This window comes from Ammospiza caudacuta, chromosome 8 (assembly GCF_027887145.1).
Source record: "Ammospiza caudacuta isolate bAmmCau1 chromosome 8, bAmmCau1.pri, whole genome shotgun sequence".
NCBI classification, from domain to species: Eukaryota; Metazoa; Chordata; class Aves; order Passeriformes; family Passerellidae; genus Ammospiza; species Ammospiza caudacuta.
Window position 1 is genome coordinate 33,418,605 of NC_080600.1, and position 115,721 is coordinate 33,534,325.

A 115,721-nucleotide genomic window follows, 5' to 3' on the forward strand; every position below is an offset into this window, starting at 1 on the left:
TGATAAATTACTAGCTGTAAAGAAGGGCATTAAGGAAAACCTCCTTTCCAAGAGCATCTTTGGCTTATTTGATACAGTACTGTTGTCAGGTGTATTTGGGTTGTTTTGAATGGAGAACGATAGACAAATGTTGTTTGTATGATAATTAAATGCAGCTGTCTACAACTACCAGTCAGGATCAAGTTCAGACATTTCAGCAGCAGAAGCACAAATTCCTAAACTGAAGGAACTCCTTCATCTAGAAATGAGTAACAGGCTATTACAGTCTCTGTAGCCAGCTGTAGAAGGGAAACATTCAGTACACTGCAATTATGCCATGCATCATAACCTCTACAGTTATGTGCAGAGTAAATGTAGATTGATCATTATTAACTTCCAATTTTTCTGAAGAATCAGCCTAAGTACCTCACATAAAAGAAAATAAACTCATTAGAAGATGTTGAAATATGAAAAAAAGCCTAGGTTTCTTTTTTTCCTTAAGTAGGTCTCCTCTATTGTGTCGTTGTGGATCCTTGGTTAGCACTGCCTGGAAAATGGGCAGTTAAGGAGACCTTGATTTGTACAGAATAGCCTGAAATGGCAGGGAAAAAAAAAAATATTTTGATTCCTAAACACAGCTGCTCTGCCTCCTGGGAACTGTAGTCCAGGTATTGCAAAATTATATTCTTCACTGTAGGTTAGGTTCCCTGTAATAAATAAGTAGACCAACATGCCCTCCTCTTCCACTTTATTTGTACAGGGAAATGGTGCATCACTGCAGTCCACAACACAATGAAGGGATAACAAAGCCTAACAAAAACAGCATAAGGCAAACAGAGTAAATATATTACAGACCCAGTAATGTTACAAAATTGTAATAGTAGGATTATTATCACTGCTTTAGCTGCATTTCTCTGAAGAGAACAAGCACCATTGACCAGAAGCATTTTTAATTAAAATAGTTCTATCAAAAGCTCAGCTCTTCACCTAAACCAGAGTAGAACTGCACAGTTTTTGGTCGGATTTCCTGCTGACAAATTGAGCAGACACTGCTTCTGCCTGCTTCTTTCTCAGCCCCCTGTGAATCAGATTAAATGACAGGGGCTGCTCCCTCCAATTCTCATACATGAATTGCAGTGCTGAGATGCCTTTATGATCATGATCATGCCTTCTAGCAGAGATTGCTTCTCCGAAAGCTTGATGGAAACAACCTTCTTAGAGAGAAAGGAAGCAATTTTTTCCTCAGAAAAACTCTGTAGGGGAAAACAGCCTTCTCTAGATTCTGGCACAGTATGTTAAATATCTTTTAGCAGGCATACAGAAAAAGACATGCCTGACTGTTTTCTGACACACAAATCCCATCTTCAATAGGCATTCTGAAGGGAGTGGGGCTTTGTGGGGGGCTGTTGTTTCTGGAGAATTCAGTGGAACCCAGTATATTGTGTTGGCTGTCCCAGAAACTGGCATTTTACTGAAAATGAAGCAACAACAATGAATCAAATCTACTGGAAATGGCAATGGGCTAGGAGAAAGTAATGTAATCCAGTAATGATAATGCTAGCCTGTAGTTTTACAGACTTCAGTGTCCTGATATGCCACAGATTTCCTACATCCATCTTTTAAACCTGAAACTTCTTAGGGATTAACACCTTCTGATGCTGGTTTTATCAATAACAGAAACACTTTCAAATAGTTCTGGGTCCAAATTTAGAACGTACAATAGTATTTTTATAATTTTAGATTAGTGCAATGCTCCTAGATTGTAGATTGCTGCATCACTGTTTGTTTTTTTTTTAATTTGATAGGATGAGTGAATCTAAAGTGTGTCCATGTCTAGTTTTAAAAATTTAAACATGATTTGGGATTTTGAATGCAGGGATCTCCGCTTACTTAATGTCCCAGCAACAAGGCCTGAGATCCTGGCTGGCTAATCAAAACCCTTACTCAAAAAATGCTAAAAAGAGAAAGATGCAGAAAAAATAGATAGGAGAGAAAAAAAGATCCAGTAGAAAGAGCAACAGGACAGGCACTGATCTCTCCTGTCTGGTGATTGGTGACAGGAACTGATGGAACAGCATGAAATTGTGTCCAGGAAGGTTTAGGTTGGATATGACAAAAAAGTTCTCGCCCAGAGGTTTCGGCACTGAAACAGGCACCCCAGGGCAGTGGTGACAGCACCAGTCCTGGCAGAGTTCGAGAAGTGTTTGGACAATGTTCTCAGGAGCATGGTGTGACTCTTGGGGTGTCCTGGGTAGGGCCAGAAGTTGGACTTTGATGATGCTTGTGGGTCCCTTCCAGCTCAGGATATTCTGTGATTCACTGATCCAATGAACAGAAACTCAGCGCTTGCTTGGGTTTAGGCCAAAGCTGGCAGAAGTCACCAAGGGCTTCCTCCAGAGCCTGATCTGCTCCAGCAGTGCTCTGCTGTGATTCAGCACAAAGGTCATGCAGGAAGTAGCCATTTAAAAATGGCTCACTTTCCTTTCATGACCCCCTTAATTCTTCTCTAGTCTTGTTTTTTTTTTAATGGCCCTTCTGAAGGTTTGAATAGCTAATCCTTCTATTAGAAGTAAACAGATGTGAGGTTAATGCAGCACATTCTTTTCTAGTTATGTTTCCCTTTTCCTTACCACAAATGATTTTAGCAGTACAATTAGGCTTTTTTTTTTGATTAATCCAAGCCTTTTCCTGCTTTTTATAGACAAATCATTGTTACCTTAAGCAACTTTGCATATTGAAATAGTCCCAATCATCTTTTTCATCTGTGTTTGTATAGCAGCTAACAAAACAGAGCCTTGCTCCATGCTGGTGTCTCTGCAGAGCTATAACAATGTAAATAATTAATAATAGCTGTTGTTCAACACTTGAATAGGAGTCTGTTGTTTGTAAACAAAGAACATTTATTTTTCCCTGCATTTCTTATTGCATAAAACATAAAATTAATCCAAAGGAAGGAATCTGTCTTACTCATACACTTGGTGAAATTCCTCAGAACTCTACAACACTTCAAAAGTGAAAGGTCAAATGGATTTTTAAAATTATTTTAAATATTTTTACTAGCAATGTGGGCAAAAAAAGGTGATGTTTATGTTAACAAATTTGTCTGCCAAAATGCAGTTATAAATCAAATAGGCTTTGTGGTAGTATTGTCAACATGATAAGAGAAAAACAATGAACAGATTTGAAAAGAAGGAAATTTAAAAGGGCATCTTACTACAGTATGTAAATCCAATTACAAAAGCAGAACTGTATCAGAAGTCAGCTGTGCTTTTTCCACACAACATATCTTAAGAAAGGAACATGAATTGACATTGCAGAAAAATTAAATTGTTTTGCTGAGTCTGATTATGTCTCTTTCTTGCATGTATTGTAATACTTAAATATTAACAGGAAAAAGCCAAAAGATTTTGATTAAAGCTGTGGGTTTGTAATTCCAGAAGATATGAGAGTGATGATTTTCCATTGCATAAGGCATATCATCCCTCTTGTGGTACAAACACTGAGTGTTTTGATTTATGTCATCCAAATATATCTATGTTCCTTATCACAGAATTACATTATATCTATGTGCCAATTAAAGAAAAGGTCCTTGCCCTTAAATTCCTCCTGTAAGTACACAATATTAAAAACAAGTTCATTCCCACTTAAAAGTTTGGCATTTATGCATACATAACCAATCAGATACTAATGGGACAGGGAAAGGCACGAACTCAAGGTAAGGAAGGTGGAAGATAAGGTAATAAGGAAGAATAGTTGAATATTTCCATTTCTGTCTTTTTCTCACCACCTCAGGACTGAATCAAGAGGGAAAGGAAAATAAATATTACCATTACTACTTGCAACACACCAGTGTGAAGGTTTTCTAATCAGATCAGAGCACTGTGGTGCAAGATGTGAAATGAGGATTCCTCTTCCAAAGACATGACAGCAGAATAAAAGTGCTCATACCTTAAAGCTCTTGTCTTGAGGTCTGCTAGAAGAACATAAGTGTTTGGTAATTCTTCATTGAGGCAAATTCACTGAATCCCTCATTGCTCATGCTCAGAGCAGGCTTTAAGCATAAGCTACTCAAGAAAATGCTTGGTGTCCCTTTACCTCTGGAGACTCTGCACAGCCAGTGCATCAAGCCCTCACCTACACAGAGGATCTGCAGTGACAGTAACTGCCTGTTACTTTCAGCACTAATGTACATGGAGCCCTTTTCCTTGGGGCTCAGAGAAGCCATATGCAAAGTGAGATAAAAGCTTACACATGGGAATTCACAGAGGAATGGATCTTTTGCCAGTGACAGGCAGAAGCTTTTGGGTACTTGGCCTCTCAAGGAGTATTTTGACTAGAAACAGTGTGTCCAGCTGACTTTGAGCAGGGCCTGCAAATCTGGCAAGGGGATTGGCCCAGGAATTTGACAAAAATGGGTAACGTGGTTCTCTTTTCTTCACTATCACAGTAAGACTCCATTTCTAGATGATGAGTAGCACCTTGCACTTTCTGTGTCTGCACAGTAACACCACAGATGTGTCCTGTCATTGTCTCCCCTGTGAGCTGCCCAGATGTACTGCCTTCATAAACTTGGAGAACTATGGTGCACTTCAGATCTGCATCATTTTTCACTGTCAGCCTGTATTTCTCAGATCACATTCACTGCACTGCCTTGCACTTTTACAGCTACCATTTGCTGGCTGTCATTGGCAAGAGCCTTCAGCAGGTGCTCACTTTTCCTGCTGGATAACTGAGAAAAGTGAAAAATCCCTGTCCCTTTCAGCTAAGTTCCTTCTGCAGCATGTGTGGGGATATGAGCTTGAGGTGACCCCGGTAGCCTCAGCTAAGCCTTGTTCTATTGTTTTATACTAGTTCAGCTGGCCAATGCCTTTGTGGAGACTCAGTGCTGTCCCCCTCTTATATTTCACAGACTTCAGTGGCTGTTTTATGACCATGCTATCCTTTCTCTTATTGTTTTTATGTATATTGCTTTTTTTCTGGGTTGCTGCCAAGACACGGCTTGTTTGAGAAATAAACCAAATCCAGATCCTGGCTTATGTCACCCTAATAACCTCAGCTCTGTGGTTTTGTCTCTAGGGTGTACAGTTCATGACATCAAGCCACTTCATAAAATTGAACTGGGTTTGATGGCTCATGGATTTTGCTCCAAAATCCCTGAAATTAACTAAGTTCCCACTGACTAAAATTGTCTTCAGATTCATCCTTTGAGTTATCTGGGAGTCACTTGGTAAGATCTTATAGTTCCTGTGAAAAGAAAAATGCATTAAGTCTTGTAGCAGATTTCACCAGCAGTTCTCCAAGCACTTTTCTTGCAAGGAAAAGTATCATTATCTCAGTTTTATAGGTCCTTAACACATTTTTGCATAGGCTTGGCAGAATGTTTTTGAACACATTCTTGTCACTGCTCGTTTCCTCTAAAGTGGTTTTCTTAGATAAACAGACATCTGTTAATATTTGACCACACTTTTTTCCCCACAATCCCTTTCCTTTTTCAGCGTGCGGGTAGAGGGTGCTCAGTAGGTGCACAGCTTTTCATATTTTAACTTCCATGATCCATGTGTGTCCCTTGCATCCCTACTTGTATGCTTCTCAGACTTCCCTCTGATGTGAGTTTTACCTCTGTGTGTTGTTTATCATTTAAGAGCTCAAGAGCTTCATGCCCGTGATAAGCTTGTCTTTCTATTACATTGTAGAACAAAACAGGATGTCTTTCCACTTCACAGATAGGGAATATATGGCTGAGTTTCCTATTTTGAGTGTACAGTTTAGCAGTCAAAAATCTCCTATTTCAGAACAGTCAGCTGTACAGAGCATTGCGTACTCACTGCACTGCTCCTATTCTATTCAGTTTCTCTTACGAGTGCTCAGCATTTCTACAAATCTGTTCAGATACCAAGTTGGATGCTCAGAAACAGAGATATGAACATTTAGAGATAATGTGGGGAAATTTTCATTTAAGCAATTTGCCCAGTGTTACAGAGGTCACATTGCATTAACGATAAGACCATCTTTTTCCTTTCAGTTATCTCCTGCCTTTAATTATACATCTCCCAACTATTGCAACAAACAGCTTAGGCAATCTGTGAGGAAAAAATAATTGTGTCATTAAAAACCCCATTTCACAAACTGCGTTCAAGGGAGGCTACTATGATTTTTCAAGCATTCTTTATCTGGCATCTCCTGACTTTTTGAGTGAGTGACTTTGTTCCCTCTGAACAGAATTTTGTGTGCATGTGATCTCCTTTTTTTTTTTTTTTTTTAAAGTAATCCAGACAAAAAAGATTTTCATTTTGAAGGTGATGTTCTGTCTTTGACATCACTAAAATTCCACATTGCCATCCTGGTTGTTGAGCCACCATAATTAAGTCATAGAAATAGCACATTGCCATCTGTAGATAAGAGTGTGTTGAGGCACATACTGACTGAAAGCAGAAATGTGGGACGGTAGTGGCTCTAGGGGAGGATGTGTCTACAGCTTCTGCTGTCCTGCTAGCTCCTGTCTTGTTACCTTAAGTTTCATCCACCAATTTTTAAAATTCAGTTGTGTTTTCCTCATTCAATCCATCATTCAGTCATTGACTCTGTTCCCAGTGTCCTCATGCCATCACAGACTCCTCATGCACCCATGAGTTTTGCCCACCATCCCTACCTGCATCTCTACAGTCTGTCTTAGAGCTGCCCTTCACACTGGTTCCTGATCATGTTTCCTTGCTCATCATGATCTCTAACAGATTGATGTCAGTTCTGGTCTGATTCTGGGAATACTTTTCAGCCTGTGAGCTCCCAAGAGGCCAAAACCAAAGTCAAATAGGTGCATGCATATTTCAAGAGAAGAAAATGAGAAAAAAAATTGTACAGACTTACTAACAATTGCCAGAGCAACAGTCAACATGCTTTGAAACAGAATTCAGGTCTCCTAACTTCTGTTCTTGGCCTGCAAAACAATCTTGTGCTTATAAGACCTATGTTAAATGATTTATTAATTGTTGCAGTGGAAGCAAGAGGCAAGACTGTGTATTACTCTGACACTGATCTCCTTCCATTCCCACTGACTTCTGCAGGAGCTTACCCCCATACCCAAGGGGAGACCCAGGTGTACACAGGCTGCTCCATGTGCAGGAAACCTCGAGGCAGAGAACCATTGGGAACCATGGTGCTCTCCAAGAAGTGGTGGCCTGGTGCCCAGAGGAGCTGGGGCACAGGACATGACAGGAAGCACATCAGCAGGCAAATACAGTGACAGTCTCAGTCATGGTGATGAGGTTGTGCTGTGTGCAACCAGCTTAAAAACCAGGAGCAAATCAGTGTCCTGCACAGTCCCTTTCACAGATCATTCACTTTTTTTTTCTCACTCCTCTCTACTTCTCTTTTAGTGGTGTCCACTATTACTCTTCTGCCTCTTTTCCCTTGGCACTCTACCTTTCTCCCTTCTTGTTTTTTTCCTTTCTCTTCAATACTTTTTCTTTCTACTTCTTCTCTTTCCCCGTTGATCCTCAGCTGTTTTTCCTCCTTTTTCGTACTGACTTTCCTCCCTGACAGCTAGGGATTGAGCCAAAGCCTGCTGAAGTCAATCCATTACATTCAAAGAGTTTAGGATCAAGGTCTTATTTCCGCTTGCTTTTCTGCTTCTTCTACAATCTCTTTTCCTATGCAGCATTCTCTGTGGTGTTTTCCTCCTAAAAGATAGGTTACTGCAATATGCAGGGAAGGAAGAAGGTTTATAGAGAAAATCCTAAGGACCTAGTAAATTCCTTACAGGATTGCTAAATTGCTACTCTGAGTGCACAGCTGCAGAAAGCCAAGGGATTTGATCATAAGATTAGGGGAGTTTTTCATGCTTGCTTCATCACAGTACAGATTCTTTCACATGGCTCTGAGTAGTGGTCTTTGCAAAGACAAGGTCTTCCAGGAGGAAAATCCCTCATTAAACTTTGCCATATTACATGTTGTAGCTGCTGACTGCATAGTCATACACTTAATTATTCTGCTGATCTTAAGCTCAAACAGGCAGTATTTAATCACACAAACTAATTCCAGGAAACCTGAAAATGGAAGAGAAAACCCAATATTGACTGGATATTTACTAATATAAATTCATGTAAATCCACACAAGGCATCTCTAATACATACCATGTATATGTGTGCATGTATGTGTGTGTGTACACATGTAAAAAATAGATACAAAGTTATCTATCTATGTATGGAGAGGGAAAAGTACTGAATATGTATAGATTGGATATATTGGTTATATTCTCAAAGGATAGATGTATGAAAAATATTTTAGTAGAACATAGTCTGCAGTAAATATGTGCTGATAGTTGAATGTTAATATATTTTTGGACATAATATGAAGACAGATGCACAGCTACTGTGCATGGATACAGCTCCACTAAATACTGAGGCCAGTAGTGCAAACATTGTTTTACACCAAACAGTATTTTGATTGTATTTTTATAGTACTGTCTTTATATTTGGTCCTTCATTTGGATTAATAGTTTGTGCACCCAGACCAGAGGCATAATAATTCTACTTGCAGGAGAAGCCCCACCTTCTCTGTTGGTGTGAGGCTATCCCGATGAACATGGCAGAATGAGTCCTGTTATGTGAACTTCCATATTGAAGTCAAACATTTTACCAGCAGAATAGAGACCTATATTGTTCAGAAATAACCAGACAGGACCCTGTTACTGGAGTATGTAGGTCATCGCCATCCAGGGGGTATCAGCTAAACTCCACTTATGCACCTATTTTTGGATTTCTAGGTGGAGACATCAGCCCCCATAGATCACATGACATGTAAATCCTCATGGAGGAAACGTGTGGTTGGACTCTGCATTGAATTCAGATCTCTACCCTCCTCACAAGCTCATAGTTCAACACTTTCCTGAAGATACAGTAAAGGTAAAGTAGCCTAAATATTTTTTAAAGCCTAAATATTTTCTGCAAATCACTGGAAAACTGTTGACCACAGTAGCTGGGGAACATGCAGCAGCACGGCAGTCAGTGCACAACAGCTAGACTCCAATGGTTGTTTTAATCTTGTTTAACTACTGTCTCAGCAGGTAACTGTGAGACATAAATTATCAACTACCTGCCAGCAAGGTGCCTGTTCTGTAGAAGGTTTTTATTTTACTCAGGAACACATTATATCCAGCTTTGGAGACTCAGTCAAAGAAACGACAGCGTTCTTAACAGTAGGGCCTCTTAAATGTAAAGGGGCATGCAGACCTCAGACTTAGAGAAAGCAATAAAAACTATAATGGAAAACATCTAGGAGGAAATACTTGGAAAATATCAGCACTCAACTTTTAACTGATTCCTGCAGTACTGTTTTTTTCCTCTCATATATAAAGAGCATCTGTATACCTGTGGTCCAAAAGTACTTTTATTCTAGAATGAAGGAAACAACAACCATAACGTATAAAAGTAAAATTCCCATGAAAGCACACTGCATGTGTGTATTTTTTCTTTGTAGTGTTCAAGGTCTGTACAAAAAGTCTAGAGGCCTTCTAGGTCTCCAAAATGGAAAGGATATGATGTAGCAAATGGAGGCCCAGAGTTCTATGCTGCGGAGAACACCATTACAGAGCACTGATATTGAAGCATTCCAACTAAACTCCATCCCAGCTTGCCTCCATGCCATTCCCATTGACCTCAGTGAGAGAACCAGGTGAAAAGCACAAATATGTCACAGCTTGAATAACAAGCAGTCTCTTGAGACTCATGATGTATTTTAAAATAGTGTTAAAAAGAGTTCATGCAACAGTATGAAACTAGAATGTGTGGCCTAAGAAACAATCCTTTATGTAACAGCTGCACCTTTGTATCCATGATTATGGTGTGCTAATGGTATTCCGTGGAACTTGCTAGTTGAGTTATGTGTATGGATAGGCTGCATCTGCAGCCCTGCTGTCAGATGCTGAGGAGGCTGCAGGAGTGGAAAGCTGCCTTCAGGCTCTCCCCTCTGACAGACATCAGCTGGAGAAAAGCAATGTACAGCTGTGCCTCTTCTCTGAGACCACTCCCACGTGAAGTCCTACAGGGGCTGGTCCTGTCTCTTCCTTTTCATCATGTGCTGAAGAGCTGTAGGAAGGTCATGAGGAGCCCAGGGCTATGATACCATCAATCTGTTGATGGCAACCAGCTCCTATGTCTCTTTTCAGCTGATGCAATCAGTGCCACACACAGATGTCACAAAACTTGCAGGAGATAAGCCTGCAGATCAAAATCAGTTGGCTGAAGCTGAACTAAAGAAGGAAGAGATGAGGGAGGGAGGGAGGGAGGAAGGAAGGAAGGAAGGAAGGAAGGAAGGAAGGAAGGAAGGAAGGAAGGAAGGAAGGAAGGAAGGAAGGAAGGAAGGAAGGAAGGAAGGAAGGAAGGAAGGAAGGAAGGAAGGAAGGAAACTTTGTGTAGTTAAGGCAGTGAGCAAATCATGCTTCCATTCTGGGCAAATGACATGTAGCTTTGGGTCCCAGCAGAGCCTGTGTTGCCCCTGGATTCTGTATAGCTTGAAATTTGACTTGTATCTTTTTCTGTCTGCTCTGCTATCACTTTTTGTGGTAAAGGTGACTCATTTTATCTTTTGTGAGAAGCCAACAGAGACTTGTTCAGGTTAAAAAGAGAACAAAGAATAAAGCTTGTCAAAAAAAGCAGAAACATAGAGGAAATGTGGAACGTGTAATTCCTTACAGACATACTTACTGTTCAGTCCAGTTTTGTATTTTATTCTTGGTAAAAGAGGTGTTTGAATGTAGATAGTCCAGTAAGGATTAGCAGACCCAGTGCAGGCCTTGGAAACGAACGGTCTGAAACTGTCTGGTTTTATAGCCTTGAGCAAATCATATAATCTCACTGCCACTGTTTTCTGATCTATAATCCAAGGGTAGTAATGCTTTCTTCTCAGTGGTGAATAAATGAATGCTTTCATAGTGTTTTGCAGTGCCATATACAAATATTACAATTACAGAGAAGCAAGCAACATATGATATTAATGTCAAACAGATACAGGGTAAACTTGGGATACTAGAAAGCAGTGCACTGAGATACAACTGTAATGAGTTCATTAGTAATGCACGACTGGATTGATTAAGTAGTTGCCACTGTGTAAAGCCTTGTCTAGAGCTGATACTTGATATATTATTTTGACCTGCGACAGATGCTCAATGATCTTGTCTCTTAAGTTTTGGCAGTGCCTGTCATGTCAATACAAATTACTGAGCTGTACTGAACGAAAGAAGCTGTAGTTGCCACATGGATACCTTTTCTATATTCTCCTGTATATAAAAACTGCAGCTTCCCAAACTGGATTTTTTATATAACCTTTCAGAAGCTCAGTTTGAAATAGCTTGTCGTCTTTTTTTCTTTCTTCCTGAGAATGTTTCCTCTTGCCATCACAATAAAAATGTACTGCTGTGACAAAACAACCATGTTCCCATGATTTTATCCTTTCCTATCACAATGGCAGCACATCCTGTATGGCTATGACACGGCACAGAAAATTCTACCACACTGAGGTTACTTTTACATTGCCTGATAATGGTAACCGTGATGTGAAGCATCAGAAGATATAACATTTTTCTACACAAAAGAGTCACAGGAGGACTCAAGCAGTCTTTGAGGATCTGGATATCCAGCTGAGATTAGAGGTCTGGACGTGTCAGGGTAGTTGCATGCAGAAGCTTTTCAGCTATAGGCTGGGGATTTGAAGATGAACAGCATCTAGAAGAGGTTACCTATTCCTGTTAGTTTTGATAGCTTATTTGAACTGGGATTGAACTGGACATCCAGACCCTTTTACTAGCAGGCTGGTTATCACAGGCTGGGAGGTTGGCACCAGCAGTGGTGGTAACTAGTGCAGCCCACCCATCTGTCCATCCATCCATCCCAGTGCAGTCAGTAAGGACTTCAGGTGAGAGGAGGCAGTGTGGATAGCAATAGGTTAGGGGTGCAGATATTTGGCATAAAGGATGTTTTGTTTTGCGTCCTTCAACTGTGAAGTGAAAAGATTCATGCTTTTTCCTTCCCTAAGTCTCCCTTCAGCCATCCATCCCTTCTAATCCCAAACTCCTTCTGATGGCTTCAGGGCTGTGCCTCATGTGTGCTTTCACTGGCATTTTAGCAAGAGCTGAGGATTGCTAACCTTGTTTTAAGGCGGGCTAACCGAGGCCTTTTGCAGATGGGAAGCGAGGCATAGCACTGTGAAATGATTTGCTAAAGGTTATCCAGCTGTGACTGAGAAAGTGTGCTCTGATTCTGCTGCAAAAGATGCCACAAAAGTGTAAATGCTAATAGTAATAACTTTCTCTATGTGTATTTCTGCTTTGCAAAATTGTGTTTCCACCAGGGGACTTGTTAGTGTCAACGTCATTCAGTTTTCATCATCACCACTTGAAGTGATCAGTCAGCTGTGTGGATCTACAAATTGCTCCCTTGCAGCCAGCCTCTTAGTCTAATGCTCGGGTGACAGTCAGCTGTAAGGATCAGGCTCGAAGATGCCTTTGATTTTCCTTTGATGTTTCTGAGCCAAGGAAGAATTTCACGCAGCCACTGGGCGGTAGGTGAAGATCCCTTCTGTTTGTGGGAAGCCAATTATAACGTGGCTGACCTGCCCTGACCTGAAGATTACTGGCAGGACATCTGGGATGTCCTTGCGAGGCAGAGCTGGCTCACTGGATGTGCCAGACTCAGGGCACAGACCGATTTGTTCGTCTGGATGCAGCAACCATTCCAATACTGTGATTATAATGGAGGCTGCACAAATTGATCCTGGTCAGACTCAGTGTATTTATTTATTTGCTTGCACTTTGGCATCATTGCCGACGTGTGAGGATAAACAGGGTTCACCTTTAGGATTTAATGAGCGGGAACAACTTACAAGGACAACAGGTCCTAGTTTCTAATCCTCTCTACCAGTTAACTCTCTCTCCCCTTTCATTATTTTTTGTTCCATTGTTCACCTCTTATTCCAGATCTAAGATCAGCTAAAGCTTTTAAGACCCCAGACAAACAAGCATCACGAAAGAGGCTGTGTGCCAGAAGCCTCTTTGGAGTAAGGCACACGTCGGGAGAGAGGTGGAGGCACAAAGAACCCCGGACGGGAGGCTAGTGGGACGTGAGAGAAGAGCTGGAACTTTTTAACCTCGGCTGAAGCAAACGGGACTGGGATTTCGGGCAGCATTTCGGTAGGGATTGGGCGTTTGTTCCCCAGCGCGGGAAGGCTGCGGTAGCGGCACGGTCCCTGGGGGATGAGCATCCCGGGCGCGGACCGGACTACAGCCCCCGTCATGCCGCGGCGCGGGCGGGCGGTGGCGGCGAGCGCGCCTGCGCCGCCAGACGTGGCAGCAGCCGCAGCGGCGGCGGGTCCGGAGCGGGTCCGGCGCGGCGGCGGGATGGCAGCGCCGGGGCAGGGCGCGGGGGCTGCGCGGCGCCGCGGGCGGCTCCCGCCGCTCCCGCTGCTGCTGCTCGGCCTGGCGGTGAGTGGTGCCGGGGGGCGGCGGAGGCGGCGCGGGATGTCCCCCGTCCCCGGGCCGGGGCGGGGGCGCGGCGCGGCCGGCGGAGTTGGGCGAAAGTTGGGAGCGGGACGGGCCCCCGGGGCCGGGCGCGGCGGCTCCCCCGCCGCTCGCACCCGCCGAAGCCGCGGGCGGGCTCGGCTCGGCACGGCTCGGCACAGCCCGGCATGGCCGGGCTCCGGCAGCGCTGCTCCCGGGTGTCTTCCCAGCGCTCAGCCCGTGTGCTGCTCTCCCGCTTCCCCTTTCCCTCCTTTCCCTTTCTCTCTGCCTCCCAAAGCACCGCCCGGAGGAAGCGCTCCCCGAGCGGCGGCGGGCTGGGGCCCCGGCTGCCCCGGCCCCGGGGGCTCCGACCGGCGGCGCTTCGGTCCCAAGTTTCCTGTGGAAAGCGGTGCTGTGGCAGAGGGTTTCCAGAGGATTTCCCCGGTGGCGGCTGTGCCGCAGCGGAGCTGCCGCGCTCGGCTTCGTGCACCTGTGTGCGGCACCCCCGCCGCGGCACCCCCGCCCCTGCGCCCCTCGCATGTGGCGCTGTCCATCCCGCTGCGCTCCGGGAATCGGGCTCTGCTTCATTGACGTTACGCTGACTAGAGCGCTGCTTACCTCAGGGAGGCTCCTAGACTTCCAGAAATACTTTAAAGTCTGATTTTACTTCCTTTTTCTTTTTTTTTTTTTTTTTTAATCCACAGAATTTAGCATAAATAGCTCAAAAGATTAATGAAGCCATGCTTTAAAACAGTACTTTATTCCATTTATTATCATGAACTACAGTTCGTCCTTCTGCCCGGGCAAATGAAGCTAATAATTAATGAAAAATTACGTTAATCTTTTTATGCACAAGTGATCTGAAACGTATTTGGAAATGCATGACTGTGGAGTGCTCACCTAGTTCATACAAATCAAGTGTGGAATTGCTAATTGCCATATGCTTATTCTGTACTAATATTAGAATTGCCTTAGTGGGACAGAAAGATTCAGCCCTGCCTGATGTAGCCTTTTGCCCCTGGCAGGGCCATAGCTCTCGGCTCATTCAGGAGAGAGAAGAAATGCTGTGCATTCTGAACAACTTTTGCATTAAGCTTGATCTAAAATCACAGACCTCTGCTATCTTCACTTCATTGATTTCAAGTGAAACTGAAGGCAGGCTGAACTCTCCCTAAATGCTGGAGAGGTCTCACTGTGAATTTTTTTTCTCTGTAGCTCATCTTTAATGTATGCAGTAGTTTTCTCAGTAATGCTTGTGGCAGTGCATTCCTCAGATTGAGCATGTACTGTGGACCAAGGGAGTTACAAGTGGACTGATTTTCCCTCCCTTCAAAATAGCTAAGCACATGGAGTTATTTCTGGTATTTCCTACTATATCCACTATGACTGTCAGACCTTATCTTACTCTAACATTCATTTTATGTTAATGTAAATATTTTCCTGTGATTTTTCTTTGTAGATTAAAAGATATTTTCCCCATCTTTCTACATATGAATCTATTGTTCCTAATTGTCCTGGTTGCTCTCTTTGACCTTTTGTGTTGCAGAGCTGGTATCTTTGAGATGAGCAGAGGGGCCCTGCTGTTGTCAGTGAAATTATACAAAGCCATTTTAATTTATCCACATTATTATTACTTACCTTTCTTAATTTGCCACAGCAGTTTATTTGCTCTGTGATGCTTCATGCTGAGCAGATGTCTTCATTGGGCTGTTGATTCAGCTAATTCTTTCCCCTTTGCTGTGTACAAGTAGTTTAAATTATTTCTTCCAATTTGCATTATCTTGCACTTGAAGGTGTGATTTTTCATCTTGAAATACGTAACTCGCTGTACTCGAGGATTGAAAAACTAGTTTACAACTTTACAGCTGTGAACATAGCAAAACCTGCTTTTAATTTATTTTGAATAGATGTAAGGCTGTTAAATCAAATGGTTCTCAGTGTATAAAGTTAAACTAAAAGTAATACCAGCTGCTTGGTAGGTCAATGAGAAACATTTTTTCCTTCCAGCCAGTCTTTTTTCATGTATCCCAATGTGTTTTGGTTTTTTGGCTTTTGTTTTGTTTGTTAGTTAGTTTTTCTGGAAGTGCTGACTATTTGCAGTGCACCTGGAACGGCAGCTAGAGTTGTGCATGCATAGCACTTCTGAAAAATAGGGCTCATTTTTTGACCCAGAATTGGGGGTGGCTACATATATAAAAGGGAACCTACAAAGCTGAGTGAAAAATATGTTTCAGTAGCTTCTAATATAAGCTGTTAATTTGTTACTTTCAGCATCACTGTGGGTGAGTGACACACACATGAGAAAGATGGTGGGGGGATCTCTGCCTGCTGCAGTTTTATTTCTTGAATGAGTTGGAGAGCCATGAGGAAGTTGTGGGTTCCCTGTTTGGTTTATCAAGTGGTTGACTGTATTTCATGCTCGAAGGACTGAATTTACTGTTCAAGGCACTGGGAAGGAGTTTTACACCAAGGTGGATTAGCATTTCCTCTGGTGCATCAGGTGCTGTGCCTTGCCTAGCAGAAGGCAGCCACTGCTTCCTGCAGGATTTTGCATCTGGGTCTGTTTGCTTTGCAAACACTGATGAATATTATCTGATACCAGTGTGGCAAAGATCAGTTTGTCTTCCAAGTGTTGGCTTAATGACAGAGAAACTGAATCAAGAGTCCAGCTGGCTGAGCACTGTTGGGAAGCAGACTTTGTGACCTGGTGCCACTCAAACCCAGTGCCTTCAAAGAAGGGCTTGGAAGGAACATTTTCGGCTTCCAGCTCCTCAAGCACTCCCTTAATCCTTAGGGAGTGCACTAGTGAGCCCTGACACTGACTTGTGAATCCCAGCCTGCAGGGAGGGCTTGGCCATGATTCCCTGTGTGCTGAAGGCAGCCCTGCAGCGTGGCAGCAGTGGCTTGCTTCTGGTGAGTTTGCAGGCAGGCTGTGAGCGCTGCTTCATCACTGCAGTGCTCAGGTGCTGCTTCCTGTTGTGGCATTTGGGCTTGAATTCAGGAGTGCCTCTTCCCATCCAATTACTGTTTGTACCACGGGAGCCTCTTTGGGCAGTGTTTCCTGGCAGTCAGAGGGAGGGTATTGCAGAGACAAATTCTTACTTGCTGTTCCCCCACTGTATTCATACTTTGTCCATTCCCTCTGCAAAATATAGATTTGTAAACTCTGATGTGAGCTATGCTGTGTGTCCTCAGATGCCCTTCCCAAATCAAACCCTGGCTTCGTTACTCCACTCCATGCCTTATGGAGGGATGTTTTCAATCCACTGAATTTGGTGCCACAGCACCTGTTTAGCTCAGAGCCCCTGAGATGCTGGAGGCCCTGCAAGCGTGGTGTCATCAGAACTGGTGTTTCTGCCCAGGGGTGAGTTCATGGTGTCCTGAGCCATTGGTGATGGAAGAGGTGCTTGTTCTGTTGTTGGACATTTCTTTTGCCTTTTGGTGATGGAGTTCCTTGAATTCTCTGTTTCAGTAAAATGGAGGTAGTGAGGTATTTCTTGAGAGCTGTGGCTGGAGGAATGGAAAAACTCTGGCTGCAAATTGCATTGCACTAACTAGCATTGCCTTAAATTTCTTGGTGCAGGCAGGGTCGCTTTGTAAATAAGTTGTTGTTTACCTTGTTCCTGCCACCTTTTCAAGGTTGCGAATGGCAAAAAATTGTGATGGCAAAGCAAGTCTTTAGCTTTGGCACTGTGTCAGCTGTGAGTGGCTGGTAGCGTTGGTGGAGGGTGCTGTGAATTGCACACTTGCAGGACGCAGACAACAAAGGTAATTTAATTTGTGACTGTCTTGAAGATGTCCTGTGTTGTTTCTGGGTTTAGAGTCATATAGCCTGTTTGCTGGGTGACTGCAAAGAGACTTTTTCTCTCCTCTCCTCACTTTTCCTGGATATGGCACACCATGACTGTGGGGTTGTGCTGCTCTAGGATCAGCTGTGTGCTGGTTTGTTCTGGTGCTGCCTTCCTTTTGCCTCTTGCAGATCACTTCCTTTCTGTGTGAATCTTGCTCCAGCTATTAAACTTTGTCTCCCATCACCTGGCAGAAGAATGTGAGGATTAATTAGTTAACATTTGTGCAATGCTTTGAAGATAACAAATGCCATATAAAGTGCTAGAGATTTTCAGGTGTTATCTGTTGCCCTCTCTTCCTTATAAATCCCATTAATAGTGGTTCTGTCTTCTTTTTATAGTACCTCCTACGTGCTTCTTGAGTAGGTGGTATTTCTTTAAACGTCTTGAAAACCCAAATTTTAGTGGGGGATTATGTGGCATATGCTTTGCTCATGCCCTTAACTTCTGTAGCCAAATGTGCTTGCTCAGAAGTGATATCTGAAATATTATTTCATCGACAGCTTGTTTAATATATGTGTGGTGCCATTGCCTGGCTTGAAGAGAGAGAGCTTCACGTTCATAATAAGGAGAAAATTCTTTGTCAACGTTAGTAATTGACCCTATTACAGTCAGTTGTTAATTAGTAAATGGTTGCACAGGTTTTCCTTCACAGAGCATTGGAAAACCAGTGATAAACCATACAATTAATTTGCTTCTCAGAGCCCTTTAGAACATCCTTTAGTATAGACTATTATGCCTGTAGCTTAAGCCCCACTGTGTAAGAACAATATGAACAGTAGAGTCTAGTCAAATCTTGACGTCTCCATGGTATTTTTTGCTACCTTCTATATTTGGAAAGTGAACATAGCAAGCACCACCTTAAGTGGAATGTCTTATTAGTAGCGTTCTTCAGCCTAAGTTAGAGAGTACTAAGACACTCTTTGTCAGGATTTTAATTTGCCTTCCTTTGAAAACAAAAGAAAATATGTTACTTACCTCTTTGCAGATATGACCCTCCATGTCAGTACCGCTTCTGTTTTTTAATTTCTGGAGCAGCTTGAGGTGAGAGTTAACTGCTATGGATTATGTATGCAGTAAGAATGTGTTCTTCCACAGAGCTTGTGAGAATGACCAAAACCCATGAAGTGTCCAGTGGGCATCTCTGCAAATGTTGGGCAAAGCCACAGTTTTCAAATGCTGTTGGTCTTGCAGTGCAGAAGTTGTTGATTTTCCTGTGTGTCTGCTGGAGCCCTGCTCACCTGGCCATCCCATGCTGCTGTAGGTGTGGGAGTTGCTGCTCCCCACTCCTGTTGGTGGCTTTTTGGATTGGTCACAGACATCACTGAGCAGCCTTTGTGCTGGGAGTCCTAAGCAGGTTGCATTTTGTGAGCCCCCACAGGGGCAATTGGCAGAAGATGGTTTTGTGATTCCAGTGTGATTGCAGAAACTCCTGCAGGGGCCACTTGAGCTGTGACCCTGAAGTCTGAGACCCAGGAGCTACTACCCTTTCTCTTCCCCACTCCACAAAGTAGTTTTTTACCAGGCTTCCTTGAGGTACCTCTGGGTGACAGAGCTAACCTGTCTCCTCCCATCTGATTTGATTAAAATGTTTCTACAGCTATTTTAGATATTAATCATGAACGAAAAAAGGGGACTGTCCTACTTATCACTATCCATCTTGGAAGGCATTTGTTACAAATGGCTCAGTGATCAAAGCAGCACAACCCTGAATGTAAATAGCAGCAGAGGCAGGGCTCCTGAGTGAAAAGCAAGCAATTATTGCACAAGGTCAAGAGTGGTTTGTATGATGAACAAGGAAGATAAAACATCTGCAGTCAAACTGTGATTCTTGTAAACAAGAAGGCTTTTGATTTGAACGTCTTGTATTTTTCAGTGGGAAGGAATTAGGAGGGAAGCAATGGGTCAGTTTCTCCCTTGTGCTTGCCTGGAGATGACTTAGGCCTGGTATTGGCAGTACATGCACCGTGTCTGCACCACGAGACCTGGCTGTGCCACCAGCTGATCTGCAGATTTACAAACCTCTGTCACCACAGTGCAGAGGTGTCCCTCCAAGTCAGCCTTCTGAAGTGCAGTGCACAGTCCATCACAGGGCTCATTTTGGGAGCTGAGTGGGAAAGAAAAGGTGAGATTCTGTTTTCTTGCTGGGATTTATTCCCCTTGATCCCCCCCCTGCCCCCCATTTTAATGTGGAAGATGAGACCCTTACTCAGAATGTGAACTACTCCCCTCCTGAAGAAGTTTAATAATGAAATAAAATTCAGTCATCTCCATTTCTGCTTGGAATTTTGAGGCAGGTTTCCTCTTCAACTAGACTTCTAAAAAATGCCTTGTCAGACACAATCTGTTTCATATGCACAGGGTTGCTGATTGATCATATTTACAGTGGGTTGAGTGCTGTTGTCCCAAAGTGAGAATGACACCAGTGGGTGGCTAAGCTAAGGCAGAAATCCGAGTCAATGTCTTCCTGCAAAAGTAGAGTTTAGAAATTGTGTTAGGCTGTGTCCCTGCCAAGCAGCAGTTGTGCTGGAGTCTGTTGTCGCAGCCCCAGCTATTGTTGATGAATAGTGTGCAAATTGGCTGCTAATTACACATGTGTTAGTGTGTGCATAAAAACTGCATGTTGACATATGGATTCAGGCACCTAAGCACTGTTTCAGCTGCATATCCATTTATACTTTTTATGCATTATTTGTGTCCAGGGAAGTATATATTTCTGGCTCTTGAGCTGCAAATAGGAAAAATTGGTAGTAGTTTTTCTGTCCAGTGTGCGCTGCTACTCTTCTGATAGAAAACAAAATTAAATAAGAAAGATCTATTTTCTTGTTTTTAAAACTGTGTGTTTTCGTTGCCCTTGATGTAAAATAAATACATAAGTAATTCTCCAGATATGCTGCTTATCCTTTGCAAAAGACCATGCTGTCATGAAGCTTTTGTGGGGAGCAACTCATAAATTGAACTGGGTTCTGTGGGAGCAGTAGTTAACATTTATCACATTTAATTTGAATAAGAAATGTAAAATATGAAAATACATTCTTGTGGCTGTTTGAAAGATATTCCCTTTTTTCATTTTAAAATGAGATTCAGAGAAGAGTAAAAACTTGAGAAATAGACTCTGCTTTCTCAGATCCTTGATAATTTTGAGAAAACATGGCCTGAGGGATGACCACATTTTTCAATAGTGTCAGTCCTGGAAGTATAATTAGCAAATAGCTATTTGCCTGTAACTCTCTGCCTCTGGGTTTCTGAAAGCTCAGATCTTCCTTGGGTACCAATTGTAAAGGGAGTGGGGTTGTGGAGTGTTTACTGCTCTTTAACACGTGCATATGTTTGGCAGCTCTGCAAGGAATTACTAGACAGTGGGGAAAAAAAGAAAATTGAACCTTTTTGACTGATCAGGCTTCTGCTACCAAGCTTGCAAGATCATATATTTAAATACAAACTTTGAAGAACAGAGACAGTTGGAACACATGGGGGGTTTGTACCTTGTACTTGAATAACTGTCTCAGCAGTTTTGAATTGACTGTCCTGAGGATTTGGGTTCACTTATGTTTTCCTTGAGAGTCTTTCATGCATCTCAGACACTACAGTCACATGACTGATGTGTGACCTATGCCATAAAAATTCTGTGAAAATAAATTCAGATTGCAATCTTGACCTGGGGAAAATCTGCAGCCTGGAGTTGGTATGAGATTTGCATTTCATAGTCTGCCACGTGTAGTCTGTCTTTTTTTGAAGGTCTCCACCAAAGTTTCCTGCATCTGAGAACACCAGGTGACAGTTGTGTCACCAAGCCAGCCATGGATAAGGACCTGTTACGATAGGCAACTGTGCAAACACAGCACAAAATAAAATAGACCTTCCCTCAGTTGTGTTGCAGTTTCTCTTTGCCATAACTGGCAAGAGTGGCAGAGATGTTGTCCATGTTGGTCCTATTATGCCTTTTACTTTGGCAGGTATCAAGGTGGGCAGCTTCTTGAGAAAAACACTTGGAGCACTTCTTAACTTTTCAGAGGTGGTCATGAATAGATTTTAAAGCTTTAGGATGCTCAAGTGACAAGAGAGTTTAGCTTGTTTCTTATTTATAGATTTCCATATGTGTGAATGTAGCACTTCCTGACGCATATGAGAAGAGGCTTCCTGCCCAGGAGGGACTGTCACCTTTCCTGACCTTTTCTTTTTTTAATATGCGCTCATCTCTTGTGCCCTGGATTTAAACAAGAAGCAGTGTGCTTGATTGGGCAGTGCCTGGCTGATGAGCTCTCCTGCAAAATGTCTGGAGTAAATCTACCCGAGTCATGACTTACAAATAAATTCATATAGCACAGTACATGCAAATTAGCTTCATCTTAGCTGCTGCTTTACCTATGGGCTGTGCAGGAACATGAGCTTGGTTCTCTGTGGAAGAGTGCAACTGCTTCTATAGAATTCTTTTTTCCTGTCCTCTTAATTTTACATTGTTGCCAGAACTAGAGGCTGTAGCTGCTGGTACAGTCATCACTGCTGTGACTCTAGAGCAGGGCAGAGCAGCCCCGTGTTTGGGACTGACTCCTTGATGTCCCTTGCCTTCAACAGAGCTGGTAGGGAAGGCAGAGGTTCTTCTGGAGGTTTAGCCATAAAGCAGCCTCTTGTTTCTTCCTGGGTATTGATGAATTTCAGCAGGAGAAAGTTGGAGAGTGCAGAACTACTTAATTCTTATCAGTTTGCAAATATCATGTAGTGCAAACAGAATCAGGGCTGGCAAATTTCTCTGCTCAGCCAATAACCTCCCAGTGCTGCTGCAGCTGCCTTAGATGTACAGGCAGGGCATTTCTGTCCAACTCGATGCCTTTGGCTTGGACCTTCTGGGTTTTATAACCAGGAAAGGCTGCAACATTTATCTTAATTAAAGGGAGATGATGATTTATTCAGCTGGATGACTGGTGTGCTTGTATGCACAATGCCTTTCCCACTGGGTTTTGGGCTAAACCATGGGAACAGAGAGAGCTACTGTAGTAAAACTGCAGGAAAATGAGTAGCATGTATTGATTTGGTACTTGGAGAGGAATTCGGCAAAGAAGCAGTGGATATATGCAATGTGACATGCATCTCCCTCCAAGTTCCTGCTGTTCCACCAGTGTAGCAGGTTTTCTGTTAGTGGCAACACTGACAAGGCACTAGTTAAAGCTGTCATTGTTTTCAGAATCCAATTTTTCAAGAAGTTTATAGCTCTGCCATTTTAAGGAGAGAAAGGAAAAAAAAGAGAAAAAATTCCTGAAACTGGCAAAACAGCCTTTCTAACTGGAAAAGACAGGGAATGCCTATACTTAAAACCATAAAATGGCGTATGTTGGAAGAGAGTTTAAAGATCATCTCATTCTAACACCCCTCTTCTGAGCTGTTGGTGAGCACTTTAAACAAAGTTTACAGTATCATTTGGTGTCATGTTGAAAGTGGCATTTGTGGGGTGTTTTAGTCCAATTGCTTCTTTTTGATAGAATTCACAGACTAGAATATCCTTGAGTCCAGTTTTTTAAGCCAAATGAGCAACCTGTAGTTTCACTTTTTCTGTGTGTTCAGCCTTAGTTTCAGTTAAGCTTATTTTTTGTCTTCTGTAATTCAAGGCATAAATAGAACTGTAAGACACTTGAATAGTTACAAAAATTGAGGTGAAGGGAAGAATTTAAAAAAAAATACTTAGCTTTAAAAAGATCTGCCCATAATGTTGGATTAATTTCTCCTGTGCAGTGGTTGGTATTGATGGTGTTGGGGAGGGCTATTCATGTCTGTGTCACCTCACTTAGCCCAGCTAGATTTGCCTGCTTTGACTGGCAACACCACATATTCATCTCAGAAAATACACAAGTGATACACATACATCAGCCTGGAGTAGGAAGGTTGAGCCCTGGACATCTGGATTTAGAAGAATGTGAATCTTTTGGTCAAATTAAAGCATCAAGGACATTTATACTGAAGCTGGAGGCTGACTTGCAAATGTACTCTCTTCCTCTCATAATCTGTCCATCTGGGGCCCAGTGGTGGAATCCCTGCAGAGTGGGGTAACTTGTTCACTGTTAGATTTTGTGTTATAGGTGTATTTTCTGGTAACTTCTAAGTTCTCAAACATCCTGGTTGTTTTGAGGATGATCTCCATCTCGGTTCAGCTTCTCTCCGTTGCCTCTTGTGTCCCAGGATTCCCCTCATGCCCTTTTCTTTTCCACATGGAAAGACATGTGGCATTTATACAGTTTGCTTTGTAGGTGCAGGTTTTGTTTCTGAGCCTCAGTGACTGTGGTGCTTGGAAGTAGCTGAATTTGAATGAAGTGTGTGCCTGGGGCTGTGTGTTCTGACTTCATTGGCTTAGTCCCTTCTTTAAATACTGCATGATGTAACACATGGGATGCAAGATCTGCCTTTTGTTTCTTCACATCCAGTGTGGACATATTTTCCAGCCTGGTTGGAATAAGGCACGATCAAAATCAGTTCTGTAATTAAGGAAATGTTGAACCTCTTGTGTGTGTTAGGCAAATGAGCTAAAGCTTTTACCCAAGCAATTAAGTGTTAAGGTTTTACTGTAAGGTGAATGGAAACTAGATAATTTCTCCAGCTAAGCTTCCCTTAATCATTCCATTAGCACGAATTCAGTACAGTGCAGAAGGCAAGCAGCATAGCCTGATGGATAAGATTATTATTATATTATTATTATTGAAGAATATTGCAGTAAGAATAAGCAGTAAAGGCCCCAGCTGAGGTTATGGTCATAATTTGATATGAGCTTTACTTCATGACAGTCAAACTCTGCTCTGGAACTGTTGTGATTTAAACAGAGTAAAAGATGCAGTGGAAAAAAAAAACTTGTTTGCATAGATCCAGAGCTGAGATGCAGAGAGATTAAATGCTGTGTCTTCCAGGTGGCCAGTGGAAGCTGAACAAGGCACTGCTGTGTGTGTGACACGGTGTGGGCACTGGGAAACATGAGCTCTGCTCCACTTTGGAAGGGTGGGTGGGAGAGGGCTGTGCTTGGTGCTCTAATGCGGATGCTGGATTGCTTGCATTTTCTGCTCTCATTTCCTACATCTGCTCCCTGTCAGTGTGGGTTATTTTAACTTCATGGCTGTCTTCTGTAGGGTATCAAAGTGCTGGATTGAGTTTGCAGCATATTCAGAGACGTAGGGACAAGAGTGCTCTCAAAGTGGCAATTTGCTGCTTCTCTTGGTAAAGTATGTTAATTCTACATAGAATTGTTATCTGATTATCTAACTTGGGAGCAGACTTTTAAAGGGGGTGGCATCTTAAGTAAAACCATATTTCTGGATGTTGTGTTCATTTTTCCCTGTAAGGGTACTTGTTAGGAATGTATTGACCCAGTTTCAATAAATCACGTGCCTGGCATTTTTTCTTTTAGTTTTGCTGATCAAATCAATGTGATAGCCTATTTAAGGCAGCATGTCTCAAGATTATAAAAAAAAACATGATGGCAATTTGCAAAAGCAGGTTATCTTTGTATTTGTGACTGATGTTTTTGGCTCTCTGTTTCCCCAGGCATTCTTGCCAGCATTCGTGCACTCATTGAAGGTGTCTCCACTCATAGAAAAAATAAGTGATCACAAGGATTTTAAGAAGCTTCTCAGGACACGGAATAACGTACTGGTGCTCTATTCCAAATCTGGTGAGTCTTTTTTTTTCCTTTTTTTCTTTGGTGTTACAGCTTTTTGTGCCCAGCAAGGTGTGTACCAAGGAGCTTCTATGTGACTACAGGGGCTCCTTGGGGACTGGAGTCCTTTGTTTTAATTCAGAGGCTCCTGATGTTTCAAGATTGAAATCATCTTAATTCAGCCTTCTAATTGCTCTGTCACATTGGCAAAAATGTACTTTATTCTGGCTTTGTCTCCAGAACTGGCTCCCTTGTAATAAGAGCTTTCTGGTGTGTTTATCACAGTAGTTTGCAAGTTTTGATTTCCTGGTGACACTGAAAGGCGTAATGAATAGTTACAGTACTGAAATCAATCCATCTTTGCTTCTGACAGTTTTGAGTGTCCCATGGTTGTCTTTCAGCTTTAATTAAAAAAATATAAAAATAAAAAAAGAACTGTTGTGTAAGATGGAAAATGACTCATTTCACATTATGCCACCTGTCCCCTTGAATCTTTTTGTTGGTTCCTCTGTCATTCAGGCTCACCTTTCTGGCTCTCTGCAAACTGTTTGCTCTTCCTTTGCTCTGTTCTGCTCCTGCTCTACCTTTTCTCCTTTCTTGCCTTGGTTTTTTTTGGGGGGTGTTTTGTGTAACACCATGTAAAATCAAGAAACTATCTTTAAACTCCATACACAAGTGCAGAATACTTTTGTGAGTGTGGAAGTAATTGGACAGCAAGAAGTAAAATGTGTAATTAAGCTGATTTTCCTTCGTGCTGTATTATTTTTGTTGTTGCTTCCTTCTTTATCCTGTAGGCAGACAGGACAACAATGCCTTGTTTGGGTGTTGGGTTATCCTTTTCTGACCTTTTCTGTTGCAAAGGTCTTATGTCAATTAAACACAGTGATGGTAGGGTTGCTCTGGGTTCACAGTGTATCAAATTGGAGCAGCATATGGTGACCAATATCCTCCTCCCTCTGCCCCCCAGTATTAGAGAATATTGCAGGCAATTATGTTCAGGTCCTGGAGTAATTAACTTTATTTCCTAAAGATATGCTTATTCTGAAACAGTTAAAATTATATACGTGGCTTATTTTTTTTTATTGAAATACTTGTGTTTTGCTATAATGGGGAACTGTGAGCGCTTGAACTTGGCCAAATGGTTTTGTAGTAACAGGTTCAAAGTGAAAATCATAAAAGAGTTTCTAATGCTTTTTGATTTTTGAAAGGAACACTTTAGATAAAAAGACATCTGTATTATTCAGCTTCTTAAAGGGAAAATTTTCTTTTTACGCTTAATATTTTAAGTGGTGGTTGCTTTCATTTTTAGCAGCACAACCAGAACACTTCAGCTGTGACACTCATCTAATAAATGTTGCCCTATGGGCATTGTTCAAAAGCCGTGTTACGGAGATTTCTTTTTTTTCTGTTTTTGTTATTTAATTGGTTGGTTTTAGCAGTCTAAAGCACTGCATGCAGAGCTGACTGTGGAATTAATGTTTCTTCCCGGAACAGCGATCCTTGCACAATTTGAAATCTCTTGCCCAGCAGTCACTCAGAAAGAGGGGAGGGGAAAAAAGAGATGGGAATTTGGAGATGTAATTTCAATCCCAGATACATATCCCCCAGCTGTGATGAGATGTTGGCTGGCATTTGGTCGTACTGCTGGAACAAAAGCTTTACTTCCCAGCTGAGCAGAACTAGATGTCACTTGCTATTGCAATCAGAAAATTCATTGGTTTGGGAGGTGTCATAATTTGTGGGAGATGTTTAGTTCCCCCTGCCAGCTGGGTGTCCTACCAGGGGTACTCAGCTACTGAGTCTTCTGGGACAGGCTGGAGGCTTATTTTTAAAAGTGTATTTGCCAAACTGTTCCATTCTAAGCACAAAGAATTCCCTCACCTAAGTCCCTGTGTTGGTGAGAGGTGGGAGTTGCATGTTCTGGGTATTGGGGGTATGAGAGTTTCTGGAGAGCTGATACATGTGGGTTGGTGTCTCTGATGGCATCAGGCCCAAGCAAAGTCTGTAAAATACAAAGAGGCTGTTTCTGGCTCAGAAGATTGTTGAGGTAAAACTTGAGAAGGTTTAGAAATTATTTGATGGGTTATCCCTACATGCTGTTTCTGCTTGTCTACTCTGACATCTACAGGCTCTTACTTCCTCAAATGCTGGAGACAAGATATTGGTCTGCAGAAGCACTCTGTCTGTCCCAATATTGCCATTCTTACATTCAGTTACTTGAAGTAGTTGTGGAGATCTGAAAGAGGCTCTGGGTTTCTATTTTCTGCTCATTGAGGAAGGAAACAGTTCCTGTTAGATTTTTTGGGGGGAATGGATACTTATTTGTACTGCTATATTTTTCTCTCTTCTGTTTATTTTTAATACCATTCATAAGACTGTTTTGGAATGGTAGTGATTTGCAAAACCTGCACATGTGGCATGACATTATAAAAATCTCTGTTGAGTATTTATAATACAGCCAGTACTTGGAAGGACCTTTTCTGGGTACTGCTTATGACTGTTGGTTTGGGTATCTCCCAGGGTTATTATGAGGATAAAGTCTGTTATTTTCTGTGTATGGCTGGGGTAGAATTAGGGAGGCAGAGATGCTGAATGACTTGGCCTTACAGCTGATGAAAGTCCTAAATGAAATTGCTCTAATTAGCAGGCTGTGGTAGAAACTGGTTCATCCCCAGCCACAGGGAAGAAGGCAGTGTTGGGATGGAAGCTGTAGGAGAGGACACCATATAGCTCTGTAAATGCAGCTCAGGGAGTGTGTCTGGAAATAGCAATTTCAGTGTGTTGTTTAAGGGGGTAGAGGGAAGGAGCAACCCAGCTTTACCTGCAGCCAGCTTTCCTTCTAGTTTACAGAAGATTTTACTGATCCCTGTTACACTGGTTTCTTCAAATGAGACAAAATGTTCTTGGGGTGCTTTGGAACATAGAAATGCAACGTTGTGTTGTTTTGTGTGGAGTGGTAATGCTATTATTAACAGAGTTTTATTATTTAATTTTGTCTTCCAGCCACTGCTGCTGAAAGCTCACTCAGATTACTGTCCAGTGTGGCCCAGGAGGTGAAAGGACGAGGTACTATAAGCTGGATAGACTGTGGGTATGTGTTGTGCTCTTTTCCTTCTTATTTTCCCTTTCCCCTTTTGGCTTTTATTGCTATCTTAGCTTTTTTATGGCTCTGAAACTTTTTGCCTTTAAGTGGACACATAATTCTGTGTAGTTTCTTCTATAGGGAGCTTATATCTTACCATCTTCTCCTCCTTTGAACAAGTGGAAGGGAATAATTTTTTTCCTTATGGCTGTTGTTACTTCTGTGGCAGCATGTTTTTCAGCCTGAAGCTGAGACCCCAGCTAACATTGCCTTTCATAGGTGACACACAGGGTGCAAGCTTTTTTTCCACAAGCCAGGGGAGGAGGAATCTCACATGTTGTGCCTCAGCTGGAGGGCAGTGCAATTCTGCTCTGGCAGCAAATATTGTGTGAGCAGTAAGGCTGTTTGCTTGGTTTTGAAGCATCCACCCATTTGTGTGTCTCAATAAAATGTGTTTTCTTTTAAAGACCTTCTTCTGTGGTGGTATAAGTTGTGGCAATTTTTAACGTGAAGGCAGAGAAACTTGTTTTTGTAAGTGGTGATGTGTGTGGGGAGGAATGAACAGGTGTGTACTTTCTGGTTTGCAGATGTGAAAATCTCCACTGTGGTTGAACTCAATAACAGTTTGCTTGTGGTTTTAGCTTGTGTATTGTAGTGCCTCTGCAGCTCTGAGAGCTTTGCCTGCAGGTGGCAAGTTCCCCTTCCTGCATTGCAGAGGAGCAGGTTGCTGCCTACCTGTGTGTTTGGGTGGATTGCCATGGTATGAACAGATTGTACACTGTGCTCAAATGTAAGTCAGCTCTGCACATCATGTGGCTCCCTTAAAATTACACTTCTGAAACTAACCCTCATCCATCAAACAGTGACCCAGAATAAGTCATTGGTAAATGGGAAGTTAATGTGGGTTTGTGGTTATTAACCTGCCCTGCTCCCCCCTGCCACCAGGCAGGTATCTCTCCTGTGGAGTCCTGTGCCTCTGCCTTCTGTTTGCATTCTGCTGGGCTCATCCAAGTGCACACACACTTTCATCTCTGCCCAACTGGTGGGGACAGAGTTCCAAGTCATCTGCTGGCAGGAAGCAGGGCTGTTCCTCAGAGGTCAGTGAAGCCTGCAGCACTTGCCACCTGCTGAAAAGCCAGTGGATTTTCAGTATTGACTCTGACAAGGTGAAGGTTGTGAGGAGATCTGGCATACCTCTGAAATCCATGAAAACCAGTCTTCATTTCTAACAAAAGCACTGATAAGTAATTTTTTGTTGTCAACAATGAGGGCTAGCAAATAGGATACTGAGCCAGCCTCTTGGCTTCAGCCTCTTGGCTTCAGTTTCTAATCAGCTTCAGTTTCTGGTTATGGCCTGCTTGTTACCTTTTTGTGTCTTTTGTTTTAGGCTACCTCTGTGTTGGGGGACTTAGTGCTTACTCTGGGTGTGTGTATGTGGTATATACAAATCCTGGATGATGAGGCTGTTCATCTGGTCCTTCAAAATATAATACTGTAATACAGTATAATGTAATGCTGTAACACAACTAAACAAGAACTCTGTTCAGGATTTATTTTAGTGCTGGGTTGGACAAGAAAAGATTCGGTGTTTAGGACTTCAGTTTGAAATCCAGGGAAATTCTGGCACTTAGTTCCACAGGTCAGTCTCCACTCCTGAGTTTGTAAATAATGTTGATGGGAGGGAAGTGGTTTTTGATGGGGAGGTTTGGTTTTGCTGTAAAATAAAATTCAATTAATCAAACCCTTGTATACTCTCATTTTCCAAATGTTGGCATCTAGACCAAACTTTGTTATGGAAGCTACTTGCAAGAAATGTATTTTCAAGTCTCTCCCATGCAGTGCTTTAATACTTTTCATAGGAATCTTGGTACTTGCAGTGCCTTTCCTCTCGCCATGAGGAGGAAATACTGAAAGGTGAGTTAATCTCAGACAGTGAAGCAGTGTGGTGAAAGTCATGCTGTAAGGGGTTGGGACACCTGAGAATAGATTGGTAGATTGCCAAAATTTGCAGTAATGCTGCAATCAGATTACCAGTTCCTGAGTGACAGGCAGTGACCAGGATGTTGTAACATGACAATAGGTGTAATTCTCTCTTTGAGGGTAAAGCAGAGCTGTCTTTCATGTCTTGTTTGGGAATAACCTGGAAAAAATAGCTGGGCATTTTTCAGAGATGGACTTCTATCCTTCTGTCACTCCTGATAAGGGATACCATAACAGGGTCTGTGAGCTTGCTGCATGGGGCAAGGTGAGCTGGAAGACTGGCTTGTGGTAAAAGAGGTCTTGGTGGATGCAAAAAGAAACCCCAAACAAATAGTTTGAGGCTAAACCAAGTTTTGTGGTTGATTTGCTTGTTAACTTCTGAAGCACTCTGAAATCAATCTAATAGTGTTGAGGTAGCTTTTATACAATTTTTTTTTTCATGAAAGGTTTTTTCCTTTGCATATTGCTTTTTAAAAAATTGTATACAGATGGCTGCACCTGTATACAATATAGCAGGCTGTCACCTGCTGCAGTGACAGTACCAGAGGCTGCAGCAGTGCTGTCTGCCCCAGGTCACAGAGGGCCAGTTGTAGGGCCTGGGCAGCTGAGTCCTGCCAGAGCGGCTCAAGCCATTCTCCTGCAGCAAATATGCTGGGAGGCTTATTTGCAAGTCTTCATGCTGAAACAAACAGCACACAGATGCAGGGATATTTACAGCACAGGCTCAATTTGTTTTACAAATACTGACAAGAAATGTCTTGTTTGGCAGCAGTATTTAGCGGGAAATTTTGGCTTTGCTCTTCACATCCTGCTGTACTGGGCTTCTTTGCCTTCGGATCCAAGCGTTGACAGGGCTGGCATACATGTAGAGTTGTGGTTTGTGCCTCTGCTTCCCTGTGGCGATGATGGCAGCCTTTTCTTTCCTTTTTTTTACTGATGGTGCTTTTTTTTGTTACTTGTAATTCTCCTTCCCCTCATTTTCAAGAGAAGGCAAGAACATTCTGCTGCATGGACAGAGATCAGTGTGGATTGCTGACTCTCAGCAGCATGTTCTGTATTTCATGTGGTGGAGGGGAGTGTGCAGGTTTGTGGCTGAAGTGTGGCATTCAGGACTTCCTGAATGCTGGTCTGCATGGAAACCGTGCTCCTTGGCCTTGGCTTCTGTTGTGTCTGTGATTTAAGACAGGGATTAGCTTTGAGCTTTCAGTTCCAGGTTGAGTGCTCTCAGAGAGAGAGGGAAGTTAGTTTTTCAGCATGATGTGGGGAAATGCTTGGTTTCTGGCTGAGACACTGTCGAGTAGAGGAGGTTGCCACTTAATTTGTCACTTGGAGGCCGGGTAGCAGAGACCCCCATTGTGCTGGGGCTTGGGAAGTGTAGGGCTGGAAATGCCATGTGCCCGCCTTTCCTGCACAGCTGGGCTCACTTGTGCCAAGTGCTGTGCTGGAGTGTGACCCCCCCTGCATGTGGCACTGCAGATAAGGTCCTCATTGGGAGAGCTCAGTCCCTTCCTGCAGGCAGATCCACACCTCCTCCTAGAGATGAAGGGACAGCTCGAGAATTGCTCCCAGCATTGAAGTGGTCAGTGTTTGCTGCTGTGGGCTGAGATAGCATATGTGGCTCTATACATGGTTAAATGTGAAGCTATTTCAATTATGAATGAAAGACCCAGCAGTGATGTGACAAAAATATGCCTTATTTTAGCCTTTACATGTTTTAATTAGGAAGTCTTTGCTGAGGCGTTTGACGTTGAATGAATGGTGGTGTGAGAGACAAGAGAATACTGAACTAATTATGCCTGATGAGATGCATGGTACTGGGGATGGAGCACAACATTGCAGGTTGCTAAATCCTCAGTGTTCCAGAGAGATGGAGCAGGCACCTTGGGAACAAATGTTCTGGGGCTCGTGTCTGGGGACATGGCACGTTAATAGGAGCTGGGAGTCACAGCTTCTGTTCCTGACTCTGCTAATGAGTCACTTCTTGTTACTTTGTGCAGTTACAAAAGGTGTATCTGTTTTCCAGGCAACTGGGTAAATATTGCCTGATTCATTAGTCAATGTTTATAAAGAGTGTGGAGAACTTTGAAAGGAAAAATGCTGCAGCAGCATGAATGGGTGCTCTTTAGGGCATTCCGGTGAAATTGGAATGGGCATGTAAGAAAGCAGGAGGTTGGGCTATTTATTGAATTATTTTTTAGTTGTAGGCTGATAGAAATTGGGAGGATTGAAGGGCATCATAGGGAATTGAAAACTTAGGATATCTGCAAAAAGGCACAAAAGGATGTGATATTTTCCATCTCAGAGACTGGCTGCTGCTAACTCTGGTTGGGGTTTGTGCTGCAGAGCCTCTGCATCCCCCTGATCTCACAAAACCTCAATTTTTTAAGGCCTGGTAAAACTGGAGTTAAGCACTGATGTGGTCAAGTAAAACAGGAGTTTTGTTAGAAACTCCTGTCAAATCTTTGTGGTGGCAAGTAAAAGGTACAAAGTGATGTGCCTGGGAACATAGCAAGATGGAATTGCACAGTAAAAGTGATGTGCCTGGGAACACAATAAGATGGAATTACCTTTTGAGTAAAAGACAAAGTTGTTGCTGCTTGTATTTAAAGCAGACGAAGCTCTAGTCTCAGTTTGTGATGTCCTGAGGTGTGGTTTTGAAGAATAGTCATTACAAAGTTATTCTCTAGCCTTCTTAAGTGGGTTTTGTGACAGACCACAGTGTGGGCAAGGACTGATGTTATTTGGAAAAGTGTAACTAGTTTGGGTGACATGGAAAGAAAGTAAAATGGCTTTGTTGACAAGCAGAAAATGTGTTTGGCAGGTTATTAAGCACATTATGATCAGGTGCAGCTTTGAAGAGGTTGAAAGTAGCTCTCTCCATCCTGAATATGATTTAGGAAACACTCCTGGATTTTCCAGTTATTGAATTGTCTCATGTTTTTATTGACTATAACTCCTGCCCAATTGTGGATTGGTATTTTTTTTAAAAAACACCCATTTCTTTGGCTTTGGGTAATTATTCTCTGCTCAAACTTGCATGGTTCCCTTTACTGTAGGTCCCAAACATAAACAAAGCTGTGTGATTTCCATCTGCTGTCATAGCGCGTGTGCTTGGCTTTAGCACATCAGACTGCTAGGAAGAGGAAATGCCATCTGGTTAAAATGTCTGACTAATTTTTGTTTGGTTTTAATCCCACTTTTTCTGCTTTTGTGTGTCATTCTTTTAGTCCCTTTTGTGTGTCATGAGTATCATTCTTGTAGTCCCCACCCCCAATAATTACTTGTTATTGTAGCAGTCCCATGACACTTAGCAGAAAGGTGAGACCATAATTTGGGTGGCAAAGCAGTACATTCAAACCTACACAGCTAAACATGCTGCTTCACAAGAGAGCCAAATCTAAAGAGTACTTGTCTCTTCTGGGGTTTTCCCTGATATCCTTGTTTTTCCGTCTTTTAGATGAGGTTTTCCCAAATTTCTGATTTCCTAATGCTTAGATACAGAGCGGCTTTACTTATCCACGCAGTCATAAATGAATGTGTTTAATGCCTTGACATAGCAGGGAGAAATTTCAGAAATAAGGCTGGCAGTACAGATGGTGTTCGAGTAATTTTGCTCTCTAGTTTTTACCTTCATCCTGTAAAGCCACTCAGAAGTAGGATTTATTTAGGAGAATAAGTCTACTCATCTTTCGTACTTGTAGCTGAATTTTAAAGCTGATAAAAAGCTTTGAAATTGCACATAAAACTGACCAGACCTAATAAAGAGAGAAAAAAGAAAGAAGCAATGCTGCTCTTGCCCTGGTACAGCCCTTTCTATCTAAGCAATTTGTGGTGTCTGGGATTTCTGCATTTCCCACAGTAGCCTTGAAGGTGCAGGGCAGCTCAGGGGAGGATGGCTCACAGTGCCAGCGTGGGGGAGGCAGCAGGGGCTCTGTGTGCAGCTGCTCCAGGGGAGGTAAGGCAGGTGTTCCTCAGGAGCACTTTGCAAGTGAGTTATGCTGCCAGTGTGGTCCTTGTGTGAGTGCCATTTAAAAGGGCAAACTGCATTTACAGCATAGATTTTCGATGCCTTCCTCCTGTCTCTGTCATAACCTGTCTGTGTGGTTAAGGCTCATTCATATTAAAGCCTTTTTATTTTACTGTAAGAGTGACCATGCAGCAATCTGAAAAAAACTTCTTTTTTAAGTAAGCTGTCAGTTCCTAACTTGAACCCTTTCAGTCTGGTGTATTGCATTAATTCAGAAACACAGAGCAATTAACTAAATCCACAGCAGTGGTTGGGGTATGAGCCTGAGCTCATGTCTGTTTCATCCTAAACTTGAATATTCCATGGGTTTTGCCTTAGAGTTGCTCATTAACCAAATCTTCAGCGTTGCTGCTTTTCAGATCAAAATGAAGAGTAAGCCAGCTCAGATTTAATGTAAAAGAAGTCACCTCTGTTTTTCTGCACCCAGTAATTCAATTAAAACATCCTCTAGCATCCGTCCTCTCCAGGCCCATGGTGCACCTAAAGGTCATAAATGGGTGCACAAAGGGCTGCAGCATCTGTGTGCCCATGAGTGACATGTTGAAAACCTGCATTTTGTGTTCTTAGATTCCTGTGAACCCGAAGACAGAGTAGTAGTCATCTTGTGTCCCAGGTTAGGGCAGTGTTCCCCTCTGCCATGTTGTGTGATGGGGGAAGCTGCTGCTTAGCAAAGAATTTGAGTGTTAGGTGGTTTTTCAACTTCCTACAAAGCCTTTGGTAGCTCTTGTGAATTTGTTTACCTTATTTCTGTGCAGGTATGTGGGCTGCCAAGTGTCTCTTGCTAATTTATATTTCCATGGGAAGCACTGTTCATTATAACTTCGTGACTTTCTGCAGGGGCTGGAGCTTATAATTTTTTCCCTTAATTATTTTAGCTTGGCGATATGATGATACGTGTTACCTCTTTGTCTTGGTTTTCCTTCTGCTTTTTGGCTTGCTCCTGCTTGCAGTAAGAATTAATCTCATGGGTTTTAATTTTCAAAAAATACTTCTTTTTAATCTTATTCCTCTAGATCCTTGGCCTTTCTAATTGACTAATGGGCACAGGGAGTCGTTTGTATTGGGTGACAAGTGGTGCTGGGTCTCCACAGCACATGGATTACTCTGTTTGCATTCCTGGCACGTTCCAGGGGAGCGTTTGGAGCAGAAGGCTGCAATCATCTGCAAGGTGATTGCAATCCCCCCTTGAAGTGGGGATTTTTGCTGCATTCTGGGGGGTAAAATCAGACCCTAAATTCATATGAGACTCTGTCCCGTTCATCTGCTAGTCCTTACCTTTAATTCTTTCCAGCAGTACATTTTCTGGTTTTGGCTTTCAGGCTCCCCCATCCCTTAAAAGACTCAAGTTTTTCATGTGCCGCAGTGTTTGCCTGGTTCATTTGTTCTGTGCTGTGGAAACCTGATGCTATTGTAACTTGTTCTAGAAGATAATTTCCATCAGGAACCCAGAATGGGTGCTAAACATTGCTTTTTTTTCCAAGACAAATCTTGTGTTTAAGCTTTCTGTGCTCATTACTTCTGCATCCGTTTCTTCTGGTCCTGTTCCTGTTTTGGTGCCTGCAGGTCCTTAAACCTCACTCAGGAGCAGAATCTCTAAGTGCCTTTCTGCATTGATGGCTGAGTATGGATTTTCTGTTCAAGTAGGTGTAAGCCATTACCATCCAGCTCTTTGGAGAAGTGCAAGCCTGCTTGATGGTTTGAGAAGTGATTTTTTTCCCTAGGATTTTTTTTTTGTTTCTCATTTCAGATCAGTCTCGAGAGAGTGATACAGGAAGGTGTGGGATCATTATAGAGGAGCCTTACAAATGTGGCATACTGTGAGCAGCAGTAGTTGGGGCACTGCTGGCCTGGGATGGGAGGGAGAAGTGAGGATGATGGGGAGACAGGCAATGCCTTCAGTCTGAGAAGAGAAGAGTTTTGCTAGAATCAATCTGGTTTTGCTTGGTCAGCAAAGTACACAAACTGATATATTGTAAATGGATCCCACCACACAGTATTTGTTGGAGGGTGGAATTGATAAGACAGAGCACAAGTCAAAATCCCATGTTGTCCCAAACAATGGCTAATGAATTTCCTTTTTTTATCTCAAAACCTTGTAGTAGCACATTTAATTACAAGTGACTGTTAATGACTTCTCTTTCAGATTGGGTTTGCAAGTGCAAATGTATTACATACTTTTAGGAGGCTTGAAGAAATTTTTGCTGCTAACACTTTTTTTGCTGCTTTTTTGGGGTCACAAGCTCAATTAGTTGTTTGGCAGGATCTCAACTCCATGCTTTCCCAGGATGTTCATCAGTCTGTTGTCTGGAGAGTGTATTCTATGGAAGGTAGCCAGAGGGTATTGCAGGTGCTGTGCATTGGGCGGGGAAACCCTGTTTGATAATTCACTTCTGACAGCTGGACTGAAATTGCAGTTGAACTTCCTGAAGTTATAACTGGAGTTCTCTGAGATGATTTCCACTATAACATAAAAGAATGAAAGCATCTGAACAACAGGCAAGAATGAGAGAATGTGCTGGTAACAAGATGACTGCTTTGACTGGTACCTTCCGAAGCTTTTCCAGTGTAGTCTTGCTTCTGCTTTGCTGTATTCCCTTGCTCTTGGAGCCTGCTCTTTCTCCTTACCTGCTCAGTTTCGTCTCTTCCAGCTGTTGGGACAGTGACAGTGTTTGTACAGTCACAGATGGAACAGAGCCTCCATTGCATCAGAGTCTACAGGCACAACTGTGATATAAGGGACTGCTGAAGCATCATTTATGTGGATTGTTGAGCCCTGTTTCAGATGGTGAGATGTACAGATAAAAGAGAAAATCTGTTTAGAAATTGTGAGGTCTGTGGGTTCCATGTGGTTGCATCATATGCTGATAGAGGAATGAGATAGTTTTTGTGCAGGCACATTTACTGACCTGGTTGCTTGAATTGGTTCTGTCAGCATTTTTATTAATTACTTTTCTTGTCCCTGTAAACCCTCTAGGTAGGGGTGAAAAAGAAGGCTGGGTGCACTCTGCATTGAAAAGTGTTAAGGGATGCCAGGGCAGTGGCGTGGAAGTGATGTGGCCACACAGCATGTGCACACTGTGCTGCTACATTGGCAGCTGGAGACATGAATGTTTTGGGATGGCATTTTTGCCGTTGCTGAAGAGGAGATTGGACAATCATTCCAGATCCTTTCTCCCCAGAGATGTGGTTGTGGGGCTGTTTTCCCGCCTTCACGAGAGGCCGATGGGCAGCATTGCATAATAAGGGAAATAATTAGGAAGCTGCAAAAGATGTTATTTGTGCTCATGAAAGAGAATGGTGCTGAGGATGTTTGGTCTTACCATGTTCCTTTGGGACCCGACTGAACAATATTTGCATTTGCCCCAAGGAGGGGGTTTTGTACTTCCACCTCCATGCACCATTTTTTACTTGCTTGGACTTATTTTAGATTTAGAAACAATGTGGACTTAACTGCTGCAAAACTCCTGGGTCTTATTTTGTGTTCCTTTTGTTTAGCTTTTATCATCTGTTCTTTCTCTCTCCAAATTACCTTGACACATTGCTGCAAAATCCTTTTTCTATGTTGCTCCTCCTGCCACTGGGGACTGCCATCAGTATTTCTCCCTGCTTCTCCATCCTTATGGCTATGAGTGTCCAGACCTGTGGGCAGCCCTGGACATGCAGAGCATCTTGTGCCACTCCTATGGAAGGGCTGTGACACGTCCCCTTCAGGAGCTGGCTGCCCTGGTGCTGAGCCAAAGGAGGCCACATCTCCTTCAGGAGTCCCTTGCCACCCTCCTGCCCTGCTAACAGCTGGCTGCCTGTGCTAGGGGATAATTCATGCATGCTAATGCTGACAAGGGACCCCAGGGGTTTACAGGGAGTGCTCCAGTTGGGCTTCCTGCCAGCTCCATCCTAACCCCCAGTGACAGGAATGTGTCCTGGTGGAGGAGATGGGGACAGGAATGGAGAGGGGTGAAGTGTGCACACGATCTTTGCAGTGCACGCTGCCTTTGTTGTTGTTTACACTTCTTGCTTGGGTCAGCTTGGATCGCTCATTTCATTTTTCTTTTCACCAAGCTGTCGTATGTCTTAACTTCTCCAGCAAAGAAAGACACGTTTTGAAGCCCTGGTTTGGTTTTGTGGAAGGGGAAGAGTAGAGAACATGCCTGTGGCAGTAGAAAGAAGCTGTGCTATTGTGCCACTTAAGGTTTGACCTTATTACCATATAGCTGGCTGCTGGTTAGGTCCTTGTGGTATTGCAAATAGGTTGATGTTTTGGATGATTTTCGAGGGAGATAATGCTGGATTATTGTAGGACTGCCTGCAAGGGTCCCTTTGGCAGTAGCACAGCAGGGACCTGCCAGGCTTCAAACTGCTCTGGACAGAAATGGCAAGAGGCAGCCAAGGATGGCTGCTGAGGACACATTACTGACCTCATCCTCAAGCAAGTGTTTCCTGAGCCTGGTGCCTTTGTCTGGGGTGCCTTGGCCTGGGCTGGTACAGTGCTTATTTTGGGGGTAGTTTCTGGCTTCTTAGGTTTGTTGGTTTTGTTTCAGTTCTTTTTTTTTCTTTCTATTTCCTGTTTTGGTTGCTTTTTTTTTACTTCTAGTCATTATAACAAACTCTTACACTGCCTCTTCAAGTGATATAATTAAATTGCAAGAACCGGAGTCCTAATTACCCTCTCCCATGTGAGAGTTGCGGAGCTCATCTTCAGAGAGAGGCTGTTGGCTGAGATTCAAAAGAGACAAATCTCAAAGCAGGCTGCATCTGTGTTGATATTTACTCTTATTAAGAATAATGGTCATTACCAAGTGATATCAGAACAGGTTGCTCTTTGCAGGTTATTTTTGTCTCTCACGCAGAAGGAAAAGCAGAGGGGTCCATCTCTGCCATTTATGTACATCTCCTTTTCTGCTTTTTACAAATAATTGTTAGCATAGCATCTGAGCTGGTGGGTCTGGCATGTGCAAAAATCTGCACTGATGCATGAAAAAATTACTGATACATATTTAGATGTTTCCTATTATTGGAATTTGCTCCTCTTCTATCCCATGCATCAGTGCAGATAGCTTGAATAAACAGGCTTAATTCTCAATGCAGTGGTGCAGAGAATCTGCCCACTAAATGGTAGGAGAGACATACTGGAGCAAACTGCTGCTTTCTTTGCTGTGATAATGGCTGTGCATTCAGGCAGCTGTGTGAACCTCTGCAAATGGAGAAATCCTGAAAGCAGGGCACACTTAGATCCAGTGAAATAGCTATTCTTATCTTCCCTTTTTTTAAAAAATAGAATCTCATGCAAACAGAAAATGAATTGCTAGGAGTTGAAGTGGTAGGAGTTGCTAGTTGCATGCCCACAGGTATAGATCAGTAATAATGCTTTGTAGCTTTTTTCCACTATAAACCTTTCAGAATATTAGTATCCATTCAAATCTAAATGACATGTAAGGGAGAATTACGCTTTCTTCCCCACATGCTTAGTTGTTGCACCAAATAGATGGTAGAACAGACACGGGATTCTATTGATACCCAGTTTTGTCCTCTGCTTATACCAGAACAATTGTCTGCACATCTTGGGGTTTCACAGACCCTGTTGCTGAGGTTTCAGCATTGCACTTGTTGACATCAAGCACCTGACATTTGTCTTGGCAAAGCTGAGATAGCCACAGGTACACCTGCATGCTGGAAACATTTGGGAGTGTCTAGAAGAGCATTTAGAAATGTTGACTGTTGTGTGGTCTGACTGTAGCTCACTGCCTGGCACTGAGCTGCAGCAGGGCCACAAGACCTTCTCTGTGCTTCTGAATCTGTACAGGGTAAGACAGAAGGATGATCTGAAACTGGTGTCTTCTCCGGAGATTCCTTGACCTTCGGGCGATTTAGGTTTACACCATTGGAGAACTGAGGGGAGAGAAGACAGAATGTTTCTGACCCATGGATTTGGTGCTGCAGGCTTTTTGTATGAACTCCATGTGGCAAACACGGTGTTTTGGCATAACTCCAAATCCAGGGCATTTGTTTCATAGTCTAGTTTTGTTACAAGGAGATGTGTCCTCATTATTCAGTTCTCAAGCTCAGATCTCCATTCTCACAGAGAAGCAAAGAAAGTGTTTATGGGATACAGTGATGTGAAAATGCAAAACTGACATGAATTCAGTAAGACTCTTCAGATAAATACACTCCTGTTCAATTGAGACTACAAGTGCTCCTTCCTGGCATGGTAGTTGTGTGCTTTGTTAGATCCTTAAAATGCTCATTTCTATCTTCAGCTTAGTATTCTGATTTTGCTGCATGTGTCCATGGCAAATTTCTCCTATTTCCAGAAGCATTTGGGAAGTTTCCACTAAGGTGCATTCTCACTTGCAGCTCACTGTGAACTTGGTGTTTGTTCTTCACATTTTGAGAAAGGCAGCTGGAGAAGATTGGGAGAATTAGAACCAGTGCTGGCAGCACACTTAATTTGGTGGGGCTCTTGCAAGCCTTGCATCTTGTTGTCTCTAATCAGTTTAAACTTGATGGGTTTTCAGCGTTTTCATTTTCTAAATTGATTTATCTGCGTAAAAGGTACAAGTTGTCCTCTGCTGGGAACAAGTTTCCGAGCTGTTTAATCTTGCTGTTTGTCAATGCAGAGAACAGCCTTGTCAATGTGAATCATCCTCTTTTCTGTTTTGCTCATCTCCCCAGATCTTTGACCAACTTCTTACTCACTTCAGCTTGAAGTCTCCTTATGGCTTCAGTCCTGCACTGTTGAGGAGAGCTGCTAGGCCATGAAGACCCTTTCTTTACCTGCCCACTGAAACAAATGTATTTGCTGTTCTCTCCCGTGACCCTTCTCTCTTCTTCAAGCCTAATCTGGTGCTGGAATCAATTCGGTCTTACTCAATTTGAAGATGCCTTCCAGCAGGCCTGTCTTTTGATACCTCCCTCTTTCTTATGAGCTGTTTTTGCCTCTGCTTTCCAGGTGTGGCTCCAGGACACATCTTTCATACCTAGAATTAATGGGGTTGCTGGGCTCCAGAATTTCAGCTGCTTGTTGTTTTCTGCAGGACCCTTTTAAGACAAAACGCTTGTGATTTGGACTTAGACATACCATGGGGTTTTTTTTGCTTTCTATTATCTTCTGCAAGTGTGAAAGCTGACCTGCTCTTTCCTTATGAATCTTTTAACAAACAGTGCTCTTTAACCACCACCCTAACAGTAACATTGTCTTACTGAAATTTGCCTTCTTGAATTTTATGTTAATCTCATGGACAGAAGATCTGCTGAGGTCCTTGGACATGCTGGAATGAGCTGCTTTTCTACTGGTTAGGGCTTGGCTTTGGAATGTAAATTTAACACAGTTCACTGTGTCCTGACCAAGCAAACAGAGAAATTAAATTGACTAATGGAGCTTTTCACAATGCTTGTCCCACAAACTCAGCTAAACAGCTCCCAAATTACTGTTAGTTTGGATTAATTGCTGATGATTGCTGACCACAGCAATGAGTTCTTAGGACTGAATGCATTTGATTTTCTATTTTGGTAACCTTTCTTCCAATATGTGTTTTTTGCAGTGATACTGAAAGCCGAAAATTATGCAAGAAGATGAAGGTAGATCCTAATTCAAAGGAGAAGGGAGTGGATTTACTCCATTATAAGTGAGTGCTGGGCTGGGATTTGTAGTTCATAATTGCTGATGCCCCCATTAAGAGTGTTTATTCTTCTTTCAGCCCCATGCTGCTGCAGCATTAAAATGACTAATTTTTTATCCTATGAAATTAATTGCTGTTTCTTCAGTCTGCAAACATGTGTTATGACAGAAGTTGAGTTAAATTTATTCTGCTGTTGAACAGAGAACACTAAAACCATGAGTGGGGCCAGGGAGAGATGTCCAGTGGACTGAAACTGCCCTGTGCATGGGGCTGATGCCTGAGATTTGAGTTCTCTTGATTCTGTCACTTGCCTGCTGGCACGTGCCTTGGACAAGTTGCTTCACCTCTCTCTGCTTTTCTGATTTGAGATTGTCCTTCATAATGTGAGTGGAGAAAGGCAAGTGTTCTGAAACAGCAAGATATTTTTCTTCCTGAAAATAATAGGAGTGGGAGTGCTGTTTGGTACACCAAGCAGCTGCATTTCCATCTCCAAAGATCATGCCTTAGTAAATAATCTTGTTAAAGTGTCAGGGAGGAAATTGTTTACTGGGAAACTGTTTTCTTTACACTGCACCCTCCCTTTTCCTTGCTCTCGTTCCTCCCCACCCCCCTTAAACTACTGTACTGTAAATTCTACTTAGTTCTGTGGCTTCAGCAGGATGATGTTATTCTGGTTAGTGAGAAGTCAGGAGGAGCAGCTGTATGAATTCCAGTAATGTTACTGTAAGTTAACACTGTTCTCTACTCCTTGTTTAACAGGGACGGTGCATTTCACACTGCGTATAACAGAGCGGTCACATTGAAGGTAAATTCAGATATTCCATTATTTTTCTTTTGCTTTTGCTAGATGTGGTTGAGGCATTTGTGGATTAAAAATTGGTTTTGATATTTTTTTCATGCTGAAGGTATGAAAGGGAGGGGGTTAATCTTCATAAACACTGGTTAGAATGGCCTAAAGGTTTTTGTGTGCATACATGTCTGTCAACCACAGATCCAGGAAAATTGTTTATTATTTAAAAGATTGACCCCATGTTGAACTGGAAGGTAAATTGTAAGTTAGTTTACACGCTGGTAACAAATAAGGATTTTCTTGCTTTGATTACAAGGTGCTCTTTGTGGTAGTATAACTAAAAGTATTAGCTGATACTGTGTTTTGATAAGAAGTTCTCTGAGGTTCTTAGATTGCGTGTTTATAAACTTTAAAGAGACCTGAGTGGCCTTATCTTTTATCAGATTATAGAACCACAGTTCTATGAAAGTGCTTTGAGTGCATCAGGTATAAAATGACCTTTCTTCTTTTCTGGCAAATCTTGACATAAAGCAATGGAAAGCAACTTTCTCTGGACAACGGAAGATGGAAGGCATGAGGCATGATACAAATTTGTAGATGCAGATGATTTTGGGAAGGGTGGACTGAAAGTGTGTAGCTTTCCTTTGCAAAGCCTTGCTGAAGCCCTGGGAGTATCCTGACATGAATTGCCTGGCAATGACTTGGCTTCCAGCAATCACTTCTGTCCAGCTCTGATGCCCAGTTCCTGTTTCTCTTCCTCCTGCAGCAAACCTGGGCTCTGCACAGCCATTGGTCTTTCGAAGGCTTAGTGACATCACCCCAGGTTGATATAATTCCATGTACTTCCCCTTCCTGGCTTGTTCAGGCCATTGCCCTGGGATGGAGTAAAGCCTGTGTGAGATGCTCTGTGAGCCTGAGTCTGCCAGAGAGGCTGTTCCCAAGTGCACTTGCTCTGGACCTTGCTTTTACAGCCAGAGCTGGAGAGTGTCTGATGGGAGACTGTCTTGGAAGTGTGCCCTGACTTGAACTAATTCAGTCTTCACTTGAGGCTGTGATGCAGGATTTGTCTGAGATGGGAAGGGTAGGGCTGTGTATCTTCCCATCTCCTGCAGCAGAAATCTTGCCTGGCATTAGGAAGGGCAATGGTAAATACCCAGCCCAGTCAGCAGCTGCCTAAACCAGCTTCTGTGCTTCGTGAGGAATTGCAGCTGGTGATTGTTTTTTTCCTTCGTGGTGGGTGATGGGTTAAGGGAGCCATGCTAGTTGCTTAAATTTGGGTGATTTGAGCAATAGATGATGCATCTCTCCTGCCCTCCATACAGTGCTGCAACCAGGAATTAGTGCTGTGACTCTTCCTTAGAGATCAGAGGAAGGGGAAAGCACCTGCAGTGCTCCAGGGAGCATTGGCTGAGAGGCAATCACAGCACAACAGGAACCAGATCGTTTATTCCTTCAGCTGTTTTGTGATGAGCATTTCACTCTTCCCTGTTGCCCTGCCTGCTGGGAAGAAGAAAGCAGCATCCCATGGACAGGGGTGTGGGATTCCATTGGAGGTGGAAGAGGGATTTTGAAGCTCCCTCACTCCAGGAGTGTGGGATCTCAGCACCTCAGGACTGATGTGCAGAGTGACCGAGACCACCCTTGGGGGGCTCGGGAGTCCTGGAATATTGCCAGAAGTGTCTGGTGGCTGGACTTTGATCCCACACGGGAGACGACACCTGTATGAGGATGGGAGGATTTCACTGGGGTAAATGGTGAAGGGATAAGTTCATTAGAGTGTAAGACACAGGGTTTTTAGGATTTCTGTTCAGGGGGGTCTAAAGAAGTAAGATGGAGGAATTGGGGCGTGTCCTGTTCTTCTTCTTCTTCTTCTTCTCGGCCTCCATCTTCTGTGGTGATGTTGGCACTTTGGGATTGGTTATTACTAAAAGTGCACTGGTTAATAAGGGTAAAAGGTATTGGGGAAAATTGATAAATATTGTATACGTAACTTTGAGTATAAAGATAGGTGACCGCCCCGGGGGCTCTCAGTGTGCTCATGGCTGGCTGCTGTGCAGACCTCTGTCGGGCCGAGAGAAAATCTTTTAGATAAACAATTAATAAACACTGAGACCGAGAAAAAACCTGAAGCCTCTTCTCGTCCTTTGAAGCGCGGGCTGCCCAAGGCCACCCCGGGCCTTTCCAGGTCATTGAAACAGCCGAGAAACCGACACAGGAGCTGGAGTCTTTCTCAATTAAACTGCCCCTGTGAAACCAGCCACTGATTATTTACAGTTTGGGCAGTGGATCAGATCTGGGCAGTGATCAAATAATTCACTTGTTTGCTTGTTCTGCTGCTCACAGCTGCCTGGATATTTTCTATATTTCTCCCTCTGTTCCACTTCTCCCTGTTTTCTTCTGTTGGGCCAGTTGACCTTTGTTTCTCCCTCTCAGCTGTGTTTGTCAGGAGTCTCCCAGTACATTCAAACAGAGAGCAGCAGAGCAACACAATTACACAGGGTATCACACTCATTTTATGGACAGGTGGACACACCGAAGAACAGGGAGATTAAAGGATTTGTTTCACATCATCCAGCAAACTTGTGGCAATAAAACTCGGATCTTCTTTCCAGACATCCAGTAGACATATTAATATATGGATGACATTTTGGAGAATGATGGACACAGCTCTGAAGAACTGCAAAAGGATTTTCTGGAGCGATCAGCAATTTCATAGTTGTGGGTGATCCAGCTGATAGTGTACTCAGGTTTTTAGAAAAGCTTTTTATTTCTTAAAGTAACTAAATCTTTATGTAATTATCAGAGATGCCCTTGTGGTTTCACTGTTAGAAAAATGAGGAGTAAAGGATAGGTCAGTGTTCACAGCAGGGGGAAGTTACTTGTCAGTCAGAACCTCCTGCTGCTGAGACCTGTGTTAACAGCTGAGCAGTTCAGGGTATCTAGGAAAGGGAGATGGAAGGCAAGAGAATAACATTCACTGATGCAAAATTATTAGGAATAGTTTAAAAAATGTATTTCCAATTCTTTGCAGAAGGTCTTAGGTTCTCACAATACTAAAAAGGACAACTGGAGGAAATTCCAATAGAATTTGATATTTCTGTAATTGTGAGTAGCTTTAAAAAGGGAGCAATTACTTCTTTTTTCTCCAAATTTGAGGGCAAACAGTGGCATTTTGGCATGGTTGATTTGAAACAAATAACTGCAATGTTAAAAAAAAATTGGAACTTGTAGCTACACATTGTGAAAGCCAAGAACTTAGGAGTCTGAAAAACAGTTTCAGATGTCAAAACAGATAGGTTCATTGGAAGTTAGAAAGCACAGAGGTCCATATACAACAGCTGGTGCGGAGCACATAAACTTATTTTCTTTTTGCCAGAAATGGAGAGCATGTGCCAGTGTAAGCTATATGAGAAACATAAGTACTAGTCTATCTTGTCCTCAAGTAGTGTAGTCATCTGCTGTTGGAGACCTGAGCTTAGGTCAGTCTTTGATCTTACCTGGAATGTCTGTTCACATGTTGCTTTACCCACTTGATGTCTAATTCTCAAGAGAGCCACAATGCCAGTATCCAGGCTGTGTTTATTACATGATGAATCCTTTTCTGGAGTATAAACTACAAGGAGAGTTTTACCCTTCTTCTAAAATGGAGAGAACTCACTGAAGTACAAATCTGCTTAGTACTAGCAAGGGCAATAGACTGACTCAATAAATTGGTCCTGCTCTAAACCCTGAATCCTTTTCAAGTTGGCTGTTGCAAGCAGTGTATGTGTGAAATTGAGGCAGGTCTAGTTATTAGCATCCTTACTGTGATACTTCAAAGGAGTGAAAAGCACAAGGATGTGTTTGTGTATATTTTCTTTCAGGTTAAAACCTAGGTCCATGTATATGATTATGGATCAGCTTTCCTGTTAAAACTTGCTTGTTTTTAGCAGCCTGTGGTGGATGAAGCACAGCCTGTACTCTGCTGAATGGAGAGGTTCAAAGCTGGCACAGCTGGTTACAGCCCATGGTGCTTCTGTCCATGCCATGGGGTCAAAGCGGGTCCTGACCATAGCAGGGCAGGACTGGAGAGGAGCTGGTTCTGCAGCACCAGGGGGCTGAGCCCTGGACCTGCTGTGGCCTCTGACACAGCAGCCTGGGGACCACTGCTTTCTGTGATTAGAGAATGCTGTGGGTTGTTTGGATGTTGTTCTTCCCTGTTTAAAGCAAGAGAGGAAGTTCTCTTCACTGCATGAAGAATTGACAGCAAGGCAATGTACTGCCTGCTCCTGCCAGAAGACATTACACATCTAATTTTTTTCTGTCTTGGCTGAGAGGGAGAGGCTGGATGAATTAAATCTCTTTAATCCCCCATCCTCTAACCACATCTGTTTCTACATGACTGAATTTGGCATGCAGGAATTCTTGAAACTAGCAGAGTCAATTATACTCATTAGCTGTTCAAAATGTTCACCCTCTCTCCTCCTCTCCAGTGTATAGTTCAGGTCTGTCCGTGCTGAGGGTGAGCAGAACTTGATGCAGCTGTCCTGAAGGTAGAACATCTCTGCTGATTTGTCCTCATCTTTCCTTTCCCCATGTATTACTGGTCTTAGGATGTCATTTGGGATGGTAATGCCTCTAAGTCTACAGCTTTTTACATTGCAACTCCATTGTAAATTACTTGATTTTATATATTTTTTTTCCTAACTAGCTCCTTTCCCTGATAATGCCACTGTAAAACAAATTTCTTCTGGAGCTGTTTGTCATCCTCAGCCATTAGATCCTTTTTACTCTGTACATTAAGTGTTTTGGTTGCTGTCTGGTGACTGATACATGCTGTCTCTTGTGATAAGACAAATCTTTTCAATATTAGCTGTGCAAGCAGACAGAAACATAAATGCAATAAATGGATCCTGCTGTAAGCTCTGAATCCTCCCAAGCCTTACAGTACCAACTGAGAGGCAGGAAAATGAGCTGAACTCTCCTCTCTGTTGATAAGTTATTGGGATGTTGTAGCACAGCAGCCCCACCAAAGGCAGACAGGCAGCAAAAATGTCTCTGAGACCGTTCCAGTGATGACGATGTGTCACCAGCTGTGCTGCCAGCCTGCTCCTGAGAAAGGCTCTTAGATAAGAGCCTTGGTGTGTGTTAGCACAGCTCAGTGCTGTGGCTGCTTCATCCACTCACACTGAAGGAAGCTCCTCAGGGACCTCATTGTGTTACTGGTGGGGCAGAGATCCTATATGGGAATGGGCAGAAACCTACAAGCAAAGCCATAGAGAAGGCAGTGGGGCATTCTGAGTGGTGAATGAGCATGGAACACCAGGTATTATGTTTCCTAGAGCACAGACATCTGAGGATAAAAGTGATCAAGGTTGTGTTTGCATATACTGCTGGAAACAGGGAGTAGTGTGGCTGCCAGAATCCATGGAGAGTATCTCATTGATTTAGGAGGGCTGGAGTTTCCTTCAGACTGGGATTGAAGTCAGAGCTATCAGAGTGTATTTCCTTCTGGTAAAGACAGTATATCTGTGGTCTGCTGAAAGGGATTTTTGGTTGCATGTCAGTCAGGTAAAGAAAGCAGTTACCAAGTGTGTGTGTGCAGGTGTACTCGGTTTGTTGAATGTGGGAGCTGCAGAATCCTAGGATTTTGTAGTTCCCACTTCTCCTGTCACATTTGTTTCTTATTCCCATACTTGAAATTGCATTCAATGGATTTTTTAGTTAGGTGGGTCACACAGGGAACTGTTGGTGGATTATTCTTCCTTTGACCAAATGAGCGGTTTGATCTGTGTGTTCATTTGCTTTTGCTCACAGCAAGTATCAGTGTGCCCTCCAGCTAGCCTGTTACTCAGATGCTGTGAAGGGCATGAGAGCCTGACCTCTGCATAAAGAGAAGTCTTTCCTGCTAACCCAGGGACTCTCTGTGGAAGGTCTAGTACCATTGAAAGAGCTCTCTGAAGGATCCTTGAAGCTAATCCTGTGTGCTGCTCCATTCCACTCTGTTTTTCCCAGTTTTATAGTGGGAGTGGGAACTGCTAAGTTGGAATACCAGTTATGATGAAGGTACACACCCACGGATCGCTTGGTTCTGCAACAGGAGATTTGTGCTAATCTGCATTAGAGCAGATGAATATATGAGCAGAAAAGCAAAGGCATTAATTGGATGAGGTTTACATCACAGCATGGATTTGAGATTGGATGTCTCATGATTTCCATTTGTGTTTCTCTAAAAAATTTTTTCCCCCTGTTTATTACAGTCTATGGTGGCCTTTCTCAAGGATCCAGAAGGTGCTCCACTGTGGGAGGAAGATCCTGAAGCCAAAGATATTGTGCATGTTGACAGTGAAAAGGTACATTAGCTGGATAGATATTCTGTTGTTTTATAAATATATGGGGTTGAATCTGTATGTTTGTATTAACTCTCAGTGAAACACCATTATTTTTTTTCTTTGGGAGGGAAATTTAAAGTACCCAGCCTGTTTGAGGTGATTTGACAAATTTTGTGAGTTGTGATGGCTGTAAAGTCCTGTGCTTCCTGTGCTCCTCTGCCCTGCATGTGGCCATGACCTCAGTGTGCCTGCTACACAGCAAATGTCAGAGCTTGGGGATGGTGTGGGGACACAGCCCTCTCTGTCTCAGGGAACTGGAGCAGCTGGCAGGGTGCAGTCACTGCAGAATGCAAGTAGGAGGTAAAAGGCTGCTCTTCAAACTGCAGGTTGGCATTAAACCTGGGGTTCCCTCATGTGCCTGAGGTTAGGGAGTGTGAAGCAGGAGGAAAGGGATCCAGATCTTGAGGTATTTAACTTGGTACAGAACTGTCCTCTCAGTGTTAAGAGGGAAAGCAGTGAATGTGATGAAACTTCCTTAAAGAGCCAGTGCCACCACAGTTACTCATTATGTTTTTTCTAATATAATCAGCTTGGTCTTTTATATTAGTTTTCTAGTCTATAGATTTTTTAAACTTTAATTGATTGGACTCTGGCTGGTATTTTGTAAAGGGCTTTTTCAATTTTCTGGTTTTCATTTTTAATATTAGAAATGGTTATTCTGACATTCAGTTTTTGTAGGAAGATTAATTTTTAATGTTCACCCTCTGTACTCTATTACAAGGCTTCCAGGGGTTGCATTCAATTTGAAAACTTCATCTAGTTTTTCTATCATGCTGGTACTGAAAAATCCTTTTTGCATGGCATCTCATAGGTTTGGCAAGGTTTCATAGTGTGAAAAGGAACTTGTTTTGTTATTATTGAGTCTGACTTTTTGAATTGCAATATGGATTTTGGATGTGTCAGCAAAGAAAGAGTTCCAGGTAGAGATTCTGCAGTGAGAGTGAACTAAACCATAGAACTTCCACACATTAACAGTGGAGATATTGGTCTAGGATATTCAGCAGATAGCTGAATGTATAATAAATTTTGTCATTTTGTTTCAAGTTAAAATTGAGGAAAAAAAAGAAAAAAAGAGTCCTATCTGTTAGGGAAGATGAGCCCTTTTCCCTCAGATAAATGAGCCTATGTTCTATGAATACATATATTGCTTTTTTAAAGTTGTAGTACAGTGTCATTGAGTATAAGTGTGTGTTTTATTTTCCTTGGTTCATTCACTAGGAATTGAGAAGGCTTCTGAAGAAGGAAGACAAGCCCCTACTGATGATGTTTTATGCTCCATGTAAGTAACCCAGCATGTTCTGTCACCTCTTTCCCCCTTCTCTGCTGAGAGATGTCCATGTCTGACTGGAAGATTTACCTGTGCTTCACTAATAATACCATCTTGTGTCACCTTTATCCTTCAGCTCCTTGTGTTGTTGTGCCTGTCCTCAGTTTTTTCCCTGGTTGTCCATCACTTGTATCCTGGTCTTGTCTCTTTTGTGATGATGGTTCTTGCTCAATGTTCTTTTCAGCAGCTGCTTTCTATAATTTTGTTACCTGTTGTCCTTTCTAGGTTTGTGCTGCACAGAACAGAAACTCTGTGTGCTGCAGGCAGAGGGAACTGTGCAGTCATCAGGAGCAGGACTATTGTTCCTGCTCCATCCCAGAGGCACCCTGAATGTTCCTGCCTACATGGGCAGGGGTAACTCAGTGAGGTTTCAGGAAGAGGAGAGCACATTGGAGTCTCTCAGTTTCTTTTTGTGACTTTGACCTTGTATTGCTGCTATCTTGTCATTGCATTGGCTACTTGTTCCTTAGTGTTGCAGACTCACAGCTGCCTTTTTGTGTTTCCTGGTGACTGCTGTGTGAGAGGCTTTCCAGCTCTTCTGAGCAGGACTGAGTTGCACTTGAGCTGTTGCTCAGTTCAGGAAGCAAGAAAGCCATGAGAAGAGAATAAATGTGTGACCCAAACTAGGAAAGCCTCCCAGCAGTGCCTTGGTAGGGAAGTTGATGTTGGGTACCACCAGCAGTTGGCTGTCTGATTCTCTTTAAAACTTGTGTCCCATGGCAACATTATCTGGTGTTTCTCAGTGTATCTTCTCTTGTACTTCCTGCCTGAAACACCAGTCTACCTTTTTATTCTCATCTGAGCGATACCAAGATGGCCAAAATTGCCCAAGACTTAGTTTGATTTTTCTTTAAATGAAATCAAATCCCTTGTGGCTCTGTGCCTTTGGACTCTGCAGTGGTGCTGTGTGGCCTGGTGTGGTGTGTGGCTGTTCCCAGCAGCTGCAGCCCTGGATCAGCGGGAGATGCTACGGCTGCTCTGCTGGAAATCATCCCTTCAGGGAGAGCTGGGCTGCACAGTGCTTTCACAGTTTACCTCTATCAGGAGTAATTGTTTTCCACAGCCCAGCCTCTTTGTGAAATGTGCCTTATCTAACCCTTCGTTCTCTTTGAACTGTTCCCCCAGAAACCCTCCTCCTTCCAGTTTCTCTTCTTTGAAGTGGCAAAACACCTGCTAGTTTTCAGTGCTGTAATACTTGTGCTGCTTTCCAAACTGCTGTGAAGGAAGTCTACTTGTGAGGGTTTTTTTTCCTCTGATTTATCAGTTTGTAACTCCCTCATCTTTTATTTAACACACAAGACTTTCTGAATTGGTTGTTGTCCAAATTTTCTTTTCTTGCTCCTTTTACCGGAGACAGAATACATCCAGCAGTTGCAATAAAATATGGCCTTTGAGCAGCTGAAATTATTGGTTACATACAAGTGTTACCTTTCATAACTGGGAGCAGCACATCAAGACTGGTCACTAAAAGAAATTCAACTTTTTGTTACTTGTAAGGGATGGCTTTGGCACAAGAGGACATCATAGGCTTTGTCTGGGAGGCTGTAGGGAAGACAGCTGCCTTATTTCTCTGCTTTGTTGGAAGCAGGGGCTTTAGATTAATTGTGGCAGATTTATAGGAAATGGGCACTTTCATTAGGTATTGGTGCAGAGGGAGATGAATGCAACTACAGACTTACATGTAGTTATTTAAATATTTCAGGAATGGTTGGTCAGGGTAAAACAACTCAAAACCAAGGCTTGCTTTCCTCAGAAGATATTGCCTGCCATTTGCAGACCTTTCACTGTACTTTCGGGCCTATATTAGAAAGTCAGACAGCACTAAAGATGAAATATTAGGTGTACTTGAAGGCATTCAGATTTATTTGTAGTTAACTCTGTCAAAGAAGACTCCTGCAGGAGACTGTCTGGATTTGGCAATAAAGAAGGAGCTGTTTATAAACATGATTGAAAACAAGGCTTTAAAAATGTAGGTGTTAACTAGTGGAAAGACTAATCTGTATTTAATTAAGCTTCCCTTTTGGGAAAAAGTACAAGAAGAAAGAACAGAAGAAAATTAGTTTTTTGAGATTCCCCTTTTATGCCTGTAGAGGGGTTTATGTGGCTTGGCAGCATCCTGAAAAATATAACCCAGAAGTATGAGGACAGGAGAGGGTATACTGAAATGGGTCTGGGAGCAGCAAGTTTGAGGCAGCAGCAGAGCTGGGAAGGGGAGGATGATGAGGGTGATGGCTGGGTGGAGGAGGCTGGTGTGGGCCTGTGCCCTTGGAGGGACTCCAGGGAGCAGTAAGAGAGTGAAGAGGGGAAAATAGAGAAATTGCTGCAGGACTCAAGGGCCTGAGGCTCCTGAGGAGAGAAGAAATAGAGGATTCAGAAGATGATGTCTGCCAACTCACATCTTTTTATGTCTGTCCAGTGGTTTGGATGAAGCTGCGAGACCTCAGTGGGCCTTAAATGTGCGGTCTGTGCCCACCAAGAAATTGTCATTTTGACCAGCACTAATTTAACAACCTCATTGTCAATTTGAGTGGAGAGATCAAAGATGGAAAGACCACAGAAACAAGAGCTCTCCTTTGTCAGATTAAAGGATGTTGTTTTCCAGGCTTGCTGATGTGATCCCAAAGTTGTGGCTGCAAAATCTGTTCCTCCTTTCTGGAAGATACTTTCAAAACTCTGTCTGTTAACCAAAATAGAAGTGTTGACTACTGTCCCATGGTGGACTGAGAGTTTCCACCATAAGTGTCTGGAGTGCTTGGCTCCAGCTACCTTTCTTCCATGCTGTCTGCACTCCTGCCCCTTCCCATCTGCATGCACAGATTTTACTTGGCAGGGGTGAAAACTGCTGCTTACAAGGTGATTTACTGCTAATCTGCTTAGCACTGCCGAGCATCATCAAGCAGCTCTCCCTCTGCACACTCCAACTACACACTGGTGGTCTTCCTCACTCACCCTTTGTCTTTTCCACAGCACATTATTGTATCTTACAAGGGCTGTTGCTCCTGAGCTATGTCTGCTCAATTAACAGAGCACCGTGTAACACTTGATGTCTGTGTAATGTGTTTAGGAAATGTATCTCAAATTAATTTCAAAGCCTTGTTAAGCTGGGATGAATCTGAAGTACCTCCCCCTGTCCCTTCAAAGACCAGAAGTGCACAAAGCTTTTTGTTTTGAGTTCACAATTATGACATCTTCTGTTGACTTTTGATATGTGTGTTTCAACTTGTATTTTCCTCTGGGCTCAGCTCAGAGCCTGAGGAATATAAGATGGTTTTACTCTCTCCATACAAGGATGAGAAATGAATGTGAAAATGAAGAGCATGAAAAATGTGCAAAAATAGAGGCTTGTATCAAGTAACATACTTAGAAAATAATAATCTAATAATGATTTAGTAAAGCAGATAAAGAATTTTTGTTTAATTTTTTAATATAAAATATTACTGCATATGCTTTGGAACATAGATACTGTTCAAGAGGTTGAATGGAGTTGTTGGCATATTACTTACACAATTTTTTTCTTCTCAGGGTGTGGTGTTTGTAAGAGAATGATGCCATCTTATCAGCAGGCAGCCACAGAACTCAAGGGTAAATATGTAAGTGAGACAATGAGATTTATATGACGTTTCAAAAATTATTTTAACAATTTTTTTTAAAGTATATAAATCGACAAATATTTAGCAAAATCAAAATTATCCATTTTTAGGCCAGCTGAAAAAAGAAATAATCTACTCTGTTCCAGATATCTTCCGAATTTTCTCTTGGATTTTATTCTTCTAAAACTTTAGACAATGAGATGCGAACTCCCTTGCCCTTTAGATCCACTGCAGTTTTTTCCATGGAAATATAGGCTCTGACACTATGTAGATTTCTTTTGCCTCTTAATTTATAAATTTTTAGACCTTTTGAGCTAATTTTGGTAAAGAAAGAAATGTTTGCCTTAATGGGTTTGATCAGCTTTTTGGCCTGATGTTTCATAGCAAGGTCAGGGATGGATGCCCTCATTGCAGTTATTAATCCACTTTTTTGGTGGAGAATCACAGTGTTATGGGAGAGAAATCCCCCACCCATAAGCTACTGGTCACCCTCCACCCACTCAGCATTAGTAGAACCTTACAGTTTAACTGTAGTTCTGTCAAAGCTGATGTCACATTGATATAAAAGTAAGTTTTGACTCTAATAAAGTACAGAATTCACAGTAATTTAGTTACCCCTTTGTAGTTACAGTGTGTATTGATCTCTGCAAGCAAGTCAAAGGCACCTGTCTAGTTGAGGTTTTATAATGTGCTTAACGCATGATTTATATGGTGCCAGTAGTACATAAAGGATGAAGAAATAGGATTGTTGTTTCATGGCTGTAGCAGGATTTGGTCTGATCCTACCTGTTGGATCATTCACTGCTGTGTTTACAGGTTTCCCTGTGAGGAAAAGATGAAGCGCTGCAGTTCATTGCTGGGGCAGCTCTGGCCATTTGTTCTTGTGACCACCTAGTGCTGTCAGACTGCCCAACAGTCTCCAAACCAGTTGTTTTCAGAAGTGCTTTCTTTAAATCCTTGTTTTGCTTAGGGCAGGAATGAGTGGGAGTTAGTCAGATTTATTTAGGACACGGCACAAGCCTTGGAAGATATTTCCAGGAGTGTTTTTGTCGGGCCAGGCAGCATTCTAAGGCCATCTCCCCTCAGAGGAGCATGTGCTGCAGCCTTGGGAAGGCACTCCCACCCTGCATGGCAGTGCCTTCTGGGGTGAGAGGGATTAGGAGTGTAAACATCACCTACAGAGACAGTTTTAGAGAGGAGGCATGCTGCACAGCACTCTGTCCTCCTGCAGTTCTCCCTTCCTTCTTCGTGTGCAGCTCATTTATTAAATTCAGATAATTTAGATCTATTCTGGTTTGAGTATTTCCTTCCTCACTTGGAAATGGTTTCTACAGATCCGGGCTGATCCTGCACAGCTGACTGACAGGGCTGGGACACAGTTCTTTGCAGTGGAGGCTTGTGGTGCAGGATCAGTTCAGAGCAAGGTCCAGTTATGCCACTGCCACCCATGTTTTCCACAAAAATTGGTCTGTTTGTCAAAATATGACCCAATTAGCTTCCTGAGTGGGATGTGTACACGGCTTGCCATTTCTAAAGTTAACTGTGCTGTACCCATCATAAATTATTCATGAAGTGCTGTGGAGTGATGTTGACCTCCAGATCAGACTTGGCTGCAAAGTTTATGAGTGGTTTGGATGAGCTGAAGGTTTGGCCTTTTAATCTGACCTGTCATTAACTGTCAGGATGTGCCAGGCTCAAAAGTGATTATTGCCGTTATATAGCAGGAAAATTAAGTGCAGTATTGCCTATTGAAGAGGTCATAAAGGTGAAGGGGTGAACTGTACCTCTCTCTGGCCTCTGTGTTCCCTCAGGACTGATTGTTTCTTGTCCCAGTGCTGTTACTGAGAGGAAGGCAGGGTGGCATACTTAGTTAATATTATGGTTATATCTTATAATTCTGTTGCACCCAGTGCAGAAGAAAAAAGTGCTCCAAATCAGAAATGGACTTATTTTATCCTTGGCAGGAAAGATTCCTGTGGTTAGAGGGTTGGCTGGGCTCTGGTAAGTGAGCAGGGGGGAGCTGGATATTAGCAAACCATTCACCATCTCCCTAATGGCCATGAACTTTGTGAGTGTGCCAGACTGCTCTGCTGTAAAGACTGACTTGAGAATGTGCTTAAGTGCTTTCCTCCTTGGTGCTTGTCTTTTTTTTTTTCTTTTAAATTTTTTGTGCTGTAAGGTACCAGTTTTTTCCCATCAAGAAAACTGAGAATCAGGGTAGAGGGTCACAACAAAACAGGAATAGTCAGAAGCTCCAAATACTTGGGCAGCTAGGAAAGGTTCAGAGTTGGTTTAGATTAAAGGTAGCTTGTTGGAGAGCAGATAAGTGTTGAAATATGTCAAGTGTCACTGCAGAGGTGAAAGGAATAAACTGATCTTTGTTTCTGCAATGGCTATTACAAGAGGTAATGGACCTAAATTGAAGATGGGGTCATTCAGTCTTTTGCTAAAAGCAAATATTCCAAATGTCTGGCAGGAGGGCCCTGGCTTTGGGCTGTAGTTGTTTTTTGATGGCCTCTGGCAGCCTGATATTTCAAAATTCTGTGATTATTGGCCAGCTAAAGCTGTTACTCTTGTCATTAAAACAAATCCTGTTGTAATAAGCTTTTTTGCTAAATATGCTTCATATAATGTAATGAACAGCAGAATAAATCCAAGTTATTGGCTTTTATCAATCACCTTTAGATGGGCACAGTGAAATTGTCTGGCATGGGCAGGAATGCCCACTTAAATCATAGAAAGTCCTCTGAAAGTTCACAGCAAATGTGGAATCTGGTAGGCTGGTGTTAATTAAGGAATTAGTTAACAAAACTGATGCTTGCTTTATAGAGCAACTATTGTATCTTGATCCTATTGCATTTACCTGCCTTTAGGTGGTGGCATGGAGGATAAGGAAAGGGGAGAATTGAGTCTAGATAATCTCATATGAATTAAATAAATCCAGTTATTTGAACTACAAGGAAAATTCAAAGCGGAAGATTAGGCCAGCATGTATAAACCTTACTTCTGTACTCTCCTCTGTTCAATTTATCCTTTCTTAGGATAGGGAAGAGAAAACAAAGTATCTTTTTGTGACTTTCCAGCACATTCTTAGGAATGGCTGACCTTCAAATGAGGATTTTCTGCTTTAAGATTTATTTCATGCTGGCTGTGAGCACATTTGGTTGGTCTGTGCAGTTTGCTGCAGTCAGGAACGTGGTATTAAATTCTGATGTGGTATTTCAGCTGGAAGGAGAAAATCCTGTTTTTGGAGAGGGGAAGAGGAGGGGGTTGGATTAAGATCCTGCTGCTAAAATGATTTAAGCCGTCAATGCCATTAAACTAAGTTAATCAGGAAGTGGTATCTCAGCAACTTGCTGGGTCCAAGTTTGACAGCAGAATGACCTCTGTGTGAGTTGGACACCCACAAAAACTTGGAATCAATCCCATCTTCCAATTTTCATGTCACAAATATTTGGAAGACATTTGGACAGGGCACAGAATAAGTCACAGGGCACAATATAAGTCACAGGAGCCCTGAACCTGAAGCTCAGACATTGTTGAGATGGAGGATGGGTTGGGATAGAGCTGAGGAAAGAGTTTTTGTTTTACAGGCTAGTCTAAAAAGCTACTGTGCTTCTGTGCCTCTCTTTTGAAGACTGTAGGACAAGGTTAATTCTTAACTCTCATTATACCCTGCCCTACCTAAGTTAACCTATTTAGAGCATATAAATGCCATGTGCTATTTCCTGAGCTCATGGATATAGGGCACGTTTTATTTTCACATCAAAGTCCTGCTGATTTCCCCTTGCCATTCAGTAAGTACATTTTTGAGCTGGCATAATGCCTGTGGTTGGTTAGACATTGACAAGTTGGTTAGACATAGACAAGTTCATTGCTGGAGTGGAAACCAGAGAGCTGAGGGTAGAATTTCTGGTGTCCTGTTTAATGTTTGGATATGAACTAAGAACTCTTTTTTTCTACATGCAGAAGAAGGAAAAAATCTAGCTGTAGCTTAAAATCCAAATGTGCAAAGTGGAGCACAAGTGCTGCCATTGAGAGAATTCCCTTTAGGTATTTCTATTAGTGGGTGAATAAAAAGAAACAGACATGCTTCCAGAGCAGTGAGGAGGTGACATGCTAACTGCTGTGTGTTTTCTCTGGATTAGACTCAAGTATTGTTCTGTTTTCCCTTGCACAAAATCAGAAAAACTTCAGTGCCTTTTAGAGAGAGCCCCTTGCTTGACAGCTATATGAATGAAATCAGAATCTGCCCAGATTGAAGTGGGTTTTACTTAAATCTTCAAACAAATGGTGTGATGTTCCTGCTGTATTGTAAGAATCAGTAAGATTATGCTCTGTTTTTCCAGGTCCTTGCGGGGATGAATGTTTACTCTGCTGAATTCGAAAGGATAAAGGAAGAATTCAATGTCCGGGGATATCCTACAATCTGCTATTTTGAGTCGGTTATGTTTTGCAACTATTTTAGAAATCATGCACTCTTGTATAATTGAGTGGTTTTATCTTTTAGGGCCAGGACTGAACTTTGTTTTGTTGCTTTAACAGGAAAGGAAAGTTCCTGTTCAACTTTGAGAACTTTGGTGCTACCGCAGCAGATATCGCAGAGTGGCTGAAACAGTAAGGCATTGAACTTCATGCACTCCACCTTTTATGTACTCTTCATTATTTACAGAATGTAATGGTTTGGGAGCAGACATCTCTCCCTCCTTCCCTCTGCTCAGAAGAGCAAACAAAACTACCCCGCTGAGATCAGCTAAACTCATACGGAGAGATTGACTAATGTTTGGTTTTTAGCATGCATGCCTTGCATTTCACAATTGCATTTTGTCTGTAATAGCAGACTGACTGTGGACTGAAATATATGCAGATACACAGATCTCAGCTTCGTTAAAAATGCCAGGTTAAATTTCCAGTGATCTTGGGTGCTTGACTTCTGTTGTGTTATTAAAAATGTATATACCAAGTGTGCAGTTCTTGTTGGCTCATCAGCCTTTAGCTGAAGCCTTTAAAGTGTCTTGCAGTGACAAAATGAAGATCAAGGCACCCTGGATAGGTAGTCACTATTACAACATCTATGTTTGCTGACATGACATGAAAGTGTAGAAAGCACCTTGTTCTACCTAAAGAGAGCTATTTGCAGGCATGAACATTTTGGGGGCTGAATGAGCCTATGAGACTAACAGTTCAGAGGCACAGGGAAAGTGTGTGTGTGTGTGTGTGTGTGTGTAGCTGCTCTTCAACTGGTGCAAATCCCCACATGGTCAGTGAGGCTGATGGAGGAGCTGGAGAGAGCTGAGATAATCTGGTGATGGAGAAATCCCATTTACAGTGAGCCCAGGCTCTTGGGCATGGTGTCATCTTTGTAACCCTCCCTTGTTTGCTGCAGTCGTGGAAACAATATTGAAATGAAGCTAATGAAAGGAAACAAACCCATGGGAAGGAACAGACTGTTGCAAACTATTGTAGTAGTACAGCTTAGCAAAATTGGCTCAGAATAAATGTATTTTGCTGTGCTGGGGACCTGCATATAGCCCAGGGTCTCCAGCATCAGTAGGCTGAATGCTTCAGGATTTGGAACCCACAAATGAAGTGAGAGCAGCATTCTGCTAGCATCAGGGGCTACAAACACTGCAAGCAAGTACTGCCCAGTGGCTCAAAGAGGAGGAATTCAGCCAGAGTCATTAAGCCTGGTGTAGTCAATTAAGTCTTCAAATATGAGTGATCGAGATGGCAACTCCAGCAACTTGAAGATGATCAGCCCTTGGAGCAAGGATATGGCTTAATCACCTGCACTTTGTTATGCTTTTCAATTCTGCAAGGATGTGGTTATCTCTTGGCTACCATATGTGAAACATTAGCTGTTTGGGGTGTTTTTTCCCCCTGTCTGCCCACATAATATCCAGATAATCCCTGCAATATGCAGTACCTTTATATCAGTGCTGTGACAGCAAGTGCACACAGCTACTGGAGGAAAGCAGAACAGCTGCAAGCTCTTTCCAATGATAATCTCTGCTAACAAGCCACTGTGGGCTTTGGCTGATACTTCAGCAGTCCAGAGCTAAAGACAGCTGTTTGTCCTCACTTAGTGCATGCTTATTAGTTGCCCAAAAGATGATCTGAGCAGTAGCCTGGTGCCCCTGTTTTGTAATAAATACAACCTTTAAGGAAACCACGTTGAGTAGTTATGTGTACTTACATTTTGCCAGTAATTGATGCTTAAATTACAATCAATTAAATTATTAATAAAACTGCATATAGGCTGAACATGCTGCATACATAATATTATACTATTCTGAGGAATCTGCAGTACAGGTAGTCAAAATGGTATGGCAAGGGCTTTAGGAAAGCCAAGGAGTGCAATGGGATAGCTGTAGGGTGCACTGGCTGGGTTTCACAATAGCATAATATTAAAATATTGAAAGGTTGCTTTTGTACAAAATGTTATACTAAGGAGTAAGGAGCAGGGGCATGGCAGGGCCATGGCAAGGAAAGCCAATGCATTTTTATACTGAGCATGCATGTGCTGTGCTTGTAGAGTCTCGGAAGCAAATCCAGCAGACATTGAGCCATATGAAATGGCCCATTATGTGTGGACAATAAGTACACTCTGCAGAAAAGCAGCTCTCTCTCTCCCTCTTCTTGGTTTTTTCCCTCTAAATACTACTGGTAAAGTGCTGAAAGTGGGTGATCTTAGGCTCATTTGTGGGAGAGAACATGATATAATTTAATGAAAGTTAGAATTATTTAAATCATTGTCCATGCTTTTTCCTCTCATTACAAGAACTGCTAGTTTGGAGGTCTCCAACACCTCTCTTTTTTTTTTTTCTTTTCTTTTTTTTTTTTTTCTCGTGCTTATAAAAGGTGCTTCTTTCTTATGCTGAAGTGTGCTAATGTATCAGTCTTACAGGTACTTCACCTTTCTTATCTTCCTAATAAGCACTGGCTACTGTGTTATGGAGATTCAGATGTTTTCATGAGAAGGTAGAGATGAACCATCACGCAGCCTGAATCCAACCCAGCAGAGATGCTATTTTGTACATCCCACTTTTTTGTTAATTCTGATACACAGCTGTATCAGCCTGAGTGGTAGGCAAGCCCAGCAGCTTCTTGCTGCCTTCAACAGCTGCTTAGTTTGTCCTGCTGTTTTATAGATTCCCCTCAGGCCATTCCTTAGCGTCAGCTACTTTGTAAAATCAAGAACTTGTCCTGTGCTCTCAATTGAATTAGCTTTTGATAACTCTTCTGGACTTCTGTCATCCTAATCAAGTGTTGGCTGTGCCTTCTCTCAGTGCTGAATGACATTTTAAATTTTGCTTGTTGCTTTCTCCAGGCCTTGAGGTGTTTCTTACCACCTCCTGTGTAGGCTCATTAGCATGCAGAGCATTTTAAATTAGGCTATTTGAATAAACATCCCATGCCCTGCTTTAGTAATTCCTGCCTGAAATAGGTCACACCAGGCCCTGTTGAGCTCCATGTTCTCCCAGTGCTTTGCAGGCACTGTGTCCATGTTCATCACGCTCTGCCTGCTCAACCCAGCTCCCAAATCCATTAAGTGTTATGGTGTTTGCTGGAAAGCCTTCACCCTGCCAGGATACCTGGAGATTATTGTTCTCTGGGCTCCTTGGCCAGGTGCAGCTCCCACCTTGCACTTTGATGTTTGCTTCTTGGTTTGTTTATCACAGAAGCAGCAGGAGGCAGAGACGTGCATCATAGTTCTGCATGGATTGCTTAATATTCTTGGATCACACCTATTGCTTACATCAACAGAATTTGCTATCTGAATCTGTGCATCTCTACTGCTTTTTTTTATCAAGCTAGGCTTTCAGCCTAGAAATGAGTAAGGCAGGATAAATGAGTTATCATCTGTTTGCCATTCCTTGTTCCAGGCAGCTAACACAATAATACGTTTTAATCAAAAATAGTAAATCTGCTTTCAGCAGAGATGGGGTCACATCCAGACGTGTACTTTGCCAAAGAATTTGGGGAATTTGGGGGGGTTTGGAACTCATTACTGCAACTGACAAAAATACCTTCAAAGTCTGGCTCCCAATGTTTTTATGTTTGGGTGTCTTTTCTGCGAACAGTGCTTTAATAAATAAAATGTCAATTAGCATAGTTTAGATCACAGCTGCCAAATTCTCTTTTTAATGTACATTAATAAAAGCCAAAAACAATTGTTTATTGGGATGATGAGCTGCAGAGGAGCTTAGGTTCAGTTTCCAGACTTGCCACTGTGTCTTTGAGCAGGCTCTGACCCATCAAAGACAGCTGAACTCAGGTGCAGTCATAGTGATGTTGGTAGAACACATCACTTCCTTTTAGGTAAAGCATGCAGCTGAATATCTTTGCTGAGTTAGGCCTACAAGCCCACTGCAGAGTGAGGACATAAGGATGCTTCCTTGGCTCCCAAGAGCTGTTCAGGGTAAAACCATGTATTCCTGGGGAAATGGTGTGTGTAACTGGCTCATGGTCCCAACACTGCTCCTCCTTTCTCTGCCGGCCCTAATCACGCTGTCAGTATCCAAGGTGACGGGTTAAATTGGCTGTTTCTGCTCACTGCTTTTTTCTTTCATTTGCAATGACTCCTGTGAACTACAAAGTGGGAATGCTGTGAGAAAGGGAGCATCCTGCTGAGGAGGGTAAAAGAGTAATAGAAAATGCATTTGATTTCTATAATGTAATAACCAAGCAGTCTGGTTATCTCCTCACTCCATCCCCTTCCATTGCTGATCTGTCCTCAGGAGCTTCTTGCAGATCTTTTTGTTTCTCCTCCAGTTTTATCTGTGTTTCAGTGCCTGTGAGTTCTGGATGGGTACAATTATGGAAGCTGTTCAGTAGGGTTGGTGTGTCAGACATGTGTGAACATCTGCACAAAGTGGTTCCTTACAGTTTGACTTGCCAAGATGACTGCTTAGCACCAGAGAGCTGCCTTTAAGCTGTGCCTGTTTGTCTTGTAGCCCACAGGCACCTCAGCCACAGGCTCCAGAGACTCCCTGGGCAGATGAAGAAAATGTGGTTTATCACCTGACCGATGAGGACTTCGACAAGTTTATAAAAGATCATTCATCTGTGCTAGTGATGTTCCATGCACCATGTGAGTTTGTTTTCTCTTCTGTACTCTGAGCCAAATGCTTGCTAACAAAATCAGTGATGTTTTTCCGTGGAAGTTTCACAGAACCATGAACTCTAAAGTCCAGGCTTTTCTTGTTTGTGATGATTGTTAAATACACAAGGCATGAAGTGTTTGTGAAGTTGCTGACTTCACATTTAGGATGAAGATGTGCTTGTGGAAAAGGGACACTTTGTAGGCTGAGTCAAAACATAACTGAGGAGTGTAATGATGCTTAAATAGTCTGGGTACTCATCACTTTACAGCATGGTTTCCCATTTTCAACTTCTCTTCAGTACTGTTTGCTTTCAAAGCAGAACTCTGATTGATTGAGCAACTAACTCAACTTGAGAACCCTGAGCTCCTGGGTTCTTGTCCATGGCTGCTGCTATGTCATTTTGAGCATTTTCACTCCTCTGCCACAGTTTCTCTGGCAATGTAAGGGATGATTGTCATTATATATTGTGCTGAACTGTGCCAAAACTAGGCCTAAGTTTAGAAAGACCCCAGGACTTTCATAACTAATGCAGAGTTGGTGGTGATACTGCTTATTATTCTGCTGAAAATGCATTGAACTGATTTTTTTTCATTACTTGAGGTTTTAGCTTGACAAATAAAATAAAGTGGATTGCCTTCAGGAAGCTGAAGGCCACACTGCCTTCCTGGATGCTGTTGAGTGGAAGAAAAGAGTGCATTAACCTCTTAGTTCACTGTGGATGTAACTTGTTTCAGCTGCATATCTGGTTCTTCCAATTGTTTGTGTTTGTGATGGACAATTCAGGCTTGAATCTGCTCCACTGTGTGACACACAGCTTCTGTCTCCCCTTGCTGCTGTACTGGTAGCAGTATTGGGTGAGATGTTCCTTTTCAAGTGCATAGATTTAAAGGTTAGGACTCTGGAGGCAGACTGTGTGCTGACAGCTGAGGGTCTTGGCACAGAGGCTGAAATCCTGCTTCCCTTTAAGCCAGCAGGAGTTAGCTCCAAAATACCTTTTTTGAAGGTCTGCTCATAAGACTCATTTGAAAAACATACCATAATGAATTTCCTCTGCTTGGTGAAATGTCTAAGAATTTGGTCCACTGGAGCAGGGGACTGACTGCTGTTCTGTCGCTGTGTTCCCTGGATTATTTGTACTAATGACAGTGGGACCGGAGATGAGTACCTGCTCTGAAACCCCAAACACAAGGAGCAGAACTGATGAGGCCTGCTCTGAAACCCCAAACACAAGCAGCAGAACTGCTGGGGCCTGCTTTGCTCAGGAGTTATCCTTCATTACCCAAATCCTTCCTTCCCCAGATTTCCCTGCACCCCGGTGTGCCAGTGCCAGCAGGGGCTGCTGCTCCTCGGCAGCTGTGAGCTCGCTGAGCAGCTGCTGCCAGGCACAAATGGAACTCCTAAATTTGCCTCCTTTCCCTCTCCCTGCACAATGACATGGCAGAAGTGTCTGCTCACTCTCAACGTGTTCACACTTAGTAGTACTTTAAAGCTTTGCCTTTTTTTGAGTTTGTAAATGGGCAGAGTCTGGTCATGTATTCAGGAGGAGGAGGGGGAAGAAATCAACAGTTGGCCCAGCAAAACTTATTCCTTTAGGAAGCCAGATTAAAAATAGATGAATACATATGACTGCAATCAAATTTTATAGTAAGTTCAAGTTAGTTTTAAATCTCAGTAGGATTCTGTTCAGTTTTTAGTGTTTTATTAGTATTTTCAAGAACACAGTTTTAGGAGTAACAATATTGCATTACTTATTTTGAGAGTGGGGGTGCTTCCAGACAGGCATGTTTTGTTCTAAGGGGCATTCTGTACCAGCAGTGCTTTGGCAAATGCTGTTATGAAAGTAAATCAAAAGCTCTAATTGGGCTGTCACAATCTTCTGATAACATTTTCCAGCTGCTCAGAATTGAGATGAAGAGTGTTCCTTGCCAGAACAACTCCATTTTAAATGCAGCTCGAATATTTGGGGCATTTTATTTACATTCAGGTGGTTATGGCAATACATGCAGAATGCAGCTCGTACATGTGTAAAAGATCTGTGGTGGTAAGAATCCTCTCTGAGCATCCTCAGCAGGGAGTATGAGGCTTGCAAACTAATTAATGACAGACAACTATCATAAACAGTTATCTCCATGATTAAAAGCTCTTCTCTTAGCACTTCCTAAATGTGCTAATGGTGTCACCTTATGAATATTAGGAGATAAATTATTCCAGTAAGAAGTCGCAAAACCAGTGAGCATCTTAATTATTTTAAGCTTGGTAGCTCAGGCTGAGGAAGTTTTTTTCTAAAAATGTATTAATAAAAAAAAGTTGAAACATCTATAAAATAAGCTCATAACACAGGATATACTTCTGTGTAACTAAGAGTGATCAAGGGGATTTCAGCACTGGCCTGGAATTAGCAAGTACTTAAACTCCTGTGTCACCACACAGCATGTGACTTGGAGTTTTTCTGGCTCACTCTTGTGGTTTAGCCTCAGCCACATCTCAGCCCCACACAGCTGCTCCATCATGGTGGGATGGGGGAGAGTTTGAAAGGTAAAGCCAAGAAAAGTCAGGGGCTTGTAAGGTAATTTAATAAGAAAAGCAAAAGCCATGTACAGGCAAACCAAAACAAGGGATTTGTTTACTAATTTGCATTGACTGACAGGTGCTTGACCCATACCCAGGAGAGCTTTATCACACATAATGCTGAACTTGGGAAGACAAACTCCATCACTCCAAATGTCCCCCCCTCTCCCTCTTTCCCCAGTTCTATATGCTGAGCATGACACCATATGGTCTGGGATATCCCTGTGGTCATTTGGGGTCAGCTGTGTTCCCTGACATCTTCTTGTGCAACCCCAGCCTCCTTGTGGTGGAATGGGATGAGGAGCAGAAGAGGTCTGGATTCTGTAAGCAGTGCTCATCAATACTTAAAACATCCCTGAGTTATCTACACTGTTCCCAGCACAAATCCAGCTCATGGCTCAATACCAGCTACTGTGGAGAAAATGAGCTCTCTCCCAGCCCAAACCATCCCACATACGTGAGGAGCTGTTTTACTAGAAGAGAATTATTTCAGTGATGCTTTAATTGCATATTCAAATGACCAATGGATTAATAATAGAGTGTAGTATGAAAAGATGTGTGGGGAATTGGCAGCATTTTATCTGCCCCCTGCCCCCAGTGCTGAAGATACAGCTGAACCAAACACATCCCAGGTAAATACCTGTGAACTGCACCATTAGGCACTGTGATGGATGTGGCCAGTTGGGTCTCCATGCCTGTGGCTATTAATGACCATCCCTGAGGACCACACTGTAATTATTTACAATCACTTGCACTAACTAGCCCAAGGACATGGCAGCATTTTAAGTGCTGCCTAGCATAACTAAGTTCAGGGAGAGCAGCTAGTGTGTTTTAAACACATCAGGAAGGTCTGCAGCGTGCAACTTGCACCTCTTGGGATCAGAGACACCATCCCTTTTGTGCAGTAATTTATCACAGCCATTGAACAGAAGATGTGCTGCTGCAGGTCATTACTGCCAGCCCTGAGTGACTGGGGTGAGTGTGGGTGGGCAGGATGAGTTCATCCTGATTTCTTTTCACAGGTCACTGGGGACACAGAGCAGGATTTCTAACCTTCTCAAACTCCTTCGTAAAGCCCTTAAGAGGATGTTCAATAAATCTGAATGTTTAGCATAGGTAAACAGTGACCCAGCCAGTCAGGCTCTGAAGGCACTCTCCTCCCCAGCCATCTGTGAAGGGTGTGCAGTGTCATGCTCCTTACGTTAGTATTTTGCTGAAATTCCATAATTTCTGGTGGTGAGCTTAGTGTTATCCTGGATATATCCAGACTGGAGTCTTGCAGACATCTGAAGTATTTTTTCAATGTGTTGTTGTACCCAAAAACTGGGTTCTTGTGCAGTGTACAAAGGAACAAAGAAGGGGCCCTCTCTCCCAAAGGATTTGGCATTTTCATTTGGGTTGATCATATTTGATCATATTTGAGATAGCAGTTAGGTTAGTGGACCTATTTCTGAATCTATAACAAAGGATTTATTGCATCAACCGAAGTTATTTCTGTACTATAGCATAACTAAAGGCACCGTTGCTGCTTATGATAAGCTTCTGCTAGCAATGAGAATAATGATTCCATGTCTGTATGTGCTTCTTGATATGTGTGCCTACAGCTGATCAATTTATTTAGATGCCCAAGATGACAGCTGGGTTCTGAATGTCTCTAAATATGGGTTATGCTGCCAGTCAAGTGTTGTTAAATGCTTTAGTGTCATGGGGACTCGCTGAGACTTAAAATGCTCCTGAGTCCCTTGATTGTGGAAAAAAAAAGCCCTGTTTGTGTTTTCAGTTTCCTCATCAAACTGTTTGCTGAGTCCAGTGCAATTTAAAAAATAATTCTGTCCAAAATATTTTCCAAATTAGTGAGGATTTCAATCTTTCTGACTGTGTTTTGTTGAAGGAATAAAACCCCTACACATTTATCCTTTCTACATTTTTCCTCAGCATTTTCATCCAAATCACATCTCAGTCACAAAATAAACCCAGCCAAGTCACTGATAAGTCAATTCAAATGCCACTGAAAGGTGTTTAAAGTCCAGGATTGAAATTCAAGTCAACTCAGAAATGTTTTCTGGAAGTGTCTGCTGTTCACGCACAGGAGTTACTTTTCATTATGTTTTGTTAACACAAGTGACACTGCTGCTGTTTTAAAGGATACCTGTTCTTGCAGCCTCAGGCAGAATAATGTCCTGGTGCCACTGTGAGCTGTAGCCTGCCCCTGTACCTTCAGCAGGCTTGGATCTGAGGAGTCTCTGGTGCTGGCTGGTGGTTGTAGTCAGTCATCCCTGATGTTTGCTTGGGGCTGCTTTGCCCTCTCTCATTCCCCATCAGCCAGAGCAAAGTTTGTGGTCCAGTACTGATGCCAGAGGAGAAAAAAGTGCTTTGCCTGTACTGTTAGTGTGAGTGTGCATTTGCTTTTTATAAAGGATTAAACTATTAAAATGTTTTCCTGCAACATTTCTTCGTTGTACGTGAGCTAAAATTCAGGTTAAACCTGTGTTCTTCCCGGGCTCCTTCAGAGACTCTATAAGCTGATTGCAGGATTTATAGTAGGAAAAAAGTCAATATCCTTAGTAGGATATTGGAGCCGTTGTGGTTTTTCCTCCATTGATAAAGAGGGAAAGCAGGGATAATGCAGCCTAATAGACCTTTGCTTGCTTCCTCCCATGGAAGGGAGTGCTAAAATAAACCTTGAAATGATAAAGTGCACCACAGTTTTCATGTGTTGTTGAAATGTCCATGAAATTCCTTTCCTGTTCTCAGCTATTTTCTCTACCTTTATAAACCAACCCAATAAATTATGCAGTTGCTGCTTTCCAAAGTCAGCTATTCAGCTGCTCAGGTTTTTAATTGCACAGGGAGTGGTTTTATCAATTTGGCTTTGAAAAACAGCTTTTCTCATCCTTCACTCCTTCCTTCCTCCCTCCCAGTGCATTTATACCCAAGGTTTTAAGCGACTTTGTGAACTCATTATTAAGAATCCCAACCAGTTAGCCCAGTACCAGAAGAAGGCTTCAGCTTCTAACCAAGTAGTGAACTTGGCTCTCTCCCTGCCAGCTCACCATCACTGGTTTCAGTGGTTTTGTTTTTTACTGCTGCATGTGGTGATACTGGGATATAGGAATCCATTGCTCGCTTTAAATATGAAGCAAAGTGAACCCAAAATGTGTGCACAAAATCAAGTCTATTTTTTCAAACCATCTTTTACAACTGTAAATAAATAAGTCTCCCTTTCAGACCCCCACTGGTTCCTTGTGAAAGCAAGCTATGTTGCTGTGAGCTCTAATTGGGATGTCTGTTGGCAGCATCAACAGAAAGGCCACGAGTTGAAAAGGCTGAAGAATAATCTACTCTGCAGCCTGGAAAAAATGGCCTTTCTAGCGTAGGTCAGCAGCAGCCTAACGTTGGCAGCCTGTGATAAATAAAGGAATTATATTATTTATAAATAAATAAAGTTTTTCCATGCTAATTCATGATTCAATCAGAGATTTTTTTTTAAATGTCAACCAACACAGTTGTTCCAGTAGAGGTTAAAGGCCTGTGGATTATCCAAGCATCCAGCTGCACTGAATGTGGATGGAAAGATCCTTTAATTTTCATTTGTTCCTGTCATATATGACATTTGTGATTTTCAAAATAAAATGTTGGTTGTTTTCAGTGGGTACTTTGGCATCTGCCTTCAGATGTAGAGCCTCTGGGATAAAGGCAGACAGTGGGTACTGGGAAGCCGGTTTTGGTGCACCTGTCAGGTCTGGATCACTGGAAGCTTGTAGAGTGTGAGGCAGGTTGTACATCTGGAATCTGGTCACATGCCTTATCCCCATGATGCAGGTGCATGTAGCAGCCCATAGGGAGCTACACAAGGAGACATTTGTGTGTCAGGGTGCTTGCTGTGGGCCACCACACCCTGTGAACATGTTCTTGTTTCAGAGTAATTAGAGAAAGCTTTGAACAAGTGAAACTTTCTGGACTGTTCTGTGGCTCACAGGCAGTGCCTGCCTCTGGTGGGATTTTGGTGGAGCAATGCAGATGTCAGGGTGGGCAGTTGCAGTGCCCACATCACTGAAAACCGAATTGTTGTGTAAGGGCACTTGGGTGATGAGTGTTGCTGTTTAGGAGTCTGGACAGATTGCTGAAGAGAAAAGATGTGCTTCAGTTTCAGAATAGTGTTTCCTGACTCTATGTCCCATAGGCTTCTAATTCTAATGTTGCCTCAGTGTATTTTTAATGGGATGTATAATAAAATGCTTCCCTGTACAAGCATAAATTGTGCCAGCTTTCTGTGCACTGCATGCATGTGCTTCTCAGCTGAACATTCCTGGCAGGCTTCTGGGGCAGATACATTCTTCACATAAACCAGTTAGAAATTGGTGCATTCTTGGCTTCAGAATCTGCTTCCACTGAGATGAGCAAGGCCTGACTGTTGATTTCAGAGAGAGGAGTTCTGAGACACTTAGACTGGGTTTTTCATTATTTAAAAGCATGGAGGTCTACAACAAGATGTTGCTTGATACTACATATATTTGAATAGCACCAAAAATCTTAGGCAGTGTAAACAGTTCAGTGTAAGTGACCTGCCTGTGCAGTGATCTGTCTCATTAAACTAATCACAGAAATTATTTTCAGGGAGATTTAATCACACATTAAAATAGAAGTTCTTGGAAAGGCAGAAAACCAGGAAAATTAAGAACCTGACATGGATTTTTCCTTTAATGACAATACCACTCATGTTTCTCAAGGGTCTAAAAATAAAAATCAATATGAGTTTTTAGTGATACTTAATATAAATGGGAATGTGAAGAGTGTAAGAATCCTGATAATTACCTTGTGCAGTAAAACTTGATAGGATACTTAATGGAAGGGGTGAAGACAGTAATAACTGATACCATTGTCTCTTTTTTGTCAGTCTTCTGATACTGGAGCACACAGTTCATATGGGATTATTGTCTCTTTGAAGCAGTTTGTGCTCTTTGAGCAGGGTATGGTCATAAAAAAGGATGATCCAGTGATAAAAGCAATAGCCTTGGCCTGGAGATGTAAAAGTTTAGTTCTTTGCTTTGCTTTGCTTTGCTTTGATTTGTACAGTCACAACCCAAGTCACTAAATATTTGTCGGTTTCCAACCTGTGAAGTGGAGATAACATTTCACCTTGCGTGGGAGTTTTATCTAGCAAGCCATGGCCAGACTGAAAGCTGCTCCAGTATTGCAGGAATTGAGATATGGAAGGGGTATGAGCTCTGCAGAGTCTTGATTAACGTGAAGGAAGTAGGATTTTGCCTTTGGTGTTCTCTGGATTGTGGCAGACATCAGTGTTTGGCCCACCAGTTTAGGAAACCCCATCTGCCACTGGGTGAGCACAGAGCTCAGACAAGATTATCATGGCTGGAGCTGATCACTCGCAACCTGTGCCAGTCCAGCTTGTGCCAGGACTAAAAGGGAGGAGCCTTGACTTGCTCTGGTTCAGCATCACAACAGGGAGGGTGGCAAACGTGGGTGTTTCGGGCTGCTCTGCATTTGGGCTGGATCTGAACTTGCTCTGTGGCATGGTGCTGTTCTGGGGACACGGCGTGTACATTGAATAACTTACTTGGTAGCAGTTGTGGGTGTTGAGCAGAATGCAGGCTAGGAGTAAAGGAAGAAGGAAAGGAAACAAAATGTGGATATTTGGGGGTTGTGAAATTTGGGAGGTTTGTTCAAAATGCATTGCTGTATGCTCACCTCTGATTGGGAGCAATTACTTTCTCTATTAAAGAAGACGTTTTCAAAGGCTATACCAATCAGAAAAAAAGCTTCATGTGAATGTATGGCAGGTGGTGTGAAGGGAACATTAGTTTCTTTGGAGATTTGCTGCCTCATTTCTCACATTACTATTGCCTTCCCTCTCTCCTAACGAGTTCTTACTGACTGACTCAGCCTGTGACACAGGAGTAGCTGCCAGAGCACCAAGGAGCAGCTGAGGGGTGACAGCTGAAGAGAGACTGGCCTCATTTTCTGGGTATTTGTTGTAGGTTATTTAGGTGTTCATAGGGGTCTTTTAGAGGACTTAAGTAATTTTAGCTGTTAAAAAATCCACATTTGAGTGTGTGAATTGGATGGCTGTCCTCCTGGCAAGCTTGACCCCAGTGTACATATAAGCTCTTAATGCTCTCGTGGTGAGTTCTGATAAGAGTGAAACATAACTTATTTTTCTAGGTCTCTAATAATGAGGTAACAGTAGGAATTAGCTTTAAGAATTGGACTCCAGGTTTATTTTTTCTGAAATAAATTAATTTCCTTGCTTGGATAAGCTCAATATACTGTGCAGGGCTCTCATTTGGAAAACGTCTTATAGTAAGTATCTCAGCTACTTGAGTCATTACCAGTGGAGTTTTCATTGTCAGGTTTATCTTCCTAAATACTTTATGGCTTCAACTTTTATTCTGTGAAAGGTAGAGAACTTACATAAAGGGAAATAGTGAACAGAGACGCCTAGAGTCTGCCTGTCTGCTCTTGCTTGCCTGTCTGTCTGCTCATTGTGCCTCTTCAGAAGGTGAGAAGGCAAGTGAGGCCATTTTAATAATATATTATATATGAATTCATTGTTTGGACACTGAGGCATTGTGCTGATGGTGGAGCTGTGTCTTCTGGGCTTCTGACTGCTTGTGCTTGGCAACCATGCCAGCACTCTTCTCCTAAATAGGTGAATAGATCTCAACTGGTAGCCACTTCTGCTGTGACTTTGGACAAAAACTGTGCATTCTGCATAGTATCTCCTCCTGATACTTGACTTTTCCATCTGTCTTCACAGTAATATTCAATGTCACCATTCCTTTTAATGCCACTGTCCCCTGAGCTGGAGTTCATTGGGATTTGCCTTTCTTAGGAAGATCCCTTTGCATGGCATCCATTTTGCTGATGTCTTACACAAATTGCATCCTAGGAAATAATTCACAGGTTATGCTGTTTTTGTGAGCTGAACATTCAAAGCTCTTTCATCTCTCCTGTGTTCTCTGGCATTTTCATTGCTAAATCCATAGCATAAAGTCTTCCATAGTGGGGTAAGAGTGTGAGGGAAACCAGTGCAACTTCTCTTTCCTCCTCAAGGTAAAATTTTGTTGTTCACCTGGCAATGGAGAAAGGGGTGAATCTTTTTAGGATGTTAAATAATTCTGGCTTAATTGAGAAGGAAACCTTCTGGTGGTATTTTTCATAAGCTCTCAACAATTTCACCTTAAGGCAACCATGCTGTTGTCTCACTTTTCAATAGGGGAGGATTAATTTTCAACACCTACTCAGGGCCACGTTCCTCAGAGCTGGTGTAGGAAGTGTAATTCATATCTTCCAATGCCAGCTGATGCACCTTCCTTCACTTCTTTTCCCTCCTAAGAGGGATGGTAGGAGGCACCATCATCTCCCAAAACTGATTTCTACCAGTTGCATCACAGTCTTGAGTGAGAGGAAATATATATGCAGTTTTAGGAAATACATGCAGTGTAATCTCCAATAGCCAGAAGCTGAAACCACCTTTGGAATGAAAATAAGGAGCCATGTGATTTTTTGTTTTAGTTTATTTTACATAAAGATGATGATTAACTTTGAGGTTGTTCCTGGATGTGTGCTGGAGTCTGTGCTGTGCAGATGGGGTATAATTTTTCAAAGGCTGCTTTCAGGAGTCCAGCTCAGCCATGGCCCCCTGTGAGCTCAGAAGCAGAGAGTGCACACTGTGGCATGATGGAGCAGAAATCTCTCTTCCTGCCAGAAGAATCCCAGGCTGATGTTAGCCTAGGAGAATATTCACCCTTTCTCCCGAGCCTGAGTCAGAAAAAGACAAGCTCCAGTGTGACCAGAAGTAAAGGCAAAAGTGCGTGTTGTGCAGTTCACCAGAGCTGCTGCCTTTTAAGTCTCATGCAGGCAGCCTGCAGCACCCACTCCATGTTTACCCCTTGTGCTGAGCCTTCCCTTTCCAAGGGCTGTTGCTGGCTAAAGGTGGCCCTTCTGCTAGAGCTGTGAATGTGGCACGGATGCAGACAGTGTTCCTGAAGGATATGTTTAGTTAAGCTCTCTTCCCAGTTTGATCTGATTTATGTAATGCATCTGTCTTTTTTTAAAATAATAACTCATACTACAACTGTCCAAAACTGCTATGATTCTTCTCCTGAGCAGTTTCAGTGATGCTGGCAGGGAAGAAATTATGCCACTGTAGATGGTGTCTGGGTTTGGGTCACTACCACCTCAGCAAGTCATAGGGACAGAAAGTGTGACCAATTTGTAGTAATTTTGTGCCCTAACTTCACACTGAAAGGCTCCTGGAAGCAGGCAGGGACTTTCTTCTGCGTGGCCATGCTGGGATGGGATTTGCACAGCTCATTGCACGCACAGATTGCCTGCACTGTGAGCTCATGGCAGTGCCATGGGATGGTGATGGCGGTGGGGCCGAGCCGCTGCAGTGCTCTGGGATGAGCTGTGCAGCCCACGCCGCCTTCGGCTGCAGCCGCAGCAGCCCTGGCTGCAGTAATCCAAACTGCTTAAGTATTTTCCTTCTAATGCTGCATTTCCAGTTCCTCAGAGTCTTTTCCACACTGACCTTTCATAGGCTTTGTCTTTGTAAAGCCGTAAAGCTGTTTGCTTGTCACTGATCTCTAAGCAGTGTAATGACCGGTTGAATCAAACCTGCCTTTAAAAATACAGTATTGGGGGGAGGTGTGTCTGGATTTGTGTATGTAGCACACATTTCTAGTTGTTGGAAATTTGAATTCAATATCATGTTAAAGATATTGAAGATATGCCTTTTGTAAGAAAACATCAAGTCTTGAAACAACGTTGTCTTTAAGTATCTGGAATTTTACCTGGGTGTGCAGTGCTGCTGGTAAGAAGATGAATGGTTTGGTGGGAGAAAGTACCCAGAGGGAAAAGGTTGTGCAAAATCCTTTGAGCTCCTGATTCTTCCTAAGGTGATTCCTCTCTTTTTTTGGTTTGGTTTTTTTTTTTTTTTTTTTTGGTTTGGTTTGGTTTGGTTTTTTGTTTGGTTGTTTTGTTTTTTTTTTTAATGCATGTAGATCGTGGCATGGCCTGACTGCTCTGACCGTTGTGACTGTTAAGTGAACATGCAACCAACACGATTGCAAATTCATACCTGTGATTACGGGGAGAAACAGCTGCTTTTGTCATCCTGCCTCCCTGCCAAATTTGTGGATGATTTTCCATCAGATGTCTGCAATGCAGATGGCTAAATTATGCAAGGGAGTCTGCAGCTGTTGTAGTTTATGCTCTCCTACACCGGTGAAGGAACTGTACACTGCCTCATGTCAGACCTGAGAGATCCTCTTGTGTGATGCATGTTACAGCCTTCCATGGCAGAAGAGAACACATTTGTGTTCTTGCATGGGTGATAAGAGGGCTGGGATTTGTGTGTCCTTGCTGTGACTGCAAGGACTGTGTCTTCCCTGCTCCATGCAGGTACTCCTACTGTCATATGTAGAGATGAGAGCTCAAAGTTAACAATATTAACTTGTAAGAACTGGCTATTCTGCTGTTTCCAGAGGTCACTGCTCTTCTGGGATTAAGAACAGAGAAACCAATGGTGTTATCCCCAGGTGTTAAATGTTTAGAGAATGAAGGTACATCTGAATTTTTTTACTTCTTTTTTTTCTTTTTTTGAAGTTGTCTGTAAGTCTTCTATGAGTGTATTCTGAACTGCCAGTGGCCCGCTTGCTGAAAGCAGGACATGTTTTGTGCTTCAAATTCGTTTTCTCGTCAGGCTAATGGAGGTATTTTTGGTGTGCAGCTATAGATGGATATGGAGCTGGCATTATACAATAAATAGCTGGTACATGATAACAGTATTTGTGCAGTCTGTTGATGACAGAAATGTAATGATTCTTTAAAATCTTTATTTGTAATTTAGTTTACCTCTAGGGTTCTTGATGTCAGAAATAGCTTCTTCACAACTGCCTGGATGTTGTCTTTTATCTCTTGCTTGTCATGCACACTTCAGATCATCAGACAATGTTGTCTTGAGATGAGAGGACATGGCCAAAAGCATGGCATTTATTTATATAGTCATAATAACCTGAAAGAAGCAAACAGTGAATGACAGAGAGAAACTGATTTATATTCTTGAGACATCACTAAAACAGCATATGCAGGAGCTTAGCTGGAGCTGCTTGGCTGGTTTTCTGCCTGTAAATCTTGGTTTTAGCAGTAGAAGTACTTGTATTAGTTCGTTTCTGAAAAGTTTGGAGCAACTGTGCTGAGAGTCTTTGCCATGGTGCCAAAGAGGCTGCTATAAACAAATACAGGTATTTCCTTGGAAAAAGAGTTGCCTGGTATGTTTGTGAGACTTTCCTTTGTCCATGTGCTGCTCACCCTTTCACTTCAGCATTGCTCTGTCCACACTTGGCCTTTGCCTCTACATTTGCATATGGTCACACTCTGCAGAGGACAAAGTGCTGAGCAAGTGTTGTCCTCTGCCCTGCAGTGGGACCCTGGAGGGAGGTGACTTGTCTGCACTGAGATGACATGGGGACCTTTGATCACCATTGTTTGGGGGTGCAGCTGAGCTAAGCTGTGTGACAGTAACTGCAAAAAAGGAAGGAGCTGCTTATCTGCCCATCTACACAGTGCAAATGAGAAGATTGAGGGATTGCAAATAAAGGAAAGCAGAATTCTTACTTCATTTAGACATCTGTTTTAAAAATGGTTAGCAGGGGTGTGTACCAGCTGTCCTAGCACTGATTGTTGTAAGTTTTGACTTCTTTTCCCTGTCTTGTAACACTTCCTTTTTGCTTATCTGTGTGCTCTTTTCTATGTGAGCCTTGGCCCTAGCAACCTGGGCTCTTTTTGTGCAGGAGGAGCAAGATGAGGTGTTAGAGGTCCGAGGAGTTGTCCTGAACTGGTCAGCAGAAGCATGCACTGAACCTGGACTGGTTTCTGCTGCTGGATGGAGAGTAACTCTGTCCTGCACCCCCAGAGCAGCTGCTTGTCTTCTGCAAGAAGAGACTGAGGCTGTGGGAGTCCTCTTGGATGGAGCCTTGGGTGTTCCCACCAGCCGTGCCTCACAGAGGCTCAGAGGGTGGCAGTGCTGGAGCAGGCCCAGGCCATCCTTGTATTGAGTGCAGCCTTTCTTCTCCCCTGGGATTGAACTTCCCTTGCTTAGACTTTGAGTTTTAATGTCAGTAAGCCCTTAACAGGACAGTGCATCTCTAGAAGCACATCTGTCACAGGCGCTCACTGCAGACCTCTGGGCTCCTTCCATTGTCCCAGCAGCACACAGGAGCATCTGGGCCTGTAGGGTTGTTATTTTCCACACTCCTTTTATAAACAGAAAGCATCTAAAACTAGAGGAGCTTAGCACAGAGGGATGAAGCTGCTGCTGAACAACCTAATGTAGCAATCAAAGGAGAGGTAGTGACCTTGGAATTAATTTAAATAACTTTCAATTGGCCTCAAACATTTAATGGCAATCTTCACAGGATTATTCAAAGATAGGATAAATAATCATAGGAGAGATTAATTGGTTTGCAGTTTGTAGGTCTGATTTGTAATTCATATCTCCCCTTTTCTGCAATGGTAGGTGAAAGTAGGCTGTAGCTCACAATAGCAAAATTCTCATGAAGACAGCCAGAAAAGCATTGTTTATTGTGGGAGAAGCTCTTAAAATTTGTTGTCCCTCCCTCAGGTTCAGTTTAATGTTGTGACTTTTTTCCAGGCTGATACAGCATGCTGTCCTCTGTCAGGGGTAGAACAAGCATTCACAATAAAGATTGGAAGATTTCAGTTTGCATTTAAGTGCCTTTTAAAGATCTGATGTTGCTTCCCTTTATTTTAAGCCTGAGTGAGTTAGCTTTGTGGCAGTCAGTAATGCTGTGTCTGTGTGATTTCATGAAAGAGCATGGAACAGTGACATTTCATGGTCTGGATATCTTCATCCAAAATATTACTTACAAGATCTTCAGATGCTTTGGGTATTTTTTCATTTCCTGGGCAAAATGTGCCTGTGTTACTGGTTTGGGTTTTTTTCCCCCTCTGCATGGCTTTTTGAAAACTCTGGTTTTTAATGCCTTTGGTTGATCAGATCTAATTAATGATTGTAATATAATTGGAATATAGTGTAGATTATGTGGATACTGTAGCTAGAACACAGTATGAACCTTGCTGTGGCTAAGGGACACACTGTGTAAATCCCATCAAGGTGAAGTTAGCCCTGCAGAAAATCACTGTTTGTACAAATTTAAGCTACCTAATTCAGAAAGGTTCCCAGGTATCTGAACTGGGAGTTGAGATGCCCTTTGGTTAAAAGTGAGGAAGAGCGCAAAATGAATTCAGTTCCCTGCTCCTAAGAGGAGAAATAAATCAAATTGGGCAGGTGTCAGAGGGATCTGTCAGCGCCTTACACAAAGCCATATGCCTGCAAGTTTTCTGTGGGTGGCAAATAAATCATTTTCCAGCCTCTTTTGTGCTTTTAAACAAGATAAGGAGTGCTGAAACAGTAACTCTTCCTCAGCCTGTCCCAGCTTCTTCCTGAATTCTCCTGTGAAGCTGTCGCATCAGGTTCCCAGCATTCTCACACCATGGTGTAAAATTAAAGCAAAGCTCTCTCCACCAGCTGAGCTCCCCTTGTTCTCCTGCTCCTACCACAATACTGTTTTTTCCTTAAAAGAATGGCATGGGGCTCTTTAGTGCTGTGGTCTCTGTGCAGATGACTAAGTGCTATGGACTGTAGCTGGTGTTTGAACAGGAGCTGCTCTGAGATCAACTGCTTTGGTATTTGCTGTAATTCTTAGGTGGGATTTGCATTTGTTGTTCAAATGTTCCATAAACATGCCCTGAAAGTGTTCCATGGTGTGCTGTGGTGGCTGAAGCTCTGTTTGCTCTGGTGAAGTTACTTACACCTGGTACTGCTGCTTGGCTGCAAACACTTAGGCTATATAAAACATGCTTGTCTGGTTGAGTTCAGGCCCAGATTTGTGTCTGCTGGCTTCAGCCATCATCCCATCAGGAGGAAACAAAGCAGCACTGAGGTTCAGAGGCTTTGGTTTATTTTCTTTTGGACAATGGTGTAAAAATAGCCCCAGCCTGTTACCTGAACACCTCAGAGTCAGCTTTTGCTGGCATGCATTGAAACACATTTCTAGCCATATCTTCTGATACAACTTCCAAAAGCTCAGCACAGTCTGGGTTTTCAAGTGCCCCTTCCAACAATAACAGCTCAGGAAAGTGAGCTGGCAGCTGTTGCAGAGGGGAGGGAGAGGTGCAGCAAGGCAGTGCACGGGATCACAGCGCTCTGGGGCTGTGCCAGCACCTTGCCCCAGCTGCCTGCACTCCAGTCAGACCTGAGCCTCACCTGCTGGGTGTTTACCCCAGCCCCTCTGTCCCTGTGCACTGTCCCAGGGGGGCTGCCATTGTGCCAGTCCCTTGGGGACGGGGCAGGGGCTGTCACTGAGGCCCAGCAGCGCACTGGAGGTGCCCAAGCGTGGCAGGATCCTCACGTGGGCCTGAAAGTTCAGCCTGCCTGCAAGCAACTACACCAGCTGAAAGCAATTTAATTTACACCCTAATACTTTATTCCAAGTCTGCTTTTCTCGCTCATACATTCATTTTACTTTATTGTAATGTCAGCACTTAGCAGTGAAGTAATGGCAGATCTCAGGAGAACTTCGCACAAGCGAGAAAGCACCATTATCTCAGTTTTACAGATCCTGCTTATGTTGGGAACATATGTGGTGGTGTAATTACACTGATGTGATTAAATCAGTGCAAATACTTCCTAGAAGGACATGCTGCACCATGTAAAGCAGGGCTTATTATCAGTGCAGTTGAATTCAAATTATATTACTCTATTAAGCTGTGCTAGTGTAAGCCTCCACTGAAAGTCACAAAGTCATGTGAGGAGCTGTGTTGCTTCTTTTTAAAGCAGATAAAGATTTGGCAACTGAAATGGGTGAGGTTGTGCTTTGCCCAAGAGCATGATAGAAGCAATGGGCTTGACAAATGTTTATAGTACTTTTTGTAAGGAAAGAGGTGTGGGTGTGAAAGCAGGGATATAATAATAATAATAATAATAATAATAATAATAATAATAATAATAATAATAATAGTATTTAAATTCTTTGTTTAAACTGTTGTGGTCATTTTGGAAAAAATCCTATATCATACTAAGGCTTTACAAATGTATTAAGTAAAATGCATACAAAATTCTAGTAGATCTTTATTACATGGTTTTGGATTTTGGTAATGGCTGAATGGGTCAATGAATAACCATGGTGTATACAACTTAATTATATTTTTTTTATTTTGGCAGGGTGTGGGCACTGTAAGAAAATGAAGCCAGAATATGAGAAGGCTGCAGAGTTTCTCCATGTAACCAGTGATGTAAGCTAATTTCCTTTATTATATCCTTCAAATAATCAGTAATAAATAACTAGAGTAATAAAAGTGACTTTTCTCCCTACAACAAATTCAGCTGTTCTCATCCTCCCACGGGACCCTTCAAAATGTGCTTCCAAAGTACAGTCTCATCGCTGATGCATGAGCCCTGCCAAAGTCTGAGAAAGAACATTCTGTCTTGAATGAAAACAAAATCGAAAAATGTTTATGTATTCTACTGTAGGCCTTATACATAATATGATCAAATCCAAAAATGGATTTTTTTCCTCTTACTTAAAGACATTGAATGTGAAAAAACATAGGCTTTTATTTATGAATTAGATTTGGAAAAAAACAAAAGGGGTTGATCCCTGTTTCAAATACACCGTTTTTAATGGTTGCACCACTCCATTAGCTTCATCATAAGTGCTCCATCAGCATGGCTGGAGAAGAGAGATCCAATAATACAAGTATTAGTGTTATTGATTCAGTCTCATGCTGTGTATGCCATGCAGGAGGAGAAGTAGAATTGGTCTCCCCCATATTTTAAGCATCTTCTGTGGAGACATCTAAAGTTCCTTTATTGCTGTTGGAGAGGGAGGAGATGAGAAAAACAAAGATTCAATGAATCACACTTTAAAAATGCCTATTCCTCTGTGTCTCTAAAGGTGGTCCATGAAAAGATACCCACAAGTTTGGGAAAGATGAATTTGCCTTAAAGTAAACTTACCTTTAGCAGTGCTTGTTTCTTCTGGGAGAAACAGGGATATGTGGGAGGAAATGCAGTTTCTGGGAATGGCTCTTAAGCATTATAGAGTGAATTATATAAAGACAATCCATCAGAAATGGGAGGGGAACAGGTAAGACTCTGGTAACATTTAGTCCATAGTATGTCCCCTTCTGGTTTTGCATCTGTTCTCTCTGTCTTTCTGTATGTCTGTGCACAAAATCACAGCATTAAACATGTTGGAAAAGACCATTAAAATCAAGTCCAGCCTATGACCAAGCACCACCATGTCAACTAGACCATGGCACTGAGTGCCACATCCAGTCTTTCCTTAAACACCTCCAGGGATGGTGTCTCCACCATCTGCCTGGCCACCCATTCCAATGTCTAATCACTGTTTAGATGAAAAAATTCTTACTCATGTCCAGCCCAAGCCCCTGGCACAGCTTAAGACTATGTCCTCTTGTTCTAGAGGCAGCAAAGGCAACTAGAGCATGAGTGATTGCCCCCAAGCCTGGTGTGTCCTGCTGAAGGGGTGTTTGTGTGTGTATGTGGCTGGGATTTACAGGAGGTGATCTCTCTTTCAGAGTCCGGGTGTCCTTGCAGCAGTTGATGCTACTGTCAACAAGGCTCTGGCAGAAAGATATCACATCTCAGGGTTTCCTACTTTGAAGTATTTTAAGGATGGAGAGGAGAAATACACTCTGCCACACCTCAGAACAAAGAAGAAGATCATTGAATGGCTGCAGAAGTAAGTTTTGAGGGTTTTAAGATAGTATTTGGGTTCCTGGTTAGTGACTCCTGCAAATGGCTTTGACGAGGAACTAAGCAGAGTTTCAACACTGCCTAAATCCCTTGCTAACAAAATTACACTGAATTCCAGTATTCCAACCCAAAGAAGCATGTATGTTAATTATGGTTTCTAATACACCAAATCCTTTATTTGCCATGGGGTTTTTCATAGCTGCCCTGGTATTTCTTTCCCAAACTAAACATTTTTCAAATATACCTTAAGCCTTTCCATGGAGAAGGAATAGCAATGGCTCTGAAAAATAAACAGAACATTTGTTGTTCCCTCTTTATACAAAGCAGCAGATTCCAGTGTTAGTAACTGAATTTCTACAGTTGTACTTTTCTCTTTCCAGCATTTCAGAGCCAATGCCTAGAATTCCACCCACGTGAGGCTGAAGGAAAGCCAGTGAGACCAACAAAACCAGCACCTTTGAGTGCACTAACCAACTTTTCTGGGTGGCGTGCAGAAATATGCAGAATTAAGTTTGATATGAAAATGATGACAATAATTCCATTTCAAAATAAATTGCTGGGAGAATTCTCTCTTTAAGTATGTATTATATATGCATGTATGTAAAAGTATGCATATATATATATAAAATATGCATTTTCTTTAGGTACTGTAAGCCTCATGTATTTTCTGCATTAGTCAAGGGGAAGAAAACCTGCCAGAGTTTTGTGAATATTTTAGTCATTTAACTAGTTGGCATGAGGAATGTAATCTTTATTTTCCCCCTTTTATTTGGTGGGGGAAGAGGCTGTGTGGGCTTCTCTTCTCTTCTCTTCTCTTCTCTTCTCTTCTCTTCTCTTCTCTTCTCTTCTCTTCTCTTCTCTTCTCTTCTCTTCTCTTCTCTCTTTACATCTCTGACTGCTTCAAAGCAGGTAGTGGATATGGTCTGGCAGTATTGTTGTAGCATGTTGAGGAGCTTTATCTGTATTTTACTTTTAGACATGGTACTCCCTTGGCCTCCCTGCCCACAGAGGCTCCAGGCTGCTGTATCTGTATTGTACATGAAGTCATTGTCCTCATTTCACTGCTTTGCTCAACTCTTTTGAGCACTGTGCACTTTGTGGTGAGTTAAACAGTCAGGCTGATGCTGCCTGTACCAGCAGGTGAATATGCAGTGAGGAACAGGAAAGTGGTGTTAATTCTTCTGGATCCTGCTGTGGCTCTTGAAGACTTTTGTCTGCAGCCTCAGCTAGTCAGCAGTACAGGTGAAGCCCAGACAACTTTTCTTCTGCTCTTGGCTCCTGGATGTTCTCCCAGCTAGAGATGCAGTAGAATAACATCCTTGTTTTCTGACAGGGATAGAACTGACACAGCTGCACTGAAGCTGGTGGAAATAGGGATGCATCTGGGGTGCACGCTGGTGGTAAAAGTACAGCCTGTGGAGACCTGTCTCAATGGGTGCTTGCAGCCATGCAGGTTTTGGCTGTGGTTCCTCTCTGGTGATTGTGCTGCCACACCAGGCTGTTACCAGTTGCTGGGTAGCTTATTCCAGGTCAGTGTGGAAAATTTTGTGTGAGAGTAAAGTCCCACCTCTGTAACTGTAATCAGTGATAGCTCACAACAACTGTGTTCATGGAGGAATTCAGCTAAAGGACACACTGTGTAACTCTTCTTTCTCTGAAACACATCTATGTCTTTCTTTAAAAACTGGAAAATCAGTAATGATGGAAATACAATGAATGTCCACCAAGTGACGTTGAGAAGGACTTTAAAAATTGAGTTTTTCTCCACTTGGTTTTTATGTACCTGATACAACTTAAAATGGTGTCATTGAAAGTGTCAGGAAAGTCTGAAAAGCTAATTTATTACCAAGGCGACATACGAAGGTCTTTATACCGTGGCACCATTCTGATGATTTTATATAAAGTAATCACTATCTAAGATACAGCAGGAATGAATTTAATGAGTCTGAGAGAGGTCTGTGAACTAGTGAATAGCAGAATTTTTGTTAGAGACACTCTAGGTGTGCAGGATTGCTCTGATCTAGCCAGTATGTGCAGTCATAATTGAAACCTGACATTCTCTTTACCAAAGTAAACTATTCTGGTTCAGTCATCCCCAGTATTCCAAGTGGAACAATGCTGATTTTTGCATCCTGGCTTTAATATCTGAATTCTAGAGAAGGTCATGAAATTCTTTACAGAAGTTTGCATGATAGGGATAAAGAGTACAAAAAGGATATTTGAATGGAAGCTGCTGTCCTATATCAATTGCCTTTTAATTCCACCTGCTTGCTGTTCTTCTCAGTTCAAGGCTGTGGATGATACAGTGATGTGCATCAATGTTTTTACCACCCAGGTGTTGGATGCAAGGTAGAAAGTCTTTATTTGACATTTCTACTCATATGCCTGACTACAGTCACTTAAATTATATTTTAATTATTTTAAATTATATTTTAAATTATCTGAGTTCCAGAAATTAACTTTCATCTTTTTTTTTTTTGCTATTGCCTGGTTTTGGAAATATTGAGTATGTCTTTCTACTGCGCAGACATCTTGAAGGATTTTTCACATCAGTTACCTCATGCTAATTATGACCAGGACAATGCTGTCCCTTTATCTGCTTCCAGAAACATTTTCAAACCAATTTCATTGTCTTGCTTTTCTAGTCCTGAAGCACCACCTCCACCTGAGCCTGCATGGGAAGAAAAACAGACCAGTGTTATCCACCTGGCAGGAGAAGACTTCAGGGAGTCATTGAAGAAGAAGAAGCACACCCTTGTCATGTTCTATGCACCATGTGAGTAAATAACCTCTCTATGAGGATGGGTTTTATAAGCCCTACATTTACCATGAAATCCTGAATTAATTCCCTTGCTGTCCCCAGATTTTTAAGGGTAAAGAGCTGATTCTGAATATAAGTGCATGGGAACGTTATTGGCACCATCATTTCTATCTTTATAAGTGGAAACAAAACAGTATATAATGGGTATATTATTTAATGCAGACACCAAAGCAGGCAGCAAAACAAAAACAAAACAGATTTATTTTCCTCGGCTGCATTTTATGGTCCATATAACAAAATGTGATCCTTTATAGTAGCACAGTGGACATGGAGAGCCTGATTCATTAATGCAGCACTTCAGTGGTGAAATCAATACAGTAGTGTAGGAGGAATCAGTCCACGAGGTGTAGAACAAATTTTGATGGAATAAATTTTGTCTGTAATAAATATGCATTTAAGTGTCCACTGGGGCTAGGGACATAGCTTCCTCCTCCCAGATTTTTTTGCATGCATCACATAATCACTTTGGTTTTGAAGCTCCTGAGAATATTTCTAGAGAAGTTTAGAATCAGGCCTTTTATAAATAAGGGGAATGAGAGGGACCTCTTCTGTTTTCTGTGCTGTCCCAGAGACAGGCAAACTAGGTACAAGTTCTTAGCTTTTGAGGGGCTTATCAAAGGGAGAAGATAATCCAGGCATTTCATATTAGATACTATTAATGTGCCTTTATGCCCCCATGACTCATCGCCCCCTGATACAAAAAACAATTATTCCAAATCACACGGCCAGCAATTAATGGATAACCTTCAGATAAACAGCTACCAAGTTGTTCCCATTAAAGCAAAGGTATTTTCCATAAAGAGAGAAAAGGTCCTTAATGTTTAATCAGGCAGCCCCTTATTTTGCTTTTCTGTTAGAGAATTAAACATGAATGCTTTGGGGCTCATATGAAGGGATGTGGGAGAAAGCAGGGGTGCAGTTCAGGAGGGAGATTTCTGGAAGGTTGTAAAAGAAAACGGAAGGGGACATAATCCCTTTTCCAGTCCAGTTCCCACCACCTATTGACTAAAAATTGCTCATGTGCCAGGAATTTCTGATTCATGGACCTCAGCTGGTTAAGAGCACATTGTAATTTTAAAATCAAATGATTGCCCATGAAATGGTAAGATTTAGGAGTTCACTGTCTCTCGAGTTCTCTTTACCCGATTAGTGACTTTCTGCATAAGAGGGATTTATTTCACCTTTGGTTTTTAGCTGCATCTTTTTAAGATTCTTGATCCTTTTTAAAGCCACATTTAAAGCAAAGACTCTATGTGTGATGAGTATGCAGCTCCCAGGGTTGAAAGCATGAGGGGTGCTTTTTGTCATTTGACTTCCACCCTTACTTTAGGAGGGGTGAGTAAAGATCAGCCTGGCCCTTTCTATATGAGCAGGCTGTAAAAACAAGGCTTGTGTGATGTAAAAGTGTTGGGTGCTTTGAGGCTGCACTTGAGACACATTTTTGCACTGTTTTTGACACAGTGCTGCAGGAGACACCTATGTACAGGACAGAGGGGTGTTAACTGGAACCCAGTCTGGCCTTCCTGTGACTCCTAAGGCAGTGTTGCTGTTGTGGTGTCAGTACGTGGGTCATGCACAGTTTCTGATTTGTCAGATTTGTTCTCTAAATGTGGAAGTGTCTGTGAGCAAAGCACAAAGCAGGCACACAGAGGGAGTGCAGGAAGCCTGCTCTTTGTTGGGTGCAGGGGAAAGTACCAGATCAGTATTTTAAATCTCCATTTTCTATGAAAGAAACATTAATACAGTAAAATAATTACATTTATTAAAAACACTATATATTTTCAGCTTTTGTGCAGTGATAATGTGCTTCCTGTTAAATTTTATAGATTAGCTTTTGTTTACCATCTTCTCAGTCTTGAGACTTCTTGAAGTTTACATTGCCAATTAATCTTAACTTGCTTATTTTAGTGCAGAAGGAACACTGCTAAAATTTCAAGGTCCCATTACCTCAAATAATTTTCTTTTTCTATTCAAATCCACATCTTAGGTCAGGGCAGACTCACAGTATGCTATTCCATTCATTTGTGACTCTGTGGCAGTATTTGTTACACTTACACATATGCTGAGATATTTTAGGATTGGGGGGGTGTGTATACATGCCTATCTAAAATATGTTTATATATAAATATTTATGCTAAGAAATGTATCTCTCATCTGCCATTAGAATTTAAAGCAGAAAATTGAGTATTCTGACCTTTGTCAAGCTTTGAGCTAGAGTGACAAACCTTTAGGCAAAGGCCACAGATTTTTATCTTAGATGCAAATTAAAATGAAATCTGGCTTTCCTGTGGCAGCTTCCAGTCCAGATTACTTAATATGTATAGGAGAGCCACCAATGTGCTGCTGTGCTGATAACTCAGGGCTGAGCTGAGCAGGGCTTTAATGGTACTGAGCAGTGCTTCACAGTGATTTAGCTCTGGAGGAGAAGGCTGCTACATCCCCGTGGAAAAGATAGGGAGCTCATTACTCTGTCTCCTGGAACATGGGTGAAGCATAAACATAAAGGTTATTCTGCATGGCTGTGGACTATTTTAATGACTGAGAATCAGAATCAAGACTCTGGAATTACTGGGGGAAAAAGTCCACTCCTGTGGGCTTGACATCACAGAGGTCTTGATTTCACGTTCCCTTTCCTGCATGCTGGCATCTGTGTGTGCTGCAGTGACTGATTGGGGGCAGGAGGCAGGAATAGGGGCAGGTTCCCAATACTGACTTGGGAAAAAGTGCCTGCTGCAGAAAACCCAGTGCTGCTTGTGCCAGTAATGACCTGAGACCAGATCTTCATCCAGATGTCCTTTGGGTAGGTCTATACCATGCCACACTGGCACGTGTTAGAGCTACTTAGGGATAGGACTTGGGGCAGGCTGCTGGCATCTGTGCTGCACAGCATCTGGCCCAGCTCTTCTCTGAACCCTTGTGCAGCTCTTGTGAAGATGTAATTGTCATCCCACTCATGTACCTTTAAGTTCAAAATGCCTAAAATAAGAGGAATACAATGGTACCATCTGCAAAAGGGAAGCATGAAGCCTCAGATGTGTGTGGGGACTGCTGTGAGGGGTTGGGGGAGTATTTGAAAGCAGCAGGATTGATGCACCAGCACTTGAGAAGCTTTTGGAGAGAGTTTATAGGACTTGTGTCTGTATTTTTTTCATAATCCAGTCTTTGGACTACTGGATTCCATCAGCTACTTCAGGTTTGCTTTTATAACTGGCTTTGTCCAGAAATGGGGAAAGGAGGCAACTACTCTTGAGTATGGTTTGGTGTGCACATGGAGCCTGGTACATGGGTGATCAGGATTTAGGGGATGCAGACTGTGTTGGGAAGTGAGACAAATGGACCAGAGCAGGCAGACTGCAGTGCTGAACCAGCCAGGGTCAGGGGGGCAGTGGCTGCAGGTCTGAACCTGCACCCAGAGCTTGGTTCAACACTTGCAGCACTAAAGTGAGGTGTCCTGGACTGACCTGTTTGCCTCTTCTGGCATCAGCACCCTGACCTTTCTTTCTTCTTTCTCTTATGTCCTCCGTGTTTATAAAGCTTATCTGGATGTGTTTTATCTGCATTTTTACTTTTATGTGCTCTCTCCACTCCGTTATTCCAGATAATTGAGATTTGACTTTGACAATGCATTAAATTTTAACCTCCTACTACTGTGGCACTGAAAACTGTGCAAAATAGAAGCAGTTGGTTGTGATTAGTTGTTAGAATCACAAAGGGTAACAAAAGTTCCAGTAAATAATGTCTTTGTGGTTGGAGATGTTTTTTCTGCATTACTCAAACAAATTATGGGGAAAAAAAGAATGATTGAAGGCTAGGTAAGACTTCTCTGTAGTGCCCAGGGACACTGAGGCAAAGGGCTCAAATTGAAACACAGGAAAGTTTGCATAACCATTTAGAGGAAGTGGTGGGTTTTTTACTGTGGTTGTGGTTGAATACTTGAACAAGATGACCCAAGAGGCTTCATCCATGGAAATATTCAATCCCAGCTGGAGACAGTGCTGGGCAACCTGCTGAAGTTGAGCCTGTTTTGAGCAAGGCAGTTAGACTAGATGATCTCCCAAAGTTCCTTCCAACACAGCAATGCTGTATTTCTAGGAATAGCTATACTGGAGTTTGAGATACACAGTGGGTTTTTATTTGGTTTGGGGTTTGGTTTTGCAAATTGTGATTTAGGTTGTTTTTCCCCCTTCTCATCCAGTTTTGATTTTCTCTAAACAGGAAAGGCTTCATAACACCACTTGCTGATTCTTGTGCAGAAACAGAAAATGTCCACTTTCGAGTTACAAGAACATAATTTTTTGGTTGAAATTGCTGCTTCCAAAGAGACTACAAATGAATCAACTGTATCAGAAACGAATTATATATAATAGATCAATCATTAACAGGTCCAAATGATGGGGGGAAGGGCACTCTGGTTTGAGATCAGTCACTTTAAATGGCAGGAATCAGCACTTATCAAATTCATTCAGTTTTTACCTTCAGTGTCAAAACACGAGTTAATCAGCCCTTTTAAAGAATAAAGACTTTCAGCAGCAATGGGAAGTAGTTGGGGGCAAGTGCTCCCTTTTAATGGTTCATAAGGGGGGGCAGTTGCCAATGTTATTGACTTGCCAAATGGCCTCTATTTGTGGGACTCAATAGGGTTCATAGAATGGATATTTTTAATAAATGCTTTGCTGGGAGCTGATTTCCAGTTCTGTGTTCAGCCATGAAACTTTCACTTCAATAGAAACTAATTTCATCAGCTGGAAAAGGTTATTTTCTGGTGAAGCCTGACCCACAGAGGTACTGAGAGAACACCCAGAAGTAAACCATCCTGAGGATGGTTTTAATGAAGTGGTTTTGGATGGAGCAAGTGGCTGTACTGCTGCAAGAGGATGTGTAGTTAGAGATATCAGCCTCTTTGGTTCTTCACTTACACCTTTTTGTAGGGTGTAGGGTTCTTCACTTACACTTTTTGTAGGGTTTTTCTTTCAGTGCTGGAAGAAGGGAATAAAGGTGCCTAATTTGTGTTGCATCTGATAAAGTCCAGGAAGACTTTAGGGAGCTTTTGGAGCCATTAAAAGGCTGTGTGTTGATCTAAGGTTTTTGTGGGAGATGGAACCTGGTTCTGATGTAAAACAAAGAGAGTAAAGCAGGAATATTGACTTCATTGCTGTCTGATGGGTCAACTACTGGCCACCATTAAAAAGTAAGCGGGAAATCAGGTATGACTTTGCTCAGCAGTAAGAAATCAGACAGGGATCTGACCAAATGAGCTGTGCCCATCCCTCTGTGTTTCATCAAGAGCCCATACAATGCTGAGAGCTAAGCAAGCCTGCATTCATTTTACCCACAGTTTGTTCAAGATTTTAATTATTCTGTATCCTGGTCTGCTCCTTCTCTGTGTTTTCACAACAGAAACTGCTTGGTTTCTTCTGTCCAAGTTATGCATCAGGGAATGTCCAATGACAAGAAGCACTTGGCTGAGAGTCCTTGCCAGGGTGGGTCACACTGTGGACACAGAGGGGCTCATGGCTTTGAGCTGTTAATGCTGACAGCCAGGAGGGCAGAGTGCTCCTCCCTCCCTGGGACCCAAGCTGTCATCAAAAACCTCTTCTGAAGGAAGCCCTAGAGTTTCCTTTTCATCCTTCCTGATTTTGGAGGAAGCTTGGCCAAGGCTGGTTGCACCATATCTCAGCCTTTGCACAGGCAGTTTTGGGGAGTTAATGCTGTGTTTTGGTTAAGCTGCATTGCTGTAGAAAAACATGGCAAATTCTGTTGGCTGTGAGGCCTCAGCCTGTGGCTGCTGGGCCTGAGATGAGCAGTCTGGGTCACTGCTGGGTCACTCAGCAGACTTGGGTGACATTGTTCTGTGTGAAGTATGCACAGAGAGGGAGAACATACATGACAATTGAGTTTATGAGTTCAGATGTGTGGAGCAAAGCAGCAGCACAGATTAATTTGGTGTCCCACAATGGCCTCAGACTGGCTCCCACCAAGAGGTTTTCCTGTCACTTGCAAGTACATCCTGTTAAGTTTTGATTAGGAGGCTGTATCAAAGAGCCTGAACAAAATGTGCATGTTTATAAATGAAGCTTAAGCTATCAAAAAATTATTAAAAACATGCTGAACAGAAAGAATCCCTTTCGAGGCAAAAAACCTTGCAGGAAGGATTTTCTGGCTGTTGACTGAGCGAGGCAATGTCTGGACCCTCTGATAATGAGGCTGTAAGTCCTGTGTGGGCTGGCACTGCAGAATTTTGATGTTAGCTCTGCCACTAACTGCTTTCCCTCCTGCATCAGTGGTGCTCTTGTTACAGGTGCATTACCGAGGTGTGCTCCTTTCGGTGTAAGTAGTGCTGATGCCACAGAGCCCCTTAACAGGCTGGGTTTGATAAAGGATGAATTCACAGAGTGGTCTCTGCAGTCAGGCTGGCAGAGCTGCTCTTAGCCCCATTGTTTGTGCCGAGGAGATTAATTAGTGCCGAGAGAATGGTTTGAGCTGCCCTTCCCCAGACTGTGCATAACCACACAAAGTGCTCGCAGTGGCTGTGGTGGAGTGGTGACAGTAAACTAAAAATTGTTGGGGTGATCCAGCTCCTCTTGTTTTGTAACCCTAAAATGTTACAGCTGCTTGATTTGGTGTGCAGAATATTGCCTGTATATAAACAGCTCCAGCTCGTGAGAAGGGAAGAGGAGGGAGGTGCATGCCTTGCTCCGTGGAATTCTCTCCTCACAGACACACAGCTATGTTGGTGCAGTGTCACTGTGGGCATATTAGGAGATTATGAACATGCCCCCCATCCTTATGCACTGTCACGAAACCCATTTCCAGTAAGACAAATGCTTTTTTCGTGGTGTGTAACGTTGTGACAGGAGCTCCTTTTAAGCATCAGTGCAGCTGAAATTCCGGTGCTCTGCTGGCTGCTGCTAACTCAGCAGCATGTCTTCAATTAGTGGTGTCCACTGGCATGTCAAATGGCAAAACTATTTCATTTGCTCTATGACTGTGTTTGCAGTTAACCAGGGCTGATGCTGGCTTGGTTAACTGCTGCTGCCAGCTTTGTTCGAGCTACACAGGCCAGTGGCACAGTGGAAAATGCAGGTCTGCTGGAACTGGCACAAAGGTATGGTTTGGGTGTAATTGTTGACCTTTATACCCTTTCTGTCCAGAGGTGACTTGCTGTATAGCTTTCCAACTCAAAGGATTTCTTGTTGCCAAATGCTGAGTGCTGGCATGTCATTTGTATTTCACTGCAGTCAGTCATATCCTTGTTTTTTGTAGTGGATGAAATCGTCCAGGAGTTTTGTGCTGAGTCTTTTTACTCTCCTCACTTCTGCAATTTGACCTGTTCTGATGACTTTGTTGCTGTTGCAGTTGTTCATATCTCATGGCTATGGTTTCCCAATAACTTGGGTTTTGTATGTTTTGTCTCATTTGTATACCTCCAAGGTGTTACAAAATAAGAGTTCAGATAGCTTGGGAAAAACTCAACAAAATCTACCAGCAGGCTGTGAAATTTGGAGTAGTTTACCTGTTGTTAAGAGTAGTCAGACAAGGCTTGGTTCACCTGATGCTTAACTGAAAACCTCATAACATTTTTCAAATCAAAGGACATGTCACCCTCTTTCAATTACTCATGTCTTAGAGATATGATTATTCTGTGGTGTCAGGTCATGTCATCAAGTGATCTTTGGGTCCAGATAAGCAATAAAAAGCCCTCCAGTTCTCTACTGGTAAAACAAAGTGAATTAACCTTTCAGTTTCATCTCCAAATGCCTTTCTCAAATCTGCCTGTGGATTCAATAACTCCTGTAGCCACACAAATTGCATTGGTTTAAGCAGTATACCCTTTTCCAGCTCTTATCTGTGCAATTACTGTCTGTGGCCTGTCTTTCCTTGATTGACCAAGTAATATTCTGGTTTTAATTCTAGTTAATCGCTTGGAACTCTTGGAGTGGAAACAGGCTTTGCTTGGCTCTGTGGTGTGCGAGCTCCCGGGCTGGCTTTGATAGCTGTGCAGAGCTGCTGCTTGCACTTGCTTAGAATTGTAGTCATTTAAAAGCCAGTAACAGAGGGCACTATCTACCCCTGTTATTTAAACGGTGATGATTTCAAGCAGAGATGGGGAATTGGAAAGTCATTCTGTGCTCTGCACTTTGCACGCTGAGGGCTCCATCCTGCCACGTGCTGAGCCCTCCGAGGTCCTGATGGTTTCACAGCTGAGCAAATGGAGTCAGCACCTTGCAGCCTGGCTCCCTGTCAGGCAGGATTGTGAACCCTGAGAGTCACTTAACCTCTTCCTGACTCTGTTTAACCTTGGATGTAATGACAGAGGGGGATAATCACGTCTGTCTCTCTTAGGAGCAATTTGAAGGGTAATTAATTGATATTAGTTAAAGCATTTGAGATCACCCGTTGAGAGGCACTAAAGGAAGCCGGGGGCTGAGGGGGGAGCAGAGCCCTTTCTCATGCTGAGGGTAGAGCACAGACAGCACAAATGCCACGGTCTCACAAATCACTGGGCTCTGAAGATCTCCTCTAAGGAGTTGGCCAGGACTTTGTTATGAAAGTACTGACAGTTTAAGTTAGTGTATTTAATATGAAAGCAGTCTGCATTAAAATGTGTGCATGTTTAAACTCTCTCCTTAGAAAAACCCTCATGTAAAATATATGCACACCACTTTGTGACTTTATTTATCAGAATTTTATTACATATGAGATGCTAAAAGCACGCACGGCAACAACACATGTAGGGTTATAAATCATTATGTGTTACTGATAGGCAAAAGGTATAAGGGTGTGCTTTCTGAAGGCAAAATGCCCAGTCAGTGCTGCTGCAGTGTTCTAGTTGGGATGCTCAGGTTGGGGTTGGCAGGGGCTCTCGTCCTTGCCTGACGCACGGGCAGTGCTGGCTCCTGCAGCCCCGGCCGCTCGGAGATGGAGCCACGAGCACAGCCAGCCCATGGCACTGCTGAGCACCTCAGCTCAGCCATGCACGCCAAGGACAGCTGTCTTCTGATCAGGTACAGAGCCACTGTGTGAAACCAGCTCTTTTACAAAACCATTTCCTTTCAGACTAAAATTTACTAGTGATGGGGAATGTGAATTTCCATCTAAATTTGACTGGCTTCAGCATGCAACCAGCTCTGGAGCTTACTCAGCCTTTGGCGCCCAGCTTGAATAGCTTGTTATAATGAAATTTAGAGACTGACTTTTCTCAATTTCTATCATTTCTTAATCTTTGGGTTTAAGCTGTTGACACACTGAGCTTCCTGAGTCCCTTTGCCATGAAACACGTCTTTCAGTTCTGTTGTTTTTCTTACGGGTCTTCTGAATCCCCTCCAGTTTGAACTCATTGTTGATTTGTGGGCCCAGAACTGCAAACAGCACTTCAGAGGTGCCAGGCATAGAGGCCCCCGCCACATCTGCTTACAATTTTAACTTATCTATTCAGTGAAGTTCATTTTGACAACTCCATAATTTTCTTTCAAAGCTGTATTGCTAGCATTGTTTGGATTTTTTTGCTTCTAATACATTTAAAGCCCCTTATATACTTAAAACATCATTATTACTTCTGCTGACTGTAGGTACTGCTTTGATGTCCATTTGCTTGCTTTATATATTTTGTACAAATTGTTAGCTTTTGATTTATATTCATTAAAAAACAGCTTCACCTTTCTTCTATGTGCTATGCTAATACAGCTTCCTCTCTTCTAAGGAAACTGAATTAACCTTGTACTGTTCAGCTGTAGAGAGGTTATATTATATCACTGGGCTTTGTAGTTTCAAATTAAACAAAGCATGAAGTAACTTAACTTAAAGAATGTTTTTTCGTATTTAAACAAGTAGAAACCTGTGGTTTTGGAAAGAGGACTTGATTCCTTTAGGCAGTTCTGAAAATTTGCCACAATTTTATTTTAAATGTAATGAGGTGACTGTTGTACAACAGGGTGCATCTGTTTCATGCACTACTCTTGAGACATCTTTAGCATTGCCATCTGGTCCTAATACCTTTGTGCACTGAAGTTTTAAGAATCTCTAAAGTTTTACTTTTGACTCACTATCATCTCTAAGCAATTCATTGGTTTAAAAAAAGAAGCCCTGTTCAATGAAAAATTTTCCATTTGAACACGATAAAGACATGTAGGTTATTCACTAGATTGTTCCAGTGCTTTGAAACCCTCTTTGCATCCCTTCTGCATCCCATGGGATCCTGCAATTATGGAAAATGTTTTTATGGGTATTATTATGTCTGAAAAATTATCAAATTGCTACCACATCATATCAATTTTGTGTCATTCTTACTGTACCTGAAAAATGGATTTATATTATTTTTCTTAGTCTCCTTTTTGTTTAAAACCCAAAAAATCAGTTCTCAAGGTGATGTGAGCACATAGTTACATTTTCTATTACCCCATGTGCTATCTTTGTTTTGCATCATGTAACAAATGTGTTGCGGCATCATTTTGGAAAACACATCCAACTCAACCCTGCAGTTCTTTTTCACAGTCCTCAAAGCAGTATTTCCACAAGAATGAAGTTCCAGCCCCTTTCTGTGCCCACACCAGTGCTGGCTCCTTGGGTCTTTCCTCAAAGATACCCTGAGAAGGTGCTGTACCTTGAGGCTGTTCCTGCTATCAGTGAATCCATTCTGTGGAAAACAGGCTGGGTTATATATTTTCCATCACTTCATTTCCCTAAAGACCCAGTAGCTTTCCTTTAAATGCCTCTCTAATTAGAGGAGATTTAATCTGACTCCCTCTCCCCTCAGTGATAATGGCTCTGAGTGAAGCCTGCTTGCTTGCTTGCTTGATTTCCCTCGTCTGCTGTTCATCAGCCATTCCTCTTGAATTTTTCCCACAGAAACCATATTTCTCATGTACTGGCTCAGTTGAGAACTACTTGGTTTTCAAGGTGAGGAATATGATGGTGCCTGCTGTGACTGTACCACATCTCCTACCAACTTTACAACATGAATGGTGGAGAAAAACCTTGTAGAAAATACTGGGTTTGTGTACATTTTTAAATTTGTAGTACAAGGGCAAAAAGAACTTCAGAACTCCTCAGCTGCAGCTGTTTGGGACCTGTGATTTAAGCAGGCAGCCCCTGTGCCCCAGCAGGTCAGGGGGAGCAGATGCCACCAGGGACTGTATGGGGAGTCCTCCAGAGAGCCAAATTCTGAGCACAGAGCCGAGTGCCTGACTAGAGCTCTGTTAAAGCTGTATTGTTTGCTGATTGTGAGCAGGGAATGGCCTCAGCACATGCTATGGCATGTGCCTGAGATGTCAAGCTCTCTTGTTTTCCTACCAGGTGATGCAACTGTGTTTCTACAGTAGGAAATGGAGTTATCTTGAGATGTGCAGGAATGATTAGAGGTTTTCAGTGCCAGTACTGGGATCCTGTGGAAAGGTTGGATATTTCAGGAGCAGGTTTTTTTCACATTTCTCAAGTCAGGCACAGGAAATTACTGTTAAGTTCACATCTGCTCTTAACCCTGTTGAGATCAAATTTGACACTGTTGTAAAAATGAAAAAAGAAAATTGTTAAAGCAAAGCCCTGCATCTGTGTTAGAAGGCTCTGCTCCCAGAAGTGCTGCTTTTCAGTGCTGCTCAGTTAAAAAGTCTACTTCTTGTCCTTGCAGGAAGTCTGTGTGCTTACCATAGGATCCAAATTATTAAACTAAAATGAATTTTCCAACTTGTTTAGTCCATAGTGACTGAGAAGGGGCAGGACCTTTTGGTTCTTGACACCTTACCCACACCTTCATATGCCAGCAGTTTAATCTCTTTCCACTGCAGCCCATCTGAAAATTCCTTTGTAAGGAAGCTGCACACTTCCTATCCTCATGTACTGTGCTCAGTACATTTCCTTTCCTTGCACTTTCGAATCTAGAAGATAGTGTTAACACTTAAAATAAATGTGTGATAGTGGGTGTGAAGAGGGAATGGGGAGAACAAGTTTTCCGTCTGTCAAAATGAAGACATCAACCTCTGCTTTTATTTTTTTTGGCATGTGTGCTTTAAATAGAATGACTGGGTTGGGTGACTTCCAAATGTTTGCTGCATTTGGCAATCCTTCTAAGTTGTAACAGATGAAGTTCTGCTGTTCCATATGATGTGCTCCTTCCCCCTTTTTCAGTGACTCCTTGAAACTCCTTGGGAATTCAGTGTAGCATTCACATCTGTTCCGTGGATGGATGTCCAAGGCTAACAAAATGCCTACTGGACTTGGAGGCAGCTCTGCCAAAAGCCATATGGTTGTGTTTTAGTTTTGTGAGCACAGTGCAGTAAAGAAAGGAGGTTGGGCCAAGGGAGAAGTGAAGGGAGGAGGGATGGAGCTTCAGATGGGTAAATGAAGGTAACTTCTCATGATTTGGTATTGCATTTGGTATTTTTGTGTGGAAGAATGTGCTTGTTATTTGTGTTCTCATTTTCATGCAGAATGTGGCTCATAAAGAGCTCTTACCTGCTACAACTTCTCTAGGGGCTTTGAGAGAGGCCTTACTGTCCTGAGATATCTTTTATTGAGGGTTTACAAGATGTTCTTGGGTGAAACCTAAATTTCAAACTCAAGATCATAAGCAAAAAGGGGAACCTGAAAGGTTAAAGTTTTTAAGAGCCTTTATGTTTTAGTGTAACAGTTGGAAGTGCTTTCCAGAAAAAGTGCAGCATGTAGTTAAGAACAAGTGTTCCTGTTTTAGAGGTGCCTGATTTTTATCCATTTTTTGTTTCTGAAATTCTTTTTAGATGTCGTCACCAGTTCTGATTTATTTGTGTAGAGCAGTGTTAACAAGGCAACTGAGGCAATCCCCCCACAGTACAGGAAATTAAGCAAGATTTGTTCAGATGCAGGTTTGACCTGCAGGCTCTTCAGTATCAGGCAGACAGGCCAGACAAGTGCTAAGAGAGAAAATAGGTCACCAAAGTGGGCTGATGGACGTGGGAGCAGCCTGAAACCGTAGCTTCCTCCTCCTCTTTCTTCTCTTCTTCCTCCTCCTCCTTTTCTTTCATGACCATTTTCTTCCAGGCAAATGCAGAACAACTCAACAAGGTTAATAGTTTGCAAGCTGTAGAACACTGTACTGTCTCCCACTGAAACACAGCTGCCATCGTGCTGCATAATAGTTTGAAGTCATTAAATGGATTTACAGAAGTGCCTCAGTTTCCCAGGAAACATCCCCTTGACTTTCTGGTATTCTTAGCTACTGCACAGACTCTCAGTGTATTTACACAGGTGTGTCACTGCAGTGCTTTCAGAATCCTATTCTGAAGAAAGAAATGCTCTAAAATTCAAAGCAGTGCATGTAAGCAGTGAAGTTATATTTTGGTGAAATGGAAGGGGTATTCAGCCTTTCCTTTGTGGAAAGGAGTGTGCAGTGTTTATGCACAGATACTATTTTTCTTGTGAAAGAGATAGTATTTTTCAGCTGAAAGAGTGAGCATAGCTTAGGAGGGTGGCTGCAAGTCTCCTCAGAGGGCATTTGTTCACTCCTGATTTTAAAGTAACACAGACATTTGTTCATCATGTAAAATACTGGTAAACAACAGTAGCATAAGCTGTAATTGGTGCTTCTGAGCAACTCATTTGGGATTTTTCTGTTCCTACCCAGAAATAATAGCAAGATGGACACCTTTGCCAGCATTACACAGGCTTGACTGAAGTGTGTCCATTCTTCTCTTAATGTGCATCTAAGCAAAAAATAGTGTCTTGAGTCTTTGCTTGGGATCAACCTTTGTGCTGGGTTTGAAAAAAAGTAATTTATTACACATATGCAGGTACTTTCCTTTTCAAAGGCTTACAGTATAGTAATGATGTTTTGAGAGGATTTTGGATTATTCATAGACAATAATTTGTAGACATTGGTTCTGAATTGAGAGCACTCATATCTGAACCTTGAATCAAGATAGCAGTTCTGATTTCCTTTCTGTGACTTCTGAAATGTTTGAGTCAAATCAGTGTGTATTTAAGCACGGGATTAGCTGGCCTTTTGTTCAGTGCTGCAGTGGTACAAAGAATATCATCCCATCTCCCATGCAAAGCTCTAGGGTTCCTGTGTGCAGTGTCTGTAAAACTCTTCAGAGGTTGCCCAGCTGTGGTGAACAGCAGGAAGGTCTCCAGGAAAGCCAGCAGCAGTCACCCTAACCTGGGACTGGACATCTGCTCTCCATCCATGAAAGATGTCTGGCCTATTGCACTTGCTTCTCTTCCCCTCCCTTATGTTCCCAATGGCTTGGCTTTAACACAGGCCTTTTCCAAATACTTATAAATGCTCCCAGCAATTTCCTTTCCAGCTTCCAGCCTCCTGTTCCCAGCTGTGCTGTCTTTATTCCCATGCCCAATTGTAGCCAGTATGTGTGGCAACAGCAGTAAAAACCTACCTGGCAATACCAGGAGGTACAGAGCAGGGCAAAGGTCTGTCTGTGGCTGGTGCTCTGGAAGTGCCCTTAGGGGACTGGTGATGGAGAAAAGCCCCTGCACTGTGGCCCCTATTACAGGATGCTGAATAAACCTGCACCCAAATTCCTTGAAGTCACAGGGATCTTAAACATGTGCTTACTTTTGTGTAGCTGACACACATTTTGTCCTGCTCATTCCAGAACTGGAGAGCTCCTGTTTAGAGCGATTTTTAATTCAGATTTTTCACTGACTCACCTTGTGTCTTGAGTTTGTCCCAGTATCTTTCCTACAACTAAAATTTATGATGTCTTTTTCTTCCTGTGTCAAACAGGGTGTCCTCACTGTAAAAATGCCATTCCACATTTCACAACTGCTGCTGAAGTCTTTAAAGAAGATCGCAAGGTAACTTGCTGTTAATTTTTTCTGTGATATTTAAGAATATTTTCCATAATTTGTACTTTATAGGCTTTGCTTATTGATAAGGTAATAGGTTTGTAGATAAAATTGCTGTTACACTAAAAGAAATGTATCTGCATCATAGGGGTTTTATCTTTTATGGTCAAATTGAGTTATACTGCCAACCTGTTCTGTTTTCCCTAATTTGCTGTGTTTTATGTTTAAGTCTTTGTATGAAACACAATTCTTTCTCATTGGGGGATTAAATAAATATAATTAATATAATCTCCATTCCCCTTCAACTTTTATCAGCTATTGGGGTGCATGTAGAGAAACCACAAGTTGTGTGATAGTCATGAGGCCCTCAATCACATAACTAACTAATTCTTGCTTGCATAGCACAAAATACAATATATTTCTGTAAACTGGCTGACTTGAGCCCAGGATGCTCTTCTAGGACCCTGGTGCTTCAGCCTTGAAAATGCATTCAATGGCTGAATCACACTGGATAATTTCCTTGCATCAGCTGAACCACTTTTTCACTGAGCACATGGAGATCTAGGATTAAAAAAAATCAAAAAAACACTTGAGCCTCTGGATTTAACCAGGTAACTAGCTAGGAACCTGTTTGATATCTTTCAGTATTTCATTCTGATCTCTGAATTTGTTCCACCTACACAATTGCTTTGTGTTTAGGTGTGGCAAGAAAAAGATTGGGTAATTTAATATGGAAATTGCCCTCTACACCTTCCTCAGGATGGGAAACGAAGAGGAAGATGCTGAGCTCTTCTCCCTGGAATCCAGTGACAGGACATGTGGGAATAATTCAGAGCTGTGCCAGGGGAGGTTCTGACTGTATAGTAGGAGACACTTCTTCACCAAGAGGGTGAACAGTCCCTGGAAGAAGCTTCCTTAGAGAGCTGGTCAGTGCCCTGAGCCTGTCAGCCTGTCAGTGTTTAAGGACATTTGGACAACATCTTAACAACAGGCTTTAACTTTTGGTCAGCTCTGAATTGGTCAGGCCGCTGGAGTAGATAATCCTTGTAGGTCCTATTCAGCTGAAATAGTTTATCCTATTCTGTGTTCTAAATGAAGAGGTAATTTTGTAACAGCTGTACTCCATAACAGAAGAATTTTTGTAATTTTTTTCTTTTCCTGTCATCTGTTCTGTAACTCACAGAGAATGCATCAGATTGACAAGAAACAAATCATTCTTGTATCACTGACTGCATAAATTAGTCCATCACTTCTGCCCTCTGGCACACAGAAGATTCATAGGCATGCAGCTTTTAGTTCTACTACTGCTGTAAATGAGTTTGCTCAGATGCCTTTTGGTTACTTCTTTGTTTCCAAGATCTCTGAGAAAGTATCCTTGTTTTCCCACTTTTCTGGTAGTTCCAAACGAAGCCTCTCTTTCCGAAACTCATTAAAATTTCAGTCAGAGGAGCTGAAACAAATGTACCAAACAATGTGAGACTTGCTTATTAGAGCCCCAGGATGTATTAACAAGCAACCAGAATCATGCCACAGTTAGCTGGCCAGGGTGGTGGTGGGAAGTGCAGGCCTGGGAAGCTTTTCCTTCAGAGTGCAGGTTATGAAAGGACTCCAGGAGCAGAGCAGTGATTGACGGTTGCAACTCTTGACTTCAGTTTAAGGCTGGAGTGGGGAGATATAAAATGTAATCAATTGGAACAGGAGAGCCAGGAGGGAATATTAAGGCTGGTACAGTTTTAAAGAGGTGTGTGCAGTTAGGGAGAATGGTGTTATTCCACCCCAATGACTTATGAAAGTGCCAGGGGTTGATTATGTTGGGAGCCCCTATTTAATTGTGTACAGCTATAACCTGCCAAGGTGCTTCCTGCTGCCAGTTTGTGGAAAAGAAAACAAACCTGTTTTAGACTTTAGAAGAGCACATCGCTATTCCCAGAAGCAGCACAGTTTTCATATTCCTGTGTTTCAAACTGGACTGAGCCTTCAAACTAATTTGTAGTTCTGTAGGGTTTCAAACCAGTAAAATCACTGCTTAAGAGAAAGGAAGTATCTATTCTTTCAAAAACAGGGCAAGATTACTAATTTTCATTTTAAGTAGTAGATTCTTTTCACTACTTCATTTCTATAGTAGTGTCCTTTTTTTCCCCCCCTGGAGAAAGTTTTTCACTTAACAGAGTATTTTTGCATATATCTTCTTCTTAAAAGAAGGGTCTTTTAATTAAACATTTAATCCTGCAGAAGCCAAAGAACAATCAAAAACATTCCAGCCTTGAATTGGTTATAGATGGTATCTTAAAAGGTATCCTTTGGGAGACTTTGAGTCTTTACATTGGAATTTTGAAGATGAGCAGAGCTTGAAGCTGTTAAGTACGTGTCTCTTGGTTTTGGCGCTGAAGCCCCTCTCCCCTGGGGCTGTGTGTAATGCTCTGTACTTTTTCATCATCTGCACTGCTGGAGTTGGAGTTTAAAAATGCACTGCTTGGAACATTGGCCCCAAATGTCAGCTCTCATTGGCCACATCACTGCTGGTGGTTTTAGCCAGAGTCCCCAGCCTGCTCGCTGGCCTGGGGCAATCCTGTGGCTGCTGCAAAACACGGCTCGGGCTGAGACCAATAAACCAGAGCCTTCAGTCTTCCCATCTTCCTGGAGAAATCCAGTGCCAGTAGGGCCAGATCAGTGGAGAGGCTACTCCTATGGCAGTGAGCATATTGTTTCAGTTATTTAAAAGGAAAAAAAAAGGTGGAAAAACAAAAGCCATCTGGAGCATTCTTGGCTTGGGACGCTGTGGCTTTGGCATGCAGCTGCCAGGGAAAAGCCCATGGCCAGTGCCCCACAGCTCAAGTTCTGGCAGTGACCAATGAACATCAGAAAATGCAAATGTGAGGGCTGTCACTTAGCTGAACAGATTGAAGAGCAGGAAGGCATGTTCAGTAACTGCTCCACAGTCTCTCCTGAAAACTAAATCTTTAAAAAATCTGCATTCTACCTTTTGGCTGATCCCAAAGTCAGCTTGAAGGAACTGATTTGTGGTGTTCCAGTTTGGATTTGCTGAAGGAAAGCTCTTGACTCTTCAAGGCCTCTCCTCTGACAGCCCTGCAAAGGAGCTGCTTTTTGACCAGTCTTCCCATTTTCACAGGAGGCTGTTCCTATACAAATGCATTGACCCAAATCCCAGCACCACAGCTGGGTTCCAGTGAGTTCCCACGGAAACAGCTGTGGCAGCAATTGCTGGAAAGGGGGCAGCAAATGGGGTGAGCTGGGTGTTAGTGGGTCAGTCAGCACTAAAACTGGTGGGTCCCCAATGTGTATTGTGAATCACAGTTTAAAATTATTATACCAACCAAATGACTGTACAGAGTTATCCAAATGAGATAATATTTTAGTTTGGCAAGGAATTTGATTCCTGTTTGCTTAAAAAGCCTGTGCTGAATTTCTTTTTAATTAGACTCATTAAATATGGTGATGTTAGCACTGTGCATCATGTTGTACTAATGGATGTTCCCTTTGCAAATAGGCCTGCTTTGAGAGCAGCTGATGAACTGCACCTCCTGTAATGATGCCATGCCACACCAGGGCAACTCATAATGAATCTCCCATTTGCAAGGCCTTTCACTTTGAGAGCAGTAGCTGAATTGAAGCAAGCTTTAGCAGACCAGTCCCTAACTGCTGTTGGGGTCCAGAACAGCTGATATAAATAGAAACCTATGGAGTAATCATAGGGAAGAATGCACATCTGTCTTATTTACAGGTGCTTTCAAGATATTTGGCAACAACAGACTTTTTTACTAGTAAACAGGTAATTGTCATCTGAAATTGATTCTACTTTTAAAATGTTGTTTGGAAACATTTATTTCCATGCTGCAACTTTGTTTTTACTTTTTTAAAGCTTATCAAATATCATTCCTCTCTCAAATCAATATTCAGTTAGCTATTCACTTCAATTTTCATAACAAAAGTCAATATTAGCTCTAGCAGAGATTTATTTTCTTGAATCAATAAACCACTGTGTGGAAGTACATATTTTAACAGGAGAGCAGCTAGGATTGCAGGGGGTTATTTTTACTGGATCATCATGTGTGGACTGGGAGGCAAACTGTTAAAAAGAAAGCTTTAAGAACAGAAAGGAGGAGTTGCCTGGAAGGTCAAGGGATCCCACTTTCAATTTTCTACACATCTGTTTGAACTGCTCAGTGTAATTGTGTTTCTTACCTGTAAGATCCCTCTAAAGCAAAAAGTTGTTTCATAAATCTGTTGGAAGGGAACTGTGATTTCTGATGTATGATTAGATTATGCTGCCAGTACTTAATTTTTCTTCTAACACTTAGTAACAAAATAAGGCATCACCCTTCGGTTACAGTTGGGGCACCTGGAGATCAGTGGTCATATTTTTGGCATAGCTCCACTTCTACTGAAGCACCTAAATGAAAAGTTCTGGTTTTTGTAACAGCTCAGCTTTTGTGATCAGTCCTCTTCATCTGAAAAATACGCCATGCTCTATTTCCTCAGAGCTCTTCAGAGCTGCTCCTACACTGCTCACAGTCTATTGCCATGCTGAGTTAAGTTTGCAGCTCTGTAGTTAAGCTCCCAGTTTTTTTGGTAGAACCACAAAACATTGTAGGATTTCTTTTTCAAGTAAAGTTATTTTCCAGTCCCAGATGTTTCCAGACCCATATTAACCTATCCTGACTATGGAGAAATGCATACTTATTTGGTGGGTTACTGTTGTTGCTGTTGTCATTATTATGCTTTACTGTACATACTCCCCTGATACTATTAATTATTATAGAGTGCATACCAGTTACGAGGAACTACTTGTATAATTAAGAAAGTTGGATATACTCCAGGAAACTTCCTTTAGGGTCCACAGTCTCTCATTGATTATCTCTTCATTTGATAACATTTCTATTCCTGCTACAGCTCCTGAACAGGCTGGTGATAGACCTGAACAGCATTGGCTCTGGAGAAAGGACTTGTATATAATGATGTGTTGTCAATATCTAAGGCAGCAGAGCTTTGGGTTACAGAGAATCCATAATCCCGTGGAGTTTTGTGCATGTTGCAGATATAGCACTTACAGCTTTTTCTCCCTAAAATGTTTTTTTCAGTGGATTTTCCCCTCTGGTTAGAGGAAAGCTCAAGAAATTAAATTTTAGCCCTAACAATCAAAACCTCCCTAAAATCAATCTTGCCTTCTGAAAGCTATTACACTGGACTTTTCCATAATGGACATATATATATACACACACACTCATAAATGTTAGACCTGTGTTAGCAGAGTTTCTTTCTCTCACATATTTTTAGAGGGTATTTCCCTCTTGATGAGAGGGAGTTTGTGAGAAGTGATACCAAATGTCTTGGCTCTTGGACACCTACTATGGTTGTCTTGCGCTTAATATGTCTGCAGCTTCTGCTTGAATAAACTTAGTGGGTTTGCAGGTCAGAGCATACAGGTCTTGCTAACCTGTGCTCTCCAGTGCACTTCTCTGTAACTTGTTGCTGGTAGTTGATTATGAGGATCATATTCTCCAGAAGTCTTTAACCACATTTTGAGAGAGGTTTTTTTGGGTTGTTACTTTTCCTGACTCAGTTTCCTTTTCCAGTGAAGCAGAAAAGCTGACTGTTTCTAAGAGAGTTGAGAATGAGAGGAAACTTTCCCTACAGTGTATCGCTGCTCACTTGAGCCAGAATTCTGCATCTTTTTACATGCAGCCTTTTAGTAGAAAAATGCAGGGATTCAGAGTGACAGAGCTCTTCTCTATCAGCAATGGAGCTCAGTATTCACAGTCCATGAAAATACAAACAGAGAGAAGCAAAGGGCATCAGTGCTATTTGCTGAAATTCTGGTGAGTCTGAGAGTTCAGCTGTCTGGAGCTGATGGAATGGAGATGAGAATTGGTCCTCAGTCCAGAAGTGTGTTTTGCTACAAGTGTTTTCCAGCATCACTTTTCTCCTCTCTCAGTGCACTATATTTGATCTTCCGCTGTGAGACAGGCAAGACAATTAGGACTGTGATGCTATGATAATGAGTGCACAGAGATGGTAGCAACCTCTATATTTAGGCTGCCTTAACATTTCCACTCTAAAGTAATCACTCAAGCTCTCCTAAGTACTCTTACTCAGCCATGTTGGCAGCAGGCATTGAATGCAGCCTCAGATACAGCCTTGGGAATTAGATGTTCCTCTATGAAATTTTGCTCACGTCTCTATGAGTTACAAGGCTTTTGAAAATCGCCGTTCCTCTTCTCTCCCTGGCTGCAAAAATAACCAAACTTGTGTGTTCTGAAGAGCTGGGCTCAAAATGGTGGCTGCAGTGGTGGGGCTGTGTGGGAGCTTGCATTAGGAGCATTGCAGAGGGGACAGGCCATGGGCACATCACCCAGCTGCTATTCCAGATGTGCTGTTAGACCTGTTGGATTAGACACTGGGCTCATGTGGCTGCCGTGGACACACAGACTGGGATCTCTGTGTGCCCAGCTGAGGCACAGATGGGCCAGCTTAGGTTTGCATGTGCTGTGGAGGAGAGCTGTGTCTCAAGGATACTACCGAGTGTTTCTGTCAGAAGCCACCTCTTAAACATCCGTGAGTCATCTGTTCTGAGGCAACTGGTGAGGATGTTCTGAACAAGGTTAACAGTGGCTTGTAGCACTGCATTCCTGCACTGCACCCTCTCCTCACTGGGGGCCGTTCTCACAAAAGCCAAAAGGTGAATTAAATTGGACGCTCTGCTCCAGCCGATACCAGTTTAGATATTTCCAGAGGTACAGATAAAGAGAGTTGCTTTTCCTTCTTCCCTCTTCCTTCCAGTGTACTAAAAACTAATTTTCTTAATCTCCAAGACACTGAGAACAGATGGGTCATCAGTCACAACAGTTGAATGCCTCAAACCAGCTACTAAGATCTGGACGAGCACATGCATACTTTCCCCTTTTTCTGGCTGTAATCTCTCCCTGTGTGATATTTAGAACAGTGTGAAAAAAGATTATTTTATTTATTCTTCTAGTTTTTAGGAAATCAGGACTTCTGGTATTCTTTCTACTTCGTGCTGTGTCGTGAAATAAAAGTTTGTCTCCATTCTAAGCTTTTTTTTACACAGAAATAGCCAACAGAGTTCTGAATTTTGGCTGGCTGCCAAGGTCAGGAAGGCAGAAATACTTAGATGAAACCCTTCTACAGTTTATTATCCCTAATCTTTCATTTAAATTGGCCCTGAATGCGCAGGATTCTTTGTGTTTACAAAAAGAAGAAAAATAGGATCATACATGTTATGTTTTTAACAGCTTTCAAGACTCCTGGTTCTGTAATAGTCTTATTAATGTTTAAAATCAGAAACCAGATATTTAAGGTAAGAACACTGTTCACTTTATCTCGTATTGTCCAATTGAAGACAGACCAAGCGAGATCATACTGAGAATCGTCTTGTCAGGCTTTCAAAGCCTAAACAAAACAAGCAAATTAACTGAAGTTGGCTTTGCCAATCTCTTTAATTACTGCTAGGATAATGAGATCAGGTTTTCCCATTTTGACAGTGTCACCATGAAACAGGAGGACTTTGTGGAATATTAAGTGATCTTTTAATTATGGAAGAACAGTTCAACCGCAACCCTAAAGTCATGCAAGCAAAAGGTATTTTGATCAGCTGTTTGAAGGAGGCTTGTGGAATGGAAATTTCAAATTAGGATGTGTCTGCTATGAAATTAGCTACTTGATAAATTGTAACCCACAAGAAAGTTGCAAGAAGTCATTCCTCTAATTTGTTTGGTTTCTTTACATAGGTTGTACTTTGACGTGCTTGCTGTGAAGGCAGAGCTTATGTGAGCACCTGCACTCAGAGCCCCAGCTGCTGCTCACAGGAACAGTCAGGGAGGAATCACAGCACAAGGCTCAGTTGCTTGGAGTAGAAGCCTATGAATTACATTTTGTTTCAGCATCAGAACTGTTAAGGGCAGCCCCTCCTCAATACTTCACAGAGTCAGTATTGAATGTTCCGAGCTGCTGCTCTGGGGCTGGGAGGCTGTGTGTCCTCTCCGTGCCTGTGTGGAAGCAGGCAGGGACTGAGGGTGTTGCTCCACTGTCAATAGGCTGAAAGTGTGGCAGGCTCTCTCCTACTCAGGGTTTGTCTGTGTGACAGTAGCATCTAGAGGTTTAAAAAGGAATTAAAGCCCACTTTGCTAATGGCTGCATATAATGTACAATCCTGGAAGAAGACAGGAAAGGAAATACAAACCCAGGCTGAGATTGTAAGGAAGGAACCTTTTTCTCTACATGCAGTGCTTGACAGATGATGCTCTGGCTTCTCACCCATCCCCATCTGACTGGAAGAACTGCATGGAGTTTAGAAAAGCTATTTGGAGTAGAAATCATTAATCTGTGAATAGGCTGCATTAGTTGGTAACTTTTCCAAGCATTTGCAATGCCATGGGAATCAGGATGGGTTAGATGGGTCATTACCATCACCAAAACCATTGTCACTGTTCATCACTTAAAATTCATCACTTTAAAAAAGTGGAGGAAAAATATTGCAGCATGACAGAGCTGTGACCAGTGTGCCTGCACTTGGTTTTATTAAACCAGCCTCTGAATTTCCTGTTTGGAGTCTAACAGGGAGCTCAGTGGGAAGGCTGCAAAGGTGATTTCTGCTCTGAGTTGAACCTGCCATGCACAGGCCAGGTGATGACCATCCTCTGCTGTCTCTCCACAGCTAAGCCCTTACAGAAGCCATTGCCTGTTTGGCAGAAGACTTGTGTCTCTCTCAGTGCTAAGGCTAAGCTGCAGCAGCACACGATGAAATGGGTTCTTGCTTTGTTCTCTCGTGCCTCAGAGTGATCTCTTGTGTTTCAGATCGCCTACGCTGCAGTGGACTGTGCCAAAGGACAGAATCATGACCTGTGTAAGCAGGAGGGGGTCAATGGCTACCCCACCTTCAACTATTACAACTATGGGAAATTTGTGGAAAAATATACTGGAGATCGAGGGGTAAGTGAAAGCAAGAGCCATCACCTGGTACAGGGAGCAAAGCCCCCTCTGCCTGTCCTGCCTTGCAAATGAAAACTGCAGAGTGGATTTTTACCATGCCTCTGTTGCTGAATCATGGATGAATCATAGTGTACCACACCCCTGTACATCTCTGCATTAGGAACACTCTTGGTCTATTTTTAGGAGCATGAGAAGAGGAAAAAGGATTAGATTTGGTAATATGCTTTGTATATTTTATTCTTTAAGCTGAAGTCTGTGAGTGAATTTGGACTGAGTGAAAGGGAAGGGGTTTATTGCATGTGCTGCTGGCAGAAATGCCAGAAAATACAGGGTTCAACTCCTGTCAATTCTGGATTGCATGGACACTGCAAACGTGTTACAGATCCACCAGGCTGCCAAATGGTGACAGACCATTGGTTTTATAGCCAGGACAAAGCTGTCCTTTGGAGACTGGAGGAAAGTAAATATCTCATTTGCCCTGAATCAGATTCACTCCTGGCACTCAGGATGGGAAGACAGATCGTGCCATCTACCCCTGGGCTGAAGTTTCATTCTTTTGTCCTGCTGTGGCCAGCTAATTATATGCTATGAGTGCAAGAAATGGAGGCAGAAATGGCATAATGGCTTCAGTGGTTGTAAAGTGCCTGAAAATAAGGAAGCAATTCAATTATTTGTGGGCCTCCCCGCCTAGAGGGAGGTTACTCCTCAGCAGCCATTGATTGCCTGGGGCCTGCAAGAAAAACTTGGGGTCTTTGAGCCATGCAGTGATTTTGAAAAAAGATTCTTGCCTGAAAGTTATTGCTGCTGTTAGAGCTCAGAAAATTATATAGAAGCATGAATTAAAAAGCCAGGTTCTGAGGTTCTCTGTTAGTCAGGATCTTGGGGAAGTCTTCATGGAGCTTCACCTCCCAGTTTTCTTCAGCCTACTTGGACTCCAGTAATTACCATTTCATGGTGCTGATCCAGCCGTTGTTATGGATACTGTGTTTAGTTCCAATTCTGGATCTTTTCTTAAAAGTACTTTTTACACAAAAGTAAAGATAGGTGCAGCAGCCAACAATTGAAGTAAGATTTCAGCTGCAGTTTTTGCATTTCTAACCCGTTCTTAGAGAAATGATACATAAAGGAAGGATCTGTGGTGGCTGATAAAAAGAATTTATATCTAATACAGGAATGCTCTGAGGCCACAGGAGTTAGGAGATATTTATCCATATGCTGGAAAGTGGACTAACAAATCCCCTATATGCAGCCAACCCTTTCTTGGGTAAAAATTACCCAAGAGGAACATCCCAGTCTCTCTGCTGATGGCTGCTTTGTTCCCCTTCCACCTCTCTGGGGACCCTACAGTCTTCTGCCTGTGCAGCATTGAATTAGGGTTTGTTATCTCTTATCATGGTAATGCTGGAGGCAGTGCTTAGCACAGAGCCTGTCATGGGGGCTGCTGATTGCCAGATGTCTCCAGGTGACAAAGGGCTGAAGCATGTCACTTCATTTATTTACAGTGGAAGAATAGTGAATAGTTTTGGAAAAGCTTTTTGTTGTTCAGCCTTCTAGAAGCTTACCAGCCTGATGTTTTGTGTTGAATTTATTTTGTTTTGTTGCTCCACAACATTCTTTTAAGTCTTTAACTTCTGTTAGTGGCTCTCTACCTTTGGTATTTTCCCTCTTCATTGCCAGTTTTGAGTGGTATGTTCTGTGATTGTTCAAATGCAAAAATGGTCAGATTGAGTGGGAGCAGTGTCACTTGCCCAGAAAACTTCAGTTGGGGTACCAGTAGACAGTGTATTCCAACACAGGTGTTCACACCTCCACCCATCTGAGCCTTTTGAAATGCCTGAGAGCTGTGTTCACAGCTTGCCTTGGAAAAGGAAACTGGAGGCATTCAACAGCCTTAAATCATAAGTTGTTGAAATACAGAGGTTGGCATCTAGACAACTAGGTTTGAAATTTTTGATAATAATTTTAATAGTAACTTGGGGGGGAAAAAAGTGATTTCCATCATTGGAATATTTGGAGAAGGAAAAAATTGTGATCAAAACTATTAGAGGATGAGTGGCAAATGTGTGTATAGTCAACAAACAATCCAGTAACTGCCTTTAAAATGACTCAAATAGCATACAAAGACAGCTTGAAAATATCTTTTGAGTATTTTCAACAAAAAGTCATCAATGGCACTTCTAGTGACAGATTTTACCTTGTCCTATGAGTTTTAGGGACGTTTTTCTCTGTGTCCCATCTCTTCAAAGTTTGACATGTGGGATGTGCATGGATATTTTCCCCTTGCAGTGGAGCAGCACAGGACCAGAGCATGGCAGGATGAGGCAGTGCAGAAGCAGTACCTGCTCCCTGGTTTCTATTCTGCCATGGGCTACAGAAACAAAACAACTGCTCCTTAGTTTATATTCTGCTGGGATACAGAAGCTCAAAGTGTTCTTGATGCATTGTTTTGCTTTGTTGGTAAAAATATGACCCATATTTTTCTTCCTTCAAAACCAGGAGTCTGGATTCACCACTTTCATGCGAACCCTGAGAGAAAGAGATCATGAAAGAGTAGGAAAGAAGAAGGATGAATTGTAGTTTCTGCCTCAAAAGAAGCTTTCCGCTGCACTGTGAATGGTTCCAGGTCTTTTGTTGATGCACCTGAGACTTCACATATTCTCAAGACAGAGACTTTTTTTATAAACAGCCATGGCCATTTTGTACAATTTTGAAATAAAGTGAAACCACTTGATTTTTAAAAGGAAAATAAATTAGAATGTTGCCATAATGTTTTAAAGAAAACTTAGCATTTTCTCTCATGTTGGGAGACTATGCCCACTGACACTCCTATGCAATATTTTTGTAGTCTGTAGTGTGTCTGTAGGTGATGTTGTTTGTTAGGGTGAAATTTTTGTTCCGGTATTGCAGTACATGTAAAAAACGAAGGGGAGGGGACACGGTTTGGTTCGGGTTTGTTTTGTTGTGTTTTGTTTAAATCAGCGCAGGAAAATGGGATTTATAAGACACAGATTTATTCAAATGAAGTTTTTTCATTCTTGTGAAATAGTTATGTGTTCTTGACTGAGATTTGGGGGGAACAATTTTAAGGTGCTCAGGGATAAATAAGGTATCTGAGTTAATGAAGACATTAACATTGACCAGTCCAGATCTGTTAATTTCATTTAAACCTCTCTGGTCTTTAAATCAGAACTGTTTACATACCTTTATAAAATGTATTGAGTGAATTAAGCCCCACATTAAAAATCAGCAGAGCATGGGTTCAATCAGACTAAACCCTCCTTCTTTGGCATCAATACTGTCAATGTATCTGTAAGTTATGGCAGGAATGACTATCTTATAGGGGTACATAGTTATTCTTATAGGGTACACAGTTTCCCTTCAAATTATTATTGGGTCATATCAAATACGTGTTGTAAAGTGTTATGTTCAAATGTTTTGAGAAATTCATAATACTTCTGGTAATGCAGTAATTGTGTGTATTACCTGTTTACATTCCAAATTTATCTGCATTTGTAGGAGGGATTTTTCCTTTTTGCTCCTTAAGGAGTTGCACAATCTCTCTCTGACAGTCATCACTGTAAAACCTGTATCAGCAGCAGTTGAAATGTGTAACACTTTTGATGCTTCAACAAAAAAAAAGCTGATCTGGAGGTACTTCTGTCTTTGCAGGTGGGGAGAGGGAGGGGCAGGAAGTTGTGATTCACTTGGAACGAAAAATAAATTTTTAAAAGGACAAATATTTTTATCATTAATCAGCCTTGTTCAGCTTCTTCCCCACTGGGCGAGTGACCACAGCTGGTAGTGGCTTAGGAAGAGTCAGAGCATGTGGGACGAGTTCCAACAGCCCGTGGCCTTGGGAGTGCTGGGCAGCACTGCAGGTGTGTGAGGGCCACAGTGTGTGCTGTGTGAGGGTCACACTGTGCTGTGTGAGGGTCACAGTGTGTGCTGGGTGAAGGTCACACTGTGTGCTGGGTGAAGGTCACACTGTGTCCTGTGTGAGGGTCACACTGTCCTGTGCGAGGGTCACACTGTGTGCTGTGTGAGGGTCACACTGTGCTGTGTGAGGGTCACAGTGTGTGCTGTGTGAGGGTCACACTGTGTGCTGTGTGAGGGTCACACTGTGCTGTGCGAGGGTCACACTGTGCTGTGTGAGGGTCACAGTGTGTGCTGGGTGAAGGTCACACTGTGTGCTGGGTGAAGGTCACACTGTGTCCTGTGTGAAGGTCACACTGTGTCCTGTGTGAGGGTCACACTGTCCTGTGCGAGGGTCACACTGTGTGCTGTGCGAGGGTCACACTGTGTCCTGTGTGAGGGTCACACTGTCCTGTGCGAGGGTCACACTGTGTGCTGTGTGAGGGTCACACTGTGTGCTGTGCGAGGGTCACACTGTGCTGTGTGAGGGTCACACTGTGCTGTGCGAGGGTCACACTGACTGCAGCTGTGTGTGAGGGTCACACTGTGCTGTGTGAGGGTCACACTGTGCTGTGTGAGGGTCACACTGTGTCCTGTGTGCTGTGTGAGGGTGAGACTCTTCTCCTATCAGAGAGCTGTGACCTGGGTCTGAAATGTTCCTCTTGCTCCCCATTCTGCCCGTCTCGTTTTCTTCTAGTTGGGGTCTGCAGGCTGTGCTGAGGGGCTGCTCAGGAGGTGAATGGCATCTTGCTTTCTCCCTGGCTGTTTTTCCCTTCCCTCTCTTGCCCAATTAATGGCACTGCAGTTTGGCACGGTTAAGCTGCTGAAGCCATTAGTGAGTATTGTGCAATACCAGTAACCTGATTGGCCTTGTATGGTGGCCAGCTTGTTAACCATAACTTCAATTGGAATGGCCATGGATCTGTGCCAAGTATCTTCTCTTGTTAGGCACCTGATGAGCCTCTTCACCCAAAAAAATCAGCTGCCTGATAGTACATAATACCATAGTGTAAAAGTAGCTTAATTCATGAAGACTCTTACTCTGCTTTTTTTTTCCTTTCAATTAGCACAGTTACTTATGTTGTGTATAGCACTTTTGCAGTTGATCATGAAAATTCTTTATTTCAAGCTATCCTCACATAAGTAGCAGGCACTCCACTCTGCATTTAGGAAACAATACACATTGATGCCATTTGATCTCAGACAGGAATTCTTCTGCTTTTAGCAAGCTATTAAATATGACCAGTCCAGAACTTGCTGCCTCTTTTGATCTCAGAGTCAAAGCAGCAGGCGCTAACAAAATACAGCCTCCATAAAATGCTGAGCATTTCTGTGCATAGGCTGTGCCTATGTTTGTGCTAATTGGTGAGAAATGTAGACTTTTTCAAAAATAAGAAAGAAAAAAATGATAGCTTGCCAATGGTGACTTCACTAGTCAGGATCATTCTGAATTATAGGCTTTAGTAAATGTTTAGGATAAGACAATTGCACACTGTGCTTCAGACCAGTAATTCCTTACAGCTGGTTACACCATAATAAAATTAGGAATTCCCATTTTTGTCTTCAGTCTTTTGTCAGTTGCTTCTTGGGCTTGGGCATTCATTTTTTCTTGGCAAAAGAAAAAATGTGTTGTGCATGTGTTAATGCACAAATATAAAATATTTGAGAATAATTTACCTTCTGTTACAGGGTCATGACTCATCTGGTTTATGGTCTGAATGGTTTTTGAAAAATACAGTTTTGAACACCATACAGGATTACATCAAATGGCTGACAAAGGCCTTAGTTACTGTGAACTAGAGTGTACCAGGAGCTCAGAGTTTTGCTTTCAAGCCTTTTTAATTAGTAGGCCAGGTCTGGTCAGTCACACTGATTTAGTTCTGTTGCCTCCAATAAAGCAAAAAATGGTGTTTAAAGTGTTAGTGAAGTCAGTTTATGTTTATATTCACATCAGTCACGTTGAAATTGAAATTTGTTGTTATTTTTTACAAACTGTGAATGGAAAGTATATGTAAGAGCTCTGATTTTCTGTGTTTAAATGGTTGGTCATTTCACACATTCAGACTCCCCAGCCTCTCACAGTAGATGTGTAGCGCAGGCGTTCATAATCACACAGGAATTTCTGCCGTGGTTAAAAGTGAGTAATCTGGGCTTTCAAGTCATGAATCATTTATCAGCAAGAAACTTAATTGCTGATAACAAATGGTTTGCAGTGAATCAGAGATTCTGCTCTTGCAATTATGGGCTTGGTCTTTCGATCTTTTTAAGGTGTGATTCAAAGGTCTTGGACATCCGCTACATAGTTAACCCTAAGCAGATTAAATCTTGTCGAGGAAGGGTAAAACGTGTACACAGCAGAGAGGCTGAGCCAGGATTGTGCATCATTTTGTTCCCCAGTGTTGGCTTAAACAAGATATAAATAGCCCACAGGGCTGTGTTAGTCCTGCTGTGTGACTGGACCAAGAGATGAAGGGCAGCAGGGCCAAGCATTTTGTGCACACTTGAAGCTGGGGAGGAAATGTTTTTCCCATCTAATGAAAGAGCTTGAGATGTTGGATTTATTTGTTTCATCCATCAAAAGGAGGGAAAAGGAGTGAAAAGTTCCCAGGAGAGTGAATGCTCTGGAATATGGCAAACACAAGTTGGGGGTCCCAAGATGAGCATAAGCTTCTCTCCTAGCCCCTGCAACCTCAGAGGGTGATTTGGCTCTGTTGTAATCCATCTATCTCTGACCCAGTAACTGTGTCCTTACTTGTTCAAACCAGAGCAACTCCTCCAAGAGGAACTGGAAGAGACTTGCTTTCCAATCTGAGTCAAGAAAAGCAGCCTAACAAATCTCCATTTCCTCCTTCCTCCCCCTGTAAAATTGCATTTTGGATCTGACAGTCACGTTGACCCCCAAGCTCCTCCTAAATAGTTGCAGTTGGGTGAAAAAGCCTTGGGAATTTTTCTAAACTCCCATTCAGACCAAATTAGGTCCCCAAATCTTGCTAACTTAAAATCCTTCTGATAGGCATCTGCAAAGATAGATTGATATTAGTGGTGAAAAAAGATAAGAGAGGTAAGGTCTATGTTCTTGCAGCATTTAATTTGGGAGTAAAAAAGCAGATAAAACTCCCAACATGAGTAAGCTCTAAGAGAATGCTTCAGAGTGTCTTTTTTCAGGTGGAATTGCTTTATGGGTGATTTTGATTTTAGACGCTTTTCAAAAGAAAAGTCAAGACTTGGTGACATAGCCTACAGATGTTTTGTCTGTTTGCCTTTTAAAAAATAAAAATAAAAATCATAATCATTCTTCGTTTTCCTGATAGTGCTATATTACAAGAAAGAAATGTTGCCGACATGGATTTCCGAGAATAACGCTGAACCCCTGCCAACTGCATTTTACAAACTATGAAACAAGCTATTTGCTCCAAACAACACTCACACTCGGGGGAGTGGGGACTGCTGCCCACATGCACCTTGTTTTAATTTAATAGCTTACTTTAGTGATTGGCTCCGTAATGGAACACTGAGATTGCAGGAGTAAATTCTGAAAACTGAGAGGTGGGGTGGAAATCAGCTCTTATCAGCAGGTGTTCAGCACTGTAGCCAAACGCTGGCATTTCCTTTGCCTTTGGCAGCCCAGCATCCCTGAGTGTTCCATGGCTCTGCAGGAACCACAGGAGTGCAGCCCTTTGGCTAATCCGGTTGTGTACATTACTGCTCTGTGCTGGAACTGATTGGAAACCAGAATTTTTTCCCATTAGTTTCTTTGACTGGTCATGAGAAGATGCTGTGTTTTCTCTGCACATCCTGCTTTTATTTACAGAGTGGAGAAGGAGGATACTTGGGTATCTAAAAAGGAAATGCAGCCAAATGCCATTTTTTCTGCTGGCAGCAGGATTCCTGGGGACTGACCATTGCTGCTGAAACATTCCCTGCAAAGCATTGTTGACTGGCTTGGCTTTTGCAAGGTTTTGGAAGGCACTGTGTGATGCAATATTGCAAAAAAATCTCAGTATCCAAGGCAGCAATT

The 115,721-nt window shown here is 42.4% G+C and overlaps 1 protein-coding gene across 1 annotated transcript; it reads left to right on the forward strand.

Annotated features, from left to right (window-relative positions):
- Window positions 1–13,321: 13,321 nt before the first annotated feature.
- On the forward strand, window positions 13,322–111,491 carry PDIA5 (protein disulfide isomerase family A member 5). Its single transcript, XM_058809476.1, has 17 exons — window positions 13,322–13,451; window positions 24,836–24,962; window positions 27,951–28,038; window positions 41,575–41,658; window positions 42,412–42,457; window positions 48,682–48,774; window positions 50,032–50,092; window positions 53,663–53,730; window positions 58,080–58,171; window positions 58,276–58,347; window positions 62,688–62,824; window positions 79,675–79,745; window positions 81,054–81,217; window positions 83,877–84,007; window positions 98,763–98,833; window positions 107,657–107,791; window positions 110,288–111,491. Exons 1-17 carry the CDS (start codon window positions 13,368–13,370, stop codon window positions 110,366–110,368), a joined length of 1,605 nt encoding a protein of 534 aa, XP_058665459.1. The 5' UTR covers window positions 13,322–13,367; the 3' UTR covers window positions 110,369–111,491.
- The last annotated feature ends 4,230 nt before the right edge of the window (window positions 111,492–115,721 follow it).

Bases quoted from the DNA above. Each gene is read 5' to 3' on its own strand.
- PDIA5 (XM_058809476.1), top strand. From the start codon at position 13,368: ATGGCAGCGCCGGGGCAGGGCGCGGGGGCTGCGCGGCGCCGCGGGCGG. The intron at 50,093-53,662 runs GTAAGTAACCCA...TTTTCTTCTCAG, and splicing joins GATGATGTTTTATGCTCCAT to GGTGTGGTGTTTGTAAGAGA. The intron at 62,825-79,674 runs GTGAGTTTGTTT...TTATTTTGGCAG, and splicing joins AGTGATGTTCCATGCACCAT to GGTGTGGGCACTGTAAGAAA.